This window comes from Mytilus galloprovincialis, chromosome 11 (assembly GCF_965363235.1).
Source record: "Mytilus galloprovincialis chromosome 11, xbMytGall1.hap1.1, whole genome shotgun sequence".
NCBI lineage: Eukaryota > Metazoa > Mollusca > Bivalvia > Mytilida > Mytilidae > Mytilus > Mytilus galloprovincialis.
This window is the reverse complement of record NC_134848.1, coordinates 341871-468249: the sequence shown is the minus strand read 5'-3', so window position 1 is coordinate 468249 and position 126379 is coordinate 341871. Positions and strand designations below refer to the sequence as shown.

General features: G+C 33.3%; 1 protein-coding gene and 2 long non-coding RNA genes across 4 annotated transcripts; 1 reads left to right on the top strand and 2 right to left on the bottom strand.

Moving 5' to 3' along the window:
• Positions 1–37161: 37161 nt before the first annotated feature.
• On the bottom strand, positions 37162–46840 carry LOC143051486 (uncharacterized). Its single transcript, XR_012970807.1, has 2 exons — positions 46574–46840; positions 37162–39670 (listed from the first exon to the last, which is right to left on the bottom strand). It is a non-coding gene; the product is annotated as an uncharacterized LOC143051486 (long non-coding RNA).
• Positions 46841–58685: 11845 nt separating this feature from the next.
• On the top strand, positions 58686–101647 carry LOC143051484 (uncharacterized). Of its 2 annotated transcripts, XM_076224349.1 has the most exons (17): positions 58686–58837; positions 64245–64396; positions 64968–65032; positions 66053–66381; positions 67005–67098; positions 67578–68602; positions 69479–69563; positions 71492–71757; positions 72712–72798; positions 73478–73579; positions 74820–74890; positions 75488–75540; positions 77009–77207; positions 79328–79433; positions 83285–83399; positions 94290–94444; positions 100331–101647. In XM_076224349.1, the coding sequence occupies exons 1-17, from the start codon at positions 58802–58804 to the stop codon at positions 101627–101629; spliced, it is 4239 nt and encodes a 1412-aa protein (XP_076080464.1). In that variant the 5' UTR covers positions 58686–58801; the 3' UTR covers positions 101630–101647. The 2 variants fall into 2 exon arrangements, with proteins under 2 accessions (XP_076080464.1, XP_076080465.1); XM_076224350.1 differs by lacking the exons at positions 58686–58837; positions 64245–64396 and adding an exon at positions 64407–64484.
• Positions 101648–110790: 9143 nt separating this feature from the next.
• LOC143050709 (uncharacterized) lies at positions 110791–116252 on the bottom strand. Its single transcript, XR_012970498.1, has 3 exons — positions 116091–116252; positions 110988–111231; positions 110791–110873 (listed from the first exon to the last, which is right to left on the bottom strand). It is a non-coding gene; the product is annotated as an uncharacterized LOC143050709 (long non-coding RNA).
• Between the last annotated feature and the right edge of the window lie 10127 nt (positions 116253–126379).

The window sequence follows — 126379 nt, the reverse complement described above, 5'->3', positions numbered from 1 at the left end:
CATGGCATGAATGTTCCTCATGTACTCAGAGAACCACTGAATGGAATGAAACTATACATGGCATGAATGTTCCTTATAAGGTGCTGGCCAAGTGTTGTTTCTTTGTTGCCGATCCATTATCCAAGATGGCCGCCAGCCGGGCACTTAGTTTTACATTGGACCCTATTGGAAATGCATACAAATGACTTCATTTAGAGAACCACTAATTTTCATGTATGTTATCTACCCTATTAGGGTATAACTGTGCATTATTTAAATAAACTATACAAATTCAAACATGCTACATCGACATTTGTAATAACATGAGCAACACGACAGGTGCGACATGTGGAGCAGGATCTGCTTACCCTTCCTATTGTCTGGTGTACTATTATTTGTCTATTTGACATTTTTTAGCCATGGCGTTGTTAGTTTATTTTTTATATGAGTTTGATTGTACCTTTGGTATCTTTTGTCCCTCTTTGAGACCTTACTACTACAGGAAAACAGTTTTGATTCGAGCCTCACTTATAGGTCTTATGTAGATAAAACGCGCGTCTGGCGTAAACATAAATGTTTGGTCCTGGTATCTATGATGAGTGTATTTGCTAACATATATTATTAATGTTCTTGAAGATTTTATGAAAGTACTGACTAATAGAGACACATTAGAAATACTGGTTTAAAAACCTTTTCGATGTAAACTGTATGTTTTAAAAGATTTTGTAAGAAACAGTCTCTAAAGAGACACATGCGAATAAATACTGGTGATAAACCTTTTTAGTGTGATGTTTGTTATACAGATTTTATCAGAATCAGACTCTTTAAAGGCACATAAGAGTACATACTGGGGATACACCTTTCCGGTGTGATATGAATGTTTCAAAAGATTTTTTTTTCTACATTAGGATCTAAATAAAGGCAACAGTAGTATTCCGCTGTTCGTAATTCATAGATCGATTGAGAGAAAAAAATTCCGGGTTACAAACTAAAACTGAGTGAAACACATCAAATATGACAGACACAACAGAAACACAACATTAAAATGTAACGCAGGTAAGTTACTGTGAAATGCAGTCAGGTTTAGTGTTTGATAGTTCATTGATAACATTCTGGCGAATCACAAACAAACAAGTTGTAACGTCTCATTTCATTGGTTGAAAGATTCATCTACAACAACAATCGTAGTATGCACGTGAATTGACACAGGTGGACTGTACTACGAATGTAAATAGTTTACTAATTAATCTTTGGTAAAAAGAATTAAATAAATGTTTTGTTAATTTTTAATCAGTGGTGGATCCAGGGAGAGGGTTCCGGGGATTGGAACCCCCTTTTTTTGGACGATCAATGCATTTGAATGGGATATATATTTGGAATCCCCTCCCTCTTTGTCCTGGGTTTGGACCCCCCTCCCTTTTTCCAGTGGCTGGATCCGCCCCTGTTAAATAGTAGGGTCGAAATGATATACTGGATTTTTTTTTGCATGCAGCAACACAATTATTTTGTACCGCATTATGAAAAATATAAGGATAAAATAAATACATGTGCCGCTATTATACGGACGAATATATGAACCACTTTTAATTTCTTCCATGCTGACGCTAGGTTATTATCCGGACAATGTCGTAGCTACTTATTATAAGTATCTCATAATACTGATCCTTACAATAATTTATGATGGGTTGCACATTCCTCTTTTATTATGTTCATGCTGTAAAACAAACACAATAGTTTAGCGTTTGGTCATTCAGAAATAACTTATCATCAACGAAGAAAGTTGTCCCCCAAAGTTAGAAACAAAACAACAATAATCGCATTATTTGTGCACGTGAATGAATTCAGGGAAGGCATATTAGTGTAAAAAAACTTTGAAATGTTACTTCGGCGAAGATTATTTCGTTTGCATGTGTGGAACTAAATAATAAATAAATACGTGTGAGAAATGTTGTAGTTTATAAAGAACAATAATTGTACAGTTTTCATCACATTTTTATAAACTGATAAACGAAGTCTCAAGAAATTAAGAATGACGAAATGCATGTACAAAAAGGAAATCACCTTTTTATCAATATATTTAATATTTAAACACGCTTTTTTAAAACTGACTGTTTCCTATGTTTCTATTTAAATATTTACAGTATAAAATTTACGTTCGTTTTTGAACCGAGAAACAGTTAATCATAAATTCAGAAAGTATATCGGTTGTTTTAAAAAGTAAATTTTCCTTCCACTGTGCCATGGTTTGCCATCTCAATTTTTCTCTAAACAAAGTATGGTTGGTTACATGTTCTGAATTTTCTTAGAATTTCGGGATATTTTTTTCAAAATCAACTAAACTGAATCATAAAAAAAATCACTCTATCCTATGTCGAATATATAAAACTTGCGAAAGAATATGAATAGTGAACATGAAAGTTTGTGGGTCATCGTAAATTCCCCTTTTTCTATTTTTAGATACTATATATAACTATAGTTGTCCGGTCACCTTTTTCGCGGGGATCGTTTATCTCGTACTTGAACTCAATGTCCAGACTTGGATATTTAAACCTCGTCAGGGCAGTATTTCTTTAGATTGGGGAAAACTTTCGTACTGGTAAGTTGTACTTTTAAATTTCAATTTATTTTGTATTTCGATGTTTGACTTAAATATTTATTTCTTTACATTTGTTATATTCTTTTCGGTCTCGTAGTCAAACAGTTCTAAAATGTTAAATTTACGTTTCCGTTCCAGAATAAATAGAGGGAATTGTACACTAGCTTGATATTTTATGATTTCGGGTTTATAAAGAGATGGGTTTCATTTTGATAGCGATATTTAGACAGAGGGTTAATCCGAGGGATATTTTGGAGTAACGGTCGTCAATCTACGGGATTGTTCGTGCCTAATTACTCTGAAATAGAATTTTGTATTATCGCATGTTTTGGTTTTGGATCTTGAACTGGTCAATTTTACTGAAAAACGTTTTTCAGACATTGCTCTGGTTGGATTGAAAACTAAACGGGAAATGCGATGGTTTTTTTTTACTGGATCGATTTTTGTTCCCTAGTCATAGAATAATGAGATTCATGTTCTAATCTAACAAAGTCGGTGGGAACCAGTGGGTATAATTATTTTGTCTCGGAAGGTTGACGTCACAACTTGATTGATTGGATTATAATTTAGTTAAAAACGAATAGTGTACAGCTCTCAATATTTAAAGTAAACGGACACCTCAAAATTCTAGTATTTTATTTTATTCAATTAGATAGCACTAAGGCCAAACGCTTCTTTGAAATGGTTAACTTGTATGGGTATTTTTCACCGCATTGTTTGTCCAAAAAGGGGAAGTTCGAAAGTGTATTGAAATTCTAAATTGATATTTTTGCCCTGGAGATACCGCGATATGATTTATGTATTTATGTTGTCTTTGTCTATTAAATATGAAACTGTTTTATGAATTTTTGTCATTTGTTCTATGAGCAAATACATTGCTTGGCAAATCGTCATCACTGGTCATTTTTAGGTTTCTTATACCTGTCATTTATTGAATTTACTGTTTCGTTGTATTGTCAGTATGCTGTCAGAAGTCCTGGAGCGAAAGCACAGGCCGAACCCTCTCTACCAGTAACGTAAACGGCTGAGCTAGCGGGGTATAATGTAATGAGACAGATTATGAAGGAAAATACGTTTACACACGAAAACCCATTTACGTTGCATTGGCGCCCACGTAGGGACCCCAGCTTTACTAGAGTCCCCCCGATTTGCTAGCTTTAGGACCTTTCATTTCATTTTCGAACTTCCGCACCTCATTACTTTGATTTTATTTTAATCTCGAGAAAATTGGTAGCGACAGTGGAAGGCTGAGCTTGTAATATAAATTGTATAGCTTGTCAGATTTTTCACCGGCTGTGTAACATAATGTTGTTATCATTCATTTCATGTTCATAAATAGAAAATAAAAAAAAAAGTTTTTTTTTACCTTGCCGACAGTGTATGTATTTGTCGTGCCTCCTTATCTGCGAAGTATAACTATAGTCGAACGATTATATTGGTGGATTTATTTCTATGAACAATCTGTATGTTGAAAGTTTGATTCTGACTCCTGACCCAGGTCAGAACCTACGCTTGTGAATAATATTCTTGACTGCAGCAAGGATGCGTTATGCTGAAGAACTATTTTATATATGTGCGGAATAACGGAATTTGGACTATTTACAGTCATTGTGTGTCATGAACTGATACTTTGTTAAGATAGGGGGTACGAAACCTTTGTTTCTGTATGTTGGCAAATTTGAATATTTGCATAGATTGTTTTAATAAAAGGTCATATTCATTGAAAGGTTGATATATGTTGTAAATTACGTATGAGTGATTTTTTTTTACAAGTCCATGCATAGACTTGTTGTGAATAAGGAATTGTTTTCTACACACTCGGTGCCTTCATACTCGAATATATCTATTATATATTATTTGCTATTAAGGGGTTTAAAATACGTTTTTTCAGGGTTATTCTATTTATTCAGATGTTCATTTATTTATGAATTGACTTCAGATTTGCGTCTTGCGTGAATGGTCAATTTTGCCTGCGTAAGGACGTTAATCTTAGTTAAAAGTATTTATTGGGAGGAATTTGAAATTAACAAAGTGATTTGGAAAGGTGGTAACCGGATATGTTTTTTTTTTTCCATGTAAAAATTATTGAAAGTTTAGTGATGAAAGTTGGCCTTCCACTGGTGCTTTCTATAATATGGATAATATATTTACGGTGTCTTGTGATGACATATGTTTATTTATATATATGGTTAAAAGATTAATGCAGTGTAGATTGCAGGTGATGATGATATATAGAAAAAAATGTGCTGAACCCAATTTTAAAGGTGCACAAAAAAAAAGTACACGAATACATTATTTTATTCTTATTCATGTAAATTATATACATTACAGTAAATACATGATTTTATGATTCACCCATGCATATGACCAGTTGAACACTAGTATACTGTTGAAACTGCCTGGATATAATAGACACATAGAAAGTATTAGCTTTGCTCTGGCCATACATCGCTACCATAAGCTTTGGTGGTGCAGTAGTTTAAGCTGAATATAGATGATTTATGAATAACATTGATACGTGAACTAAGATTCAAAGTATGGCAGTATACATATAGATATATATAGAGTCATGGGTGGAAAAAAAATGCACTCTGAAATAAAAGAATAGCATTAAAAAGTGATTGTCAAAAGTATCTTTCTTATGCATAGTTTGCTTACTGTACGTCTGAAGTTGGGTTTAGTACACACACCATAAACACTTATTTAACTTCATTGCATTAGATATATTGATTTGTAGTAATAATTATTCTATATTGGAAATACTGTTTAATTACATAATTAGTTTGTTCTTGTAGCACACTCATGTAATCGGTACTGATTTTCTCGAAAATAATTGCTTGGCCTTAGTTCATTTTAGATTACATGTATCCAAAATTACTTTAATTTCGAATGTCTACCTTCCCCAATCTCCGTGCTCTGCACGTAAAATGTTAATATAATTATGTGGTTGTCGGTATCTCCAAAAATATAAAGTTTTTTTTTTTATTTTTATTTTGATTTGATTCTATTTTTTGTCAGTTATTATTTTTCAGTGTTTGTGTATTGTTGGAGGAAAAGAATATTAAAGACATATATGGATCCAATTCTTAATTCGCTTGGACATTGCCTTCAACAATGGAAATGTTTGGACCTTTGTCACCATTTGAACCTGCATCACTATTTGGACCTTCGTCACCATTTGTACCTTCATCACTATTTGGACCTTCGTCACCATTTAGACCTTCATCACTGTTTGGACCTTCTTGGACATTTATCAACATTTAGACTTTGAAATTTTAAATTATATACAATAAATTGCACATTTTCAACTGTTTAAAGACAACCGTGTCTTGTCCTTTAAATTGTCTTACTATGTTGTCAAATCGCGGACGATTTGTTTTTCTGGGTAGGGGGTATTGTAACGTTTGTGGGTCATCGTAAATTCCCCTTTTTCTATTTTTAGATACTATATATAACTATAGTTGTCCGGTCACCTTTTTCGCGGGGATCGTTTATCTCGTACTTGAACTCAATGTCCAGACTTGGATATTTAAACCTCGTCAGGGCAGTATTTCTTTAGATTGGGGAAAACTTTCGTACTGGTAAGTTGTACTTTTAAATTTCAATTTATTTTGTATTTCGATGTTTGACTTAAATATTTATTTCTTTACATTTGTTATATTCTTTTCGGTCTCGTAGTCAAACAGTTCTAAAATGTTAAATTTACGTTTCCGTTCCAGAATAAATAGAGGGAATTGTACACTAGCTTGATATTTTATGATTTCGGGTTTATAAAGAGATGGGTTTCATTTTGATAGCGATATTTAGACAGAGGGTTAATCCGAGGGATATTTTGGAGTAACGGTCGTCAATCTACGGGATTGTTCGTGCCTAATTACTCTGAAATAGAATTTTGTATTATCGCATGTTTTGGTTTTGGATCTTGAACTGGTCAATTTTACTGAAAAACGTTTTTCAGACATTGCTCTGGTTGGATTGAAAACTAAACGGGAAATGCGATGGTTTTTTTTTTACTGGATCGATTTTTGTTCCCTAGTCATAGAATAATGAGATTCATGTTCTAGTCTAACAAAGTCGGTGGGAACCAGTGGGTATAATTATTTTGTCTCGAAAGGTTGACGTCACAACTTGATTGATTGGATTATAATTTAGTTAAAAACGAATAGTGTACAGCTCTCAATATTTAAAGTAAACGGACACCTCAAAATTCTAGTATTTTATTTTATTCAATTAGATAGCACTAAGGCCAAACGCTTCTTTGAAATGGTTAACTTGTATGGGTATTTTTCACCGCATTGTTTGTCCAAAAAGGGGAAGTTCGAAAGTGTATTGAAATTCTAAATTGATATTTTTGCCCTGGAGATACCGCGATATGATTTATGTATTTATGTTGTCTTTGTCTATTAAATATGAAACTGTTTTATGAATTTTTGTCATTTGTTCTATGAGCAAATACATTGCTTGGCAAATCGTCATCACTGGTCATTTTTAGGTTTCTTATACCTGTCATTTATTGAATTTACTGTTTCGTTGTATTGTCAGTATGCTGTCAGAAGTCCTGGAGCGAAAGCACAGGCCGAACCCTCTCTACCAGTAACGTAAACGGCTGAGCTAGCGGGGTATAATGTAATGAGACAGATTATGAATGAGACTACGTTACACACGAAAACCCATTTACGTTGCAATAACACCGACCCATGCATTTACTAAAACAAAAATTGAGCAAATTCACCAGTATGTAATTTGGTTGTTTGTGTAGTTCAGAACGGTTTCATAAAAAGGCATGACTGAATAGACTGAAATTGAAAAAGACGGGATAGAGGTTACAACTAAAACAAATCAGGACATATTAAATATTTCATTCAAGTCCCCCTTAAATCAAAATAAAATGGTAGCTCCCTTACGGACGACATCAAAAGATTAATGTAGGATAAAAAAAACTTAATTCGAATAGTTTGGGGGTTGGGGGTAAAAAAATGCTGCAGTTTTGTTTACTTTACACCGAATTTACATTTAAGGAATGACTGTAATATTTTTTTCTGTCTATGAAGAAATAACATCAAAAAAATGTGGTGCACACTGTTAAATTACACGCTTCAGTTTATTTTTGTTGTTACCAATTATGTAAATGAATTGTATCTAATTTTATGCCCTTTATGGGGCCTGTAATTTGGGAAATAAAAATATTCTTTTCTATTCTATTCTGTACGCGAATACGACGATGAAAGCTTTTAACGACCTTGACCAGCTACGTAAATATTGATCAGTCCATTCAACGTTATAGTACGTGTGTTCTATTTTCGCAGGTGTGAGGTCGAAGGTTTGAATTGACAAATGAAAACGATCGTTCCTTACAGAGTTAATCTATACAATATAAAAAAGAAGATGTGGTATGATTGCCAATGAGAAAACTATCCACAAAAGACCAAAATGGCACACACATTAACAACTATAGGTCACCTTACGGCCTTCAACAATGAGCAAAGCCCATACCGCATAGTCATCTATAAAAGGCCCCGATAAGACAATGTAAAACAATTCAAACGAGAAAACTAACGGCCTTATTTATGTAAAAAAAATGAACGAAAAACAAATATGTAACACATAAACAAACGACAACCACTGAATTACAGGCTCCTGACTTGGGACAGGCACATACATAAATAATGTGGCGGGGTTAAACATGTTAGCGGGATCCCAAACAAGTTTGTTTGACTGATAATGTCGCACGACCTTTCGCCAAGCTTGACTGCAGTTAGGTGTACCGTTTGACTGGGATGTGTGTTTAAAGGATTTAGTCAGAAGTGGAAACTATAGATGCACATTATAACACACACCAGTTACTCTTTATTGATGTTTTGTATGACAGATACTGAAATTTATCATTAAGGTTTAAGCCTCGGTCACGTGTCCCTGAATCCCCCCTCTTTTTTGTATATATTCTTTTAGAAACTCTAAAGTTTTTAAATGACAATTGATTGCGAAAATAGATATAGGAAGATGTGGTGTGAGTGCCAATGAGACAACTCTCCATACAAATAACAATTAAAAAAGTAAACCATTATAGGTTAAAGTACGGCCTTCAACACGGAGCCTTAGCTCACACCGAACAACAAGCTATAAAGGGCCCCAAAAGTTCGTTTTACTTTGATTCATCGGTTGTCTACGCCACTACAACTTGTTATGCTGTAAATCTGCATTTAATTATCTTCATAATGGTGCATGAAACGCCCACCTTTGAATCATTCTAAGCAGGCCTCCCAAGTATTTCAATCGTAATTATTTCGTCTTCTCGCAGTCCTTTACAAAGAGTGCTGTAGATCTAGACCAAGAGATCTAAAGGTAGTGTAACTAGAAGAGTCGTGAGAGATTTTCTATGGCTCAATGGGTTAGAGCGCTACCTTTATATCCGAAGATTGAGCGTTCGAATCCCACTGGTACTATCCATTGATTTTCACAACATTGGCGCTGCGAGCATCTAGCATTGGTCCACACGAGTGTATTTCAGTGCCTGGAAGTTTGATAAGGGCATAAGGATTGGCCAGGCCATAGACAGACCGGCGTTGGCCAGAGGTGTCTAGGGTGAAAGTCTCGGTGTTGTACAGTAGTGAACCTGTGAGTTGCTTGGATGGATGGTACATAGCTGAAAAAGGAAAAGAAAACGAGTGTTGCAGACCTGGAGATATAAACTTAAGGTAGTCTAACTAGGTTACGGAAGACCTTTTTGGGCTCAATTTGAGCTGCCTTTAGATCCCGAGATTGAGTGTTCTGTATTTGTTATATAGATTCTGCCAATGTAGGCACACCTGTTCCTTGGAGTTCACAACATGCATAAAAATGTCTTCCACCAATATCACTGTACACTATTTACATTGTACATCATACTCTTGACGATACCTTTGAGCTTAATGTCAATATAAGCTGCATCAACACTTTAAATACTTTAAAATCTAAAATATTTATCTAAAGATATCACTGTTTAAGAGTAGACAACGATTCATCACTTAAGAGTTTATATAAAGTTATGATTTACTTTTTCTTCTTTTCCTTATATCATTTAAATGCAACAGTTTATACCTTTCAAAATAGAGATAAAGATATGGGGGAGTGTTGAGGTCTCACAAAACATTTTTAACCCCGCCGCATTTTTGCGCCTGTCCAAAGTCAGGAGCCTCTGGCCTTTTTTAGGATTGCATTTTTTTTTGAATTTTTAGTTAAATGTTACGTCCATGTTTACAGAACTATAGTTCACAATTGTATTAAGGGGCCAGCTAAGTATCACCTTACTTCGTTGAAGACCCATAATTAGTGGCCTTCAGCTTTTATCTGCTCTTTGGCCGGAATCGTTGTTGTGTCTTAGACATATTCCCCATTTCCATTCTCAATTTTAAGGGGAAGTAATTTTAACCCTTGGCTAGCAAAGATGAGAGAGTAAACACCCTTAGGGTATTCAAATTTATTGATATTAGATTAATAATAGTACGAATGTGATGAATTAAGACTTTTAACATAAATAACTTTTTCTTTGGCTATAATATAGTTTTTAGTCTAGAAGACATCTATTTAACTATCCAGGTGATCTCCGAAGACTGCCGAGAGTTATATTTAAGGAATGACTGTAACAGTTTTTCTGTCTATGAAGAAATAATATAACAAATTTGGTGCACACTGAGTAGCGCGCGTAGCGGGTTATTTAACAGTGTGCACCACATTTTTTATGTTATTTCGAATAGACAGAAAAAATATTATAGTCATTTCTTATAATTTAATTCTTAAATTTATTTTAAACCGTAGAAAACCATTAAAACGTTGATGACGTCACGGTCACATGACTTAATTATGTCTATGGGCTGATAACAAAATAACGTCAGCCAATCAGAAGACGCGTTACATCCAAAATTAAATTATAACCCGATATAAACATAAATATAGATGTGAATAGAGAATGAAATTGTGCAGTTTAATTTTTCTTGGTCTGTCTGATTTCATATAATAGGTTACAAATATAAGTTAATCAATGTGTTTACCTGATCACATCTTACCCATGTCAAGGGATTGCAGTAAAGGTCCTTCGAATACGAATTCAATAAGGTCGCATTATGCACCTGCATGTGAATATTTTATCATCAATTTTTCTTAGCTTATTTTGACAAAATTGAACCAAACTGGTTGCTAAAAGTTAATTGATATTTCACTATTCATTTTCATTAATGATTGAACAAAAAAACAGCATATCTTATTTTGTGTATATCTCGTACATAATGCCACACGATTAGTAAATATTGACAATAAGAATCAGATCTAGGTTTTTACATGGGACAAAAGTCTTCTGAAATCATAAAGTTTAAACTCATATACTAGTAATCAGAACAGACTATTCCTGCTGTTCCAACAAACAAACCAAAAGTATATCATACAATGAGAAATACTAACTCTTAAATATTTGATATTAATTCAAAAAATATAACAACAATACGTAATAAATAAAAGATTCTGGTTTTAACTGCAACTTTTACAAACAAATTAAATTCAAGCTATTGCAAACAGGAAATATACTTATATATAATACCGAAACATAAACCGAGAGATGATATAGGGAAAGAAAGAAGCCTTTTGATATTGATGCCAATAGATATGTAAACTATTGATGTCAATAGATATGCAAAATATTGATGTCAATAGATATGTAAAATATTAATGTCAATAGTAGATATGTAAAATATTGATGTCAATAGATATGTAAAATATTGATGTCAATAGATATGTAAAATAAATAATTTCCATGTTTGTAAGTTAACTTTTTTTGATTGCTTGATTGATATGAAACTTTTACAGATGGAAAATACGGAAGAGGAAAAACTAAGCGTATTTATTTTAGGATCAATAGGGCAAAGGTCACCGTACGTTTCAAGAAAATATCTGTTAACTTTGTTTTGAGATGGTATCCCACTCTGAATTGTTACACGTGTATACATGCTAATATAGGTTGGAAAAATGACAAAAATATTACGTTACATGCTTTCCGCAGAGCACCTTCATCACTACCACTAAGTGTTTTCCTATGTTGTGTTTATGTACTGTGGTTTGTCTGCTTGTACTATTTGGACATGAATATTAATTATAAGGTAATTTTGTTAAGTTTCCTGTTTACAAAACTTTCAATTTTTTGAAAAACTAAGTATTTTCTTATCCCAGGAATATGTTACGTTAGCCGTATTTGGTACAACTTTTTTGGAATTTTTGGGTCCTCAATGCTTTTCAACTTTGTATTTGTTTAGCTTTATTACTATTTTGATCTGAGCATCACTGCTGAGTCTTATGAAGACGAAAACGCGCGTCTGACGTATTAAATTATAATTCTGGTACCTTTGATAACTATTAGCCATGTATTCAAAAAAGCTAAAATTGAATGAAGATAAAACTGAGCTAATATTTATCTCACCGAAACACCGAGTAAAAGAGTTCTCAGACTGTCACCTCACTTTTGGTAAAAACATCGTTAGCAATTCAGCATGCGTCAAGAACCTTGGTGTTTACTTTACCAAAACATTGGCGATGGACAAACAGATTAGTGCAACCTCAACATCTTGTTTCTACCAGATCAGAAATATCGGTCGGATTTGTCCATTCATTACAGAGAATGCAGCAAAGACACTTGTTTACTCTTTAGTGACGTCTCGCTCGGACTATGGAAATGCATTGTTATATGGACTTCCCGCAAATGCAATCCAACGATTACAGCGTGTCCAAAACACCGCCGCAAAATTAATTACAAAAAAGAAGAAAAACGAACACGTTAGTCCAATTTTAAAATCTCTTCATTGGCTGCCGGTAGCATATCGATGCTTTAATATTTAAAGCTCTGAAACAAGAAGCAATTATGTACCTTCAAGATCTAGTTAACATTTACAAGCCAACAAGAACTCTTTGGTCAGAAAACAACATGCTTCTAGTCAAACCAATAGTGAGAACAAATTCATACGGAGAGAGACGGTTTGATAGAGCGGCCGCCGTTTTATGGAATGACTTGCCGAAAGAATTCCGAAACACTGAATCTGTGAATGCTTTCAAGAAAAACATAAAAACTTATTTATTCAGACAGGCTTTTCCACATCATTAATACTCGGACAGTTTTAGACTTTTATTCGATCTCAGTTTATATTTTTATGTATCATACTAACTTTTTATTGGATTGTTATTACCTTTACACTTTTTAATTTATTTTTTAAAGACATTTCTCATACCTTCTTTTTCTTTTTTATTTTCTTTACTCTTTTTTATTGTTAGACATACAGCTATAAGTCCATTTTTTAAATTGAAGCTCTTCTGTTGATTTTCTTTTAATACTTTTTTTTTCAGAATTAGCTTATATTTTTTAAATCATTTTTGATTAATAAGTTTTAATTTTCATATATTAAGTCGTATTTTTTTTGTATTTTTTACGGTTTCTATTTTTATTTGATTTTTAAATATGTTTATATGTACTTGTTTCATTGTTTTTTATGCATTGTAAAGCGCTTAGAGTAAATGTTTATTTAGATAAGCGATATATAAGCACTGTAAATAATAATAATAATAGCCATAGTGTTGTCAGTTTGTTTTTTAAATATCAATGTCCCTTTGGCACCCTTCGACTCTCTTCACTGAGATGAGAAACACTGCTGTATCTTAAGTCTGCGCCTTGTGCATATAGAAAATTTGTGTGATCAATAGTTCATTTGCAAATTCTGTAATTAACACTATAGTTAGATGTTTTGTAGGAGTTGTTTCCTTTTAGAGGTACATACATGTTCTTTGAAAATAAAGAGAGTAAAAATAGCAAATGTATGAGAAATAGTGACATATCCATTTGCTTTTAACATCCAGTTTGGTTCAATTTTGTAAAATAAACACTGAATCTGTAGTCATGTGACAGATAGTTTACGGATGAATTGGGCGTGTTCAATTATGAAAAGAAAGTGAATGTCAACATTGAAAGTGAAACAATGGTTAACCATTTCGTTGACTAATTCGATCCACAAAAACTCATTATTATACATGCAGAAACTGTGGCAGAAACTAACAGACGTAGAAAAATTCAACAAGCTCGATATCAATGTATATCTATATTTGGAGATATGACCATCGGCAGTCTTCTGAGGTCACCGCGATGGTTAATTAGATAGCATTTAGACTAAAATACACATGCATTGCTGATATATATCATCGGGTTCATGCATTGTAAATTGTTTATTTAATATAAAAAAGAAGATGTGGTATGATTGCAAACGAGACAACTCTCCACATGAGACGAAAATGACACAGAAATTAAAAACTGTAGGTCACCGTACTTTTTATTATTAAGATACAACTATGTTATAAATCAAGTATGAAAATTTGAGTCAACTCGGTGAACACCGAATCTTTTGTTAAGATAAAAACTATTGATAACAAAAGGGGGATTTTGCATTTAAAACTGATAAAACAAAACTAAATTTGTTATTTTTTGCAGTCTTTTTGTCCTGTTTAGAACAAGTCTAAAAGTAGCAAACATAAAACGGTGTAATTAAAGAATTCAATTAGTTTATTATTAATAATATCATATTTGTCATTTTCATGAAAACTTTATATGACAAACAAATCGGAATTAATTTTCAAATTGATGTTATCATGAATTATCAGCTCAGTTTGACTTGTAGTAGACAGATTATTTAAAGAAAAAGAAGGAAAAAACAAAACCAGAATGGCAAATTATTATTTTTGATTTTATACTAACTAAACTTTCATGGTCAACGATTAAGCGCATCACGATGAAGATAACACTAAATGTTATTACACAAAACTTCCCTGATAGAATCAGACAGAGATGAGATATAATCTACAAATGAGGTTTCAGATGTATTTCCTGTGTAATTAAATAGATCACATAAGAAAATGTACAAAATGTTACCACATTGTTATATTACAAAGTATAATTTTCTTAACATGTGACGAGGGTCTTTATGTATATAAAGAAGAAAATAGGAAGTGCATCTGATATGCCATCACGGACGAAGTAAAATAATAAATATATCGATCTCCAAAAGACACTCTCAAACGGAGAGTCTTTTATCAAATGGCAAAATCAAAAGCTAAAACGCATCAAAAGAATTAAATACAATTGTCATAATCTTGATTTGGTACCGGCATTTCCTTATTAAGATAACGATAACACCTAATTTTAAAGCTAGCTTAACCGCTCACTTGTATGATAGTCGCTTAGAATTTCATTATATTGAAAACAAGGTGTGAGCAAAACAAGTGGACATTATATAAATAAGACATTGCTGAGAGGGTGATAGAGCAGATTGGTACCCCGAGAAAACATTGTCAAGCGCAGCGAAGCCTTTTCGACGGGTCCCAATCTGCTCTATCACCCTCTCAGCTATGTGTTATTTAATTTAGTATACTGAATGTCCTATCATTATTGGCTTTTACAGATTACTTTTATTTTAAAAGTATGTTTTATGACGTCACGTTCATAACAACGTTACGGCATTAGAAAAAAAACAACAAAAGTCAAGCAAGATTTATTTTAACAGTCGATAATAAAATCTGAGCCAAAACGTAGAAATTAAGCATTGTATTTAATTCCTTGATGTGAATTCAATTCATTGTTCTTTGAATTATCGATTTCTGATTGGTCTAGACGAGAGGGAAACATTAAAAAAAATGTCACCAGCTCAGCCATGTGATAGAGTAAATTGACACCTCGTCTAAGCCAATCAAAATATGGCATTTTAACGTGAAGTATAATACAATAATATGTAAAAATGTCAACAATTGGAGTATCACGCTTGCATCAAACCATTAATAAGATATGCATTACAATAAAGTGGATGTTCAAATTTTCTTTGTATATCATAACCTAATCCGGATGGATCTGACTTTTATTTTATGTCTCGTTTGGTTATATAGCTATATTAGAGTGTTCCTAGTGAAGGTAAATCCAGAAAAGAGATTCAAACGAATGCAATTTACAAAGAGTTTTTTTTTTAATTGTTTTTTCCGATTCACAAAATAAAAAAAGGAAGGGAATCATAATACACATCTTTTTAATTTCTGAAAACAGTCTTTTTCTAGCCATAAAACCAGGTTCAACCCATCATTTTTTATTAAAATGTCCTGTACCAAGTCAGAAATATGGCAGTTGTTATCAAATAGATTGTTTCTATGTATAATGCATTGACGTTTGTTTTTGTTGCATTTCAGTCTTTACGTTGTTTTTTCTCTTTTATTTGATGTGTTTCCCTCGGTTTTAGTTTGTAACCCGGATTTGTTTTCTCTCATTCGATTTATGACTTTTGAACAGCGGTATTCTACTTTTGCCTTTATTTACAATAATTTGAAACACGTCAAACATTTACCTGTCTAATAACGACGATTGCTTTGAAGAAAACATTGGGGAACGTGTCGTTCGACTTTCGTAGAGTTTCAAAATATGGATGACAATTGCCCAGCGGCAAATTGGGCAATTCAAGGGAACATCTTTGATATTTGCAAATGAATAAAAAGAGCACAACAATAATTTATTTGTTGTATTTCTCATTGCAACATTTTGTGTAAAGAATATTTTTTTTAATTCCATAAATCGTCTTTTTATCAACATGGTTTTGTTAGCGGGTATAAATCAAAGGATCATTAATCCAGGTCTAATACAATAAGATAAAAGATAAAAATATTAAAAATATATATGGACGTTGAAGGAATGGCAAAAGCTTACAATACCCCTTTAGGTGTTTACAATAGCGATGAACAGCGACTGGCTTGGCGTATGACTGTGGCACAGAATACTGATCGTAGAGCTAGTTCTTAGATTGTTTGGATTATTTTTATTATTTATCCTCAATAAGCAAACGATTCGTTGTCTCACGCTCATATGTTCGTATACAAATTTATAAGAGGACCAAGTGTTTATTTTTCATTAGCTTAACAATTTTAATTTACACCATCGTGCGAAATGGCTGGAGTCATTTGAAAAGTAAGAAAACATTTGCTCCCCTATACGTTCCCTAGCTCGACAAACTACTTCCTCCGGCTCATATGTTATAAATTCACCACTCGAGTAATCAAATACTGATACTGATCCATTTAATGGAACTTTCAAAATATCACTTTGTATTTTTTTCTGCGTGAACGGTCCCTTGAATGCATAGTGGGCAATCTCGCACTTAATATATTTTTCTTTACGTTTGATGACACCAAGAACCACCGAACAGTGTTGAAGTTGCCAATATCTTCTTAGAATTATGTCTCCTTTTTGTATGTCGTCCTGTTTCAAAACTTTCCTTCTTGTAACCTCAAGCATTTTCTCATTTCTCTCAAAGCACATTTTACAAAGCATACCATGTTCATATTCGATCTTGTTTCTTAATAGTTCGTCACTTAGGCCACGGAATCCTTGGTGTAACTTAAATATTTTACGAACAACTTTATATTTTCTTATTTGAATACTGAGTCTTCTTCCAGTTACGCACCAAGAAGCAAAGTGTTCGCAATTATTATCAAAAATGGCATACCGAAATTCCTCCTGGGCACCACGTAAAGCACCAATTGCCCGTTTAACTACTTCTCTTGGAGATCTCGGTTTGATACTTCCCCAATATTTACAAATCATTACTCTGTCCGTTTTTAAATTGACAGTTTCTGTTTTCTGTTTTAATTTTGCTAATGTTCCTCCTGTAAGAAGTAAACTATCCCTTATTGTCTGATGAATCAATTCCAAACTAATCAGCTGACTGTTATCATCCTCTGGTGGAATTATTCTTATTACAATTGCATGATGGTCATAAAAACTCCTTGGAAGAATAATATGGTCGCCTTGGTTCATCTCCCTCCAGGTTTTAACTTGTACTGGTTTAATACAATCCATACAACTTCCAACAGCCTCGCTTCCATCATGTTTTAGCAATTGTAAAGATGTTTGTAAATCGTTCGAATTGGTATCAGTATCGGAATCGCCACTAGACAATCTGTCTCGTTTTGATTCTATCTCATCATCGATCGTTTTTCCAAATAAATAATTCATTGTGTCCATCTTGTGAATTGATTCCGAAGGGGATTCAATACTTATGTAAAATGTTGAGTTTCCTATACTTATGCTGTTTTCAGCAATATCATCAACGCCCAAATCAGTTACCAGTGTCGTCTGCGAGTTGTGTCCTGATATAACATCAACCTCTTCACTTATCGAGTCTAAATCCAATGGTTTCACTTCTAATGATTTTGTTTTTGTCCATTTAGCAATAGTGATGTGTGACGGGGCTCTTTGCATTATCGGAGAAACTTCTAACATTGAACTCTCTGTTGGTGAATATATAAAATTCAATTCGTCTGGCGATTTGTCTGTTTTGATATCCATATGATCCATCTGATATCTTTTATATGTTTCGGTTTTTTGACAAACTTCGTTGTCATTTGATTGAGTTCCATTACTGGCGGCATTATATGATTCTTGTGTACTTTCTTGTTGATTGTCATTTGACTGAGTTCCATTACTGGTGGCATTAAATGATTCTCGCGTTCTTTGTTGTCGATTTTCAATTTCCATAAATATGTCAGATTCAGACTCATCATCTTTATTTAAAAAGACTTTGACACGTGACTGCTTTACAGAAGCGTCGACATGTGTTTCACCATTCCAACATTTAACCAAATAGAGATGTTCATCTTCGGAGTCTTTCGGGTTAGTAATAGTCTGTTGTGAGATGTTTGTTGCCAAGTCGCTAGTTAGATCTTCGGAGTCTATCGGGTTAGTAATAGTCTGTTGTGAGATGTGTGTTGCCAAGTCGCTAGTTTGATCTTCGGAGTCTATCGGGTTAGTAATAGTCTGTTGTGAGATGTGTGTTGCCAAGTCGCTAGTTAGATCTTCGGAGTCTATCGGGTTAGTAATAGTCTGTTGTGAGATGTTTGTTGCCAAGTCGCTAGTTAGATCTTCGGAGTCTATCGGGTTAGGAATAGTCTGTTGTGAGATGTTTGTTGCCAAGTCGCTAGTTAGATCTTCGGAGTCTATCGGGTTAGTAATAGTCTGTTGTGAGATGTTTGTTGCCAAGTCGCTAGTTAGATCTTCGGAGTCTATCGGGTTAGTAATAGTCTGTTGTGAGATGTTTGTTGCCAAGTCGCTAGTTAGATCTTCGGAGTCTATCGGGTTAGTAATAGTCTGTTGTGAGATGTTTGTTTCCAAGTCGCTAGTTAGATCTTCGGAGTCTATCGGGTTAGTAATAGTCTGTTGTGAGATGTTTGTTGCCAAGTCGCTAGTTAGATCTTCGGAGTCTATCGGGTTAGTAATAGTCTGTTGTGAGATGTGTGTTGCCAAGTCGCTAGTTAGATCTTCGGAGTCTTTCGGGTTAGTAATAGTCTGTTGTGAGATGTGTGTTGCCAAGTCGCTAGTTAGATCTTCCGAGTCTATCGGGTTAGTAATAATCTGTTGTGAGATGTTTGTTGCCAAGTCGCTAGTTAGATCTTCGGAGTCTATCGGGTTAGTAATAGTCTGTTGTGAGATATTTGTTGCCAAGTCGCTAGTTAGATCTTCGGAGTCTATCGGGTTAGTAATAGTCTGTTGTGAGATGTTTGTTGACAAGTCGCTAGTTAGATCTTCGGAGTCTATCGGGTTAGTAATAGTCTGTTGTGAGATGTTTGTTGCCAAGTCGCTAGTTAGATCTTCGGAGTCTATCGGGTTAGTAATAGTCTGTTGTGAGATGTTTGTTGCCAAGTCGCTAGTTTGATCTTCGGAGTCTAACGGGTTAGTAATAGTCTGTTGTGAGATGTTTGTTGCCAAGTCGCTAGTTTGATCTTCGGAGTCTAACGGGTTAGTAATAGTCTGTTGTGAGATGTTTGTTGCCAAGTCGCTAGTTTGATCTTCGGAGTCTATCGGGTTAGTAAGGTTAGTAATAGTTTGTTGCGAGATTTTTGTTGTCATGTCGCTAGTTTGATCTTCATTAGTATAACCCGATTGTTTTTCACTTTCACTTGTGTCTTTCATTTGATTTATTTCGACAGAAGTGTCTTCCGATTTATTTCTATCCTCCATGGTATTCCCCGTATTAATATCTTTCAGACGATCGACCTCTTTTATACCTACTCCTGTATTTCACAATGGTCCATACTTATCTAGACATTTCTTTCGAGAATCTGCCAGTAAAATATTTGATATTTTTGCAGTTCAGGTATAGATCTTTTCACTGAAAAAAAAACCACATTTCATATATATATGTTTTGCTTAGTATCTGTTTTTATGTAAATGTCTATTGTTCAAATATTTTCGTTTTATGAGCTTGAATTGTCTTACACCTCTTTATTACGGTTTTTCCTCCATTTAAATCCTCGCAACAAACATCAAACATACTTAATATATATGACCAATATGTATTTTTTCGTAATTTCACTGTACTGTCACTCCTGCTCACTTATGCATTTCCTTTTTGTTCAGTATAGTATCAAAGCATGAACAGTTTGAAAATATGGGTCACTAAATTAAATATGATGGAAAAGAAGAGTGTGGTACTGCTCACTTATGTATCGTATAACCCACTCCTGCTTACTTAAATAATGTATACCCCACTCCTGCTAAAAGAGGGACGAAAAATACCAAAGGGACAGTCAAACTCATAAATCTAAAACAAACTGACAACGCCATGGCTAAAAATGAAAAAGACAAACAAACAACAGCACACGACACAACATAGAAAACTAAAGAATAAACAACACGAACCCCACCAAAAAACTAGGGCTAACTTATATAATGTATCCCCCGCTCCTGCTCACTTATATAATTTATCCCCTACTTCTGCTCACTTGTATAATGTATCCCCCGCTCCTGCTCACTTATATAATGTATATCCCACTCCTGCTTACTTATATAATGTATCCCCCACTCCTGCTCTCTTATATGATGTATACTCCACTCCTGCCCATTTATGTAATGTATCCCCACTCCTGCTCACTTATATAATGTATACCCCACTCCTGCTCACTTATGTAATGTATACCTCTCTCCTGCTATCTTATATATCCCGCTACTACTCACTTTATAATGTATACCCTGCTCCTGCTATCTTATATAATGTAAACCCTCTTCCTGCTCACTTAAATAATGTATAACCCACTCCTGCTCACTTATGCATTTCCTTTTTGTTCAGTATAGTTTCAAAGCATGAACAGTGTATACATTATATAGGTGAGCAGGAGAGGATATACATTATATAAGTGAGCAGCAGAGGGTGTACATTATATGAGTAAGCAGGAGGGGGTATACATTATATAGGTGAGCAGGAGAGGATATACATTATATAAGTGAGCAGCAGAGGGTATACATTATATAAGTTAGCAGCAGTGGGGTCTACATTATATAAGTAAGCAGGAGCGGTGTATACATTATATAAGTGAGCAGGAGAGGGTATTCATAATATAAGTGATCAGAAGAGACATGGTAAGAAATATGAAGAAGCTATGATTTTTAGTTGCTGCGGAAAATATGACAAAATATCTTAGACTCGCATTATTTCATAGAAAATAGTATATACTCTGCTAACATAAGAGTCGGATCTGAAAAGAGATCGAAACCAGATATGGGACTTGTTAATCGAAGCTATCCTAGCACCTGTCCTGATCTATCTTAGGTCAAAATCAGGATTATGTTAGGACGGACTTACGACGTGTCTGAGCATGCACATCAAAGCTGAGAACTATGATATCTATGATGGCCTTACCGCTGTCCTACTAGTAAAAGAAATAGGAAATCAAGAATAAAAATATATCAAAATCATGATAACCTATTATTATATTTTATAACATTAATCTGTTACAATATATATATAAATTTGAGTAAGTTAAATTTGAAGTATCACGGTTTCATACTTTACAGATTTGGGTAAGTTAAATTTGAAGTATCACGGTTTCATACTTTACAGATTTGGGTAAGTTAAATATGAAGTATCACGGTTTCATACTTTACAGATTTGGGTAAGTTAAATTTGAAGTATCACGGTTTCATACTTTACAGATTTGGGTAAGTTAAATTTGAAGTATCACGGTTTCATACTTTACAGATTTGGGTAAGTTAAATTTGAAGTATCACGGTTTCATACTTTACAGATTTGGGTAAGTTAAATTTGAAGTATCACAGTTTCATACTTTACAGATTTGGGTAAGTTAAATTTGAAGTATCACAGTTTCATACTTTACCGATTTGGGTAAGTTCAATTTGAGGTATCACGGTTTCATACTTTACAGATTTGGGTAATTTAAATTTGAAGTATCACGGTTTCATACTTCATACAGATTTCTTAGGCAAATGTCATGCACTTTTCATTTTACTATGGACTACTTCATATTACATAGACTACTTCATATTACTATGGACTACTTCATATTACTATGGACTACTTCATATTACTATGGACTATAGCTACTTCAACTTTTTTTATTAAGAGTCGTGATGATCTATACTTGCGTATAATAACAATGCCACCTACTAGCAGCCTATATCTACGAAGATATTTAGCATGTTCCTTACTGAACTGATTATGTTAACAGATTTATCATCATGTACCTAAGTAAGGACCATCCTAAGGTCATCTTAAGTTGTCCTAAAAGTAAAGGACAATTCCAATGACATCTCCAAAGTGAACAAATTGCCAATGATAAGTAATATATTGACACATGGACAGATAGAGCATGCCAAGAAATCTCTAACGTTCCGGTAGACTTATGACAGCCCTGATCAGTAGTTTTAAAAATGTGATATTTCCACAATTAAATTTACAATCATTTTAGTAAAACTTTACACAAATGCATATATTCCCATCGTCAACCTGAAGATTTGACACCGTTTTTATAGAGTCGTGAAGACTAATTGCCGATTATCTTTAAAAGTATATATTTTATATATTTGGTTACCGGTGTTTCTAGATTTTTTTTTAGCTAAGTGCTATGACATATGTTTATCCATCTGATGAGTTAAGCCTTTTCAATTGTTTTTTTTATAGTTCGTTCTTATGTTGTACTGTTATACCACTGTCCCAGGTTTATAAAGGGGAGGGTTGGGATCCCGCTAACATGTTTAACCCCGCCATATTCTGTATGTATGTGCCTGTCCCAAGTCAGGAGCCTGTAATTCAGTGGTTGTCGTTTGTTTATGTGTTACATATTTGTTTTCATAAAATAGGCCGTTAGTTTCCTAGTTTGAATTGTTTAACATTGTCATTTCGGGGCCTTTTATAGCTGACTATGCGGTATTGGTTTTGCTCATTGTTGAAGGTCGTACGGTGACCAATAGTTGTTAATTTCTGTGTTTTTGTGGTCTCTTGTGGAGAGTTGTCTCATTGGCAATCATACCGTATCTTCTTTTTTGTATAAGCAAGGGTCTGGTCCCTTCTCAAAAGTTTTCTTTTTCATTTTTATTGCGTTTATACGCAATGATAGGCATCTTTAAGAATTGTTTCAATATTCATCTCTTTGCAAAATCTGCCAAAATTCATGGATAGGTGTACGACGGACGTAGTTCATCTATATATATTATAGATAAGATTGTTCGAGAGTTTGTTATGCAAAATGTCAACTGCAACTGAGTACACAAACTATATTTATTAAATAAACGATATAATGTCTGCTATTGTCAGTTAAACACAACCAGTTGAAGCATGGCATACAGACAGGTTTTCTTCTATTTTTCACTAAAAGATGTTGATAGACCTGAATTGTGTTGAAAATAGTTCTTAGTACCTACCTAACTTTCAAGTCGAAGAATATGTGAATATACATCTGTACATATTTCTCATCTGAAGGTTCATACATCAAACAATCAGTAAGATCTACACATATTTACTTCTTTAGTAGAAACATCCGGTAAAAGGCTACACTAACCTAATATACATATAGTATGGATTTGTAATATTTGTAATTCATATTCATTCTTGATAAACGGAAGAAGTAATAAAAAGCTGCTTTATAAACCACTCCTCTTTTTGTGGAAATACTCAATACTCATAGTTAATTCGGTGTTTTGTTTGCAACTGGTTCAAGATATGATTTCCCTTCAAAAATGTATTAGCCAAAATTCGAACCAAGGACTCTCGCACAGTACGTAAAGGCTCTTAAAGAGTATTTTACTGCAGCTGCTAATTGATTAAATGATATATAAATGGATGAAAATTTGCCTGTAGAGTTATTCTGATGATCTGCTATTATTATATACATGTATAACTGATATACAAGTATCAATATAATATATAACAGCAAACCAGAGTATACAGATAACAAGATATTATAAAAATACAATATAATAATTATCACGGTGAAGTTGAATTCCCTGTCATTTATTCATCATCCACACATAAACTTGTTTCAGATAAAAAAAAAATGTATCTTTGTAATAACATCAACGGTACCAATTTTCTTGCTCCTGATGCGCATTTCGACAATGCAAGTCTCTTCAGTGATGCTCGTGGTCAAAATATTTGAAATCCAAAGCTTATATAAAAAATGAAGAGCTATAGTCCAAAAGGTCCAAAAAGTATAGCCAAATCCGTAAAACAAATCAGAGATTTGCATGAGGGACTTTACCTAACTTCCAAGTATCGAGATATGATTTTTATTTGTGACCATCCACCAGAACTCGTGGTCCTCCGATGTTTAGTACTTCAATACTTTGATTTTATACACCTCGCCATTGCGTTATTATGAAGTTATTACAGAAATAAAACCAATAAATGGTTAAAAAAAAGAACAAGAGGGTTTTACCATATCTGGTTTATCTTATGCGATTTTAATGAAATTATGCCAAATATAAAGTTTTAAAAACATTTCATTAAGATTAAGAAAACCCTGGGCCTAAAATATAATGACTCAGCTTAAATATACAGTTTACAGTATGCATAGCTTACTATATAATAGCATGTATAGTACGTTTCTGTGTGTGTTACATTTTAACGTTGTGTTTCTGTTGTGTCGTCCGTTTTCTCTTATATTTGAGTGTGAATTCACATTACTATTAGACGTGTCACGGTACTTTTCTATCCCAAATTCATGTTTTTGGTTTTGATGTTATATTTGTTATTCTCATCGGATTTTGTCTAATGCTTAGTCCGTTTCTGTGCGTGTTACATTTTAATGTTGTGTCGTTGTTCTCCTCTTATATTTAATGGGTTTCTCTCAGTTTTAGTTTGTTACCCCGATTTTGTTTTTTGTCCACCCATTTACGAGTTTTGAACAGCGGTATACTACTGTTGCCTTTATTTACATATAGCCTAGTTGTGTGCATAGTTATTTCCTGAAATATATGTACTTTGAATTGTCAGTAAGTGTTGACTATTATAATTAGTGGATAATGAAACTCATTGATGTTTGATTAATACTGCTGGTAGAAAACCTACAAAACAAGATGCTGCATTGATCTGACCTTTGAATCAATTTATTCAAGTAATAGATTCAAAAAAAGTAAAATCACAAAAATACTGAACTTAGAGAAAAATCAATTCGGAAAGTCCATAATCACATGGCAAAATCAAATAACAAAACGCATCAAAAACGAATGGACAAGAACTGTCATATTCCTGACTTGGTACAGGCATTTTCAAATGTAGAAAATGGTGAATTAAACCTGGTTTTATAGCGCTAACCCTCTCACTTTGATGACAGTCTCATCAAATTTCAACTACTCTTTAATTCTAACAATATAAAAAAGATATGGTATGATTGCCAATGAGACTACTAACCACCAGAGACCAAATCACATAGAAGTTTACAACTATAGGTCACCGTACAGCCTTGAATAATATATACAAACCCAATACCGCATAGCCATCCATAAAAGACCAACAAATGGCAAATGTAAAATAATTCAAACGAAAAAATAAACAACGTCATTTATGAACAAACAATGAACAACAAATAAATATGATATACAGCAACACACGACAACTACTGAACACAGGCTACTGACCTTGGACATGCACATACATAATGTGGTGGTGTTAAACATGTTTAAATGCACTTACCCTCCTCTAACGTTAGACGGTGGGTTAACAGTAGTATGTTCTCTCCTAAAAATATGCTTAATATTTTATTTTCACTGAAAAATCAGAGTCATTCATTCCCAATAATTGAGAACAAATGTAAAAGAAAGTAAAGAAAAATCCGTAACCCAATGGTCATAAAACAGAAAAATTAACATGTAAGGGCTCTGATTTAGTTATTAAAAAGCTCTTTTGTATAGAAAAAATAATCTTGCTTTAAAGTTATGCAAACATCCCGGGATTAAAACTTTATGAATTTGTATATCAAACTAGTTACTTTATAAATACATTCACAAGGGTGACTAGATTAGAAACATGGTACCATGGTAACTTTGATATTCCTCCGATCGGCAGCAAAACTCTTACTAGAGTGGGGCGTATGTTTGGGTGTACGGCATGTAAACATACGCTGCCATGTCCGTTCTAAATGGAAACGTTAGATCCGATGTCTTGTGTGTATAGAGAAGCACGCTCTCTTGTACATTAAATATGTGTTGTTTATTTGTTTTAGACTCCAGCATGCATGAAATAATTGTAATGGGCAAACATCAATCACAAAAACAACTGTTGTGACGTCTGGTGGAAAACATTTTTTGTTTTCAATTTTGCTACACCTCTACTTTAAAACAAACAAAGTTTGAAAATTTAAATGTCATTGAAAAGTTCTTCCAAACAAGAACCTCAATAGAATCAAACTGACAACGGAAAAACATTGACTCAACGACAATTCGTATCACAGCCTCAGAGTTTTGTTTGACATCTACATGTGTACACAAATTGTTACCAGGATAAGGCTTGTATAAAAAAAAACCGAGTCAGCATCTACTTCTTAGAATAGTTCAAGACAAGTGTTGTAGAAATTATTTACATGATTAAATAGTATTTGTCCATGTACTAGCAAAGAAATAACAAAAATACTGAACTCCGAGGAAAATTCAAAAAGGAAAGTCCCTAATCAAATGGCAAAATCAAATGATAAAACACATCAAACGAAAGGACAACAACTGTCATATTCTTGACTTTGAACAGGCATTTTCAAATGTAGAAAATGGTGGATTGAAGCTGGTTTTATTGCGCTAAACCTATGACTTGTATGACAGTCACATCAAATTATAATTACAACGATGCGTGAACAAAACAGAAATAATCGGTAAAATAGTCAAAATATGGGTACAGCAGTCATCACTGTGTTACAATCTCAAAACAAACAAACATTTACAAAATAAATCTATCAAATTAAAAAACACATTCATTGTTTCACGTGTGTTTGGCGTCAGAAAATGTCAACGTCACATAGAAAGAATTTTGTCGTCAATGTATATTCAAAACAAGTATAATTTCACATGGCGAATGGTGGTGTGCAGGGTTATAAAATCAAGTAATTTTAGACTTAATTTCAGAAACAGACCGAGATTTAAAATTATCCAGAAGTTCTTTATAATTTTTAAGAATCTATATATGGTTAATACTACTACACGAGTAAACTTATTTTGTCGTTTGTCGTTTAATATATTAACAAATTTATAATAGAACAATAACACAATGACATATAATAGAACAATAACATAATGACATATAATAGAACAATAACATAATGACATATAATAGAACAATAACATAATGACGGGATCTTTCAATATACAGAGTCAGGTTATTATATATTCATGTTGTTTATTCTTTAGTTTTCTATGTTGTGTCATGTGTACTATTGTTTTTCTGTTTGTCTTTTTCATTTTTAGCCATGGCGTTGTCAGTTTGTTTTAGATTTATGAGTTTGACTGTCCCTTTGGTATCTTTCGACCCTCTTTTATAAGAACCAAAGAATCACAAAAAATCGCATATACAAAACACACGAACAAAAATGAAAGACAATACAAACACATTGACAGGATGTACCAGTACCGAGCCAGTTCAAATGCATAGCACGAAAACTGACCAACCAAACAGTATAAGTAATATCAATAATTGAACAAAGACAAATAAAAGAACATTATAACACGTAATTAAGATGATAAACAACGTCAGTACGCAGAATCTATACATCAAGACCATCATGTAATATACATTTGTGAAGCTGATACGGAATCTTTATCATCAAGATCTTGGTACCTTCCGATGGTTTTTTTAGAAAAAGGACGAGACGTTCTTTGACATACCCCTGGTTCATCAACTTTTTACTCAGACACTGGTGACGTTTTACAAATTATGAGTAAGAGCTGCAAGCTCTTGAATATCGAATAAGTTGGGGAATGTATATCCCATATGCAATTGAAGTTGGTATATTGCTACTAAGGTGGGGGAAATTTATAATTTCAATTTTGAAATCGTCTTGTTTGTCATACATGTCATAGATTCTGGTACTGAGATGACTGTGTATGTCAAATTCGAGATATAAGTCGAAAATGAGGCGGAGGAAGCCGTGTCTGGTGTTTTTTTAATTTCTAGTTCTATGGGATATATTAATGAAATCCAATCAGAAAAGGTCGAATGGTTATTGGAAAGAACATCATCAATATATCTGAAAGTGAAATTCAATTATCTGGCTTCTTTGATCTTTGACAAGTGTCTGAAGGAACTCCGATTCATATGAAGATAAGAGGCCGGCAAGGAGAGGCACAGAGATCGTTCCCATAAGGAATACCGACAATTTGTTAAAAGACAGTCTGCCTCCAAATTCAACAGATATTTTGTCGATAAGAAATTCCAGCATACTGATCACTTGTTCTTCAGTGTAGAATGTTTTATCATTTTGTTCACTATTAACAAAATATGCCTTATGATATCCCAAAGTAATAAATTTATAGTTCATACTATAATTTTTATGTTGGAAGGCATTGTGGATTATTTTTTTTAGGCGATTTTCCATTTTCACATGGGGGATGGTGGTATACAGGGTTAAAGAATCAAAAATCTTGATATAACTAATTTCCGAAACCTACCGATTGAATTGTCCTCGGAGTTCAGTATTATTGTGATTTTACTTTTTTTTTCAGAAAAAGACCGAAATTTACAATTATCTAGAAGTTCTTTAGAATTTTTTAGAATCCACATATGATTTACCACTACGCAAGTAAACAGTTTCACAGTATTTCTGAAAACCTTCTGTAACTGCGGACAGAATTTTAGTCAATCTAATGGAGAATTCTTTAATTAAAATTCTTTAAGAAAATGACTTTCTTAGTGCTTAACACTGCAGTGGCGAATGCACCTATATATTTAGTGTATATCAACTGTGTATTCCTGTCGTCATACTGCTATTGTTATGCCCCCACCGTATTAAGTTTACCCTTGTTCGTCTGTAAGTATGTACCTCCCTTACTTGTACGTACGTCCGTACATCCCCAAACTATTTTTTTTCTCTTACTTTAGTTTGCTTGAACCAAATTGTATGAAACTTATACGCAATGCTTATTACCACAAACACAGGTCAAGTTTGAATTTTGGTGGCGTCATATTTACCATTCTGGAGTTATGATCCCTCACAAATGGAAAAGTTGCTAGAATTTTTAGTTTCCGTTCTCATGGTTCTCTAAATTTAGTTTGTCTTAACCAAATGTTATGAAACTTATACACAATGCTCATTCCCACAAAACACTGATCAAATTTGAATTGTGGCGGTGTCAGTTATACCATTCTAGAGTTATGCCCTTTACAAATGTAAGAAATGCTGATTTTTGTCGAGCCTGCGACTTTTTTCGTAAAAAGCTCGACATAGGGATAGTGATCCGGCGGCGGTTTTAGCTAACTTCTTAAAAGCTTTATATTTTAGAAGGTGGATGACCTGGATGCTTCATACTTTGTATATGGATGTCTCATGCTACGAAGTTTCCGTCAGTCACATGTCCAATGTCCTTGACCTCATTTTCATGGTTCATCGACTTTTTGAAAAAAAAGTTAAGATTTTTTGTAATGTTAAATTCCCTCTTATTATAAATAGTAGGATAACTATATTTGGTATGTGCGTACCTTCCGAGGTCCTTGTGCCCGTCAGACAGTTTTCACTTGACCTTGACCTCATTTAATGGATCAGTGAACAAGGTTAAGTTTTGGTGGTCAAGTCCATATCTCGGATACTATAAGCAATAGGTATAGCATATTCGTTGTATGGAAGGAATGTAAGGTGTTAATGTCAAACTGGAAGGTGTCATCTGACCTTGATCTCATTTTTATGGTTCAGTGGTTATAGTTAAGTTTTTGTGTTTTGGTCTGTTTTTCTTATACTGTATGCAATAAGTCTACTATATTTGGTGTATGGAATGATTGTAAGGTGTACATGTCTAGCTGGCTGGTGTCATCTTAACTTGACCTCATTTTTATGGTTCAGTGGTCAAAGTTAAGTTTTTGAGTTCAGGTCTTTTTACTATATGCAATAGGTCAACTTTATATATAGTTTAGTTTAAACATATTTTATTGTCCAAAAAACATTGACAATAGGATTAGACACAAGTTTTGCAACTTAGAACGTCTTCTCCATTACATACAAATAATAAATAACCGAACAAAAATGAAATACATTATAATAACATCATAAACAATATTAATATGAAGACATGAAATTAACGAGAATTTAAACGACATGGCTCATCTATTTCTAAAAGTCGAGTTGACCGTAAATTTTATGATAGACCTACCTGGTAGGTTGTATTATCTTGGAATAAATATTCCCTCAAAAGGTAAGTTTTTACTGTATTTTAAACAAATAAGTTAAATTGTTGTTGTCAACTGATGAATTATGTACTAAAATCAAATTGATGATCCATGTCTTGGGAAAAAATGAACAATTTCATTCGAAGTCAACAAAAAGTAATAACATTGTTATTGGTATATATTTAACCATAATGTCTATAAACTATGAAAAGCGATTGGTCTCTTTAATGTAATTCTGCACTTTTATAAAAATTAGCCTGTTTATGTTAATAGTAAACAAAGCATTGCCGTACATTAAATTTTCAAAGTCGGTAGGTATATTTTCTTTTCTAAGTTCAAAAAATAAGGTATTCCTTTGCACTGTATAATTTTTACACGAGAGGAAATAATGTTGGGCATTTTCGTATAAATAACCACATTGACACATTGCGTTAGTTTTAATATTAGCGTGATACAGATCCATGTTCAGGGCACTGCATTTGTTTCTTATTCTTGCGTGTAAAACATTTAAATATCTATCGCCAATATTGAAATATGTAGGGGGTGATTTGTTTTTATAATATTTCTGTTTAATTTTTAATTTAAACATATTTAAAGAAAGTTCATTTCTAACACTTAAATCAAGCGAATTCCACAGTTTGATACTAGATGGAATAAATGATTTCTGATAAAGAGACAGTCTGCTAGAGGTTTGGTATATATTTTGACTGCCTCGTAGATTGTAATTGTTTGTTTCTGCAACTGTAGGGGGTATTAAATCTAATAAGTATTCTGGGGCATCCTCTTTCATAATTTTGTAAAATAAAGTTAATTTCTTAACTTCCCGTCTAATCTTTAATTTTTCCCATCCCGTCTCTAAATAAAGTGATTGAGTGCTAGCATAGCTTGTTAGACCAGTGACAATACGTGCTGCTTCCAGTTGTAATTTTTCTAATCTTTCAGAATTCAACTGTCCGCAATTATCCCAAACTTCAGAAGAATATTCTAGAACAGGCCTTATAAAAGTTAAATATATTTTTTCTAAATATTCCCTTTTTAGTCGGAATTTCAAACGTCTAAGAACATTTAATTGTTTTGATACCTTTTCTATTAAAGAATCGACATGCTTGGTCCACTTACAATCACTGCTAAAAAATATGCCTAAATGTTTATGACTAGTAACTGTATCTACCTGAACTCCACCAAAATTAAAAATCAGGTTATTTTTTGAATTTTTGTTACTAAATAACATGATATTAGTTTTATTTGGATTGAATTTAACTAGCCAATCATTTGCCCAGGAATTAATATTTTGTAGATCGATATTTATCATAGATTGGAGAGTAGTTACATCTGGAGCAGTATGTCCAATAGATGTATCGTCTGCAAACATTCTACTTAATCCAATCATATCATCTGCAATGTCATTAATAAATATTAGAAATAAAAGAGGACCCAGTACCGAACCCTGTGGAACACCAGCTTTAAGATTACCTAATTCTGAAGTCGCATCTTTTAATACTACCCTCTGAGTTCTATTTGTTAAGTAACTTTCAATCCATAATAACAGATTGCCTTTTATACCATATCTTTCTAACTTAAGAAGTAGACCCCTTATCCATACTCGATCGAATGCCTTGCTTACATCGGCAAAAGTTAAACTTGTATAGAATTTATTGTCTAAAGCATATACGATAGAATGATACATCTCAATTAGTTGATGAAAAGTAGAGCAGCCGGGTAGGAAACCAGACTGAAATTTATACAAAAGTTTATTAGAAACTAAATGATTGAATATATGTTTATATATTATTTTTTCTAGTACCTTGCTCACGCAAGAAAGAAATGATACTGGTCTATAATTACACGGCATTGACTTATCTCCATTTTTAAATAAAGGAATAACATATGCCAATTTCCAATCTTTAGGAAATATATTTTGAGAGAGCGATTTATTAAAAAGAATACATAAGGGAAGTGCAATCTCATTTTTTACTGCTATAAGCATTCTATTACTAATTTTGTCTGGACCAACAGCTTTATTTGGATCTAAAGTAGAAATAATATCTTTAACGTCTTCTAAAGTTACTGTAATTTCAGACAAAATGTTAATACCTCTATCATCGAAGTCGGGCAAATTTTTGTTTTCTTCATCTAGACTAGCTATTGAACAGAAATATTTATTAAGAATATCAACTTTTTCTTTTGCATCATAAGAAAATTCATAATTATTACTAGGGTTTTGCATCGGTGGAATATCATTTGAAGATCTGTCTTCTTTTAATAAGGAGTTTATTATTTTCCAATATACTCTACTATTCGTTTGCTTTAGTTCATTTAAGTTTTCATTAATATTATCATAAAAGTTTTGTTTAATTTGTTTCTTTAAATTATTCACTCGATTTCTTTGGTTTTTAAATTTCTTTTCGTTAGTCATGCTTTTATTTTTTATAAATATTTTACGAAACCTGTCTCGTTTTCTTATTTCTTTACGGAGGTTTGAATTAAACCAAATTTTATCATTAGATCTAATAATTACTTCTTTTTTCGGAATGCAAGATTCTGTCACTTTTAAAAATTCGTCCGTAAATATATTGCAAGATTCATGGATGCTAATATCGTTCTCTAGTAATTTATTCCATTCAACCTCTGAAACCATCTGTTTCATTAAATTATAATCCCCCCTTTTATAGTCCCATATTGTACGTTTGAAACTCTTCGAGTTACTGAATCCGCTTCTGACTGTTATATAAGTACCTTCATGATCACTTATGTCTCTATTGATAGGTATAATACTCGAGTCAATAAATTGAATGGAATCAGTTATCAATATTGGGTCTAATAAGGACAACGATCCAGTTCGAGAATCAAAATGTGTAGCATCGCTAATTGTATTAAATAGACCATTTATACTTAGTATATCACTGATACAGTTAGGTAGGTTGAGAAGAAAATTTTTATTTAGATCACCCAAACAAATAATATGATTAGTTTCGTCTAATGCCCTTTTCAACATCATATCATATAACGACCAAAAATTGGACGGTGAAAAACGTTCAGATCGATAAGTTATGTTTATCAGTATCACGTGCAATTTTGTTTTCAACTCAAACCACATAATTTCTAGACTATCATGCTCCAAATCCAGGCGCCGCTTTATGTTAATGTTACTTTTATAGTACATAATAACACCGCCTCCATCGGAGTTCCTGTCTTTCCTTATTGGTGTTTCAAATTCCGGGAGTGCTATTTTATCATTGGTAATAAAAGGGGCAAGATGAGTTTCTGTAAAAAATACGATATCGAACTCTTCTATAACATTTGAAATATAATCCAGTTTGTTTCTTAAACTGCGTATATTACAGTGGAAAATTGATAAACTTTGGTCAGAAATGTCAACTGCGGGGCCTGGATTTGATTCAACATCTCCTGACAAAATCAACATATTTACATATATAAGACATATAGACAAGAATGATAAAATGTTTCTCAGCATGAATAAATGGTTTTTAAACAAGTCACAAAGCCATAGTATAAATGAACAAAGTACATCATATATATTGACATGTATTTTTATCGCTTTTCTTGTAAGTACTCCACTAATTTTGCCGTAAAATAGCCCTGTTGTTATTCTATGTGTGATTGCATCACTACCCATTGTCAAAAATGGATCTGACACACATGTTTAAAAAGGGCTGTATAAAAACTAAACAAAGTAAAAATAACTTAATTGTTGACTTCGAATGGTAAGAATGAAAACATATGAACATAAAAAACAAAAAACAGTGTATGTACAAGGAATATTTGCGTTCTGTAAATCGATGTATGGTTGCAAATATCAAAATTGGAAAAAAGGTTATGATATACTTTTTAACTGTAGATTAAAAATCATTCTATAAATGAATATATATAAATATTTTTATATATACCTATTGAAATTTATATACTAGTAATTGAAATTTGTATTTGAGTTTAACTTGGAAGGTCTAAAACTTTAATTATGTGATCAGACACAACGATTTTTAATTTTGTTTTTTAAATTACTGAACTACAACTACAATGAAGTAGCACAGGTAAGTCACTGAAAAACAAATCAAAATTTCCGGTTGGGTGATTATAGATTAATAATAGAATTGTTATATTGAGAAAGCGCTCACTGGTATCTATTTTGAGACAAGTTTGTATACAGTATAGAGTTTGTAAACAAAGATACACGTGTAGCCGTAAACAGTTTAATAATCGTCGTCTTCATCGGGAATTTCACCTCCTAGGTCTCTGATATCCTGGTTACACGAAATAACTATATACTCCTCCGATTCTGGTGTTTCTTTAGCTATGATTTTACCATCATGAGTCCAAAAAGAATGAATTTTTTCGGTGAACCGGAGAACATTCAAATGTTTCAGGAGCCCATAGCGGTATTTAGTAAGGTTTTCTGAAATGAAGAGTTTATCTTGTTTGTTTTTTAGTTTCCTTTTGTTTGAGAACACCAAGTTTATATATATATATTTGGTGTATGGAAATATTTTATGATCTATATGTCAGTCGTGCAGTTTGACCTTATTTTCACGGTTCATTGCTCAGTGTTAAGATTTTGTGTTTTGGTCTGTTTTTCTTAAACTATAAGCAATATGTCAACTATATTTGTTGTATGGAAGGATTATTAGCTGTACATGCCTTCCTGACATGGTTCATCTGACCTTGACCTCATTTTCTTGGTTCATTGGTCAATGTTTAGTTTTCTTGGTTACTGTTAAGGTTATGTTACAGTTGTAATAATGCTTTATGTTTATGACTATCAACATAATATCAATGATTAGTAAAGAAGGCGAGACATTTCAGCGTTTGCACTCTTGTTTTTGTTTCTTTCTCTAACTTTAGTGTGCCTCAACCAAGTGTTATGAAACTTATAGACAATGCTCATTGCAAGAAAACACTGATCAAATTTGAATTATGGTGGCGTCAGTTATACCATTGGAGAGTTATGTCCTTAACAAATGTAAAAATTGCTGATTTTTTTTCTCTGACTTAAGTGTGCCTCAACCAAATTTTATAAAACTGTAATACACAATACTTTCAACCACAAAACCAAGATCAAGTTTGGATTTTGGTGTCGTCTTTTTTACTGCTCTAGGGTTATAACCCTTTACAAATGGAACCAGGTGCTCCGCTGGGCGCAGCTTTATACGACCGCAGAGGTCGAAACCAGAACAGTTGGGGTAAGTATGGACACAACATTTAAGCTTGATACAGCTCTGCATTTAGATTGTGAAGTTTTGACACAAAAAAAATGTCAAGTCCTTACAAATATATTGTGCAACATTGTGCAATTAAAGATTTCTTCATCAAACATTTCAAAAATTTGGAATTTGAGAAATTTGGGGAAAAAAATTGAAAACTACAACCACCCCCTTTTTGGCAATTAGTCCAAAACCTGATTTTTCTTTATATATGATTTATAAGTAGTGTAGGTAAGGTAAATCCGAACATACACAACAGTGAATGTTGAATGTTTTTGAGTTACCTCCCTTTTTGCTTTTAAATTGTCTTAATTGTCCATTGACCAAAAACCTTATTTCCCCCCTTTTTGCCCCTAATTCCAAAACATCTTGAGCCATAATCCCCGAAAGTCAATACTAACCATTCCTTCATGGTATGGAAACTTGTGGTATAATTTCAAAGAGATTCATACACTTAAACACAAGTTATTGTTTGAAAACTACAAAAATGCTTATTTTGGGCCCCTTTTAGGCCCCTAATTCCTAAGCCTTTAGGACCATAACCCCCAAAATCAATCCAAACTTTTTACCTGTGGTATTAAAAATAGTGGTACAATTTCAGAGTAATTGAAATACTATAACACAAGTTGATATCCTGAAAGTAGAAAAATACTCATTTCAAAACGGTTTGGACAATTATCCCCAAAATCAATCCCAAGCTTCCTTTTGAGGTATTGAACCTTTTTTTTTTATCAAATTTCATAGAGATCCATTCTCTTAAAGTAAAGTTATTGTCCGGACACCAAATGTGTCTTCGGACGACTCAGACGCAGACGACGACATCATACCATTATACGAACGCAAATTTTTTTTATGGACGCAGATTTTTTCGTTCCCTTCCCGTTCTTTTATAACTTAAGATTGCCTCAACTAAATGTGTAGGAATGTATACACAATGCTTATTAACCCAAAACTGAGATGAAGTACAAATTTTGGTAGCGTCATTTTACAGTTCTGGAGTTGTGACCCTTTATAACGTTAAATACTAGCTGGGGCATCATTTATGTCCCATGGACAATTCCCTATTAATTGATCGCATTGATTTAAGTTTACTTTCTTATTTTAAAAAAAGAGGTGTGTTATTTTTTGCAAATGAACCAATGCTATCCATAAGAGTTCAAAGGAGAAAGATATATTAACAACTATATATATAGGTCACCATACGGTCGTCAACAATGAGAAAAACTCATACCATTTAGTAAGCTATAAAAAGGCCCTGATATGAAACATGTGGAACAATCCAAACTTGAAAGCTAACGTGTCAATTAGTATAAACAAAACAGTTTACTAAAAACAAACATGAAGGACTTAAATCAATAAAACAAAATATTCTAAAATCACAGGCCCTTGACATGACACGGGCACAAAAAAAATTAACAGAGTTGTCTGTATATTTTGTTATTTTAGATCTACAGTTTAAGGTCGCAATAGAAAATATCAAAATTTGAAATGACAAACATGAAAAAAAGTGATTTTTGATAATTGCTGAAGAGAGAATGGTTTAGTTTAAAACATCAAAGCTGGGATTCAATACAGATTTGAAATAGTACGTGACGTCTATAACCTATTTGAAATAATTAACTACAGTTGCAAACTTTTCAGTGGTGCTATGCAGGACTTTGATTATTCTAAGTGAATGTATGGAATCAAAAAGGATCCAAGTTTTTATTGTTTTTGGTTTAACAATTTTAATTTACACCAGCGGGCAAAATGGCTTGAGTCATTGGAAAAATATGAAAACATTTTTTCTCCCATTCTTTTCCTAGCTCGACAAACTACTTCATCCGGCTCATACGTTTCAAACTCACTACTCGAGTAATCAAATATTGAAACTGATCCATTATACGGTACTTTCAAAATACTACTTTGTATTTTTTTCTGTGTTAACGGTCCCTTGAATGCATAGTGGGCAATCTCGCACTTGATATATTTTTCTTTACGTTTGATGACGTCAAGAACCACTGAACAGTGTAGAAGTGTGTAATATCTATACAAAATTATGTCCCCTTTGTGTATGTCGCCTTTTTCTTTAACTTTCTTTGTTGTTACACTAAGCATTTTCTTATTCCTTTCGAAGCACGTTTCGCACAGCATGCCATGGTCGTATTCGACCTTGTTTCTTAAAATTTCGTTACTAAGACCGCGTAATCTGTTTTGTACCAGTATTTTGAAAACAACTGTCGCCTTTCTTATTTGAATGCTGAGCCTTCTTCCAGTTACGCACCAAGATGCAAAATGTTCGCAATTATTATCAATAACATTGTACCGAAATTCATGTTGATCACCATTTAATGATTCAGTTGCCCTTTTGACTACTTCGTCGGGACTTTTCGGTTTTATTCTTCCCCAATATTTACAAATCCTTACTGTTTTTAAATCAACTGTTTCAGTTTTGCGTTTTAATTTGACAATTCGTTCTCTACCACGAAAACTGTCCCTAATGGCCCCCCTGTTTGTCTGATGAATCAATTCTAAACTAATCTGTAAACAGTTATCATCCTCTGGTTCATTTACTTTCACTACAATTGCATGATGGTCATAAAAACTCCTTAAAATAATTATATGGTCTCCTTTTCTGATTTCCTTCCAGTTTTTAACTGGTACTGGTTTTATACAATCCATACAACTTTTACCAACCTCACTCTCATCATTTGATATCGATTGTAAAGATGTTTGTAAATATTTCGAGTCTGTATTATCATCATCAGAAACACCAAAAGACGGTCGGTCTCTATTTGCTTCTGTTCCATCAACATTTTTTGTTTCTAGTAAATAGTTGTTTTCGTTTTCCACGACGATTGATTCTGAAGTTGATTCAAAATTTCTGTTGAATGGATAGTTTTCCGTCTCATTGTCCTTTTCTGTAATATCAGCAATGCCTTAATCATTCAGTTGTTTCTTTTTTGAATCATTTCTTGTGAATGTATAAACTTCCTTATCACTTATTGCGTCTAAAGCCAATGGTTTCACCTTTCTCCTACTCGTAGGTGTGTTTTCCTTTGCCCAAAAAGCAACAGTTATATGTGATGGGGGTCTTTGCATCATCGGAGAATCTTCTAACTTTGAAATGTCTGTTGTTGGATCAAAAACATTTGAATCGCCTGGGTCCGCTTTAATATTTTTACTCACTTTTTGTTTGTCATATTTTTTGTTTTTATGATCAGCATCGTCATTCGATACAGTTTTAATATCAGTAGCTTCATATATCTCCCCAGTTCTTTGTTGTTGATTTTCGTTTTCCTTTAAGATCACAGATTCAGATTCATCGTTTATACTATAGATAAATACGTTTTCGTCTTGCTGATTTTCAGTGTCAGTAACGTTTTGACCCAAAAGCTTTAAATGTGTTTCGTCATTTACAGTGTCAGTAACGTTTTGACCCAAAGGCTTTAAATGTGTTTCGTCATTTACAGTGTCAGTAACGTTTTGACCCAAAGGTTTTAAATGTGTTTCGTCATTTACAGTGTCAGTAACGTTTTGACCCAAAGGCTTTAAATGTGTTTTGTCATTTACAGTGTCAGTAACGTTTTGACCCAAAGGCTTTAAATGTGTTTCATCATTTACAGTGTCAGTAACGTTTTGACCCAAAGGCTTTAAATGTGTTTTGTCATTTACAGTGTCAGTAACGTTTTGACCCAAAGGCTTTAAATGTGTTTCATCATTTACAGTGTCAGTAACGTTTTGACCCAAAGGCTTTAAATGTGTTTCATCATTTACAGTGTCAGTAACGTTTTGACCCAAAGGCTTTAAATGTGTTTCATCATTTACAGTGTCAGTAACGTTTTGACCCAAAGGCTTTAAGTGTGTTTCGTCATTTACAGTGTCAGTAATGTTTTGACCCAAAGGCTTTAAATGTGTTTCGTCATTTACAGTTTCTAAATGTTCACCATTAAAGTCTTTCCGATGTATAGCCGCTTGGCGATTGCTGTAAGTGTCTTTTTCTTTGTTGACATCATCGATAGCGTCTTTCGAAAGACTTTCACTATTACCAGTTCCTTCCTTCTGGTAAATTTTTCCAGAGGTATCTTCAAGTAAATTGTTATCATCCATGACGTCCTCCATTTTAATTCCATGTCGTACTTCGTTTTGGTGTCTCCTCTGTAGCGTTTTTACCGTTCATTTTCATTGGTTGTAAAACAGTTCAATATTTCATATTTCCACTGAAATAGAAAAAAAACCTGTTTGATGTTTTATGTAAGTATCTTATTAAGGATGTTTCATAATAATAAGCTTTTTAAAAAAATTGTTAAAACAATTAGAGTATTCGTGTTCTTGTTTTTGAAATGTAAGCCATTGGAAATTTGGAGTGAAATAATTCGATCTAGATTTCCAGTCATACAACATTGACACATTTTTGCTTTCAAAAACTCTGAAAACATAAAAGCAATTAGAAAGATTTTCAAAATGACTCTTTACACTATATGTTTACAAACGATGGAAATAAACGTTAGCTTTAGCGGGAATTATTTTTAAGGCCACCTCATTCATAAAACAAGAGGCTCTCAGAGAGACAGCAAACCAGATTATCCTGCAGAGGTCAAACCCTGAACAGTTGAGCAAGTATGGACACAACATTTAAGCTAAAAACAGCTCTGAATTTGGATTGTAATTGAATATTTGATGCAGCATGGGTTTATGACATAGAACAAATGTGTTCAAAGAACTGAAAATTTGAAATTAAACATTTACCTATTATGGTCCAATATTAAAAAGTCTACGTACATTACTAGAGTCAGCATATCAAAGAACCCCAATATTTCATTTTTTAATGAAATACTTCTAGGTTAAACCATTTCTGTTCAAATGGAAATAAATCAAACTTGAATTTCCATGACGAGATTAACCAATAATGTAAATCTAAAATTAAATGTGATTTCACCATAGACTCTAAAATTAGATATGACTTGAAGAGATATGATGCTATATTTATTTTCAAATTATAATCAAATACAGATATTGTTTTCTAATAAATCCGTTACTTCGATTATAATTGGGTACTTAGTGTAGAAATCTAAATCAAAATTTATATATATAGCTGATAGTTCCCAATATTTTTTCTTTCATTTGTAGCATATTAATATAGATCTACAACTTATCTTTTCTTAATTTTAACTTTTTAACTTATAAAAAATGGATAATTATCCAATTAATTTTCATATCTGGAGCCCCAAACAGGATCAAGTAAAACTTACCAACTGTGGTAGCTGAGGAAAATGAACCACAAAGTATAACTTAGCAATAGTAGTCGTTGATAAAAATGTGCCACGAGGTATAACTTATCAATTGTGGTCACTGATGAAAATGTGCCACAAGGTATAACTTATCAATTGTGGTCGCTGATGAAAACGTGGAACAAGGTATAACTTATTAATTCTGGTCGGTAGGTAAAATGTGCCTCTAGGTATAACTTATCAACTGTGGTAACTGAGGAAAAAGAGCCACAGAGTATAACTTAGCAAAAGTTGTCGCTGAGGAAAATGTGCCACAAGCTATAACTTATCAATTGTGGTCTTGGAAAATGTGCTTTATGATATAACTTATCAATTGTGGTCGTGAAAAACGTGCCACAATGTAGTACTTACCAATTGTGGTTGCATAAATGTGCCACTAAGTTTAAATTATCAGTTGTGGTCGCGGAAAATGTGCCACAAGACTTAATTTAAAATGTGCCACGCAAGGCATTATTTTTTTTAAGTATGATCGCTGAAGAAAATGTGTCACAAGATATATCTTATCAATAGTGATCGCTCAGTAAGATGTGCCACACTGTACATTTTTTTAAATTGTGATTACCGAGTAAATTGTGCAATGTTTCTGAAAGAGTAAACCAGTATGAACCATGGAAACAAATATCAAGAAACTCTGGTTTGTAGTTGCAAAAAAATAGATGACACAAATATGTTACGGGTAGACGTACGAACTGACGGATGGACATAGGTAACATACATATTCCTACTTTGAAGATATGATGCAATTGTATGTTCTCATTGCTCAATTTATATCCCAAATAAACTATATATTAGAACACATAAAATGAATGCAGGTAGGTTGACAATATTAAAAAGTATATTCACAAATAGCCTACATCTGTCGACATGGTCGATACCTTTTAGCATTGCACAAGGTCATGTTTTTCTCTGACTGTTTATGATGTCTTTAACTAAATCCATTGGATGTTGGATGTGTACGGATTGTTAATTTAGTCATAGATGCATGATTTTTTATGAGTTGTTAGTAGCTTTTACCTAGATGTCAGTTAACTGCGAATACTCTCAGATCTGTTCCTATTTTCTTTTTGTTGTTGGGATGTACAAGTACCCGGCCACGTCCAATTGTATATTTGTCCATCTGATTTTTATAGTTCGTTCGTATGTTGTACTGTTATACATAAAGGCAACAGTAGTATATCGCTGTTCAGGTTAGGGGGAGGGTTGGGATCCCGCTAACAGGTTTAACCCCGCCACATTATGTATGTATGTGACTGTCCCAAGTCAGGAGCCTGTAATTCGGTGGTTGTCGTTTGTTTATGTGTTACATATTTGTTTTTCGTTCATTTTTATTATATAAATAAGGCCGTTAGTTTTCTCGTTTGAATTGTTTTACATTGTCATTTCGGTGCCTTTTGTAGCTGACAATGCGGTATGGGCTTTGCTCATTGTTTAAGCCCGTACGGTGACCTATAGTTGTTAATTTCTGTGTCATTTTGGTCTCTTGTGGAAAGTTGTCTCATTAGCAATCATACCACATCTTCTTTTTTATACAATCCATTTCTAACCATAGATGTGTTGATTTAAAAAATCCATATCGGATAAATGAAATTATTTTAAAAAAAATACGTGTGTAGGCCCATATCAGGTAAATCATTAAAGTGTTCTACAAAAGACGTGTTTAGGTAATATATTATGAACGTGGTTAAATCTAACATCAATGTTATCCAAAGTTTATTGACTAATTGAACGTAATGTATGTCTGCCTGTGTGTAGTGACAACTGCAAATTATACCTTTTCCATCGGATTTCTTATGATTAAGAAATACCAGGCCTTAGAATATGTATAAAGTGCCTAGAAAATCAAAACGATGTTAGAGTATATTTGATTCGTAATATCCCAGGGGCGGATTTAGGCGGGGGCGTGGCGGGCGTGCGCCCCCCTAAAATTTGCAAAGCATGGGTTGTCCGCACGTAATAAGTATCCGAAGAGACGACGAAAGCTAGCCTAATGTCGTCGCATTCAATCTGTTTTAACATTCAAACAAGTATTACTATATAAAACAGTAATTTAACGTGATTACTAATCAACTGACATATTGTTTATTTAAGTTCTATAAACATGTTACACTTCAAAGGAAGGTGTCAAACGCGGTACTGCGTTTGGTGACAAATATCATAGGCTTTCAGCAGTTAGAATAAAACAATTGTGACATTGTAGTTGCAGTTTTAATAAACAATTTTTTTGATAATCAAAGTTCAAAAACATCCCTACATCACTTTCTCACGAAGAAGGTGGAAGTGCCATATCCGCTATTTGGATTATTTCACCATGGCACGACCAAGAAAGCAGTCTAAGTTAGATTCTTTCTTAAGGAAAGATAAAGATTATGGTTCAAGCGAGAGGTTAGTTTGTTAATTTGACTCATTATTTAATATCTCTGTGACAATATATGATTCTCACTTGCAACATATAAATTTTGCCGAAGCATGCATAAACGGTCAAGGACCAAACCCGTAGGTACTACAGTATTACATGGGATCCAAAGAAAATAAGCACAATTTTTTAAGGATCTAATTTTGATTTTGGTGGTTAGCGGCCAATTTTTTTTTACAGAATTGAAAAGTCTAGCACGACCTCCGAAAATAGAACAAAAATAAAAACACGTATTATGAATTGACAAATAAATTGTACCATTAATAATTTTCGTTTTCAAAATCTTATATTGGTCAGATGAAAAATCGTCATTTGCTTCGTCTCACTTTGCGTCTGTCGGTCTGCCTGTCTATCTGTCAACTCTTCACATTATGGTTAATGTAGATTGTCATTAAAATTATGCGGTTTTAGATTGAAACTTTAATTTCTCGCTCATTTTACCACAAATGTTTCTCGCCACACTTCGCTTGGCAAGATATCTATCTACATTGCACCAACTCTAGAAGAATATTTCAATAACTTTGATTATTTCAACCTCAAATTTTTTTTATTCTGCGCCCCCACTAACGTCTAATCCTGTATCCGCCCCTGTATCCTCCCCGGCGCCGGGGCTGGAACCTGTACTTTATTTGCTAACTTCTACGACAACACCGCCTAGCATTGCGCAGAGACCTTATCCCCTCCTCTAACTCTAGCTTATTAAAATAAGCTTTCGTTTCGGGAGGTGTTACCTTCTTGTAGGGATTAAACAAGGATATCTGATACAATACACGAAGTATTTATTTTTAGTGTACAGAAATGATCAAGGTATAATTTGCAGTTGTCACTACACACAGGCAGACATATGCATATATTTATTTACAGTGATTGTATGCTTCTAAAAATAGATTAGCATCCTGCAATTATACTGAAGAGATGAGTAGATGATCATTTCTGTACACTAAAAATAAATACTTCGTGTATTGTATCAGAGATCCTTGTTTAATTCCTACAAGAAGGTAACACCTCCCGAAACGAAAGCTTATTCTAATAAGCTAGAGTTAGAGGAGGGGATAAGGTCTCTGCGCAATGCTAGGCGGTGTTGTCGTAGAAGTTAGAAAATAAAGTACAGGTTCCAGCCCTCAGTTCCAGCCCCGGCGCCGGGGAGGAAGTTACGAATCAAATCTACTCTAACATCGTTAGGTTGATTTTCTAGGCACTTTATATATATATATATATAATATGAACGTAGTTTTCAATTTAGACTCGTTTATATTTTTTCGTTTGGGCTTGTATCATATTTTCCCCTTCGGTTTACCCCCCAAGGGTGACTGGGGAATAGAAATATGGTCACTTGGTCTTCTTCCGACCGGCAGTAAAACGCTTGCTGAAGTGGGGCGTCCGTTTGGCTGTGCGGGATGTATCAAGTTCGCAGTCACGTCCGTCAGAAGGGGACGTTAAATCCGATGCCTCGTGTAAAGAGAGTGCCACGCTCTTTGCACGTTAAGAACCCTTGCAACAACTCTTTGAGGGGTCCGTAGGTGGCCTGTTGCAAGGCAAAATTTCTGTCCCTATCCAATATACCCTCATTTTTCAGTGGCAGTCCAAACTTCCCCGACCATCATCCTAGATGGCCTCTATTACAACAACCTACCTATTGTATTTATTGTGAACTTGTTCTCTTCCTGAATATGCACGAAATATTTGCCACTGGACGTTAAGCAACCAACAATCAATCAATCAATCAATCCCCTTCGGTTTATATGATCCGTTCATCCTATATTGACTCTTAAAATTCAAGAGTTTATCTAAAAATGAGGGTACTTTTTATATGGCCTTCCAAATACCGTTTCGATCCCTAACATCACTGAAGAGACATTTATTGTCGAAATTCGGATCTGGTGTACTAAAATATTGACACCATATGTTTGTGGCATAACATCGTGGCCACAAGTTAATTTTTTTTCTGTTTAGTATAAAATTTACATTAAGATCCATTTTGTTACATCTTGTGATCAATCTTATTTGGCAATCGCCAATGGAAGTCAGCAGGGTTAAAGAACATCAGGTGTTCGACCTGTTAGTCAAATGCGTTTTGTTTAAATATACTTTTTGACTTTTTTGGTCTTTTGGAAAATGTTGTTTGTGCTGTTTTTAGACCCTTCTACAGGGAAATTTGTTTTACATGCACACGTATAAAAATTGCGGGTTTTATCCAACGCAATCATAGGTTTGAACGTAGTTTTCAATTTAGACTCGTATATTGAAGTAATTCAACTGAAAGTTAAAAACAAACATATCGATGTGGTATTCACATAGACACAAGTTTAACTGAAGTATGGGGTTTTCCTATATAACAAGATAATATTATTTGTTAATGTGTATGTGATCAATATGGGTCAACCACATAATATATTAAATACCACAAACACAAACAAATAAACAACCGTTATCATGGTAATACCAGGTAAATAACAAAGGGCTATAAAAACTGACAAAACCAAACTCTATACATTAATCAAACTGAAAAACATATTACATTATAAAAATCTGGTCTGAAAACCAACCGGTTTTTGTTTAAACAACGAACATTAATTAAAATAGATCATTTGCGTATTTAAATATTTCGGGGTTTTCCTCCTCGTAATAGTTGAACTTGTTTTTATTGTTTTATTTGAAATTGAGACAAGGTTAAAAAGAATAGTAGATGATTTAAGTAGACCTGAGAAGTAGACACAAGTCCATTAATATCAGAGAGTAAAGGGAAAACATATGGAAATATATAGATTGTAAAACTTAGAATATCAGAGAGGCATGTAAAGGGAAAACATGTGGAAATATATAGATTGTAAAACTTAGAATATCATTAATTTCAGAGAAAGGACAAGAATTATTTACATTGTTTTCATTTATGTGTGATTGTAATTGTAACCTGTGATATGTATATACAAAGTGTGGAGATAATAAAGATAAAAAAACATACATTGTAAAAATACAACAGGACTGATCTGAACAAACATTTCCTCCTGTCTTAACATTACAAACAAAGAAAATAATGGTACAGAGAGGCTGTAGAATAGCACTCTCAGTCATATCTATTATACTATATGTACAGAGAGGCTGTAGAATAGCACTCTCAGTCATATATATTATACTATATGTACAGAGAGGCTGTAGAATAGCACTCTCAGTCATATCTATTATACCGTATGTACAGAGAGGCTGTAGAATAGCACTCTCAGTCATATCTATTATACCGTATGTACAGAGAGGCTGTAGAATAGCACTCTCAGTCTTATCTATTATACTGTATTTTATACCGATCTCTTTATGACTTGAAGATGTTTAGTATCTGTAAACAATAATACATTTAAATGAAAGCAAGGCGCATTAATTCCACAAAATGTAAATTAACTGAAAGAAAGATTAAAAAATCTTACCTATTCACTTCCTGGATAATTCAGAACGATCTCTTTCACTAGATATACATACTTATGCCTTTGATAACTTGTCCCACAAACTGACGTATTCTACTCGTTATTTTACAAACCGGTATTCTTTCATAACGACAATCATTGGGAAAGTCCTATATGAATCATGTTACTAAACGTGCTAAATATACTCTCATTATATTATATCGATTTCGGATAGACAGTGAGTTTCTCAACTATCTTTAATTTTCTGTGTTGTTTTGAACGACATATTCATAAACAACGACATAAACAATCAAAATACTTTTAACAGGATGTGAAGGTTATGTTTTCATAATTTGCATAATTTGTAACATAACGAAGAGTTGCCGATGTTACGGTGTCTTTTAAGTTTTATGCTTAGGGAAATTAAAGCTTCTGCTTCTTCGTCATCTTTTAATAAATCTCATGCACAGTTTTATTATATTGTTCTTTGTGTTTTCTGTAATGAAAACACTGTGAAGATTATACTAATTGTAAGTCAGGTAAGTGTAATACAGATTTGGTAGGGTTTTTTTTTCTTTATTTTGCAGTCACCTCCTTCATTTAAATAACAGTTGTAATTTCATTTTCTTTATATCCCCTTTTAATAAGGCGTTCATAAAGCATTTTTGTTTGCAAATCTTCTGGATCGTTCGTATGTACATCTCCTAAAGTGAAACATGTCTTCTTTAATTACAGATTAATCAACAGTAAAATATATTGCCCCTCCCCCTTATCTCGGTCAATGTCAAATTGTGAACTTGTCCCTAAAATTGCTTAAATATAACTTGACATGGGAGAAGTTCTTATATGAAAGCCTCGTCAGCGCATTTTCTTCTTCTTTTTTATAGCCTCAAACAAAAGCTAAGGCCCCACCAGGATTCTTTTAATTTAAATAAGCTACAACATGAAAAGCGTGTTGTTTTTTTGGTGATCGTCCTATTAGCTACAGTCGTTGCTAAAAAAAAAAAGGACGGAAACTCCGACAACGACAACATAAGTTTAAAGTCTAACAAGCATTTAAATAAGTTTAGTAAGTATTTCAACTTCTTTAATCAGCATTTTAATTAGTTTAACAAGTATTCTTCTTCTTCTTCTTCTTCTTCTTCTTCTTCTTCTTCTTCTTCTTCTTCTTCTTCTTCTTCTTCTTCTTCTTCTTCTTCTTCTCATGTGTGTAACACAGCCAGGCGTGCGGTATTATAGTTTACAAATCTGGCTACTCTTTTCTGCACTTGTCCAATTGCCCGACTTTATCTTAGTCTGTTTTGTGGGTCTGATCAAGTTCCGTGCATACATATCCAACTGAAGGTCTTACTCTTGTTGAATATGCTGCAGCAGCATTAAAGTCCAGATTACTATTCCAAAATGTAATCGATAAGGGCAGCACATTGGTTAGTAGTGTGTTTTTTATATATATTTAGACCCTTCTACAACGAAATTTGTTTTACATGCACACGTATAAAAATTGCTGTTTTTATCCAACGCAATATAGGTTTGATTTTATAGTTTTCAATTTATACTTGTTTATATTTTTTCGTTTGGGCTTGTATCATATTTCCCCTCCGGTTATATGATCCGTTCGTCCTATATTGACTCTTAAATTCCGTTTCGATTTCTAACATCACTGAAGAGACATTTATTGTCGAAATCCGGATCTGATGTACAAAAGAAATATTGACACCTTATGTTTGTGGCATAATATCTTGGCCACAAGTTTATTGTTTTCTGTTTATTATTAAATTTATATTAAGATCCATTTTGTTACATCTTGTGAACAATTTTATTTGACAATCGCCAGGTGTTATACCTGCTGTCAATACTAGTGAGGGTTTATCTGAAATTTCAAATATTGACATCAAGCATGCACGAAAGAGTGCCCTTTCTGACCAGCAGACACTACCTGGTGCCTTGACAAAAAAATCTCAAATCCTAGAGTAAATGCTCTCTCCCAAGAGAATACTTGAGTAGAAACCAGGTTCAATTATTTTGCAACTGCAACTTTAAATGCTTCTGAAGTCCCAGTGAGTGATATGAGTGTGAGAGATATAGTGCGTAATTTAGCATTGATCGGAGGGAAAGGTTTTGTGCATTGTCAGTGTACAGGGATGATTCCAATATATAGTTTAGGGCCGCTTAGCGGCCCTTAAATCTGCCAGCGGCTCCAAAAAATGTTTGTGAATATAAATTCCCAATTCAGGAAAATAAAATAAAAATCGGTATTTCCGGAAAAGTTTCAGTCACCGATTACGGCAACTATAATTTGTCATAGTTTGTCGTCAAAACGTAGTAAAATCCGGATAAGAATGCTGTCTATGATCGCATTTTATTAACAACAATTTAATTATGTCAACATTGAACTTGAGGTAAACAATTTTAGCAGCCGGATTCAATTGAATAAAATGTTATGGGAGTATTTGAATTCGCAAAAGTGCATCGCTCAGCATTGCAAACATGCTTTTTGTCAAAATTGGTGTCAAAGCAGACCTCGGCAAAGAACAAATTCAAATTTTGATACAACATTGATGAATAAATTTTAATGGGTGCCGATCTTATAAAAGCAGATCGCCCAGCAGAGCCGGTTATGTAACCTGATTAAAACTTGTTTTGAAAAAGAAATTATTTTATATTTTGCTCTATTTCCTCAAAAGACAAAAGTTTGCGCGTTTTGGAATATAATGTTAATGATAGACCATTCATGAAATGAGACCCAGCGGTTTTTTTCAGTGGTTAATACGGCATGCCATTTTGCTATTCAATCTAACTTCAAGATATCTCATAAACTTTATAAGATATCTTATATAATAGTTCATTAGATATCTTATATAGTTTGTAAGATATCTTATATAGTTTGTAAGATATCTTATAAAGTTTATAAGATATCTTACATAGTTCATGAGATATGTTATAAAGTTTATGAGATATCTTTTATAGTTTATAAGATATCTCATATAGTTTTCTTTATCATATATCTTATAAACTATATGATATATATTATGAACTATATATAAGATATCTTATATAAAGTATATTATAAGATATCTTATATAAAGTATATTATAAGATATCTTATATAAAGTATATTATAAGATATCTTATATAAAGTATATTATAAGGGACGACATCAAAAGATCAATGTAAGATAAAAAACTTAATTCAAATAGTTTGGGGGTGGGGGGTTGAACTGCTGCAAGATTTGGTTATCCGACATTGATTTTTACATATATCCATATGGGTCAATCAATTTTTCCCAAATTAAGTTAATAGGGGGGTAGGGGGGTCAGTGAAAAAACTATTTGAATTAAGTTTTTTATCCTTCATTGAACTTTTGATGTCGTCCCTAAGATATCTTATAATCGATATTAGATATCTTCTTTATTATATAAGATATATATTTATATAAGATATCTTATAAAAAAGATTATTTAAGATATCTTATATATCATATTAGATATATTATTAGAGACATCGCATAGAAATTATAAGATAATTCATATAATATATCTTATATAATTTTCTTAAGATGATATCCAATAAACTATATAAGATATCTTGTATAAAAAAATTTGATAAGATATTTCATATACTTAGGCCACGGTTTTTTTATTTGTTGGTTTACGGATCCGCCGACCCGATTTTGCCGATTTTCAGAATAAAAATAAAATTGACTTTTCATGCTGTTTTATTCCCGCCGACCCTTATCAATGCATTATCCCTGAAAAATAATTAAAATTTTCTTTTTTTTATGAAATGAAATGCATTAATCATTAACAAAGTTGATGACACTTTCTGTTGTGAAAAAAACTTCCAATTTACGTTTCTAAAAATAGACAAGTCAATTATAACTGACCTTGAAATGTCTTTTGCGCAAATAATTTTGCGGAACGAAACCTGTTTTTAAAACCAATTACAAAATAAGTTCGTTTCCCTAATTTGTCATCAGTCCGTATGATGCATCATCTGAGAGAAATAGACTTGTCCAAACGTGGACAGGTGGAATAAGAGACATATAATACATATGTCTCTGGTGGAATACATCAATTAAAGTACTGAATATTAACAAATCATTTGAATTTTTCTTGTTTCATAGATAATAAAAATTTGTAAGGGTTCCGCGGAACCCAGTGTCTCGCCTATTTTTGCTGTAAATTGCAGGCTCAACAAAAATGAGGAAAAAAATCAATAAAAATATTTCTCTTGTTACTATTTTATGATTGTAAGAAAATCTAAGTCCATTTAAAAGTAAATTACAGAAAAAACAGAGTAATCTTTTTACAAACTTTACTTCTGGATACAATCTTATGATCATAAATAAGCTTCTGTCCAAGTTTGGTACAAACCTAGGATAGTTTAAAAAAGTTATTAAATTTTTAATAACTTTAACCACAGAGTGAATGTAATGGTTCCCCGCAGAAAAACTAAGTCCATTTAAAAGTAAAATATGGAAAAAATGGATTTATTTATTTACAAAATTTACTTCTGGATACTATCTTATGATCATAAACAAGCTTCTGTCCAAGTTTGGTACAAACCCAGGATAGTTGGAGAAAGTTATTAAAATACTAAAAACTTTAACCACAGAGTGAATGTTTTGTTTCCCCGCAGAAAAAACTAAGTCCATTTATAGTAAAATACGGAAAAAATGGAATTTTATTTTTACAAAATTTACTTCTGGATACTATCTTATGATCATAAACAAGCTTCTGTCAAAGTTTGGTAGAAATCCAGTATAGTTTAAGAAAGTTATTAAAATTTCAAAAACTTTAACCACAGAGTGAATATTTGTTGACGCCGCCGACGCCGCAGACGACGACGGAATGTAGGATCGCTTAGCCTCGCTTTTTCGACTAAAGTCGACGCTCGACTAAAATATCGATCATTGGGATAAACACCGGATTGCATGACAACTGATTAACCCGATATTGTCGTTTTTCCAGTGGACGAGTCTATTACGTTTTTCGACACGTGTGTTGAAACTTATTTTTGTACGACGTTTTTACATTTTTTTTCTTTATCAGTTTTTTGTGATTGAAGATCATTATATACTAAGTTTTCTGGAATTGATTGAGAGCTACGCGAATCTGTTTTTCTTGTTTGTGAAATGACAATTTTTAGTATTGTCTTTTTCTGTGCAACCCCCCTTTTTTACAGAAAGGTATTAAACGATGTCATGCGATGTTCATGATCACTGATCAATAATAAATAATCGAACTAAATGTTAAGAAATGATAACAAAACAGCATCTAAGACAAACATTTTGTTAGTAAGGTGAAATATATATTTATTTTTTCATATTTTTCTGTTTTGAAAGATATTTTTTTTCTTTTTTTTTCCGACCGACCGACCCGACTTTTTTATGGGAAAAATCCGTAAACCAACAAATTAAAAAACCGTGGCCTTAATGAGATATCTTATAAACTTTAGAAGATATCTTATAAAGTATATAAGATATCTTATAAGTATATAAGATATATTATATATTTAATAAGATATCTTATAGTTTTTAAACTTTATAAGATATCTTATTAAATATATAAGATATCTCATATAATATAAGAAAGCTTTAAAAAATTAAATCATATAAGATATCTCATATATCAAATTAGATATCTTATAAAAATCTTATATGTTATATAAGATATCTCATATATTATGAAATAATTTGAGATAATTTGAAATTCGAATAAATAGCTAAACTGCTTGCCATAGGTTTATGTTAGCTGGTATATATGCCTTGTTTACCAAAGTTAAGATGATAGTGCATAATGGTATTCATGTATTACAAGAGGGACGAAAGATACCAAAGGGACAGTCAAACTCATAAATCTAAAACAAACTGACAACGCTATGGCTAAAAATGAAAAAGACAAACAGAAACACAATAGCAAAAATGACACAACATAAAAAACTAAAGAATAAACACGAACCCCACCAAAAACCAGGAGTGATCTCAGGTGCTCCGGAAGGGAAAGCAGATCCTGCTCCACATGTGGCACCCTTCGTGTTGCTTATGTGATTACAAATCTGGTAAATAGTCTAATTCGGTAGTTCACATTCATGAAAAGGAAGGGGATTGTAGTTACGACGTAAGGAACATATCCGATATCATTTGTGAAACGGTTATTCCATAACGGTCAACCAACTCGTGATGGCGTCCGTAAAATTTACGAAGGAATGATTTCAACTTCACCATTTGGAACTCTTGGTTTAATAGCTTCCTTGTGAGCAGTAACCCTCTATCAAGAAAATCATGATAGGAAATGCAAGCACGGGAATATCGTATCAATTGGGAGATATATACCCCGTATGCAAGTGCTGCTGGAATGTTGCTACTTAGAAATGGAAAGTTCACAATTGGAAAGCTGAAATCATGTCTTTTGTCGTAAAGTTTTGTTTTCAACCGACCCTCATTGTCAATTTCTAGATGTAAGTCAAGATATGAAGCCGACTTAACTGTATCTGTAGTATCCTTTATCTCCAATTCGATGGGATAGATGCGTTCCACATAGTCACCAAATTTTGAATTGTTTAGTGAAAGAACGTCATCTATATAGCGGAAAGTAGAGTTAAAGGATATTGCTAACTCCTTTTTCTGTTTTCCTAAGAAGTTCCTGCATGAAGTCAGCCTCATAATAATAAAGAAACAAGTCGGCAATTAGAGGGGCACAGTTTGTTCCCATTGGGATGCCGACAGTCTGTTGAAAAACACGTCTTCCGAACGTTACAAATATGTTGTCAATCAAGAAATCAAGCATCTTGATAATATCGGTTTCAGAGAACTTTTTGTTTGCAACTTCCCTGGTCTGAATCCAATAACTTCTTCAATCAGTGTACAGGTGAAACTTAAAATACATTTTCCGTTTTTATAGGCCAGGAAAATGATATTATTTCGTTTTAGATTGTATGCATAAAAAAATCCCAATTGGGGTAAAAATTCCCAATTTGATGCAGTCAAGGGACCCATTTGAAAACACCTGGAATCATCCCTGGTGTAAGAAAGGCAGTTGTAAGTCTTGTATGTGTAAATGAAAAAGAACTAAATGTGTGTGCATCTCAAGTGTCGCATGTCTCCGTCTTGAAGCAACAAGTAAAAAACACTTATTTCTAAAATGTATGAGAATGTAGTATTTTATGCATGCTGTAGATAATCCAATTTCTTTTGCTTTAGATTATTGTTAGATTTATTATTCAATCAATTTCAACCATACGTCGTGTATATTCTGCTTTGTTATCATTTTTAAATTTTGTACAGGTTAAAAGCATTTTTAAGCAACATTTTGTACAAGTTATAACATGTACGAAGTACTTTTGTACGTGTTGTAACTTGTAATTTAGCATTGTTCAAATTATAACATGTACAATATGTTTGTACATGTTATATCCTGTACAAAATTGCAACTTTTACAAGACATATTTAAAATATGTACAATGCCAAAATACAAGTTATAACATGTACAAAAGTACTTCGTACATGTTTTAACCTGTACAAAAATAAAGCAGAATATACATTCACGATTGAAATTTATCAAATAATAAAAAAAAACCAATACTATAGTAATCAAATGCAAAAGGAGGGGCATTATTTTCAGCATGCATGGAATACTACATTTTCATACTATATAGAAACAAGTTTTTTTGACTTGTTGTTACAAGACAGAGACATGTGATACCTTTGAGTTGCACAAAAATTTAATTCTTATACATTTACACCTACCAAACTTACAACTGCCTTTCTTACACTGACAATGCACCACACTTTGCCCTCCACTTTATTACATCTTACGCACCATCTCTCACATTCTTATCACTCATCGAGACTTCAGCATGTTCAGACACATTTAAAGTTGCATTTGCAAGAAATTGAACCTGGTTTCTACTCAAGTATCCCTTTATTTGTCCAATTAAGTCTTTGATTCCAATTTTATAGCCGTCATGTTCATTCACATTCATCACCACACCTGTTATGTTTTATTTTCTCATTTGGCAGGGCCAATATCAATGGCCGGAATAGGAATGATAACGTTATCACCTTGGTACAGAATAGGTAATCTAGTTTTTGAGTTTTTGTCAAGGCATCAGCTTGTACATGTACCTGCTGTGCAGAAAGGGCCCTCTTTCGTGCATACTTGATGTCAATAATTTAAATTTCAGACAAAACCTCACTGGTATTGACAGCAGGACTATCACCACCAGAAAGCGCCCTATTTTGAGGAAGTATACCAGGAGATGTCATACATAGTGATACTTCCTAACCAACCAGTGTTAGCATCACTTCATTCAATTACCATTTCTAACTGAAGTTTGTTCATTGTTGTCTGCTAAATCATGACCATTCAACATGTTATATCCTATACAAAATCGCAACTTGTACACGATATATATATATAAATTATGAAATGAAACCAACGTTCATATCGGTGTCATTATAAAAAAAACCATGCAAAACTATGTTATTTACAATCACTGGGTCGATGCCACTGCTGGTGGAAATTTATTTCCCCGAGGGTATCACAAGCCCAGTAGTCAGTACTTTTTGTGCTGATAATGAACTGTCATTGATATAGTTATATTTATAAATTTACTGTTTTCAATTTTTTGAATTTTTTGAAATACTAAGGCTTTTCTACCTCAGGCATAGATTACCTTAGCTGTATTTGGCAAAACTTTTAGGAATTTTGGTCCTCAATGCTCTTCAACTTCGTACTTTATTTAACCTTTTTAACTTTTTAAGATTCGAACGTCACTGATGAGTAATTTGTAGAAGAATCGCGCGTATGGCGTATATACTAAATTTAGTCCTGGTATCTATCATGAGTTTATTTATTGGTATGTTTCAGTCAAAGGACATGAAAATATATCAAAATGTATCAAAATAACACTTTCATATGTTAGATATGAATGTTTTGTGATACACTATATACAGTTTACAGTATGAAATGTTATAAAAACATCCTAAATGTTTTCTTAAGCCCTTGGATATAGCCAGAATCAACTGTTATTTTTTACTATAAATCCTTTCAGACCTGAAATAGGACTATTATGTATACAATTTGTTATTAGGATTTATCACTTTTTATTGCAGTTTGATACATACAATTTTGGTTTTGATGATCTGGGAGGTGTATGTTGGTTTTTATACTAAAATATTTCAACAAAAGGAAAAGTCTCATTTTTAAAGTCATTGGTGTAACCAAAAGACAAATTGGTAGTGTAAGCGTTATCTATATCTGAAGATTTCAGCAGTTGCAATAGTTTCTCCCTTAGCAATGTTACCTGTAAGCATGTTATGCAAAAGAAAACAATATTTATGTTGAAAATTTTGTGAAAAAATCTTAAAAGTAGGTAAAAGCTATATCATAATTGAAAACAGTGTCCATGGTGTGCCCTTATAAAATCCTTTTTTGAAAACATTTCCTGAACTTTGAATTATAAATTATATTGACTATAGAAACATGCACCAGTAACAACATATAGAATAGGGGAATGGAGCACTTATTTCGTAACTAAATCTTGAAATACGCATTAAATCATTGGTGTTACTGTCAATGGTGATCCCATTTTGATAAAATAACACCATTGACCAGTTTAGTAACACCACTGACTATATCATGACAATCAGTATTGTTTTGTGTTTTTTTCATGCTTAACAAGCGGAACATCATATTATTTATGAAAAAGAATACTTATTTAACAATGTTTTAACAATATCATGTATGACATATACAAAGTTCTCACAAACTGATGTATGATGGTAACACCAATGACACTATTTAGTAACACTATTGACATTTTTAGTTATTGATGTTATGCTATATAATTTGAGATATTTTATCCTAAGAAGTATTTTTTTCATCTTTTTCTTTTGCTCGGTGTTTGTGGCTTTGTGTTCATGCAGTACTTAATAAAGGTAAAATCTGAAAGTTGATGTCAATGGTGATACTTTTGTGTCATTGGAGTTACTGAAGGGTCAATGGTGTTACTATATAAAAAAGCGACACTTTTTTAATTGTTATTCATATTGTTTGTAAAGTGTTTTAGATCGTATACGAAGGATTATGTATATTATTATCATTTAATCTTATATAATTCACATATATTCAGTTTAAATGTATTTTTTTTAGTATTTACAACGGCCATAATTAGAACAGCCAGCTTTTTTACAACAATAAATTCCGAAATTTTTGTTTGACTATAATGCACAGCTATATGAATAATGTCAATAAGTCGTAATTTAAACCTTAACAACAAATTGGAACAGTTGTTTGGTGTTGAACAATAATGTTTAGTACCTAAATGTATGCTTTAAATTGGTAATACCATTGTTTGACCTAAAATTGAAGGCCAAAATCGGTCCTTACCATGCTTACCGGACCTATTCCTTTGAACCAACCACAGCTTTATTAAAAAAATTACAACATTTGCAGTAAAATTTACCACTTTTTGGATAATTCACTCAGATGTAACCATATTCTATAGATATTTGTATAAAATGTACACTAAACCTGCCATCGGTCAACTGATAGATTTTCCCCAAATTACTGTAAATTTGACACCCTTTTTTTCAGGTGATATTATTTAACAAGCATAAAAAGGTCGACATTAACCTGAAAAGCCAACAAAACCTTTAAACAGCGTTAATAAAAATTAAGGGATAGTGTTACGATAATGTTGTCAGGTCATATACAGATTCATATCACTTATAGGGTATTTGCATCGGAAATAAACACATTTATTCTAAAACAAGATGTTGGCATGATACGGGTTATGTTCTCATCATATATTTTATTATAATATAATACAAAACCCCTAACGGGAGGGATTGTACTTGATATTCATGCATATGACGAAGACATAATCTTTCTGGTCTGGAGCTGACATGTCAGTAACTGCTAGCAGTCCTTTATTGATTTATGTATCATTATGTAGCAATTCCTGTTCTAACAGTTTAATTTATTATTATGTAAGATGTCTTTCTTTTTAATACGTTTGGGTTAAATTACATTCAAATATAAATTACATTTTAATGGGGTACCGTCCGCTATTTTATTTATCTGAACGGTGGATAATTTATTTAATTTCAACGGTATGTATCTTTAGCTGCAAATGTTGTAATTTTTTTAATAAAGCTGTGGTTGGTTCAAAGGAGTAGGTCCGGTAAGCATGGTAAGGACCGATTTTGGCCTCAAATATCAGGTTCATCAGACGAAAGATTTTGACCACTTTTTAAACACTTAAGTGTCTATTTCATTTAAATCAATTAGTTTATGTGAAAGATTTTAACTGATTTATTCATTAGTGGCCGCATCCGTGTTCATCCTCAACCTTTATATATATGTTATGTATTATCATAAAATACAACTTTCGTTTCAATATTAAGGATGAACACGAATGCGGCCCGCCACTTTCGTTTTACACGGAAACCGTCTAAATTTTAACTAAAATGCTAGAATTGTGAAGATTTCAGTAATTTAGCATGACTTAATTGTGCTAGTACCCGATATATGTGCATTGTATTGTCAAAAACAGACCATAGTTATGTAGCAGAAGCATTCTACTGTCCAATAAATAACTAAAAGTTTATATTTTAACAATTTTGTAAAACTGCTATATTTTGGGGCCAAAAAGGGTCTTACTGGACCTAATCCTTTACCTCTTATACAATTGGATGTTAAACACGAACGTAAAATCATCGGTTTATAATCTGTTTATGTTTTACGAATGATGTCCAATTGTACCGATGATAAAATTTAGTAAATGTTTTGACTAGTTTGTGATATTGAAAACCTTGGTGTATTTTTTTTCTTCAGTAATACACAAAGTTCTCTCGCTTAAATCTAATTCGTTATTATATATATATATTTTTATTTTTATACCCCCCCCCCCTTTTTTCCTTCCCAGGTCCACCTTTTTTCTTCACCATGTGACACTTTTTTAACCTCCTCAGTAGTATTGCTTACAAATAGCATCGATTTATTCAACTAAAATCGAATATAATCCAGCCATTTAAATCATAGTTCAATATGACACGTTTGTTTACTCTTTACGCACATGGTTTTGTTTATTTACATTTTAGGACAAAATTTTGTCACGTGATACACGCCTCCTTACAACTTCCGCTAATGAACGATAACTTTTGCAACGTAGGAATGCACAGATTCGTCAAAACTGTTTCGTCGTGACAATGAAGAAGATTGCAACACTTAAAAAGATTGAAATTCCATGGCACAATCTATAAACTTTATCATGGACCTCCAGGTTGGTTCAAATACGAAAGCTGAACAATAATATTGCGTAATGGCTAATCCTAAATTATGCTTCATTTATCTCTTGGGCACACACCACCTGAGAAGTGAACACAGTTTGCCATAAACTATTACTTTGAAGGAAAAAAAGAATTCACTATTTCAAATATGGATATCTTGTTGCACTATATGTTAAAATAAAGGAAAGTACTGATCTTGTAGACTATTTCAGTATTTGTAAAATAAAAAAAAGACTAACCAAATAAAAAACAACTGAGCAGGAAGAAATAAATAAAGGCACTGACTAGGGTTACATGGAAATGTAACAATAATATAAAAAAAATATTGTAACATTGGAGACTAATTGCAGGAATCCAGGGTTTTTAATTACGAATGCAACAATAATATTTGGGCTGAAAAACACGAAATCCTGAGGTCACGTATTTAAATAAATTTACATCACAAAATTCGAAAAAAGAATTCCCGGATCCCAACAGGGTCAATCCTATGCTCCCGAGCTTAAAACACCCAATCTCTAATTCCTGTTAAAGGTCCTATCCCCCCTCTTTAATGAATACAGGAACATATTTTCAATTAACATGTTTAATTAAAATTGAGAATGGGAATGTGCCAAAAAGACAACAACCCGACCATAGAAAAAAACAACAGCAGAAGGTCACCAACAGGTCTTCAACATTTTAAATGTAGCGAGAAGTTCCACGCACCCGGAGGCGTCCTTCAGCTGTCCCCTAAACAAATATATACTAGTTCAGTGATAATGAACGCCTTACTAATTTCCAAATTGTACACAAGAAACTAAAATTAAAATAATACAAGACTATCAAAGGTCAGAGGCTCCTGACTTGGGACAGGCGCAACATACTTAACATATGCACACTGTGTAAATTGTAAATAAACTTGAAATTGTAATGTTTGATATTTAAATATTGCATACATACATGACATACAATATTTAAAATTTTTATTTACAATGACAGTTTCTACACATCCAGTATGTTGTTTTTTTTAGCATGTTTAAGTCCAACACATTTTTGGTAAAACCACTCTTAAGCAGCCTTAACAAACCAGTGATACAGCAAATGTGCATGCTCTTTATAGCAATTCCATTCTGCACTTTCCCTTTTTGAAGTTAAAGAAACTTTCAATGTCTGCTATGCTTCAGGTGAAAAATATTTTTTTTACTCTTGCAATGTTTATATTTTCGCCCAATTTTTTGTTGGACATGTTGGAAACATGTGAGGTTGTTAAAAAACAAGTCAATCGTGTATTCATTTTCAGAGTCCAGATATTTTGTGATCGTAATTTCGTTCTAAAATAATGCATGTAATGTATTCGTCAATAGTGCCATTGTATTAAACTATAGTAGTTTCTTTAACAACATCAAAACAATCAAAATTTCTTGAATAATAATGTAATTATTACTATTATTATCTCATACATGTATACATGACATATTGAAGAATTAAACAACAAAACTATAGAAGGTTTTAAAAGTTTAACAAAGCTAGCGTACATTGCAGTCTTTAATGTTACAATAACGCAATGTAACGGTATTATTGTTACATTCGTAATTTATCGGTTCCTTACCCATCCCTGCCTTCCGGCAATAAGTCTCTAATCACTAATTAGTGTAACAATAACTTTTATATCACTTTAATACATTTCCATGTAACCGTAGCCAGTGCCATAAATAAAACGTTCTATAAAAGTAAAAGTAAAACCAAAGAATTCTATAGCAATAGTGACCTTTTACTTCTCTTAAGCACTGGTACAAAATAGTGTGCCATGACAGAAACATGAGGATAGATTTTCATGTATGATGGCTCTGTTTCTCTAAGGTATCTCCAGATAAGTGATTAGTCTGTATTTGTGTGATTTACAGAGGTAATCAGAAAACACAGCAAGAACTGAACTCACATAGCACATTCACAAAATGCTTTTTACTTTGATTTGGCATAGCTTAAAACAATCAAATTTTCAGATTTAAAGCAGTCTTTTAGAAAAATGTATGAATTTATTTAAAAGTTTTAAATAGAAATTATACTGTTTACAGCAGCAGCTCATTTGACAAGCCCCTCTATGGGTCATGTACCCTGTGAGAAGCTAGCATTCTGTTATCTGACATTGTATCTATGTGCAGATTTTCCTGAAATTGAAGTATTTAATCACTCATTTTTGGTCCATTCTCGATAATACCATATAGCATGTATAGCAGGTTATTTTTGTGGGTGTAAAATTTCCATTTTTATGAACATATGCAACATGTGCAATAAGGTATACAAATTATTTTGAAGGAATCAAAACTTATATCTAGACTTTACATTGCATGCATTGGTACAGTTAACAGGGATGATTCCAGTTGTTTTCAAATGGGTCCCTTGAACAACGAATTGGGAATTTTTATCCCAATTGGGAATTTCTCTATGCATAAAATCTAAGACAAAATAATATAATTTTCCTGTAAAAACGGAAAATGTATATTAAGTTCCACCTGTACACTGATTTAAGAAGTTGTGACATACTGTAGTAAAAAAACTCGTATTTAATGCTTCCTCAACAAATGTCATGAATGTACATGTATGCAATGTAATGTAAACTAATGTGTTTTTCTGTATACCTTTGTCCAACTTAGGTGATACCAGAATAAAATGATATATAAAAAAACAAGTTTTCATCAAATTATACATGTATCTGCTGGGTGATCTGCTTTTACGAGATCGGTGCCTATTAAAATTTATTCATCAATGACAATGTTATATCAAAATTTGAATTTGATCTTAGCCGAGGTCTGCTCTGGCACCCATTTTGACAAAAAGATCATGTTTTTGATCAACCTGCTGGGCGATCTACTTTTACAATGATCAAATACTTCCATAACATTTTAATCAATTGAATCCGGCTGCTAAACTAGTTTACCACATGACTAAAGTCAAAATATAGGACACTTCATAAACATCTAAACTTTGCCTATATTTTTCAACCTATAATGAATAAAGTCCTAAACTTTTCCACAAATACCGATTTTTATTGTCGAGCCTGCAACTTTTTTTGCAGAAAGCTCGACATAGGGATAGTGATCCGGCTACAGCGGCGGCGGCGGTGTTAGCTCACTTCTTAAAAGCTTTATATTTTAGAAGGTGGAAGACCTGGATGCTTCATACTTTGTATAGATGCCTCATGTTACGAAGTTTCCGTCAGTCACATGTCCAATGTCCTTGACTTCATTTTCATGGTTCAGTGACCACTTGAAAAAAAAGTTCAGATTTTTTGTAATGTTGAATTCTCTCTTATTATAAGTAATAGGATAACTATATTTGATATGTGCGTACCTTGTAAGGTCCTCATGTCTGTCAGACAGTTTTCACTTGACCTCAACCTCATTTCATGGATCAGTGAACAAGGTTAAGTTTTGGTTACTATAAGCAATAGCGCTAGTATATTTGGTGTATGGAAGGACTGTAAGGTGTACATGTCCAACTGGCAGGTGTCATCTGACCTTGACCTCATTTTCATGGTTCAGTGGTTATAGTTAAATTTTTGTGTTTTGGTCTGTTTTTTTCATACTATATGCAATAGGTCTACTATATTTGTTGTATGGAATGATTGTAAGGTGTACATGTCTAACGGGCAGATGTCATGAGACCTTGACCTCATTTTCATGGTTCAGTGGTCAAAGTTAAGTTTTTGAGTTTTGGTCTTTTTATCTAATACTATATGCCATAGGTCAACTATATTTGGTGTATGGAAATATTTTATGATTTTTATGTCAGTAGCGCAGGTTTCTTTTGACTGTGACCTCATTTTCACGGTTCATTGCACAGTGTTAAGTTTTTGTGTTTTGGTCTATTTTTCTTAAACTATAAGTAATAGGTCAACTATATATGTTGTATAGAAGCATTGTTAGCTGCACATGTCTGCCTGGCATGGTTCATCTGACCTTGACCTCATTTTCATGGTTCATTGGTCTTTGTTTAGTTATCTTGGTTAATGTTAAGTTTATGAGACAGTTGTAATAAAGCTTTATACTTAGGACTATCAACATAATATCAATGATTAGTATAGAAGGCGAGACATTTCAGTGTGTGCACTCTTGTTTTATTTTCATTAATTGGGAATTTATATTCACAAATATTTTTTGGGCAGCTGGCCGATTTTAGGGCCGCCAAGCGGCCCTAAACTATATAGTGGAATCATCCCTGGTACATGTACATGTGCACTTTTTTGCAATTTTGTTCTCTCCGCTAAAATAACCCGCTCTACATCAACTGAATACAATTTCTGAATTCACAGTATACATGCATGGTATATATGTATCTTTTGCTCATTTGTAAATTATCAAAATTGCATTTTAGCTTGATAAAAGCCATTTATTGCTTCTTTTGGCAATTGACATCTGTCATTGTTTTCATCTGTACCAATTAAAAAGATCATCTCCTTTGAAACCTACTGGTCCTTTGTGAGTTTGACAGTTATGCAATGTTATTCTAAATAGCTATAGAGATCTTCTGCTTTAATGATGATTTTTTTTACTAAAAAGTTGCCATTGTTGAAATGCAGGTGAGATATATAATTGTTACTTATTAACCAGCCATATCTCTTGCATGTTAAAGACACCCTTGTAGATATTAAAAAAGAGCAGGCTAATGCCGCTACAAGGCAGCACTCACACCCACAAAGTGGAAAGAGCAGGCTAATGCCGCTACAAGGCAGCACTTGCACCCACAAAGTGGAAAGAGCAGGCTAATGCCGCTACAAGGCAGCACTCACCCACAAAGTGGAAAGAGCAGCCTAATGCAACTACAAGGCAGCACTCGCACCTGCAAAGTGGAAAGAGCAGCCTAATGCCACTACAAGGCAGCACTCGCACCCGGAAAGTGGAAAGAGCAGCCTAATGCCACTACTAGGCAGCACTCGCGCCCGCAAAGTGGAAAGAGCAGCCTAATGCCACTACAAGGCAGCACTCCCGCCCGCAAAGTGGAAAGAGCAGGCTAATGCCACTACAAGGCAGCACCCGCACCCGCAAAGTTGAAAGGGCAGGCTTATGCCGCTACAAGGCAGCACTCACACCCACAAAGTGGAAAGAGCAGGCTAATGCCACTACAAGGCAGCACTCACACCCACAAAGTGGAAAGAGCAGGCTAATGCCACTACAAGGCAGCACTCGCACCTGTAAAGTGGAAAGAGCAGGCTAATGCCACTACAAGGCAGCACACACACACACAAAGTGGAAAGAGCAGCCTAATGCCACTACAAGGCAGCACTCACACCCACAAAGTGGAAAGGGATTAATATAAGTTGATGAATTTGTTTCCCAATCCACTATAAATTAATATGTTTAAAACTAACCTTTCATTGCATTATTTAACATGTTTAAAGTAATCACATTATTTTATTTGCAGGGAAATGATCATGCGGCTGGTTTATCAGCGAATGCAGCAGTATTTATACCTCGTAATTACGGCCCTCCGATTGGGACAGCACCCATACAAACTATACCTACTTACATGACCAACTGCTTTCCGTTTGTACAGCCAGATTATAATGGAAACAGGTAAGATTGGGACAGCACCCATACAAACTATACCTACTTACATGACCATCTGCTTTCCATTTGTACATCCAGATTTTAATGGAAACAGGTACGAAGGATTTGTTACATGTAGAACAGGGTTGGTTTATATGTCATTTGTCACTACTTGAAAAGAGATCTTCTAAAAAATACTGCTTCAAATAAAACACTATCAAAGAAATGCTATAACCATGTTATTATTGTGGATATTTAAGTCAGAAATTCTGATTTTAATCTCTAGTCTTAAAGGAAGCAATGTGACTTTCATTGCTCTTAAAATAAAGGTTAAATAGAATAGGTCAGAGGTTTAAAATGTGGAAAGAAAATAAATTCACATGCTTTTTCAAGACAAATTAGTCATATACATGTAATCCGCTTTCATGGAGTCAAAATAGAGGCTCAATCTGTGGTTAACTGATAAATGGACCCAATTTTAAGGTGAACATTATGCTTTTACACTGACAGAACCAATTGCAGAATCCTAAGTCCCTTTATGAATTTTTAATTCCATATTAACTGTATTCATATAAAACCAATTTTATTTTATTTTCAGACTTGGTGGAAACCATGGCAACTGGTCCAGACATCAAAGACCAAACAGAAATAGAAACAATTCAGGTTTGACATACATCTAGGGGGAAAAAAGATTTCAACAACTCTGATGAAGCATCCTAATTCTTTATCTTTTACAATCATGTGATAAATATTTTACTAATTTTCATGTTTTTATACATTTTTTGTAATATAAGAAAAAAGATAATGTGGTAAGATGATATTGGTAATGATTTGTACATTCTACAAGAAAGTAAAGTACCGGTATATAAGTAGAAACTGAAAAGCAAATACATGTATAATCAAAAATATATGATCACAAAAATGCCAATAGGACCAAACCCATGAGATGCATTTCCCTTAATTTCAGAATAATGAGCTCTACCAATTAAACATATATGTCAAAACTATAAGACAAAATTCTAAAGGAGTTATTGTCAACAAATGGCCATTTTACATTTTTTTTCATTTTGCTTATTACATGTATCATGAAAACTATGATATTTAGAGATAAAAAAATATCAGTTTTGCCTTCTATGATTTAAACCATACTAGATAAATAAATAAACACTTTTAATCACAAAAATGTAAATAGCTTTATCATTGTTCATAAGAGTGATTGCCCTTAAATGAGGATTTTTACCCAACTTTGTGTTTTGAGCAAAAACTTAAGAAGATAGAGAGAAAAACTTAATTCAAAATCCTGTATATAACAACCATCCATATTTGATGAAAGGTGTGACATGTGTGATGTATATAGATATAGGAAGATGTGGTGTGAGTGCCAATGAGACAACTCCCATCCAAATAACAATTTAAAAAAAGTAAACAATTATAGGTCAATGTACGGCCTTCAACACGGACCCTTGGCTCACACCGAACAACAAGCTATAAAGGGCCCCAAAAGGTGTGATGTAGAATGAATATTTGATAATGGGATAACTTTAGTTGAATCTTTGATAATGTGATAACTTTAGTTGAATCTTTGATAATGTGATAACTTTAGTCGAACCTTTATCTTGGAAACATTCCACCTATGGTTTAATCATGATAAAGAAGTTATGTTAGATTTATTGATTATTTCAGGTCACCACGGAAACAGATTTCCTACTCCAAACAAATTTTCAGAACCACCATTGTTCCCATTCACCTCACCACCGCCTCAAGATCCATATTTCAATCAGTTCATGCCACCTCCAAATAATTTTCTCATCAATAATATGACATCACTTCCTGTCATGCCCAGTGAGGGTGAAAATGACATCAACAGCAATAATTTCTCATCAAACAGCAGACGCAGACGAAATCAAAGAGACAAAAACAGTAACAATAATAATAATAATAATGTATGGAGATCTAACGAGAGTATCGGAACAGACGATAGTGGGAGGAAAACAGATAGTTCTAATAGACAGGTAACATAACACACAGAGAGTTCTAGTAGACAAGTAGCAAACAGAGAGAATAAAATCCAATGAAATAATTCAAGGATATCAAATCTTCAGACTTGGCCTCAAATTTTGTCTTTAATGTGTTAAAATGAGAAACTATTTTTTTAGTAGTAATGGCATGGAAAGAGCTGAAGATGTCTGTCCACTGACTTCTGCACTTTATGGACCACTAAATACAAGTGTATCCAGTTAACAGAATGCATTGCTGTATAAAGGAATGATGAAATGTTATTTGTCTGTAATTAAATGTTAAAAACTGCTCTGAGGACTTAGTTAAGTAAAACGTGCTCTGAGGACTTAGTTAAGTAAAACGTGCTCTGAGGACTTAGTTAAGTAAAACGTGCTCTGAGGACTTAGTTAAGTTAAACATGCTCTAAGGACTTACTTAAGTAAAAGTGCTCTGAGGACTTAGTTAAGTTAAACATGCTCTGAGGACTTAGTTAAGTAAAACGTGCTCTGAGGACTTAGTTAAGTAAAACGTGCTCTGAGGACTTAGATAAGTAGCTTGAATTGAGTGAATGATTAACTAAACATAATTGTAATACACAAAAACAGATGACTTTAAAGAAGTGTTCTTGTTTTTTCAGCGAAGAAGAACAAATTCAGGCAGGAAGGGAGGAACTAAGAATGATTCTCCGAGAGCTCCTGTTTTAGTTCTGTATGAGCGGGAAATACAAACAGGTTTGATATGTTTATTTTGGTGGAATTATATATCACTAAAAAACAAATTGATTAACAAACAGATTAAAAAATGGTGGTATAAAGAAATTAGAAGATGTGGTATGAGTGCAAATGACACGATTCTCCATCCAAGTCACATTGTGTTAAAAATAAACAAATATAGATCAAAGTACGGCCTTCAACACATAGCCTTGGCTCACGTAGAATAGCAAGCTATAAAAGGCCTAACAAAAATTACCAATGTCAAACAATTCAAACAGGAAAAAACAACATTTATAACTGTCTAATCTATAAAAAAAAACAAGAAACACTTCAAAACCACACCAACAAACGACAACCACTAAGCAACAGATTATACTAAAATGAAAACCTGCATGATTAGGCCATTTACATAGAAACAAATAATTGTTCTTCAGATTTATGTAAAGAAGAATTGTGGTAAAAGTTATATTTATAAATAACATTTGATTATTTTTTAGATTTTTCTGAGAACTTTGCTTATAAGACTTTAGAAGAGCACCCTAGTTCATTATATCGTAAATCACACAGAAGAAATATACATGACAATAGAGATCTTAATTCAGACAGTGGTTACTCAAGTCCACTTCATAAGAGAAACCAGATAACTATTGGAACACAATCTGATTCTACACTGTCAATGAAATTGACCTCTAATTCTATCCAATCAGACGATCCATCTATAGTTCATGCTGCAACTGTTCCGCAGCAAAAGTTTTCCTATGCTTTCATTGCTCAAAAAGAACCTAGTCAAAGACCTGTGATAAACCAAGATAATCAGAATAGTGCAGAAAACTTAAAAACAGGACAACAAAAATCACCAAATAATCAAAACAGAAACAAACAAAATCCTGGAAACAGATCACATGATTCTCAATTAGCTAATAGAAACACACCAAATCCTGGAAACAGATCTCATGATTCTCAATTAGCCAATAGAAACACTTCTAATACATATGATTTAAATAATCAACATATCAACAAACAAGCCAACAAAAAATCAGAAGTAAGGAATAAATTTCAGGGAGACATACAAACGAAACAAAATCAGGTGAGAAAGACAGGAAAGACAAACTCTGATGAAGAAACAAGAGGCTTCTCGAGGAAAGGAACTACTTCCATAGATGAAAATGATTATGGATTTTCAAGGACTAAAAATTTACGCAGTGAAAGAAAACAATCACATGAATCAAATTTTAATAAAAACAATCTGCAGGAGGGCAATAAGAGTGAAACTGGACAGAATTTAGAAACAGAAGGTGAGAGTGGAACACAGGGCAAAAAGAAACGTAGACGACGAAGAAAACGGAAAAAGAAGAACCCAGATGACCCAGCAGATTCTCAAGATGAGGCTGAATATGAACCACAACAGGAAGTGGAACTACATTTTGAAGATGTGGAAGAATTCCCTGACTTGAGTTGTGCTAAAGCTTTAAACAATAAGTCTTCAGGAGTAGGAATATCGTATAGTGCCATTTTACAGACAGTAAGTTTGGATTTTTAGCCAGATATCAATGTTGGTTATTCTGATTTTTAGCCAGATATCAATGTTGGTTATTCTGATCATACATCTGGCCTATGTTGATAATGCTCTAGTAGTCCATTAGTCCATAGATAATATTTGGAAAATAATTGGTCAAAACATTTACTGCATATAAATATTTTGATAATATGATCTAAGGGAGATAACTCAACAATAATTTACATTAGTCATGTTAGTATTCCTCAAAGGTTTAAGATTGTTCAAATGTCTGAGAAAAGCTTCATTGCACTGGTTTAAATTTCCTTTGTCATGAACACTGTCCCATAACTTAAATTTCCTTTGTCATGAACACTGTCTAATAACTTAAATTTCCTTTGTTATGAACTCTGTCCCATAACTTAAATTTCCTTTGTTATGAACTCTGTCCCATAACTTCCTTTGTCATGAACACTGTCCCATAACTTCCTTTGTCATGAACTCTGTCCCATAACTTCCTTTGTCATGAACACTGTCCCATAACTTCCTTTGTCATGAACACTGTCCCATAACTTAAATTTCCTTTGTCATGAACACTGTCCCATAACTTAAATTTCCTTTGTCATGAACACTGTCCCATAACTTCCTTTGTCATGAACACTGCCCATAATTTCCTTTGTCATGAACACTGTCCCATAACTTCCTTTGTCATGAACTCTGTCCCATAACTTCCTTTGTCATGAACACTGTCCCATAACTTCCTTTGTCATGAACACTGTCCCATAACTTCCTTTGTCATGAACACTGTCCCATAACTTAAATTAAGAACAGACATGAAGGAAAACATTTAAATAATTTGTTTGGCAAAAAATTAATAAATAACTTTGTGTTTTTTCTTTCCAGGTACCTGTTAGCAGGCCTTCTACAGTAGAGAGAAATAAAACAAGTTCCTCTGAAGATTCTCCAAGGAAAGATAACTCTAGTCTGGGTAAGATAAGATAAAGGTTGTAGTTTACATCAGTTATTATTTTACCATTACAATTTACATGTAGGTTGATAACACATTTTTTAAACCCTTGCTGCATGCATTCCTTAATCTTTCCTAATAATTTCTTTTTCTAAAGCTGGTAAATAGTATATACCTTTGAACCACATCTATGTTATCCTGTTTTATATTTTGCAATAAAATATACTGCATACTATCAAACAAACACAAAAGACATGAATACATTGTGTAATATATTGTAGTACATACTGATATGCATGTATTGTTACTTAAATAACAAGTAATGCATGTAATGTGGTTCCATCAACAACCTCTTTATGAACCTGTCTTTAAACTGCATTATCCTTGGGTACCCTTTATAGACAGGATTAACTGTAATCTTGTACATTGTACACCTCTTATTTTGCTTTTAATTCAAATTATTTTTGAGATTTTCCTTATTAAATGATCATAGACCTTGCCATTTCTTTATACACTGGAAGGTATTAGGTAGAAATTATTAAAATTAAACCAGGGCTCACGCTACCAGGCGACTTGGGTTAAGAAGTCCCTTCCCGACCGTCACTTCGCTTTCCTCGACCCCCAAAAGCGAAAACAAGTCGCCCTGTTCTTGACGATACTGGCTTTCAGTCGCTTCCGTCATCGGACATTTTCAATTTTTAACAAGTTGATGAAACATCAAATTTTTTATTGATAATTAAAGAAATTTAGACATAAACGATTCATTATCTTAAGAAAAGAGGTTGAAGCATTGTCTTTGCAGTGTGTAGCAGGTTACTTGATAAAAATACAACTTTTTATCACTTCTTGCATTTCCGCAAGTTCCGGTGCTTGTTACTCGAAAACGTTCATCAACCTAAATTTCCGCGATAACTTGATAAAAGTTCCCTCCAGTAAATGTTTAATCCATTTATTGCATTAAAAACGTCATGTTCCTGTCCAAATAGCTTGTCAAACATCGTTTATTTAAATTGTAAATTTTCTTGCATTCGTCTGCCATTGACCGATTTTTAAACTACGGATCTGAACAGGATAAGCTATGACCGAAATCCGTACTTTTACAATAATTACTACGGACGCATGGATGGAACAGCTGACAGAAGAATATTGATCCCAAAGGGAAAAATTACATATTCCACACGCATTACGAGACTTTTGGTTACATCTAATTGATTGGTGTATATAATTCCCTATATTTTTTATGAATTTTTTCAAAATATATTATGGCCCAGCTTAATAACTTTTATATTTTTTTATGAGAAACACTGAATTTCATACACAAGATAGATTTGAATTAAATTGTAATTGATATATTATAATTTCTTTACATTTTTTAAAATAAATTTTTTTTTTTTTAATTCTAGATATTAAATATTTAGTTGGTAGTTTCTCACAAGAACCTTAGTAAAACTTAAACAACTTTTAATTTAAAATGTTACTTTGATTGTATACTCAGATATGAATTGAATAATATAAAAAGAACATTATTTACATATGACCCTTTATCATGTTTATACTATAGTAAAATCCAAACATTGTAGCGCACTGCGCGAATGAGAACTTCTCTTTCAAATCTCACCACTTCTCCCTATCAGTTTCAAAAAGAGAAGTCACTTCTCCCTATAATTCTGAATTAGTGTGAGCCCTGATTAAACAGAATTAACCTACAGTTTTACATGAAATAATTATCTCTTACAGAAGATCATTAAAATTATACTTCACCATTTCGTAATGTCCTGAGAGGGGTTAGGTATCAATTTGTAAGCTTTACAATCAGTATCTATAATTTTACATGAAATAATTATCTCTTACAGAAAATCATTATAATTATACTTCACCATTTTGTAATGTCAACTTGTAAGCTATGCAAACAGAATCTCTAGTTTTACATGAAATCCTTTCTTTTACAGAAGACAAGGGAACAAGAGCCAGTAGAAGAAGAAGGAAGAGGAAAGATATACTCAATACAGCAGCTGAGAATGAACTGGCTGAGATAGGTCTAGAACAGCAAATGTTGAAAGAACAATGTCTAAAAACCACAGGCCCAAAAAGTAACAAAGAAGAGAAAGGACAGACGCCAGGAATATTGAAAGTTAATCCAAAAACTCAGAGTTCTGGGAAAAAATCAAAACAAAATGTATCATTAGATCTTGGGGCAGTAATTGATGCACTAGAGGTAATTCAGTTATGAGGATTGCTTAGACGTGTCTATTACTCAGGTTTTCAAATCATTTCACTAATTCCCAGCCTATGATGGGTTTCTGTAAATTCAATTTTTTTATTTATCTGTAACAATAGTCAGTCTATATATAGTAAACATGACAAACAAAGGAGAAGGTCCGGTAAGGACTCATTTTGGCCTCAAATTTCAGTTTCATCTGACGAAAGATTTTGACCACTTTTTAAACACTTAAGTGTCTATTTTACTTGATTCAATTAGTTTATGTGAAAGATTTTAACTGATTTAGTCATTAAAAACGATCCGATTCCAGCTAAAATATGAAAAATCTACCAAATATGCTGAAATGTCACTTTACAGATGGTTTTTGTCAAAAATGAAAGTGGCCGCATCCGTGTTCATCCACAACCTTTATATATGTTATGTATTATCATAAAATACAACTTACATTTCAATATTAAGGATGAACACGAATGCGGCCACTTTCGTTTTACACGGAAACCGTCTAAAATTTAACTAAAATGGTAGAATTTTGAAGATTTCAGTAATTTAGCATGACTTAATGGCGCTACAACCCGATATATGTGCATTGTATAGTCAAAAACAGCCCATATTTATGTGGCAGAACCATTCAACTGTCCAATAAATAACTAAAAGTTTACATTTTAACAATTTTGTAAAACTGTTATATTTTGGGGCCAAAAAGGGGTCTTACCGGACCTACTCCTTTGAGAACATTGAAAGTTGTACAGATTTTTATTCCAATTTATGGTTAAGATACATTAGCTTAGGATTCCATCAAAGAGATTGGAAGAACGTTTCCTAGAAAATTAGTTCAGGAAATAAATCCTAAAACTTTTTTCATATTCTATTGTTTTTTTGCATTGCTTAGTAAACAATGATGTTCAGTTTGGACCAACAGATTAATCAAAATACAATTTGTTCTTCCAGCAAAAAAAGACCACAATTAGTTTAACATCTGCTGCTAGGATAGAACAAAAAGTCAAAACAGAACAACCAAAGAAAAAAGAAGTACAGGTAAGCCAAGTATTACTCATTTGTCCAACTGATTCAAAATATGAAGAGAAGAAGAAAAGAGCTCAGCTGCAGCAGGCCAGACACATAACAATATGACATATTACTGGGGATTCATTTATTTTTTGTTGTGACCAATTTTCATCAATTAAGTAAAATTTGCATGTTTGAGGATGTTTAATTTGTGGTATTGCCAAAGTCTGCATACTAGCTTATAGAAATTTCTTGGTTCACCTAACATGCCTTAGCCGGTATCACAAAATCCACAGAATTTGGTATCCAACGAATAATAATGACTCCACAGTAGACACAATAGAAGTATCTCATCTTAGAAGTATTTGTGTAAGAAAACCTCTATAATTGGAATGCTTCATTTTGTAATTTTATTGGATGTTAAAGCATTAAACAAGGCCCTTATCTTGCTGTTAAGTGTTTCTCTCAGGTTTTTTTTTGTATATAGATTATACCAGTTGTTTTCCTGTTTTCCTGTTTGATTTGTTTTACTCTAGTCATTATGGGCCCTTATCTTACTGTTTAATGTGAGTCAAGGCTTTGTGTTGAAGGCTGTACCTTGACCTACATGTATAATTCTTTTATACATTGTGGTTTGGATTGAGAGGGTCTCATTGGCACTTATGTCAACTTTATTTATATTTAAAAGAAATGTTTATTGTTTTTGTAGAAATCCAAAGGAGGTCACAATGTATTAGATGCCAGTGCTCCTATCAAACGTGGAAAAGAGAGAGAAACACCAAAGGCAAAGAAACCTAGTCCATTAAAAAAGGTTAGAATATAATATTTACATAGAAACACCAAAGGCAAAGAAACCTAGTCCATTGAAAAAGGTTCAGAGGCTCCTGACTTGGGACACACTCAAAAATGCAGCTGGGTTAAACATGTTTGTGAGATCTCAACCCTCCCCCTATACCTCTAGCCAATGTAGAAAAGTAAACGCATAACAATACGCACATTAAAATTCAGTTCAAGAGAAGTCCGAGTCTGATGTCAGAAGATGTAACCAAAGAAAATAAACAAAATGACAATAATACATAAATAACAAGACTACTAGCAGTTAACTGACATGCCAGCTCCAGACTTCAATTTAACTGGCTGAAAGATTATGATTTCATCATATGAACATCAGGCACAATCCTTTCAGTTAGGGGTTTAGTATCATACCATTATAACATATATGAGAAGAACATAACCCGTGTCATGCCAACAACTGTTTTTAGAATAAATGTGTTTAGTTCCAATGCAAAGACCTTAATATCAGTGACTCAATATTAACGCCAAAATATGCAATCTTTAATGACCTGACAACAGTATCGTAACTATATCCCTTCTTAATAAGTCTATTCAAAGGTTTTGTTAGTTTCTGAGGTGAAAACTGACACCTTTGTGCTTTATAAAGAATATTACCATAAAAAAATTGGATGTGAAATACCTGAATGTATAAGAAGTCTGCATGTTGAGCTATATTTACGAATGATATCCTTATACCGATGATAAAATTTAGTAAATGTTTTGACTAGTTTGTGGTATCCAAAAACCCTGGTGTAATAATTTTTCAGTAATACATAAATTTCTCTCGTTAAAATCTAAAACATTGTTACATACACGTGCGAATCGTACAAGTTGAGATATATAAACATATATTGTACACTGTCTGTTGTCATCGTCTGTGTCTGTGTCATATTTAGAACTGTATATGCAACTGCCTCTATTTGTACAAGCGAAGGCATCACCAGTGTCCCATTTTTTTTATTAATGCTGAAACCTTATTCATGTCATGTATATTTTATCAGTTTTATTTTTTTATGATGGTACAATGTATAGAGGAATACATATTTCATGTTTGTATATGAAATCTTTTTGATGAAAATTTTTGTGAACAGATTTCAAGAAAGTATATTTTGGCCAACATTCCTCCTGGTAGTAAGTTGTCTTATTGGCAATCATACCCCTTCTCCTGATTTTTATATGACCTTTTACCCCATTTTTATTTTTCCTTTTTATTGTAGGTGATATTGAAAGAGAGAGAAGAAAAGAAACATTTAAAGATGTTAGAAGGAACAGAATCAGGATCAACAGAGTAAGTATTACTATGTAGCGGGCTATTTTTGTGGGGTGTAAATTTTCACTTATTTTCGCGGATAGAACAGAATTGCCAAAATAAATTCCGCCAATTTTAAAGTGTACATGCAAATGTATTGATAATAATTTCAATCGGCCAAAATATTTTGTATACCTTATGAAATGAAAATCTCAAAATTTTACACCCAGGAAAATAACCCAATACGGTATAAAGGACAGAGTAACTTGTCAAATAATTACTAAATAGAGTTGAGAATGGAAATGGGGAATGTGTCAAAGAGAGTTGAACCCAACCAATGAGCAAAAACAGACCAAGGCCATCGATGGGTCTTTAATGCAGTGAGAAAATCCCTCAGTCAGAAGCTAGCTCCAACTGGCTCCTAAATAATAATGTATATGTGTTCAGTGAAATGGATTTGACACACAATTAGGAAACAAATAATTGAACCAAAAAAAAACATACAAGACTTACATGCTAGATGTTATTAACTTGGGACAGGTGCAAAAATTATAAAACCCTTCTGATTTTGGTAATGATTGGTTCAAAAGATATTATCTGATGTAGGTTCTATATTTGACCTTTCTCTATTTCCAGAGCAGCGGTTGGTATTGGTGTAGTTAGTGCTGAAAGTGATCTGTCTCAAGATGGTAAGTCATCAAAAAACAAGTGTAAGGGAGCTACCACTTGATTTTTAGGGGGGGGGGTCTAGGATGAAATTTTTTTTTAGTTTTAATCTCTGTCCTGCCTTTTTATTTTTCACTCTTTTTGGTCCGGCCTTTTTTCTTTTATAGTTTATCCTGCCTTTTTTTTCAAAAATTCATCTTAGCCCCCCTCTCCATAAAAATCAAATGGTAGCTCCCATAGTACTAATACAAGGAAAACATTGATTTTGATGGACCAAGGGAAATAACTCTTAGAATCATTCTGGTTGCACTATTTTATAACATAAATGTTTTCATGGATCTAGGTGAAAGCTTGTTTCAATAAGTTAAAAATGATTTGTCTGATTGGTACACTAATTATATAAAAATTATGTTAATTAAATGTAAGAACAGTAATTATTGTATTTACTTATAACTTTGATGACTCAGTCACTTGGATAAACTTAAATACAGAGAGGTTTGACATTAACCATTTTAACATGTTGCCATACAGACATATTGCCATACAGACATGTTGCCATACAGACATATTGTAGATCTCATCTTATTGGTCCCTCAAATAGCTAGATCTCTACTGATAAGTCCATCAAAATAGCTAGATCTCTACCGATTGGTCCATCAAAATAGCTAGATCTCAACTGATTGGTTTCTCAAAATAGCTAGATCTCTACTGATTGGTCCATCAAAATAGCTAGATCTCAACTGATTGGTCCATCAAAATAGCTAGATCTCAACTGATTGGTTTCTCAAAATAGCTAGATCTCTACTGATTGGTCCATCAAAATAGCTAGATCTCAACTGATTGGTCCATCAAAATAGCTAGATCTCAACTGATTGGTTTCTCAAAATAGCTAGATCTCTACTGATTGGTCCATCAAAATAGCTAGATCTCAACTGATTGGTCCATCAAAAGATAAACCCTTGAGCAAATCTTACTATATGTATGTGATATTTATGTCAGTCCAAATATGAGATGAATTAAAAAGAAATAATCTGCACATCTGTTTTAATAATATATTCTATGATGAACTATACATGACACATAATTCTTGTGATGATTTCTTTTGACCTCATTATTTGATATACATTTCAATATTAATGGAAATATAAAAAAGGAAGATGTGGTATGATTTGCAATGAGACAACTATCCACAAAAGATCAAAATGACACAAACATTAACAACTATAGGTAACCGTACGGCCTTCAACAATGAGCAAAGCCCATACCGCATAGTCAGCTATAAAAGGCCCCGATAAGATAATGTAAAACAATTCAAACGAGAAAGCTAACGGCCTTATTTATGTAAAAAAATGAACGAAAAACAAATATGTAACACATAAACAAACGACAACCACTGAATTACAGGCTCCTGACTTGGGACAGGCACATACATAAATAATGTGGCGGGGTTAAAGATTGCTTACAAATTTCTACATCATGATGTCATTACAGCCATGAGTACAAAGAGTTCAATTGATTACACTGGTACCCCAGGAAGTGCCAACCTGTCTCCAGTCAGTCAGACTTCACCTATAAGCATGAGTCCACTGTCTCCAGGAACCAGTCCATTAAGTTCAGAGGTCAATAGTCCTATAGCAGGGGCTGTTGGAAAGGATGTTGTAAAAAAGATACACAGCAGAAGATTTAGAGAGTGAGTTTATTTATCTATTTAGTTATAATCATCTTCTTAAGATGTGATATGAACCGTGTATGGCTGAAGCTCATGAAGCTGTCAAACTGAATTATAGACCCCCTTAACATAGAATTGTCCATATTTTGGGGTAGAGATTGCATGAAATGCAAATCAGAATCCTATGTCACTGACTTGATAACTAAATCTTCCAAGGCTTATCACAACTTTTTTGATAAACAAAATAATGAGCATTGATCACAACATTCTATACATCTTATCCATGATCATTTCCAGAAAATTAATGTAATACAGTACATTCCGGTTATTTGCATAGCCTATTTGTCAGACGAAATTATGCAATAAAGCGGAATATGCTTATATCCGAAATGCCTAAATATGGAGTCAAATAACATCGATAGAGCAGACCAGTAAAGGAAATCCTGAAGAAAGATGAACGTCCATAATCCACTTACAACATATTGAATGATTATTTATTCTAATAAAAGTTATTTGTCTAGTGTCATGCACTTTATTTCATTGTTTATTCTTTCAATAAAGTTTATAAACACATTTAGTTTTAGTTAATTTATGTACCGACTTTTCCTTTACCTGAGATACGAAAATAAAATTGTTCTAAAAATAAATTTGTTTCTATGACCCGGATGTACAAATTATATTGTTATGCTTTGATTAAAACAAACTGTTGAACAATGCTAAACAGTTTATAATCATTTGATACAATAAATGTGTAATGAACTGCCTTTAATATGCAGTATTTACCGATTGCACAGTGATATAACACTGTTACTTTAACCTCGTTAGTTTCGTATATGCAACGCAGTTAACAGGTAATGGGGCCCTGCACAGGTTATTTGCTGGACACGAGTGTTGAAAGTGAGAAAATATAATAATTTTAATTTAATGTTCTTTTAAAAAAATATTAAAAATGAAAGATTGATTTATGAAATTCTTCAACAATATATAAATGCCCTGTAATATTTAACATAAATGTAGATCACCCCTAGCCGAATTACGAGATTGCACATTGGATAATGATCGATAATAAGCAGGCGTTATTGTTTTAAAAATACCACCAAATTGTAATCTATGAACAATGTTTGAAATTCAATCAATAATTAACACCTTTTGAGATAGAAGATCATAGAATGGTTGTGTTTTTACAACAATCAGCTGATTGACATTTTTATGACCTCGAGCGGCTTAAAATAGAATATGGGAAACTTTACCTGTGTACACATTGAGGCCTTTTTTTATAATCATATAAACACGAAAGAAACTGTTTTAAAACTTTATTTAAATAACACAGAAGTAAATGTGAAATAATATCAAAAATTATGATGCATTCAAGAAAAATATACTTACCAAATTGCTGTTTCCGGTCAAAAATCTCGTCAGTTTTAACTAAGCATATCTAGCTGGCGATTATTTTCTATGCAATTAACCGAATTGCCACTTGTGGGGCTATGCATATAACCGTACAATTTAACATTAGATGAATGGGAAATGGTTTTGTGCAGGAGAAAAGTATGCAATTAACCGAAATATGCTATTAAGCGGTATGCAATTAAGTGGAATCGACTGTATATGCTCAGATCTTCAGGTCACAAAATGATGATACACCTATAAAGAAAATTACATAACTTTTGCAAGGTGCTGGAATCTAATATCTTTTCTAAAAATATAAATGATGTCATTGTTAAAGTCATGGAGTTACCTCCCTTAGTCCAGAATTGTAGTTTTATTCAATGCAATATTTAATTTTACTTTCCACTGATAAATTAACGCAATCTTTAGCCTTCCGTGCTTACAAGCACTTTGATTAGTAAAATTGGGAGATATTTTTTACAATTTCGATGAAATTTGTCATGAAAGTTGCATATATATACTACATTGGAAAAGTCTTTTTGAGGAGTATTTTTTTATTTGAACTATTTGTCCAAAAGAAATAGATTATGAAATAACTGTGTTTGTTGGACATATAGAATACAGTGCAAATAGAAAAAGCATGAAATATAACTTGGTTAATCTTATCACTATTCTTCTATATTACAAAGCTATTTTGAATCAGCTGAGTTAACCTTTAACCTTACTCATGATAATTGATTTTCTAATTACAGATATTGTAATCAAGTATTAGATAAAGATATTGATGAATGTGCCACCACCTTATTACAAGATCTGGTCAGATTCCAGGACAGAATGTACCACAAAGATCCTTCTAAGGTCAGTTGTTAAAAGATAAAGAAGATTATTGGGGCCTTGGTGGCCGATTGATCTAAGTAGTTACTACTGTAATCACTAGCCAGTCAACACTGAGGTTGTGAGTTAGAATCCCGCTTGTGCGGGTGCACTCAACTCCACTCTTAATTGTCTAGGATTGTCAGTTTTCCTATCGAAGGTCAGTTGTTTTCTCAGGGCACTCCATCTTCCTCCACCAATAAAAACTGGCTGCCACGAAATAATCTATATGTGGTGCTTAAAAGTGGCGTTAAAACACCACAAAACAAATAAAGAAAGAAAGAAGACTATTAAAGTAATAGTCTGTCTGCCATTTTTATACGACCGCAAAATTTGAAAAATTTTTCGTCGTATATTGCTATCACGTTGGCGTCTGCGTCGTCGTCGTCGTCCGAATACTTTTAGTTTTCGCACTCTAACTTTAGTAAAAGTGAATAGAAATCAATGAAATTTTAACACAAGGTTTATGACCACAAAAGGAAGGTTGGGATTGATTTTGGGAGTTTTGGTCCCAACATTTTAGGAATTAGGGGCCAAAAAGGGCCCAAATAAGCATTTTCTTGGTTTTCGCACTATAACTTTAGTTTAAGTGAATAGAAATCTATGAAATTTTGACACAAGGTTTATGACCACAAAAGGAAGGTTGGGATTGATTTTGGGAGTTTTGGTTCCAACAGTTTAGGAATTAAGGGCCAAAAAAGGGCCCAAATAAGCATTATTCTTGGTTTTCGCACAATAACTTAAGTATAAGTAAATAGAAATTGATGAAATTTTAACACAAGGTTTATGACCACAAAAGGAAGGTTGGGATTGATTTTTGGAGTTGAGGTCACAACAGTTTATGAATTAGGGGCCAAAAAGGGGCCCAAATAAGCATTATTTTTGGTTTTTGCACCATAACTTTAGTATAAGTAAATAGAAATCTATGAAATTTAAACACAAGGTTTATGACCATAAAAGGAAGGTTGGGTTTGATTTTGGGAGTTTTGGTCCTAACAGTTTAGGAATAAGGGGCCCAAAGGGTCCAAAATTGAACTTTGTGTGATTTCATCAAAAATTGAATAATTGGGGTTCTTTGATATGCCGAATCTAACTATGTATGTAGATTCTTAATTTTTGGTCCCGTTTTCAAATTGGTCTACATTAAGGTCCATAGGGTCCAAAATTAAACTTAGTTTGATTTTAACAAAAATTGAATCCTTGGGGTTCTTTGATATGCTGAATTTAAAAATGTACTTAGATTTTTAATTATTGGCCTAGTTTTCAAGTTGGTCCAAATGGGGGTCCAAAATTAAACTTTGTTTGATTTCATCAAAAATTGAATAAATGGGTTCTTTGATATGCCAAATCTAACTGTGTATGTAGATTCTTAATTTTTGGTCCAGTTTTCAAATTGGTCTACATTAAGGTCCAAAGGGTCCAAAATTAAACTAAGTTTGATTTTAACAAAAATTAAATTCTTGGGCTTATTTGATATGCTTTATCTAAATATGTACTTTGATTTTTGATTATGGGCCCAGTTTTCAAGTTGGTCCAAATCAGGATTCCATATCAAGTATTGTGCAATAGCAAGAAACTTTCAATTGCACAGTATTGCACAATAGCAAGAAATATCTAATTGCACAATATTGTGCAATAGCAATTAATTTTCAATTGGAGTTATCTTTCTTTGTATAGAATAGTAGTTGATAATATATATGGGAAATTTGCCAGACATGACTATGATGTCATTTTCTATTTTTATTTGCCAATAACTTTATGTAAATAACTTCATTGGAAATTTGCCAATATAAAATGTTCCTTATCTTATCTAAAATGTTTTTAGATAATGTATGTTGGACATTTGCCAGACATGACTATGATGTCATTTTCTATTTTTATTTGCCAATAACTTTATGTAAATAACTTCATTGGAAATTTGCCAATATAAAATGTTGCTGATGAAGTTTTTTTTATTGTTTTATACAATAAACAATGTATATTCACTTTTACTACCAACCAATCTTTACCATTCAGTGATAACAAGCACTTTATTTTACATTTTAATATTTTATGATGTATTTAAAAGAGTAGTTATTGTTGCAAACTCCATTAGAAATTTGAATTGATATCAGTTTTGGAAAAAGGGAAACGGGGATGTGAAAAAAAGGGGGGGGGGTTAAATTTTTCTCATTTCAGATTTCATAAATAAAAAGAAAATTTCTTCAAACATTTTTTTTAGAGGATTAATATTCAACAGCATAGTGAATTGCTCAAAGGCAAAAAAAAACTTTTTAAGTTCATTAGACCACATTCATTCTGTGTCAGAAACCTATGCTGTGTCAACTATTTAATTTTAGATTTAAAAAGTTTGAAGAAATCTTTAATTGATTTGTAAAATCTTGACATTTGTTTTGTGTAAAAAAAAACCATGTAATGTCAAAAATTTTATCACAATCCAAATTCAGAGCTGTATCACGCTTGAATGTTTTGTCCATACTTGCCCCAACTTTTCAGGGTTCGACCTCTGCGGTCGTATAAAGCTGCGCCCTGCGGAGCACCTGGTTTTATGGTATTATGATTTTGTGCAGAGTTATAGCCCTTGGACTTAGAAGATTCACTGAAATAATAATTTTCTCCACTTTTTTAGTCACTCTTGAAGATTAATATATAACTGATGTATAGTTTTATCAAGACAAGTTCCAGATCAAGTTCCATTTTTTATCCAGTCTGATTATTTTGTGCAGAGTTATGGTCCTTGGTCACTTAAATAATCGTTTTTCAACACTTTTTATAAGACCGCAAAGATAAGAAAATATATTTGATATATGGGCCCCTTTATCAAATTGTTCCACATTAAGTTCTAAAGGGTCCAAAATTGAACTTTGTTTGATTTCATCAAAAATTGGATTCTTGGTTTTTTTTTTTGATATGCTGAATCTAACCATGTATTTCAATTTTGGATATTGGATCATAAAAGGTATTAAATGTCCAATGTAAATTTTTTGAGTTTTTAGACCACAATCATTCTGTGTCAGAAATCTATTCTGTGTCAACTATTTAATCACAATCCAAATTCAGAGCAGTATCAAGCTTGAATGTTCTGTCCATACTTGCCCCAACTGTTCAGGGTTCAACCTCTGTGGTCATATCAAGCTGCGCCCTTCGGAGCATCTGGTTTTAGTCATGCTTGAAGATATTAATTTGATATTTGTGATAAAGTTTACACCATGACATGTTAAAGAATAAGTTAGAATTTTGTACTTTCCATGACGTGATTTCTACACTCATATGTCTATTCGCTTGTTGTGTGATGAAATGTGTGTGGTTCAATGAAAAATAGTATAACATATTCATAGGTGCTTGAGGACAGGATCCTGTTATGAGCCCCCCATAGTCCCTCCCCCTTATTATCATAAATCTCAGATTTTTTAATATATATCACTTATTTGTACCATATATATACTAATATACCATATTTTTACTCTAAATATGCATGTTTACTATCAACGTGAATCTCGACTATAGAGCGAAGCGAAGGTTGCCAACAACTCATAACAGGATCCTGTCCTCAAGCACCTATGAACATATTAACATAAAATTAATACTTCGCCTTGGTGATGAGTTTTTCAAATTTTGTTACCATCCATTAATAAACATAAAAAGTTTATTTCAACAAGATAATTACTCCTTGAAAACCAATACTAATTCTAGCAAACTGATTAAGATAATAATTGAAATACTAATCAAAGGAAGATAATCCAAACTCACTTGTAACTTACATTGAAACTGTTAGCTTCTTTTTATATAGTAAGTTATGTTCTTCTGTATGCTGAAATGTATTTGTTCATTTTCAGGCAAAGTTAAAACGAAGACTGGTGCTTGGTTTAAGAGAAGTTGCAAAACATTTGAAATTAAGGAAGATAAAATGTGTCATCATTTCACCAAATCTCGAAAAAATACAATCTAAAGGTAGGATAATTTATGATAATTACATTATTGTACTAAAAGCCTTGAATCAATTTATTGTAAATTCAGAATTTTGAGATGCTTTTATTTATTGAGACAACTTAGGTTTCTCAAAAAATAAAACTTGTCATTTTAAATCAATATTTTGAATTAAGAATTTCTTGAAATTTCAATATTTAATGCTAATTTAATTTTCTTATTTTTTTATTGTAAAAATCTTGGGAAAAATTGCAGTCCAGTTCTTGTATTATACACATGTGCTATCACGGCATCATAATCAGCTTAGTCCAAAGACATTTGGTTTCTGACCCTAACCTAACCCAAACCCTAACTTGAGTAAATAAAAATTGAAATCTCTGATATTTTATGTTTATAACCACAAAAAAAATGTTGTGATTGATTTTGGGAGTTACGCTCCTAACAGTTAAGGAATTAGGGGCCAAAAAGGGGCCCAAATAAGCCTTTTTCTAGTTTTCACACAATAACTTGTGAAACGGTGTATCGATCTCTCTGAAGTTATACCACAAGCTTCCATGCAACAAAGGGATGGTTATGATTGGCTTCGGGGGTTATGGCTCAAACTGTTTAGGGGCAACAAAGGGGGAAAAAAAAGGGTTTCCTTGTTACTGGATAATTGGAAAAAAGTACAATGTTAGTAGATATAGGAAGATGTGGTGTGAGTGCCAATTAGACAACTCTCCATCCAAATAACAATTTATAAAAGTAAATGTTAGGTTTGGATTAACCCCCTTACACTGCTTTTAAATTATGTTTAATGAAATGTTGTATTGTCTTGGTGTATTTAGCTGTGAATTCATTTTAATACAAAATTTTTTTGTTGTATATTGGTATCACGTTGTCATTGTCGTCGGCCGCCACTTCGTCAGCGTCGTCTGAAGACAGATAGTTTCCGGATAATAACTTTAGTATAAGTTTATAGGAATCAATAATATTTTAACACAATGTTTATAACCACAAAAAGAAGGTTAAGATTGATTGTGGGGGATTTGGTCCCAAAGGTTTAGGAAAAAGGGGCCAAAGGGGGCCCAAAACAAGCATTTTTCTAGTTTCAGGACAATAAGTTGTGTATAAGTATTTCAAATACTCTGAAATTGTACCACAATGTTTAATACTATAAGTAGAAAGTTGTGATTTATTTTAAGGGTTATGGGGCAAACAGTCCAGGATTATTAAGGACCAAAAAGGGGCCAAAAACAAGCATTTTTCTAGTTTCTGGACAATAACTTGTGTGTAAATGATTGTATCTCTCTGACATTGTACCACAGGGTTCCATATAACAAAGGGAAGGCTGGAATTCGGTTTGGGGTTAATTTCCTTGAAAAACATGTAGGTAAGGGGTCAAAAAGAAGCATTTTTCTAGTTTACAGACAATAATTTGTTTTTAAGTGTATGGATCTCTCTGAAATTATACTACACGGTTTCTTACTTCAAAAGACAGACTGGAATTGAGTTTTGGGGATCTAACTCCAAGGGTCATAGTAAATTGCTCAAAAGAAAAAAAAAAAAAAAAATTAAGTTCATTAGACCACATTCATTTTGTTAGAAACCCAAACTTTTTAATCACAATCCAAATTCAGAGTGGTATCCAGCTTGAATGTTGTTTCCTTACTTGCCCCAACTGTTAAGGGTTTGACCTCTGCGGTCATATAAAGCTGTGCCCAGCGGAGCATCTGGTTATTAAATGCTGATAACTTTCTTAAACTATCCAGGATATCTACCAAACTTGGACAGAAGCTTGTTAAAGGTCATTAGATATTCTCCAGAAGTAAATTTTGTAAAAAAAATTCCAGTTTATCTGCATTTTACTTATAACAGGACTTAGTTTTCTGCCAGTTATCATAACATTCACTCTGTGGTTAAGTTTTGTCTCGCCTTGACGGAGTCAAAAAGCGAGACATAGGTATGCTGTTTCCGTCGTCGCCGACGACGTCAACAATGTATTAGTTTGTGATTAGGTCTAGTTTATGGTGAACCACAAGTGGTAGGTCAATCATATTTGGTATGCAGTTGCATAAGTATTGGCAGATCTCATTTCAATGAAGATTATTTGGACCTGCCCCCTCAGTCATGGTCTATTGACTTAGAAACTTTTGATTATTCTATATGTATTAGTTACTGATTATGTCAGTTTATGGGGAACCACAAGTGGTAGGTCAATGATATATGGTATGCAGTTGTATAAGCAATGGCATATCTCATTTCCATGGATATAATTTGTCTCCGCCCCTTAGTCATGGTCTATTGACTTTGAAACTTTTGCTTATTTTACGTGTATTAGTTTGTGATTAGGTCAGTTTATGGGGAACCACAAGTGGTAGGTCAATGATATTTGGAATGCAGTTGTATAAGCATTGTCATATCTTATTTCCATGGAGATAATTTGTCTCTGCCCCCTTAATTAGTCATGGTCTATTGACTTTGAAATTTTTCTTGTTTTTAATACATGTATTAGTTTGTGATTAGGTCAGTTATGGGGAACCACAAGTGGTACTCTGTTAGGTCAATGATATTTGGTATGCAGTTGTTTAACCCTTTCCTCCATAATGACGCCTTTTGACGCCACCCCCTTTACTCCATAATGACGCCTTTTGACGCCTGTGTAGTACCTCAGTTGAAATGCTTCGACTCCAAAATGTCTGCATCAGACTCAAGAAAAATTGTATCCACTATGAAAAGGAGATTCATGAGAATATCTGACTTGAATTTCATAGATGAAATATTCGTTTTCACAATGCATGAACACTTTAAACCTTATGATTTTTTTTTTACTGAAAAAATTCCTATGCGAATCAAGTATGTTATAAAAAAAAATCTATGGAGGAAAGGGTTAAGCATTGGCACATCTCATTTCAATGGAGATAATTTGGCCTCTGCCCCTTAGTCATGGTCTATTGACTTTGATAATTTTTCTTAGTTATCATGTATTAGTTTGTGATTAGGTCATTTCAAGGGGAACCATTACTGGTAGGCCAATGTTGATTGGAGATTGTTTAGCCATGTAACTAAGTCATGTTTTATTGAATTGGAGAATATTTGCATAACTTGTGTAAGATGTTAAAGTACATGTATTGCTATTTTTGATTTCAACATTTGCATTATGAAAATTACAAAAAGTTGAGACTTATCTCTGTGATAACAGTTTATTAAAATTTTGATAACTTTCTGAAACTATCCTGGATTTCTATCAAACTTGGACAGAAGCTTGTTTATGATCAAAAGCTTAGTATCTAGAAGCAAAGTTTGTAAAAATTTATTTCCTGTTTTCCCGTCTGTTACTTATTATCATGATTATGTACTTAGTTTTCTTCCAGTTAACATAACATACAATCTACTGTTAAAGTTCCTAAATTTTTTTTTAGCTTAATAAAGAAGGCGAGACACAGGGTTGCGCTGAACCCTTATAAATTTTTTCTTGCAATAGTCTCAATAACTAAGACCTAAATATAAGTCAACACTGGAAAAAGTCAGTTGACTCCTTAAACAAGTTATTGCCCTTTAATGATATTGCTGAGTTATTTTAATGTTTTAATGATGAAATTATAGGTGGTGTTTTCTCTATCAACCATCACACATATTTAAAAAGTTTTAGTTAAAATTGTGGTCACATCAAATTGAGATTTATTATGTTTTGAAATATATGCTAAATTAGGGTTTAGTGGGTAACCAAGTATTGAAGTGTACGAGAGGTGCATAATGCATGTATGCTCTAACGTACATAGTCATGCTGTTTCCTAGCATTCTGTGAACATTCTGGTGGACCTACCAGGACAAAAGACTCCAAACTTTACCTTTAAGTGCTTAGGAAATTTCAGAGTTCAATGATTTTTTTAAAGAGTTTGACAAATAGTGGATGAAATTAGAAACCCATTGAACGCATGTTGAAACTTATTAAACTGTTGGCTTTTGCTGTTGTCTGCTCTATGGTCGGGTTGTAGCTTTGACACATTCTCCGTTTCCTTTCTCAATTTTATGTTGTAATACAATTTGATGATTTATTAGTTTTGTATAATTAAGATTCCTTTTATTAATCAATGATAGTGTAAAACATTATTCATGCTGTATGGTAGTAGAAAAATGTTTTGTAAAACAACTTTAAATGAATAAATCAATGATTGGTTATTTTAAATGTGTATTCTTTGGAAAATGATTACTACACAGTTGGTGTTCTATTTCTACTCTTGATTTAATTAAGTTGTGATAGTTTATTGATTTAAAGCTTATTTACCAGGAAACATTATCACAATGTCCTATATAAGAGACAGGAACCCAGGGTTCATTCTCAGTCTCATTAATAGGTCTCATAAATAGGACGGTTGGAATCATCCATCTTTTAACAATGAGGGGAATCTTTATCAGAAACTTAATGATGTCCTATAACAGAGACAGGAAACCAGGGTTCATTCTGGTCTTCTATCTAGGACAGTTGGAATCATCAATCTTTTAACTATGAGGGTAATATTTATCAGAAACTTAAAAATAAAAAAAAATCCTTCATATATTTGTTTCTTTTTCCATCTATTTTACTTTTTATTTCATGTACAATGTATTTTATAGAAACAAATTAACAACTTTATAATATTTGATATATGTCATGTATGTCAGTATCAAATGAAAGTAACAAAAATGATTAATAAGTTTGAATTCAAATTTGGAAAGGTCACAGAAAAGTTAAAAGTTTGCAAGTACTGAGTATTTTAAGTTTGAATTAGCTAAATGGATTATTTATATAGTTTAAAATTAGGAGTTCAGTTTAATTTAGTAATTTTCCACAATCAGATAGAAGCATTTACATTTTAATATAGTTCAAATATTTATAAGGTGAAAAACATTTCTATTTAAAAAGGAGAAATATGTTAATCTTGTACTATAATATGCTCCTTATGTAATAAATTTCTGATTTGAGATTTATACAAATATTAACCATAACATGGACACAAGAGGGATTTTATCTTAGTACTTATCCGATATTGTGAAATACAATGAAATATCTAATAACACTTTATATAACTAAAAACAAACAAACTGTTTTTCTTTTATAAACAACAAACTTGTCCTGTGTGTATTTTGTTGAAATTAATTTTAATTGAAGGGACTGCATGTTGATAAGGACTGCTTTCAACACATATATTATATTTCACAAAGACATCAAAATTCTTCCATGTTCTTCTTCAACAGGCGAAAAAAAAGTTTGATCAGAAAAAAGATCCATAGCCCCCCCCCCCAGAAAATCAAATGGTTGCTGCCTAATCTAGGGAAAAAATTGTGTAAGATGGAGGCAAAGAAAAGAAGTAATGTTTTAAATAGATAGAAAATTTGGAAGGAACATAAGATAATGCAAGTTGATGGATGGTCTTTATTGAAAATGAGATAGAAAAACAAATTTGAATTTATTACTGTATCTTGCAGTGTGCATTTTGAACCATTCACCAATTTTGTTATAAGTGAAAAAAATAATTACTGTATCTTGCAAATTTATTGTGGTCCCCCCTTTTCTGTTTGATATATTTATTGAGATTTTCCCCTCTTCTATTTGACATCCTCTTTTATTACATCTAGATTTGACCTTTGGCCTGGTGATTGATTAGAAATGGGTGTTAATTAATATTTTCCAAAAGTCAAAATACACTGACTTTCATTTAATTAAACTGTCATCTCAATAAATATTATCTTCATTAAACTATTATTGAAATACTTTATACTGTCTGAGTTTATGATGAGACAGTTAATTTAGTCAGCACTTTTCACCTTGAGCAGTGAACTGTTACAGAAGTACATAGGTGTGGACAAGTGTACTACCAAGGTTTGTATGTACTTGTTCAGTGCTTCAGTTCTAATATGGATCATACCAGTGTCAAGGGGTGGCAGGGTTTGGAGCAGTACCATTAGGCAGATTAGGGAAGTTATAGGGGAACATCCTATTGTTGTGATTGGGGATGACAGGTTTAAAGTTTATGTGTCCTTGTAATAGTACATGGATTATTCCATCCTTACTTTTACATCACCATCAAAACTACAGGATATGGATTATTCCATTATTATATTGTTGTTATTGTGTATTGGCTATCAGATTATGTAAATCAGAAGATTAATGATTAATCAAAAAAAGAAAGCAAGTTTTAAATATGCCTCAGTGATGCAATGATGTAATATTAACAGACAAACCATTTGACAGGGGTGGAAAGGGAATTAATTCAGAAAATTATACAGATAAACTTGATCTAAAAAGACTTTTAAAACATAAATGAATGAAATTTAGCAGATTAAGAACATAAATGAATGAAATTTAGAAATAAGTAGATATTTTCTATAGAAGTACAGGAGAGAACAATAGCATCCTAATTTTCAGGTGAATTAATAACTACAACTTAAAGAAATTAAAACAGACCCCCCTTTTGATGTTTTTATAATATTGTTGAAGATGAGTATGAAATAATTGATTCACCTAAACTGGTCTATGTTAGAATTAGTATTTGGGTGACGTTTCATTCTCATTCTAAAAACTTTGTATATCAAATTAAAATTCAAATCAGTATTATCTTTTATTAGATAAGATTATGACAAATACACAGAAAAACACAAAAAGAATACATTTAAAGGTATACAGAAAAAATAATAAAAACAACAGGAAGACAACATATGAGTCCCCTTATTTTTAATGACTTTTGTTTAATAAATTTATATATATATACATGTAGAACCTATACTTACTTAAGATGTGGTTGTATATGTAGGACTTTAAAAGTGCAATGGGGATGCTAAAGTATGATGGTCACGCTAAAGTGCGATGGTCTACGCTAAAGTGCGATGCTTCCATACACTAATGTCAGATGGTCCGCGAAAAAATCTAGACGTTAATGGTTAGAAAGGTAGTTCGATAATGACATTAACAGTCATTTATACAAACTTGTATCCTACAGTCGACCATTTTACTATATGAATACAAAACAGTATACACATACTTATCCTGCTTCTATTTGAAGTGAACGGATACTTCAAATCATTATTTATGTGGCAGTTTACTTTAATCCCCTTTAAAATGCTGTTGATTTTAATGAATAGTAACGTCAGAAAAATGGAGATACATGTTTTCATGCGTCAACTATAAATTGTTTGCTAAAACATTTGTTCGTACTGTACATTGTAGGAAAATAAAACATGTATTTGTACTTGCTTTGAAAAAGGATAAAGCTCAGAGAACATTGCATTTCTCTCACATTTAGATTAAAGCTTATAATACAAATAAATGTTGCATATTCACACAATGAACGAATTTTGTATTTTTAATTTTCAATGAAAATGTAAGGGAGGTAGTAACATTAGTGTGAACAGCAATCTACACCAATTAGCAAACAAACAACCATCACACTTTAGGGTGAGACACCATCGTACTTTAGTGTAGACCATCTCACTTTAGCGTGAGACACCACCGTACTTTAGCGTAGACCATCTCACTTTAGCGTGAGACACCACCGTACTTTAGCGTAGACCATCTCACTTTAGCGTGAGACACCACCGTACTTTAGCTCAGACCATCTCACTTTAGCGTGAGACACTTTAGAGTACCATCGCAATTTAGAGTCCTACATATATATATATATTGTTATTCAGGAGATCACCCCCAGTTTGGGTTGGGTTTGTGTTGCTCAGTCTTTAGTTCTCTGTGTTACATTTTGTTTACTGTTATTTATAGATATTAAGGAAGATGTGGTATGAGTGCCAATGAGACAACTCTCCATTTGTTTGTTTGACTTTTTATTTTTTTAGCCTGTTAATTTATCTTCAACTAATGAGTTTGAATGTTCCTTTGGTATCTTTCGCCTCTCTTTTGTTGTTTTCTAATTCAGTTAGATTAAGGTTGTAGTTTTGCAATTTTTATGCCACTGCTGTAGCCGACATTGCATTGAGTTTTACCTTGCCCATATGTCTGTGCATACATCCCAAAGTTGTTTTCCATTGTCTAACTTTAGTTTACCTTAACTAAATGTCATGAAACTTGTACTCAATGCATATTATACCACAAAACACAGATCAAGTGTGAAATTGTGTGGCATTACTGTTCTTGGGTCATTAATTCAAGAGCCTGTTATGTAGACAGTATAATGTTCAGTGTTTGTTGACCCTGTTATGTAGACAGTATAATGTTCAGTGTTTGTTGACCCTGTTATGTAGACAGTATAATGTTCAGTGTTTGTTGATCCTGTTATGTAGACAGTATAATGTTCAGTGTTTGTTGATCCTGTTATGTAGACAGTATAATGTTCAGTGTTTGACCCTGTTATGTAGACAGTATAATGTTCAGTGTTTGTTGACCCTGTTATGTAGACAGTATAATGTTCAGTGTTTGTTGATCCTGTTATGTAGACAGTATAATGTTCAGTGTTTGTTGACCCTGTTATGTAGACAGTTTGTTGACCCTTTTATGTAGACATTATAATGTTCAGTGTTTGTTGACCCTGTTATGTAGACAGTATAATGTTCAGTGTTTGTTGACCCTGTTATGTAGACAGTATAATGTTCAGTGTTTGTTGACCCTGTTATGTAGACAGTATAATGATCAGTGTTTGTTGACCCTGTTATGTAGACAGTATAATGTTCAGTGTTTGTTGACCCTGTTATGTAGACAGTATAATGTTCAGTGTTTGTTGATCCTGTTATGTAGACAGTATAATGTTCAGTGTTTGTTGACCCTGTTATGTAGACAGTATAATGTTCAGTGTTTGTTGACCCTGTTATGTAGACAGTATACTGTTCAGTGTTTGTTGACCCTGTTATGTAGACAGTATAATGTTCAGTGTTTGTTGACCCTGTTATGTAGACAGTATAATGTTCAGTGTTTGTTGACCCTGTTATGTAGACAGTATAATGATCAGTGTTTGTTGATCCTGTTATGTAGACAGTATAATGTTCAGTGTTTGTTGACCCTGTTATGTAGACAGTATAATGTTCAGTGTTTGTTGACCCTGTTATGTAGACAGTATACTGTTCAGTGTTTGTTGACCCTGTTATGTAGACAGTATAATGTTCAGTGTTTGTTGACCCTGTTATGTAGACAGTATAATGTTCAGTGTTTGTTGACCCTGTTATGTAGACAGTATAATGATCAGTGTTTGTTGATCCTGTTATGTAGACAGTATAATGTTCAGTGTTTGACCCTGTTATGTAGACAGTATAATGATCAGTGTTTGTTGATCCTGTTATGTAGACAGTATAATGTTCAGTGTTTGTTGATCCTGTTATGTAGACAGTATAATGTTCAGTGTTTGTTGACCCTGTTATGTAGACAGTATAATGATCAGTGTTTGTTGACCCTGTTATGTAGACAGTATAATGATCAGTGTTTGTTGACCCTGTTATGTAGACAGTATAATGTTCAGTGTTTGTTGATCCTGTTATGTAGACAGTATAATGTTCAGTGTTTGTTGACCCTGTTATGTAGACAGTATAATGTTCAGTGTTTGTTGACCCTGTTATGTAGACAGTATAATGTTCAGTGTTTGTTGACCCTGTTATGTAGACAGTATAATGTTCAGTGTTTGTTGATCCTGTTATGTAGACAGTATAATGTTCAGTGTTTGTTGACCCTGTTATGACAGTATAATGATCAGTGTTTGTTGACCCTGTTATGTAGACAGTATAATGATCAGTGTTTGTTGACCCTGTTATGTAGACAGTATAATGTTCAGTGTTTGTTGACCCTGTTATGTAGACAGTATAATGATCAGTGTTTGTTGACCCTGTTATGTAGACAGTATAATGTTCAGTGTTTGTTGACCCTGTTATGTAGACAGTATAATGTTCAGTGTTTGTTGACCCTGAAGCAGCATCTTATCCACTATAATGAGTTAAGTCCTCCATGTGGCTGATGAACAAATCTTATCCACTATAAACTATTATGAGTTAAGTCCTCCACATGGCTGGTGAACAAATGTTATCCACTATAAACTATTATGAGTTAAGTCCTTCTCATGGCTGGTGAACAAATCTTATCCACTATAAACTATTATGAGTTAAGTCCTCCTCATGGCTGGTGAACAAATCTTATCCACTATAAACTATTATGAGTTAAGTCCTCCTCATGGCTGGTGAACAAATCTTATCCACTATAAACTATTATGAGTTAAGTCCTCCACATGGCTGGTGAACAAATCTTATCCACTATAAACTATTATGAGTTAAGTCCTCCTCATGGCTGGTGAACAAATCTTATCCACTATAAACTATAATGAGTTAAGTCCTCCTCATGGCTGGTGAACAAATCTTATCCACTATAAACTATAATGAGTTAAGTCCTCCTCATGGCTGGTGAACAAATCTTATCCACTATAAACTATTATGAGTTAAGTCCTCCACATGGCTGGTGAACAAATCTTATCCACTATAAACTATTATGAGTTAAGTCCTCCTCATGGCTGGTGAACAAATCTTATCCACTATAAACTATTATGAGTTAAGTCCTCCTCATGGCTGGTGAACAAATCTTATCCACTATAAACTATTATGAGTTAAGTCCTCCTCATGGCTGGTGAACAAATCTTATCCACTATAAACTATTATGAGTTAAGTCCTCCTCATGGCTGGTGAACAAATCTTATCCACTATAAACTATTATGAGTTAAGTCCTCCTCATGGCTGGTGAACAAATCTTATCCACTATAAACTATTATGAGTTAAGTCCTCCACATGGCTGGTGAACAAATATTATATATAGACATGTATCTAAGTATGCATTATTTTAGCAGTTTTTTTGATTGGTGATAAATTTTAATGTATTTTTTTTCAGGATGCATAGATAAGTAATTTAATTGTAATTATTTTACTTTTATTTATCAGGTTTATAGGAGGTTTAAAGATGATTATTTTGATTTTTTTCAGGAGGACTAGATGATGCTTTGAACAACATCTTGACATTATGTAATGAACAGAATGTCCCGTTCGTATTTGCTTTGGGAAGACGAGCTCTTGGTCGTGCATGTGCTAAAATGGTGCCAGTTAGTGTTGTAGGAATATTCAACTTTAGTGGCTCTGAGGTGAGATTTGTATCTAATCTGAACTCTTACTTATTGGCTGTATCAATCAAGATTTGTATGTTCCAATGAAACAGCAACATCCAAAAAACAAGATATCTAAGACATCAACTAACATAACTAATAGAAAGGTATATAATGTCTAAATCAAGTCAAGAAAAACATTAATAAATGTTTAATTTTCAGGGATGATTCCACTATATAGTTTAGGGCCGCTTAGCGGCCCCTAAATCGGCCAGCGGCCCCCAAAAATTGTACATGAAAATGAATTCCCAATTCAGGAAAATAAAATGAAAATTGATATTTCCAGAAAAGTTTCTGTCACCGATTAAGGCAACTATAATTTTTCATAGTTTGTTGTCAAAACGTTTTAAATCCGTTTAAGAATGCTGTTTACGATCGCATTTTATTAACAACAATTTAGTTATGTCAAAATGTGGCAAACAATTTTATCAGCCGAATTCAATTGATTAATATGTTATAGGAGTATTCGATCTTGTAAAAGCAGATCTCCCAGCAGGTTGATAAAAATGGGCCTTGGCAGAGAGAAAATTCAAATTTTGATAACATTGATAGATAAAGTTTAATGGGCGTCGATCTCGTAAAAGCAGATTGTCCAGCAGAGCCTGTTATATAATATGATGAAAATTTGTAAAAGTTATTTCCTCAAAAGACAAAAGTTTGACCGCTTTTTTAAAATAATGTTGATGATAGACCATTTAGGAAAAACGATGTCATCATTATTATCAGTTTTGAAGATGATTCAAATAATTTTAAAGAACACTAGTTCAATGCTTTAAATATTTTATCAATTAAGTATATGAACTTTTGTAATTGCTTTTCTAAATTTGACAATTGACCAGTTCAATTTGAAATCCATTTGAATCAAGGTAAATTTATAGAGATGACCTGCTGTTGAAAAAATACCCGATGAATGATTTTGTTCAGTGGTTTATGTTAGCTGAAACAGGGATGATTCCAGGTGTTTTCAAATGGGTCCCGTGACTACATCAAATTGGGAATTTTTACCCCAATTGGGAATTTTTTATGCATACAATCTAAAACGAAATAATATCATTTTCCTGGCCTATTAAAACGGAAAATGTATTTTAAGTTTCACCTGTACACTGATTGGATTCAGACCAGGGAAGTTGCAAACAAAAAATTCTCTGAAACCGATGTTATCAAGATGCTTGATTTCTTGATTGACAACATATTTGTAACGTTCGGAAGACGTGTTTTTCAACAGACTGTCGGTATCCCAATGGGAACAAACTGTGCCCCTCTACTTGCCGACTTGTTTCTTTATTATTATGAGGCTGACTTCATGCAGTAACTTCTTAGGAAAACAGATAAGAAGTTAGCAATATCCTTTAACTCTACTTTCCGCTATATAGATGACGTTCTTTCACTAAACAATTCAAAATTTAGTGACTATGTGGAACACAACTATCCCATCGAATTGGAGATAAAGGATACTACAGATACAGTTAAGTCGGCTTCATATCTTGACTTACATCTAGAAATTGACAATGAGGGTCGGTTGAAAACAAAACTTTACGACAAAAGACATGATTTCAGCTTTCCAATTGTGAACTTTCCATTTCTAAGTAGCAACATTCCAGCAGCACCTGCATACGGGGTATATATCTCCCAATTGATACGATATTCCCGTGCTTGCATTTCCTATTATGATTTTCTTGATAGAGGGTTACTGCTCACAAGGAAGCTATTAAACCAAGAGTTCCAAATGGTGAAGTTGAAATCATCCCTTCGTAAATTTTACGGACGCCATCACGAGTTGGTTGACCGTTATGGAATAACCGTTTCACAAATGATATCGGATATGTTCCTTACGTCGTAACTACAATCCCCTTCCTTTTCATGAATGTGACCTACCGAATTAGACTATTTACCGGATTTGTAATCACATAAGCAACACGACGGGTGCCACATGTCGAGCAGGATCTGCTTACCCTTCCGGAGCACCTGAGATCACCCCTGGTTTTTGGTGGGGTTCGTGTTTATTCTTTAGTTTTCTATGTTGTGTCATTTTTGCTATTGTTTTTCTGTTTGTCTTTTTCATTTTTAGCCATAGCGTTGTCAGTTTGTTTTAGATTTATGAGTTTGACTGTCCCTTTGGTATCTTTCTTCCCTCTTGTAATACATGAATACCATTATGCACTATCATCTTAACTTTGGTAAACAAGGCATGTATACCAGCTAACATAAACCTATGGCAAGCAGTTTAGCTATTTATTCGAATTTCAAATTATCTCAAATTATTTCATAATATATGAGATATCTAATATAACATATAAGATTTTTATAAGATATCTAATTTGATATATGAGATATCTTATATAATTTAATTTTTTAAAGCTATCTTATATTATATGAGATATCTTATATATTTAATAAGATATCTTATAAAGTTTAAAAACTATAAGATATCTTATTAAATATATAATATATCTTATATACTTATAAGATATATTATATACTTTATAAGATATCTTCTAAAGTTTATAAGATATCTCATTAAGTATATGAAATATCTTATCAAAAATTTGTATACAAGATATCTTATATAGTTTATTGGATATCATCTTAAGAAAATTATATAAAATATATTATATGAATTATCTTATAATTTCTATACGATGTCTCTAATAATATATCTAATATGATATATAATATATCTTAAATAATCTTTTTATAAGATATCTTATATAAATATATATCTTATATAATAAAGAAGATATCTAATATCGATTATAAGATATCTTATATACTATATAAGATATCTTATAATATACTTTATATAAGATATCTTACATGTCTTATATATAGTTCATAATATATATCATATAGTTTATAAGATATATGATAAAGAAAACTATATGAGATATCTCATAAACTATAAAAGATATCTCATAAACTTTATAACATATCTCATGAACTATGTAAGATATCTTATAAACTTTATAAGATATCTTATAAACTTTATAAGATATCTTACAAACTATATAAGATATCTTACAAACTATATAAGATATCTTACAAACTGTATAAGATATCTTACAAACTATATAAGATATCTTACAAACTATATAAGATATCTTACAAACTATATAAGATATCTTACAAACTATATAAGATATCTAATGAACCATTATATAAGATATCTTATAAAGTTTATGAGATATCTTGAAGTTAGATTGAATAGCAAAATGACATGCCGTATTAACCACTGAAAAAAACCGCTGGGGCTCATTTCATGAATGGTCTATCATCAACATTATTTTCAAAAACGCGCAAACTTTTGTCTTTTGAGGAAATAGAGCAAAATATAAAATAATTTCTTTTACAAAACAAGTTTTAAACAGGTTACATAACCGGCTGTGCTGGGCGATCTGCTTTTATAAGATCGGCATCCATTAAAATTTATTCATCAATGTTGTATCAAAATTTGAATTTGTTCTTTGCCGAGGTCTGCTTTGACACCAAGTTTGACAAAACGCATGTTTGCAATGCTGAGCGATCCACTTTTGCGAATTCAAATACTCCCATAACATTTTATTCAATTGAATCCGGCTGCTAAAATTGTTTACCTCAAGTTCAATGTTGACATAATTAAATTGTTGTTAATAAAATGCGATCGTAGTCAGCATTCTTATCCGGATTTTACTACGTTTTGACGACAAACTATGACAAATTATAGTTGCCGTAATCGGTGACTGAAACTTTTCCGGAAATACCGATTTTTATTTTATTTTCCTGAATTGGGAATTTATATTCACAAACATTTTTTGGGGCCGCTAAGCGGCCCTAAACTATATAGTGGAATCATCCCTGTGAAATATATGTTTTTGTAATAGGCCTAGGTAACTATAGCTAAGATGATGGACTAGTGATTCGTGTTCAATGATATTCATGTAATAACAGTAGCCCATCCAGAATTATTCCAAATGTTACAACTTACATGAACCTCAGTGTACAGGTTAAACTTAATAATATACATTTTCCGTTTTTTATACAGGAAAATTATGTTATTTCGTCTTAGATTTTATGCTTAAAAAATTCCCAATTTGATGTTCAAGCGACCCATTTGAAAACACCTGGAATCATCCCTGATTTTACATAAGAGTATAATGAATCTCTGTGTAAAACATGCTCTATTTTGTGCGGAATTCTTGGAATTCTTGCTACATTGAAGACCCATTGGTGGCCTTTGGCTGTTGTCTGCTCTATGGTTGGGTTGTTGTCGCTTTGACACATTCCCCATTTCCTTTCTCAGTTCTATTTAATTGGTCTTCAGATATCAAACTGTGGTATATTGTTTGTCAATTTAAGGAAAAGTATTATCATCAGAGATAGTTGATTTTAAGTTTTCTGAACATTGCCATATCCTGATTATTCATTAACTATTTGTTTGTAGAAAACAGGACAATCCTTAACCATACTAGTAGATCATTATACAATGTTTATCCATGTCATACTGTACATTTATGCAGATCTCACAAACATGTTTAACCCCGCCGCATTTTTGTGCCTGTCCCAAGTTAGGAGCCTCTGGCCTTTGTTAGTCTTGTATTATTTTGATTTTAGTTTCTTGTGTATAATTTGGAAATTAGTATGGTGTTCATTATCACTGAACTAGTATATATTTGTTTAGGAGCCAGTTGAAGGACGCCTCTGGGTGCGGGAATTTCTCGCTACATTGAAGGCCTGTTGGTGACCTTCTGCTGTTGTTTTTTTTTCTATGGTCGGGTTGTTGTCTCTTTGGCACATTCCCTATTTCCTTTCTCAATTTTAGTATATAGTATAGTTGTATTGATGTAGTGCTAAAAGAGAGATAACTCCAACTCTGAAAATAGTCAAACTTTCCATGAGAACAAATACAAACATTCTATTGGATTATTTGTGTTCTCTCTACCAATTGTTATATAAAATATATATGTGTAAAAAATATAGAAATTCTATACATGTGCAATTATTTTCTAGATTTTATTATATATTAAATTAAATACCTCAAAGACATTATAAATGAACTCAAGAGACTTATGAAAATCACATGAATTTTCAAAATAAAGTTATTAAAAAAACATGTAAATTTTTAAATTAAAAGCAAATTCAAATAAATTATTATCTTGAAAAATCACAACTTTTTTTGCAAGTTCACATGAAATTCATTTGAGATTCATTCAGTTTATGTGTGAATTTTCATGAGAGTTTCACTTGAGTTCATTTGAAGTGAATTGATGTGAATTTCATGTGATATTTAAATTAGCCTGTGTGCAATGTTCAGTTGAATGTTAAATCAGTCAATACAATGATGAGACTGTATGAATGGCTTGGTTGCAGCATACAAGTATCTATTTGTTTCTCTAACAGGGCTTATTATTATCCTCGTATTCCAGTTATTTCAATGATGGTATAATCATGATAATGGCAAACAAATTAAGTAATATAATTGAAGATAAAATTAACCAGTAAAGAACTCAACTTCTTATTGACATAATTAATTAACAAAAGTAAAGTGAAATATTTTATAGATATCTGAATTTCTCATGACTTACAGATGTTTTAAATGGCTGTTCATTAGTTAAGAAAAAAAATTGTATTGAAATTATATAAAACAAAGTATTAAAACATTTGTTACAAATGTCATGAGGTTTAAACTAATGTCAGTTGAGTTTTTCCTGGTTTATTGTATTAAGGGTGGAAAGATTTGTGGTCTTTATACACATGTATTCTGTTTTGAACTAAAATCTTTCACAAATTGCTAGATTATAATTATATTTATAATTATGTTTGTTATTAGACTGTTATGACTATGATGATAAAGAAATCATGCAATATAAGCTAAACTTTTTATGTTTCCAGGAGAACTTTAAACAACTGATAGATTTGACTGCCAAAGCCAGGGAATCTTACGGAGAAATGGTGGCTGCCATTGAGATAGAAATCAAAGAGTATCCAATGAAGAAACAACAAGCCACTACACCACATGTGTTTGCTCACATGGGCCACTCACGCACACCTTCAGGAGCTAGTGTCCTCTCCTTTACTAGTAGTATCTTATCTGAACCTATCTCAGAGAACTACCCTCACTCTGAGCCAGAGACTGATAGTAAAGGGTATGAAATAGTTAAAGATGATGCATTAATCAAACAGGGATTACCGACTGATTCCTCGGGGTACCAGACACAGATGAGGATTATTCATTCTAATACCAAAGACGATGATGGGAATGAGGCTGACAATGAGGAAGAGGGCGACAGAATCAACAGTCTCCGTGACGAGAATCAGGACGCTTTACCACACATTGATTCTATACATACAAGTGGTGTACACGATCTCAACACAGAAATCCTCTCACAACATTCAGGACGCACGCTGGAAAACTGTGAAGCAATGTCTACTCATTCATCCAGAACGTTAGGTGATGGTAGCTCAACCATTCTAGCAGACTTTGGCGATCGGTCAAAACATGGCACACCAAAAAGTACGGAGAGTCCGAGTAATACGTTACAAAGAGGGAAAGTTGTTGATGAAGAACGGATACAACATTGGGTCGATGAGACAAGTTCTAGGTTAGAGAATTTAGCCTTGGAAGAGGAGAGTTACGAGGATAGTACTGATGAAATGACGGATAGTGACGAGTCAGAGGAAAAATACAATTTTGAAATGCATAATGACGATAGTAAAAAAAAAATAATTGATTGTTCTGCTGGTGATTCAGAAAATAAAAATAACGAAGTGTCGGAAAATTGTAAAAAGTTGTGTGATAGTAAAACGGATATGGAAAAAGTTAGTGAAAAGCTTCTAAAAATAGCTTCCGATAGTTGTGATGGCGAACATGTAAATGCCCAACCAAACAGTTGTGATATTGTAAATAGCTCGGATAATTCAATGGTGGAAATTGATTCTAAAAACTGTTCAGAAAAATCTGATATGGAGGATTCTAATCCCCTTTCTGAAAACTCTAATATGGCTGATTGTACAATGAAAATAGATAAAACCACCACAGACATGACAGATATTAGTACTTGTGATGCAATACAGTCCTCTGATCAACAAAATATTATTTTGGATAGTGATACAACCAAAGACCATACTAGAGACACAAACTTAGATAAGAACACAACTGCACCTACAAATGTTGAAATCCACTTTGATTAAATTAAATTCTGCATGTTGTTTGTAGGTTTTAATTATGAATTACCACATTGTCTATCATGTCTATAGAAGGTACTTGAGTGGAGAACATGATTTATTTATTAGTTGGCTTTAAACTGATAACTGTCAGTGCTCTAATGTGTGAGATGTATACTGTTTCTTTTGTCTTTGTGTTTGTTGTTAATTGTGCTTTGTACCAATTTGTAGCTGAATCCTACAGTTGGATATTATATTGTGCTGTAAAACCACTTGTAGGAAAGGTTTGGGTGCTTACAACCAGGTTGATGTCACATTCTTTTTGAGTATAATCATGATGTTTTACCATATTCTTGCCCTAGACGTTCTTGTTCATATAGAAAATAAGATGTGGTATAATTGCAAATGAGACATCTCACAAGAACCCAAATAACACAGATATTAACAATTATACCTCACTGTACAACCTTCAACAATGAGCAAAGTTTACACTGCATAGTCATCTATCAATGGCCCCAAAATGACGAATGTAAAATAATTCAAAGGAGAAAACTAACAGCCTAATTACCTTTCAAACAAATTACAAAAACACAGCAACCACTGAATTACAGGTCCTGACTTTGGGACAGGCACACACATACAGAATGTGGCTGGGTTAAACATGTTAGCAGGATCCCAACTCTCCCCTAAATATAACCTGAGACAGTGGTGCAACAGAACAACATAAGAATGAACTATAAAAGTCAGTTGAAAAATGCTTTACTCATTAGATGGATACAAAAAGAAACACTTCTAATTTAAAAAGAGTTGACGTGGCCGGGAACTTATACATTCCAACAACAAAAAGACATTAAGTACAGATCTGAGAGTACTCAGTTACTGACAGCTAGTTCAAAGCCAAAAACAAGTTATAAAAAAATCATGCATCTAAGACTAAATTATCAATCAGTACTCATCCAACATCTAATGATTTATAGTTTTACATTTGCCATAAAGGGGCATTTTATAGTTTTATGGGTTATGCTCATTGTGGATGGCTGTAGTATGGCATGCCCTGTAGTATATATGGTGATCTATAATCGTATAAATCCACACCATTAACTATGTTGATAAGTTTTTCTTTGGCAATCATACTATAAAAAAGAAGATGTGGTATGATTGCCAATGAGACAACTCTCCACAAGAGACCAAAATGACACAGAAATTAACAAAACTATAGGTCACCATACGGCCTTCAACAATGACCGAAGCCCATACCCCATAGTCAGCCATAAAAGGCCCTGAAATGACAATGTAAAAGAATTCATACATGTGAACCTCCCGACGGGAGTACAATAATCCCGTTTTCAGGGGGTCTCCTCCCGTCCTCCCGGTTAAGAGAAATTCAAACTAGAAAACTAACGGCCTTATTTATATATTTTAAAAAAAAATGAACGAAAAACAAATATGTAACACATAAACAAACGACAACCACTGAATTCAAGGTTACAGGCTCCTGACTCGGGACATGTACAATGTTCTTGAAGGAATCTAGTTTTTATTGATCTTCAGATACACTAGGATCTAAATAGATAAGACATCAAAATTCGTCAGTGAAATTATTTAAAGTCTTGCAACGAGTGGCTGTTGAAAAATAATGTTTATCCAATTCTTGAACCAACGCATGTATATATCATAAACTTAGTCTTCTGTGCCTGATTGTTAAATTGTTTTCTCTCTGTCTGTTATGATTTAACAAATATGGAGGCTCATTAAACAAATGAAAGTGTTTAACGACCTTGACTGGCTATACAGCCCTCGCACGGTCGGATCATTAAACTGTTAAATGCCGTGTTATGAAGCCGAAGTTTACCGATTGTCGTTAACAAACAACTTGTTTAATATGTACAATCAGATAATTGTTAATTTCAATAACAGATCCATGCGTATTGCGATCACCTGATTTTTACGAGGAGGGTTACGCTAAGGTCACTATGCATACTGAAAATATGTCGGCGAATTGCTTTCTGGAAGCAAGCAATTAAAAAAAAGTAATCTTCTAAATGTGGAAAAAAAAAGAATTTTCTACAGAAAACAGTATATGTACATAAGTTATATAATGAAAACTATCCATTTAGTTATAAAAAACATGCATATTTCTTTTTGTGTTTGAGGTTTCATATGACTTTAATTACATATCGAGATGGATTTTATCGATTTCACTAACACAGTGTGGGAACAGAACTGTACGGTTTTCTATTAATTTGGTCATCGGGAGTCATTTTTATACGACCGCAAAAAAATTGAAATTTTTTTAGTCGTATATTGGTATCACGTTGGCGTCGTCGTCGTCCCTAGTCGTCGTTGTTGTCGTCGGCGTCCGAAGACTTTTGGTTTTCGCACTATAACTTTAGTATACGTGAATAGAAATCTATGAAATTTAAACACAAGGTTTATGACCATACAAGGAAGGTTCGAATTGATTCTGGAAGTTTTGGTCCCATCAGTTTGGGAATTAGGGGCCAAAAAGGGCCCAAATAAGCATGTTCTTGGTTTTCGCACTATAACTTTAGTTTAAGTAAATAGAAATCAATGAAATTTTGACACAAGATTTATGACCACTAAAGGAAGGTTGCGATTGATTTTGGGAGTTTTGGTCCCAACAGTTTAGGAATTAGGGGCCAAAAAAGGGCTCAAATAAGCATTATTCTTGGTTTTCGCACAATAACTTTAGTATAGGTAAATAGAAATCGATGAAATTTAAACACAAGGTTTATGAACACAAAAGGAAGGTTGGGATTAATTACTGGAGTTGATGGCCCAATAGTTTAGGAATTAGGGGCCAAAAAGGGGCCCAAATAAGCATTTTTTTGGTTTTCGCACCATAACTTAAGTATAAGTAAATAGGAATCTATGAAATTTAAACACAAGGTTTATGACCATATAAGGAAGGTTGGAATTTTTTTGGGAGTTTTGGTCCCCACAGTTTAGGAATAAGGGGCCTAAAGGATCCAAAATTAAACTTTGTTTGAATTCATCAAAAATTGAATAAATGGGGTTCTTTGATATGCCGAAGCTAACTATGTATGCAGATTCTTAATTTTTGGTCCCATTTTCAAATTGGTCTACATTAAGGTCAAAAGGGTCCAAAATTAAACTAAGTTTGATTTTAACTAAAATTGAATTCTTGGGGTTCTTTGATATGCTGAATCTAAACATGTACTCAGATTTTTTATTATTGGTCCAGTTTTCAAGTTGGTCCAAATTGGGGTCCAAAATTAAACTTTGTTTGATTTCAACAAAAATTGAATTCTTGGGGTTTTTTGATATGCTGTATCTAAACATGTACTTATAATTTTTATTATGGGCCCAGTTTTCAAGTTGGTCCAAATCGTGATCCAAAATTAAACTTTGTTTAATTGAACAAAATTTGAATCCTTGGGGTTCTTTGGTATGCTGAATCTAAACCTGTATTTAGATTTTTGAGTATATGCCCAGTTTTCAAGTTGGTCCAAATTGCGACCCAAAATTAAACTTTGTTTGATTTCAACAAAAATTGTATATATGGGGTTCTTTGATATATGCTTAATCTATCCATGTATTTAGATTTTTGATGTTTGGGCCCGGTTATCAGATTGGTTCACATTGAGGTCTAAAGGTTACAAAATTGAACTTTATTTGATTTCATCAAAAATTGAATTCTTGGGGTTCTTTGAGTTGCTGAATCTAACCATGTATTTTAGATTTTGGATATTGGACCATAATAGGTAATGTCCATTTGAAATTTAAAGTTTTTAAGTTTAAGTTCTTAGACCAAATTCGTTATGTGTCAGAAACCTGTGTTGTGTCAACTACATGTATTTAATCACAATCCAAATTCAGAGCTGTATCAAGCTTAAATGTTGTGTCCATACTTGCCCCAATGTTCAGGGTTCGAACTCTGTGGTCGTATAAAGCTGCGCCCTGCGGAGCATCTGGTTGGTGTTTTGGAATTATTGTAAGCTAAACATGTCTGTCTGACAGGTATAATCTTAATTTTACCTCATTTTCATGGTTTATTACTATTCGTCAAGGTAAAGTTTTTGTGTTTGTTTTGTCTTTCTGAATTATCATATTATTAAGCAATATGTTAAGGCTAGAGGCATAGGGGAGGGTTGAGATCTCATAAACATGTTTAACCTTGCGGCATTTTTGCGCCTGTCCCATGCCAGGAGCCTCTGGCCTTTGTTACTCTTGTATGATTTTCAATTTGAGTTTCTTTTATATATTTCGGAGTATTATAGTATCACGGCTATTATCATTAAACTAGTAAACATTTGTATATACAGGCGAAAACCCTGTTGAAATAGAACAAATGAATCGAAGCTCTTTGTTAGAGAAGGCGATAAATGCTTACTGTAATGTTTACTATAGTAACAAAAATGTTAAAAGTTAATAGAAACAAATAAAACGACAATTTTCTTCTCAATTACGTAGTGTTTTATTTTAAAAACACCATTTGCAAAAGTTTTCAATTTATCTATTACATAGTAATGCAGAATAATTAGATATCAAGTCGACGACATGGGTATCTATCAAGTTGGATGTAGAAAATGCATAACCTCCGATTTTATTTTTTTTTCAATAACTAAGGTGTATTTATTTACTGCATGTTTTGTTTGTATTATTTGTATTCGTTTTCTCTTCAAATAAAATTGGGGCCCTGGGGGGACATTATTTATTCAAGGAAATTACTTTTGCAAACTTTAGTTGTTTTAATAAATATATGTCAGTTGGGCACTAGTGTCAAGCTATCCAGCAATTCTCATCCTGCAATTCTCTTTAAGTAAAGCTATCCTGCAATTCGTCATCCTGCAATTGCGTTTGGAAAACAACTTGGGCAGCAATTTTATTTTTCTTTAAAATCATAGTTTTTAACTTTTTTATTCGAAAACGTGATTTTATATTGAAAATAAAAGATTTTTATATCCAATTACCAAATTTTTACTACAGTTTGTAGATTTCTAACTCATATTAACGGTTTTATAATTAGCATTTACAATAAAAAAAAATATGACGACCATTCAAACAAAGTATTATGTGTTAATTTAGGATGTGATTCGTAGTAATGCATGTTAAACCAACATTTGCGATTTAAAAAAAAAAGAACTCATGATTTAAACACAAATTAAGCACTACAAATATAGAATTTTAATATAAAATAATTTTTTTAATGGTATAACTTCATATCTCACATTTCCGACCCACTGTCTCAGTACGTCCTTATGGCTAGGCATTATAGACGCTGCCCTGAGGAATAGCTATTGGATAGGACTACAACGTGAGGCTAAAGAATTTCTGGGGTAAGCATTCTGAGGGGTCGAAAATTTCGTCCGTAACACGGGAAAAAAGTCATATTTGCTGAAATATGCACTGGGGTCACCCACTTGTTCAAACTCGTTGCCCCGGCAGTTCTGTATGGCTAGGGATTATAGAACCTGCTCTAATGAATAGCTATTGGGTGCGACTACAACGAGGGGGCAAAGAATTTCTGGGGTAAGTATTACTAGTGGACGGAAATTGCGTCCGAAACATGGAAATCCAACAAAATCTGATATAATACGCATTGGGGGCACCCACTTTCCTACCCACTGTCTTAGTAGTTCCTTATGGCTAGGCATTATAGACGCTGCCCTGAGGAATAGCTATTGGATAGGACTACAACGTGAGGCTAAAGAATTTCTGGGGTAAGCATTCTGAGGGGCCGAAAATTTCGTCCGTAACACGGGAAAAAAGTCATATTTGCTGAAATATGCACTGGATTCAACTAGAAAAGGATAGAGAGCCATAAGTTAAACTTATTCATTTTTTCTTTGCTTGCCATACATTGATTACAAAAAATAAACCCACCAACATATCGAAGTTTTAGCGCACGTTACTTGCATGAAAAATGCGAAATACACTTTTTCTGTTGTATTTAACAAGACATTTGCTATAATACAGATACTGTTAGTTAATCATTTAACTTAAACCTATTGTTATTTTTTAGGATGCCGAGAGTATGGAAGGCCGTTTCACAGTATGAATGCCAAAATGAATATAGTGATAACGTTATTAGATAACACTATACATTTAGATATAACCGGATTTTTTGGCGTAATCATTCCTGAGATGCGAACATTCGAATCTTTGAAATATATGGAATGTGTTTGATGGAGATCTAGCACATTAAATGACATTTAAGTAGTCTAAGAAATATGGGACGCACGATCGGTCTTATTTATTTAGTGTTCAACATACAGAACAGCCGAGGCAATTGGTTAAACAAGTGGGTAACCCAAATGCGTATTTATCAAATTTGACCATTTTTCCGTGTTACGGACGAAATTTTCGGCCTTTAAGAATGCTTACCCCAGAAATTCTTTACCCTCACGTTGTAGTACTATCTCATAGCTATTCATTAAGGCAGCGTCTATAAATTCTAGCCATAAAGAACTACCGAGACAATGGGTCGGAAAGTGGGTGCCCTCAATGCGTATTTTATCGAATTTGGCTATATTTCCATGTTTCGGACGAAATTTTCGACCTTTAGGAATGCTTACCCCAGAAATTCTTTGCCCTCTCGTTGTAGTACTATCCAATAGCTATTTATTAGAGCAGAGTCTATAATTCCTAGCCATACAGAACAGCCGAGACAATGGGTTTGAACAAGTGGGTGACCCCAATGCGTATTTATCAAATTTGACCATTTTTCCGTGTTACGGACGAAATTTTCGGCCTTTAAGAATGCTTACCCCAGAAATTCTTTACCCTCACGTTGTAGTACTATCTCATAGCTATTCATTAAGGCAGCGTCTATAAATTCTAGCCATAAAGAACTACCGAGACAATGGGTCGGAAAGTGGGTGCCCTCAATGCGTATTTTATCGAATTTGGCTATATTTCCATGTTTCGGACGAAATTTTCGACCTTTAGGAATGCTTACCCCAGAAATTCTTTGCCTTCTCGTTGTAGTACTATCCAATGGCTATTTATTAGAGCAGAGTCTATAATTCTTAGCCATACAGAACAGCCGAGGCAATGGGTTTGAACAAGTGGGTGACCCCAATGCGTATTTATCAAATTTGACCATTTTTACGTGTTACGGACGAATTTTTCGGCCTTTAAGCATGCTTACCCCAGAAATTCTTTGTCCTCACGTTGTAGTACTATCTAATAGCTATTCATTAAGGCAGCGTCTATAAACCCTAGCCATAAAGAACTACCGAGACAATGTGTCGAAAAGTGGGTGCCCCCAATGCGTATTTTATCGAATTTGGCTATATTTCCATGTTTCGGACGAAATTTTCGACCTTTAGGAATGCTTACCCCAGAAATTCTTTGCCCTCTCGTTGTAGTACTATCCAATAGCTATTTATTAGAGCAGAGTCTATAATTCCTAGTCATACAGAACAGCCAAGGCAATGGGTTGGAAATGTGGGTTATGAAGTTGTATTGTCGATAGACCATGAACAAATTTATTTTACATCAAAATTCTATATTTTTAGTCGTTGATAAGAGTTTTGAAAATCGCAAATGTGGGTTAAACATGCGTTAATACGAATCACTTCCTGGACTTTATAGATAATACTTTATTTGAATTGTTGTCATGATTTTTTTTATTGTAAATGTTAATTACAAAATCGTAAATATGAGTTAGAAATCTACAAACTATACTAGTAGTTAGAATTTTGTTAATGGGATATAAAAATCTTTGATTTTCTATATAAATCTTGTTTTCGAACAAAAAAGTCCAAAACTATGATTTTAAAGAAAAATAAAATTGTCGCTCAAGTAGTTTTCCAAACGCAATTGCAGGATGACGAATTGCAGGATAGCTTTTCATAAAGAGAATTGCAGGATGAGAATTGCTGGATAGCTTGACACTAGTCAGTTGGTCTCTGGCGGATAGTTGTCTCATTGCCAATTTTACCACATGTTCTTACTTTTATATTTTTTAGAATTACCAAAATATTCCACGTACTATATATATATATAGTTGGAATTTTACCAAAAGAGTTCCTGGATATTATCCCTTTGTCATAGTAACTTGATATTTAGAGGTAACACATGGTGGTTTATAGATTTACAGGTCAATCTATATATTATTTACAGTTTCTAAAAACATTAATAATATTTTTGTTACTAATCAGTTCTCTCAGATATCATAATAACTATGTGCATGTTGTTGTTAGTATTGGCGGTAAACAATTCTAAACATTGGCTAAAGGTATAGGGGGAGGGTTGAGATCTCAACAAACATGTTATATCCCGCCGCGTTTTTGCGTCTGTCCCATGTCAGGAGCCTCTGGCTCTGACCTTTTTAATCTTGTGTGATTTTTAATTTGAGTTCATTTATATATTTCGGAGTATGACTTCATTATCACTGAACTATAGGACACATATTTTTTTGTTTATCGGCCAGCTGAAGCACGCCTCCGGGTACGGGATCATCTTGTTGTATTGAAGACCAATTGGTGGTTTGGCTGTTACATGTATCTATCTGCTATTTTGTCGGTTTGTTATCTCTTTGACACACTCCCCATTTCCATTTTCCATTTTAAGTTTTGTTGTTTTATGAAATAATTGTAAGATGACAGAACATGTCTGACCTTGATCTCATCCTCATGGATCTTTAAAATGTTAAGTTTTTGTAATACTTGTAGGTACACCTTTATCTTAAAGGTTTTCAACATAAAATTAATGGTCAGTAAAACAGGCGAGACATTTCGATCAGCATGTGCACTTTTGCTCTAGTTACAATTTATAGTGAATATACACTGAGGGCCCTCATGGGGTTTTTGATTATGTGATTACTTGGCCGTTTTTTTAATGATTATTTGATTATTAAGCCAAATATTTCATGATTATTTGATTACCTAGGACTGTATTTTTAGTTTATGATTATTTGATTACTAAAGATAAGCAAATATTTAATGATTATGTGATTATATTGGCAAAAAAATGGTGATTATGTGATTACTAGGACCCCCCATGAGGGGCCTCTACACTGTAAGCCCATTCTGACGGCAAATGCATCCGTTTTCATTAACCACCAAAGTATTCAATAAGAACTAAAAGTAATCGATTGCACAGTTTTACAAGAGATATTTCCTTCAACAATGAGCAAATATCATATCGCAAAGTCTTGGACGACTGAGTATATCTAAAGATTAATAACAAAACAGATAATCATTTGATAAATGTATTCAGTTTTTAGGTCCATCAATTTAGGTTTTCGGATCATCTTATGACCTTCGGATCATCTTATGACCTTCGGATCATCTTATGACCTTCGGATCATCTTATGACCTTCGGATCATCTTATGACCTTCGGATCATCTTATGACCTTCGGATCATCTTATGACCTTCGGATCATCTTATGACCTTCGGATCATCATAGTTGTTGTCTTTAGTGAGTAGTGGTAACCCTTCCAATGGTTCCAGTTTATACCATCAGCAAACGTTGTGTGGCTTCCTTTATGATAGAGGCCATTCAAGTTGCTCTCATGGCCTGCACCATACCACCACCCACCCTTATACTTCTCAGCACAGTTCTCGCCAGATGTGTCTTGGTCTTTGTCCATCGTTGAAAATCTGTTCCCATTTTGGTACCTCTTCATAGAATCACCTGTATGTATGGTATAAACGAAATTTTTCAAAAACAAAAATAATTATGTTCCACATCCATGACATATTTGCCGGTTTTGTTTCATTGTCAGCTGTTTGTTCATAACTTATGAGTTTGAATATCCGTATCTTAAGCCTCTCTTTGACAGATTATGAGATATATATGCGTAGAAACAATTGTGTGATACATATGTACTACTACTTTCCTTCCTAAGCCTCTCTTTGACAGATTATGAGATATATATGCGTAGAAACAATTGTGTGATACATATGTACTACTACTTTCCTTCCTAAGCCTCTCTTTGACAGATTATGAGATATATATGCGTAGAAACAATTGTGTGATACATATGTACTACTACTTTCCTTCCTAAGCCTCTCTTTGACAGATTATGAGATATATATGCGTAGAAACAATTGTGTGATACATATGTACTACTACTTTCCTTCCTAAGCCTCTCTTTTACAGATTATGAGATATATATGCGTAGAAACAATTGTGTGATACATATGTACTACTACTTTCCTTCCTAAGCCTCTCTTTTACAAATTATGAGATATATATGCGTAGAAACAATTGTGTGATACATATGTACTACTACTTTCCTTCCTAAGCCTCTCTTTGACAGATTATGAGATAAATATGCGTAGAAACAATTGTGTGATACATATGTACTACTACTTTCCTTCCTAAGCCTCTCTTTGACAGATTTTGAGATATATATGCGTAGAAACAATTGTGTGATACATATGTACTACTACTTTCCTTCCTAAGCCTCTCTTTGACAGATTATGAGATATATATGCGTAGAAACAATTGTGTGATACATATGTACTACTACTTTCCTTCCTAAGCCTCTCTTTGACAGATTATGAGATATATATGCGTAGAAACAATTGTGTGATACATATGTACTACTACTTTCCTTCCTAAGCCTCTCTTTGACAGATTATGAGATATATATGCGTAGAAACAATTGTGTGATACATATGTACTACTACTTTCCTTCCTAAGCCTCTCTTTGACAAATTATGAGATATATATGCGTAGAAACAATTGTGTGATACATATGTACTACTACTTTCCTTCCTAAGCCTCTCTTTGACAAATTATGAGATATATATGCGTAGAAACAATTGTGTGATACATATGTACTACTACTTTCCTTCCTAAGCCTCTCTTTGACAGATTATGAGATAAATATGCGTAGAAACAATTGTGTGATACATATGTACAACTACTTTCCTTCCTAAGCCTCTCTTTGACAGATTATGAGATATATATGCGTAGAAACAATTGTGTGATACATATGTACTACTACTTTCCTTCCTAAGCCTCTCTTTGACAGATTATGAGATATATATGCGTAGAAACAATTGTGTGATACATATGTACAACTACTTTCCTTCCTAAGCCTCTCTTTGACAGATTATGAGATAAATATGCGTAGAAACAATTGTGTGATACATATGTACTACTACTTTCCTTCCTAAGCCTCTCTTTGACAGATTATGAGATATATATGCGTAGAAACAATTGTGTGATACATATGTACTACTACTTTCCTTCCTAAGCCTCTCTTTGACAGATTATGAGATATATATGCGTAGAAACAATTGTGTGATACATATGTACTTCTACTTTCCTTCCTAAGCCTCTCTTTGACAGATTATGAGATATATATGCGTAGAAACAATTGTGTGATACATATGTACTACTACTTTCCTTCCTAAGCCTCTCTTTGACAGATTATGAGATAAATATGCGTAGAAACAATTGTGTGATACATATGTACTACTACTTTCCTTCCTAGGCCTCTCTTTGACAGATTATGAGATATATATGCGTAGAAACAATTGTGTGATACATATGTACTACTACTTACCTTCCTAGGCCTCTCTTTGACAGATTATGAGATATATATGCGTAGAAACAATTGTGTGATACATATGTACTACTACTTTCCTTCCTAAGCCTCTCTTTGACAGATTATGAGATATATATGCGTAGAAACAATTGTGTGATACATATGTACTACTACTTTCCTTCCTAAGCCTCTCTTTGACAGATTATGAGATATATATGCGTAGAAACAATTGTGTGATACATATGTACTACTACTTTCCTTCCTAGGCCTCTCTTTGACAGATTATGAGATATATATGCGTAGAAACAATTGTGTGATACATATGTACTTCTACTTTCCTTCCTAGGCCTCTCTTTGACAGATTATGAGATATATATGCGTAGAAACAATTGTGTGATACATATGTACAACTACTTTCCTTCCTAGGCCTCTCTTTGACAGATTATGAGATATATATGCGTAGAAACAATTGTGTGATACATATGTACTTCTACTTTCCTTCCTAAGCCTCTCTTTGACAGATTATGAGATATATATGCGTAGAAACAATTGTGTGATACATATGTACTACTACTTTCCTTCCTAAGCCTCTCTTTGACAGATTATGAGATAAATATGCGTAGAAACAATTGTGTGATACATATGTACTACTACTTTCCTTCCTAGGCCTCTCTTTGACAGATTATGAGATATATATGCGTAGAAACAATTGTGTGATACATATGTACTACTACTTACCTTCCTAGGCCTCTCTTTGACAGATTATGAGATATATATGCGTAGAAACAATTGTGTGATACATATGTACTACTACTTTCCTTCCTAAGCCTCTCTTTGACAGATTATGAGATATATATGCGTAGAAACAATTGTGTGATACATATGTACTTCTACTTTCCTTCCTAAGCCTCTCTTTGACAGATTATGAGATATATATGCGTAGAAACAATTGTGTGATACATATGTACTACTACTTTCCTTCCTAAGCCTCTCTTTGACAGATTATGAGATATATATGCGTAGAAACAATTGTGTGATACATATGTACTACTACTTTCCTTCCTAGGCCTCTCTTTGACAGATTATGAGATATATATGCGTAGAAACAATTGTGTGATACATATGTACTTCTACTTTCCTTCCTAGGCCTCTCTTTGACAGATTATGAGATATATATGCGTAGAAACAATTGTGTGATACATATGTACAACTACTTTCCTTCCTAGGCCTCTCTTTGACAGATTATGAGATATATATGCGTAGAAACAATTGTGTGATGCATATGTACTTCTACTTTCCTTCCTAAGCCTCTCTTTGACAGATTATGAGATATATATGCGTAGAAACAATTGTGTGATACATATGTACTACTACTTTCCTTCCTAAGCCTCTCTTTGACAGATTATGAGATATATATGCGTAGAAACAATTGTGTGATACATATGTACTACTACTTTCCTTCCTAAGCCTCTCTTTGACAGATTATGAGATATATATGCGTAGAAACAATTGTGTGATACATATGTACTTCTACTTTCCTTCCTAAGCCTCTCTTTGACAGATTATGAGATAAATATGCGTAGAAACAATTGTGTGATACATATGTACTACTACTTTCCTTCCTAAGCCTCTCTTTGACAGATTATGAGATATATATGCGTAGAAACAATTGTGTGATACATATGTACTACTACTTTCCTTCCTAAGCCTCTCTTTGACAGATTATGAGATATATATGCGTAGAAACAATTGTGTGATACATATGTACTTCTACTTTCCTTCCTAGGCCTCTCTTTGACAGATTATGAGATATATATGCGTAGAAACAATTGTGTGATACATATGTACTTCTACTTTCCTTCCTAAGCCTCTCTTTGACAGATTATGAGATATATATGCGTAGAAACAATTGTGTGATACATATGTACTACTACTTTCCTTCCTAAGCCTCTCTTTGACAGATTATGAGATATATATGCGTAGAAACAATTGTGTGATACATATGTACTTCTACTTTCCTTCCTAAGCCTCTCTTTGACAGATTATGAGATATATATGCGTAGAAACAATTGTGTGATACATATGTACTACTACTTTCCTTCCTAGGCCTCTCTTTGACAGATTATGAGATATATATGCGTAGAAACAATTGTGTGATACATATGTACTACTACTTTCCTTCCTAAGCCTCTCTTTGACAGATTATGAGATATATATGCGTAGAAACAATTGTGTGATACATATGTACTACTACTTTCCTTCCTAAGCCTCTCTTTGACAGATTATGAGATATATATGCGTAGAAACAATTGTGTGATACATATGTACTTCTACTTTCCTTCCTAGGCCTCTCTTTGACAGATTATGAGATAAATATGCGTAGAAACAATTGTGTGATACATATGTACTACTACTTTCCTTCCTAGGCCTCTCTTTGACAGATTATGAGATATATATGCGTAGAAACAATTGTGTGATACATATGTACTACTACTTTCCTTCCTAGGCCTCTCTTTGACAGATTATGAGATATATATGCGTAGAAACAATTGTGTGATACATATGTACTACTACTTTCCTTCCTAAGCCTCTCTTTGACAGATTATGAGATATATATGCGTAGAAACAATTGTGTGATACATATGTACTTCTACTTTCCTTCCTAAGCCTCTCTTTGACAGATTATGAGATATATATGCGTAGAAACAATTGTGTGATACATATGTACTACTACTTTCCTTCCTAAGCCTCTCTTTGACAGATTATGAGATATATATGCGTAGAAACAATTGTGTGATACATATGTACTTCTACTTTCACTTTGTGTGATCTTTCAGACCACAATTTGTTAGTTTGAGTTTTGAGTACATTTTAAGAATCAAATGTTTCTATATACTTAGTACTAATTTTAAAGTGGTTATAACATTAACGATGCGCACATTTTACAATTAAGTACTTTCGATATAATTATAATAAAAGAGGCCCCTATTACCTGCATCCCCAGAATATCCAGTGATGTCTAATTTATATCCTGAACTTTCACTTCCAACTGAGAATTTGCTATAAACAGCATGTCTCTTACTGTTTCCAAAGTCTGACATGTCAATCCTGAGCATGTACTTTCCTTTTGAGGTTAGCTGATGCAAGTGGTCATTCCCTACAGAATAGAAAGAATCATTGTAAATCAATAGAGTCTCGATCCTAAAACGAAGGGTATTTATAATTACATTCTAATCAGTCTAATTCATAGAACCAGTTGACATTTTATGTGTTTTGCTGGTACAAAATGTATGATAATGTATGAACAGATCTAAATTAGTGACGGAGGTATATATGTCTCCCCACTGTATGAACAGTTCTATATTTGTGACTGGGTCTCCCCTTTATATAAACATTTCTATATTTGTGACTGGGTCTCCCCTTTATATAAACAGTTCTATATTTGTGACTGGGTCTCCCCTTTATATAAACAGTTCTATATTTGTGACTGGGTCTCCCCTTTATATAAACAGTTCTATATTTGTGACGGGGTCTCCCCTTTATATAAACAGTTCTATATTTGTGACTGGTTCTCCCCACTGTATGAACAGTTCTATATTTGTGACTGGTTCTCCCCTTTATATAAACAGTTCTATATTTGTGACTGGTTCTCCCCTTTATATAAACAGTTCTATATTTGTAACTGGGTCTCCCCTTTATATAAACAGTTCTATATTTGTGACGGGGTCTCCCCTTTATATGAACAGTTCCATATTTGTGACGGGGTATCCCCTCTCCCCTCTATATGAACAGTTCTATAATTTTGACAGTGTTATATTTTTTTTTGTGACGAGGAAAATAGCGTTCTCTCCTCTATATTACCAATTCTATTTTTGTGACGGGAATATCGTCTCCCCTCGATATTATCATTACTACTTTTGTGAGGGGAATTTCAGTCTTTCTAGACTTACCACTGACGTCGTATTGTTTGAACCGATTGTAATAGACCCAAACTTATCAAGTCCTCTTCCAGTCTTCACCAAAAACGTCTTTAGATACGAAGAAATTGATTTTATCCTGCATTAATGTTATAATGCTTAGTTTTTTTTGTTACATATTCTGACATCGGACTTCTTTTTTTGCGCCTGTCCCAAGTCAGGATCCTCGAGACTTTTTAGTCTTGTGTGTTTTTTTTTAATTTGAGTTCATTTACATGTTTTGGTGTTTGGTGTGACGTTCATTTTCAAAGAACGAGTAAATATTTTGTTTCGGGGCCATCTGACGCCCCCCCCCCTTTTCCCCATCCGTGTGCGAGATTTTCTGGCTGTGTTGAAGATCCATTTTGGTGGCCTGCTATTTGGTTGAGCTGTTGTCTCTTGGACACATTCCCCATTTTCAGTCACAATTTCATTTTCAGTAATTTACTAATAACTTATATAGAAATATATAGATAATAAATTATGGATACATTTCATATTTTCCTGCAATGAACGAATATTGTTCATGTCATATTTTCATCTCCACAAAAAGATTTAATTTGATACTCCTTTTTTATGATATTTTTCAAAGGGTTCTCGTTCGTTAATTAAAATTGAGCATAACGGTTACATATATAATTATTTGGGTTGTCATTTTATCTTTCCGAATCGATTAATACTATATTCATTCCACGTTTGTTTACTTTTTTCTTTAATGACGGGATTTTCCCTCATGCAAACCTTCAGCAGTCGAATGTTTATCGAAAGGTGTCACCGTTAAGGACACTGCATACGGAATAAATGTATGAGAATGAGTACGGGAAAACAGTAATAATAAATTCATTACCAAAACAATTCTGAAGATTCGGATAAAGGCGTTTCTTAAAAGAAAGTCTATATATACACGTAATTTGAAGGGAAATTTCAGCATTATCGGATATTTCGTGCAGATCGCGGAGGAAGCCCTGAGAGAACCATTGACCTTCTGTAGTCCAAATAATTATGACGTCTGATACGGTGCTTTTTGTCCGCGATTTGCTTTTTGTCCGCTTTTGCTTTTTGTCCGATTATTTTGCTTTTTGTCCGATATTTTTGCTTTTTGTCCGTTGCTTTTTGTCCGTTTTGCTTTTTGTCCGATAATTTTGCTTTTTGTCCGTTTTGCTTTTTGTCCGATAATTTTGCTTTTTGTCCGATACTTTTGCTTTTTGTCCGTTGCTTTTTGTCCGTTTTGCTTTTTGTCCGATAATTTTGCTTTTTGTCCGACACTTTTGCTTTTTGTCCGTTGCTTTTTGTCCGTTTTGCTTTTTAGCTCACCTGGACCATAGGACTAAGTGAGCTTTTCTCATTTTCTCATTATTCGTCGTCGTCATTAATTTTTACAAAAATCTTCTCTTCTGAAACTACTGGCAAAATTAAAGCAAACATGGCCAAAATCATCCTTAGGGTATTTAGTTTCAAAAAAGTATCCGATGACCCCGCCCAATAATTAAGATGGCCGCAATGTCTAAAAGAAGAGCATCGCATAAAATGTAGATTTTGGCTTATATATATGAAACAAAACCATAGAGACAATCTAACAAGGGATAAGAACATTTCGCCTCATAAAATAATGTGGACCAGTCAGAACTTTTCATGTGGGACAATATGAGCTCTTATTAATTTAAAAAAAAAAGTGGGACAATCGGGAATAAGCCCTACAGACTTGAGCAATTCTAAAATAAACACTGTTGATGTATCTCTTTTAAATTTTCTATTAAAAAGTGTTTTACATTTACGAATGCACTATATTGTATCTGTATCTAAAATATTAAACGCATTTATTTCGTGATAGAAATTAAGTAAATGCTTAAGTAACCATTTTTTACTTTTCCCCCTCTTTTCGAGTTTGTCAAACAAAAATAAACTACTTTGTTGAAAATGCTGTTGTGTTGACCAAAGTTTCCTTAATCTTATTACTTGAATAACCTCGAACTTCCTCGTCATTTGGATATAGTTGCTAAATAATTCCGAAATGTATGGATTAATACAGTTTATCTAAATAAATAGCTACACATGTATTACGAAACTTTGTGATAGTGTTCCAAAAATGAAGTTTGTTTGTTTGTTATATTTGTAATGTTTAAGAAAAATAAAGTTGTTGGAAATATGACGAAAATATTACCAGACTTAAAAAAGTTTTTTTTTAACTGAAATGTTGCAAAATATTTTGGAGCGACTGTCAATCGGCCATTCGCATATAAGTGCAAATGGTGACTATATATTATTAGCGGGAAGAAGAAACTGTGCGTTTAAGCAATAACATGTCGTAAATGTGTGCACTTCCACATGTAGCAAACGCCGACACCATTTAACATAATGATAAAACTATTCAAACGAGAAAACCATTGATTTACAAAACACTATACGACAAACAAATACAGAAACAAACAACAACTATTGAATTACAGATTGAAACTCCGTTCCTGACTTATTCGTATGATTATCATATATAATATTTAGCGCGGTTAAACATCAATTTAGAATTTCAATAACGAAACCATCACTCAAGGATTATTTGATTTGATAAATTTCTAAACTATTCTAAAGTTTCGAGCATATAAAAAAGAAGATGTGGTATGATTGCCAATGAGACAACTATCCACAAAAGACCAAAATGACACAAACATTAACAACTATAGGTCACCGTACGACCTTCAACAATGAGCAAAGCCCATACCGCATAGTCAGCTATAAAGGCCCCGATAAGACAATGTAAAACAATTCAAACGAGAAAACTAACGGCCTTATTTAAGTAAAAAAAATGAACGAAAAACAAATATGTACCACATAAACAAACGACAACCACTGAATTACAGGCTCCTGACTTGGGACAGGCACAGATTTAAATAATGTGCCGGAGTTAAACATATTAGCGGGATCCCAACCCTCCCCCTAACCTGGGACAGTGGTATAACAGTACAACATAAGAACGAACTATAAAAATCAGTTGAAAAAGGCTTAACTCATCAGATAGACACAAATACAAGTGGACGTGGCCGGGTACTTATACATCCCGACACAATAAGTCACAATGAACAGATCTGAGAGTACTCGCAGTTATCTGACAGCTATTTCAAAGCCACTAACAACTAATAAAAAGTCATGCCTCTGAGACTTAACGTTCGTTTAAGTCTTTGAATATCCCATGTATTCTACAAATTGGTGTACGTACACCATTGCTCACACGTTTGAGGATGACAGACTAACTTACGACCAGAATGAATAAGAATGAGTCTATATACCAAGATCTAAAATATTTCTAGTGTAAAAGACTTTAACCTCGCCACATTATTTATGTATGTGCCTGTACCAAGTCAGGAGCCTGTATATTAAGTGGTTGTCGTTTGTTTATGTGTTACATATTTGTTTTTTCATTTATTTTTTTTGACATAAATAAGGCCGTTAGTTTTCTCGTTTGAATTGTTTTACATTGTCTTATCGGGGCCTTTTATAGCTGACTATGCTGTATGGGCTTTCCTCATTGTTGAAGGCCGTACGGTGACCTAATGCTGTTAATGTCTGTGTCATTTTGGTCTTTTGTGGATAGTTGTCTCATTTGCAATAATACCACATCTTCTTTTTTATAAGAATGCCAACTCCTCACACGTACAATTATTACTTCATTTTCTTTTTTTCACTCATCTAATTATTATATCTATTTTAATTCAATATTGTATCCATATAAATGTATATGAACGCTTACATATATATAATTATTGCGATATCATATATAAGAGAGAGGCAAAGTTTACCAAAGGATAATCACACTAAAAAGGGTTGAAACAAACCAACAAAGCCGCAGCTGAATGAAAAACAACAAGATACACAACAGTCCACAAAACAAATGGTCCGAGAACACAATTAATTCGTAGTGCATTTCTTTTAGAACATAAATGAAAATTAAAAAAATCCCACCTGCGCTTTCTCAATGAAACTTTTACAGTGTGTTGTACTAATTTTGGGACAAATTATATCAAAATTATAGAAAACTTCATCGCGTCTAACTCAAAATATGGACAATTTTGTGTTTAGGGTGTCTTGAAATCTTTTGACAGCTTCCGAAGTGCTAATTTTTAACCTTTTTCAGCTGGACCAAATCACTACTTTCCTGTAAAATTCTGGACCCAAATTTTTTTACAGTGTAATTTCACCCCCCCCCCCCCCCCTACTTACAATGTGAGGCATTCAACAAGGAGAATTAAATTTGGAAGGGGTATAAAAATTATTGGCAAGTAACCCACTGTTATCACTAGGGACTAATAACGAAAATCAAGGGACGACAACTGTGGTCTCGGACGAAATCATTGAAATTTAAAATCTGAGCAACAAGAACCAATGCAACTGTGATGATGTATGGTTAACTGGAAGTGTAAGATAATCCTGCTCCGTCCATTAAGTTTTAAAAAGTCATGTATTAAACTCAAACTCTCGAACACGTTGTCTTGGAAGATCTTTATTCCAAGGGGGTCCTTAATAGTTGCTTTTTGATAATCCTATAAGGAGTTTATAATTTAACTCCTTGCGAACACTTTCATAAGGAACGAAAATTCCCATCAGCATCTTTTTGAAAAGATTGCAAATATTGTTTAAATTAAATAGGGTATCCCATTTTAAACCCAGCGTCTCGGAAAATCTCATTTTAGGGCAATAAACAATGATTAAATGTAGTAATTCGATAATAATACATGGATTTCTCGCGAAAACATCGTTAAGGCGAAATTTAAAGTTTGTCTTGGCTGATTGAAGAAATTTCACAATAAAAACTGAAACGCAAAAACGCAAAAACGCATAAAGATGTTTATTCAGGACAATAACTTATATAAAACAACAGCAGAAATACATATAATGTATCACCAATGGAGGTTGTAAAATACTATAGGTGATACTTAAACGTAATGTTCTATTTATTTTTTTTTGTCGTTAAGGGGACTGGAGGGTATTAATCCATTATTTTTTAAATATACATGTAGGATTTTGCTTGTTTTTCTATAGATGAACTTTTATCATATACTAAATAGAAAAATCAAATAAAAACATGGGATTATCGTTCACTTAAGCTCACAATCTGCCCTCGAAAGAAGCAACCATTTTTGTTAAGGTACTTTTTTTAAGTTGAACTAATAGGAGAAATAGAGAGATATATATATCGAAATAAAAAAAGGACTAAATTACAGAAATCGATTTAATTTTACAACTGTTTAGTTTACGTAAAGCATATTTGAAAAATATCTATAGGTCACCGATGAGTTGAAAAAGACATTTTAATTCTAATGCCAAAACAAAATGTCATTATTGCACTAAAGGGAGACAATTTGGAGCTTTTACAGTGATATAAACATTTGAAAAATAAATCTGAGGCCAAAATCATTCGATTTTTTGTGTTGATTTTTGAGCCAATTCATAAAGTTATAACTAATAGTGTAATAAATAAAATTTGTAATGAAAACAAAAATGATAAAATTTTTGCTGAAATTACCCTCGAGCCTCCGAAAGAGCAAGTATTGCACAAAAAAAAAAGGAATCATCCTTTAACGGAAACAACTCTTGAAATCATCGGCTATTCGTCGATGACTAAAGGCTATTTATTTCTGAAATCTAAATTTTGTTTTGCTGTTCTGAGTGTTCAAGATGTTACATGCAGCTAAAATATTGGTAAAACATTTGAAAAAATACTGATCTGTATAAAATTTACACAAAAGTAAACGAATGAAAGCCACTGGAATGCAGTCCAGGACTCGGATAAATAAGCACATTTAAACAAGAGTGCACACACTGAAATGTCTCGCCTACTTTACTCATCATTAATATTATGTTGATAGCCCTAAGTATAAAGATTTATTACAACTGCCACATAAACTTAACATTAACCAAGATAGCTAAACAAAGACCAAATGAATTATGAAAATGAGGTAAAGGTCAGACGAACCATACCAGGCAGACATGAACAGCTAACAATTCTTCAATACAACAAATATACTTGACCTATTACTTATAGTTTATACAGACCAAAACACAAAAAACTTAACACTGTGCAATGAACCGTGAAATTGAGGTCATGGTCAAATAAAACCTGGGAGACTTATATATAGATCATAAGATATTTTCATGCACCAAATATAGTGACCTTTGGCATATAATATTAGATAAAAAGACCAAAACTCAAAAACTGAACTTTGACCACTGAACCATGAAAATGAGGTCAAGGTCAGATGATATCTTCCCGCTAGACATGTACATCTTACAATCATTCCATACAACAAATATTGTAGACTCATTGCATAAAGTATGAGAAAAACAGACCAAGACAGAAAAATTTAACTATAACCACTGAACCGTGAAAATGAGGTCAAGGTCAGATGACACCTGCCAGTTGGACATGTACACCTTACAGTCCTTCCATACACCGAATATACTAGCCCTGTTGCTTATAGTATCTGAGATGTGGACTTGACCACCAAAACTTATTCTAACCTTTGTTCACTGATCCACGAAATGAAGTCGAGGTCAAGTGAAAACTGTCTGACGGGCATGAGTACCTTGCAAGGTACGCACATACCAAATATAGTTATCCTATTACTTATAATAAGAGAGAATTCAACATTACAAAAATTCTGAACTTTTTTTCAAGTGATCACTGAACCATGAAAATGAGGTCAAGGACATTGAACATGTGACTGACAGAAACTTCGTAACATGAGGCATCTATATACAGAGTATGAAGCATCCAATTCTTCCACCTTCTAAAATATTAAGCTTTTCAGAAGTTAACTTACGCCGCCGCCGCCGCCGCCGGATCACTATTCATATGTCGAGCTTTCGGCAACAAAAGTTACAGGCTCGACTAAAATGACAGGTTATATGAACTGAGTGGCAATAAAAGCACAAGTCTAACACTTGCTTTTAAAAAAATTAAAATCTTTATTTAAAATGGTCATCTTTAAACAAACAAAAATTGAATATGAAAATTTACAATTCCAACAATAGATCGATATTAAACAGAAATGTTTCATTATCATTTTTCGGCTACAATTGGTATATGAACCATCCAAATGTCAAAATATCAACATAGAGTATTTACAAAGAATGTTTCTGTTATGTTGTGCAACTAAATCTCTACAGCAAATGGTAGTGACAACACTAGATGTTAATTAGGATCCAGCGAAAAGCCAGGCTTTTGTCCACGAAGGTAGCAAATTGTCGGTGTGACTATCGCTGACGGCTTTTGGTAACACACGATATGGTTGTTGGTCATGTTGTTATCACCAAGGGAAGGTCATCGTGCTCTTAATTTCCACACAAACTGATATAGCTCCAAAGGTTTAACAATGAACACCAATGGACACTCATGTCAATTGGAAGGCCACGCGGAATCAATATCGGAGATGTTAAAGACAAATGCATCGGTCATGCTGGGCTTTTGTTGCTTAATGTCTAAATGGACATGGCCTATAATTAAAAGATCCTTTTGCGGAATTTGTGGATTATTTGGTCAACTGTATACAGTCTACGAGCAATTGCATCCTGGGAAAAGCCTCATTAGATAAACCCTAATTTGTTTGTAATTGGTTGTCAGAAAGACCTGGCATATAGTCTTATATTTATTGAACTTACTTACTTACAATAAGGGATAAGCCAGCGAGTAAGTCAGCAAAGGGTTAGGGAAGTACCTTGGTATACAAAAAAGTCGAAATAAACAATTGCCGGCTGGCCAAGAGATTCTCCACGTGGGGTATGATGCCAGAGGTAGAAGTAGGCATTGCCTTAAAAAAGGCACAGATCACTTAGGCCCAAGACCCGTACGAGTTTGACAACAATGAATTAAAAGGGTAAGGTGGTACCTCTGTTTGCAACGAAGTCGAAATACACATATTTGTTACGTTCGGAGGACGTGTTTTTCAACAGACTGTCGGCATACCAATGGGAACAAACTGTGCCCCTCTACTTGCTGACTTGTTTCTTTATTATTATGAGGCTGACTTCATGCAGGAACTTCTTAGGAAGAAAGATAAGAAGTTAGCAATATCCTTTAACTCTACTTTCCGCTATATAGATGACGTTCTTTCACTAAACAATTCAAAATTTGGTGACTATGTGGAACGCATCTATCCCATCGAATTGGAGATAAAGGATACTACAGATACAGTTAAGTCAGCTTCATATCTTGACTTACATCTAGAAATTGACAATGAGGGTCGGTTGAAGACAAAACTTTACGACAAAAGAGATGATTTCAGCTTTCCAATTGTGAACTTTCCATTTCTAAGTAGCAACATTCCAGCAGCACCTGCATACGGGGTATATATCTCTCAATTGATACGATATTCCCGTGCTTGCATTTCCTATCATGATTTTCTTGATAGAGGGTTACTGCTCACAAGGAAGCTATTAAATCAAGAGTTCCAAATGGTGAAGTTGAAATCATCCCTTCGTAAATTTTACGGACGCCATCACGAGTTGGTTGACCGTTATGGAATAACCATTTCACAAATGATATCGGATATGTTCCTCACGTCGTAACTACAATCCCCTTCCCTTTCATGAATTTGACCTACCGAATTAGACTATTTACCGGATTTGTAATCACATAAGCAACACGACGGGTGCCGCATGTGGAGCAGGATCTGCTTACCCTTCCGGAGCACCTGAGATCACCCCTAGTTTTTGGTGGGGTTCGTGTTGTTTATTCTTTAGTTTTCTATGTTGTGTCATGTGTACTATTGTTTTTCTGTTTGTCTTTTTCATTTTTAGCCATGGCGTTGTCAGTTTGTTTTAGATTTATGAGTTTGACTGTCCCTTTGGTATCTTTCGTCCCTCTTTTAATAACTGCCGGCTGGTCAAACTAAAAGATTCTCCACGTAGGCCATTTTACCAGAGATAGAGGAGGGCATTGCCATACAAATTTCTTATAGCACTTATGCCCTAGACCCGTACGAGTTTGACAATAATGAATCAAAAGGGGGAGATGGTACCTCTGTTTACAACAAAGTCGAAATAAAGTATTGCCGGCTGGCCAAACTAAGAGGTTCTCACCGTAGGCCATTTTACCAGAGATAGATATGGTAATTGCCTTTAAAATGGCATATAACACTAATTCCAAAGACCTGTACGATTTTGCCTGCAAGGGGTTAAAAATAAAAGGTGTTACCTTTGTTTACAACGAAGTCGAAATAAACCTCTACCTCTGGTATAATGATCCACGTAGAGAATCCCGGAGTTTGGCCTACCGGCTACAGTTATTTTGACTTTAATGTGAACAGAGGTACCACCTCCTCATTTTAGCTCTTTA

Coding starts and splice junctions, on each gene's coding strand:
- LOC143051484 (XM_076224349.1), top strand. CDS start 58,802: ATGGCACAATCTATAAACTTTATCATGGACCTCCAG. Junction 77,208..79,327: donor CACAGCAGAAGATTTAGAGA/GTGAGTTTATTT, acceptor TTCTAATTACAG/ATATTGTAATCAAGTATTAG. Junction 83,400..94,289: donor CGAAAAAATACAATCTAAAG/GTAGGATAATTT, acceptor GATTTTTTTCAG/GAGGACTAGATGATGCTTTG.